Here is a 109,672-nt window from a genome sequence, read left to right on the forward strand (position 1 = left end):
CCTGTGGGCAGATGAGCAGGAACTGCTCAAGGCGAGAGAAGGAGAGGCGGATGGTTGAGAGGGGGCAAGGAGGGCAGCAGTGGTTGACCTGGCTGAAGATGCTGGACCAGGAGGAGGATGGCGGCTTTGACTTTGTGTGCTGCTTGTACTGACGTGTTGATCCCATAGGCGTTTGTGATGTGACATCATGTGCCTTTGCAAAACAGTTGTGCCTAGGTGGGTGTTGGACTTCCCACGACTCAGTTACTTCTGGCACAGGTTGCAAATGGCCTCGTTGTTGTGAGAGGCAGACACACGCAAAAAATGCCACACTGCTAAGCTCTGCGATGACGGCATTCTGGTGGTGGCAACAGCATGCGTTGATTGGTGTCCCGTCTGGCTGACCCCGGGTGCCGATGCATGCTGTCTGACTGTGCCACTAGCTCCTTGCGACGACCTCCCCCTGCTTCCAACTCGTCTCCTCCTCCTCTCTGTCTCCCCATCTAAACTTTCCCCCTCTTCTTCTCTTCTAGCTGGCACCCACGTGGCATCCATGGACACATCATCAACATCCCTCTCTTCACATCCCTTGCCGCCAGATCCACGTCCACTTGTGGGACTGTGCGGAAGAACCAGAGAGATCTCCCTCTAAATTTTGTTAAGATGCCTATTCCCAAGGGTGAGTCCCGTGCCCTCACCCATGATAACCTGTTGCTGGTCAGGTATAAGGATAAGAGGGGTGTCCTTATACTCACCACTATTCATGGGAATGGCAGCACCCCTGTCCCTGTGGGAGGTACCGTGGGACCGGTCCTCAAGCCCGATTGTATTCTGGAGTACAATCGGTATATGGGGGGAGTTGATCTCTCAGATCAAGTCCTCAAGCCATATAACGCCATGCGGAAAACACGGGCATGCTACAAAAAAGTTGCGGTCTACTTGGTACAGGTTGCCATGTACAACGCTTTTGTACTATCCCAGTACGCTGGCAACACAGGGACATTCCTCCAGTACCAAGAAGAAGTCCTAAGGTTCCTGATCTTCGCTGACCGGGAAAGAGCAGGCCGGACTTCCCAAGGGTCTGGAGTTATAGGCGCCAGAAAAAATGCAGAGACGGAAGGACACCACCTATCAGTGCAACACTTGCCCCGATAATCCGGGCCTCTGCATAGGCTGCTTCAGGGAGTATCACACTTTCATGGAGTACTAATTTTTCCCTTTTCATTTCAATTTTCCATAATTTGAACAATGTACCAAGTCCAGAGTACATTCAAAATTGTTAACCCCATAAATCACTAAATTGCAAAAAAAAATCTGGAAAAAAAACCTGATAAGACCTCTGGGGGTGTTTTTTCAGAAATGGGTCATAGGTCACTGACTCACTATCATCGGGGACTTTTTATGTTGCCTTAATTGCGCAGCGCTCTCTCTCCACCTGAGCGGGTGCGCATTTTAGGCAACTGGTTAGGGACGGCCACACACATCACATTCCCAGAATGATGATTCAGAGCATAGGGTTTGGGGAGGGCATAGTTTTTTTTAGTTTTGGCTATGCTCTGGGTCATCATTCTGGGAACATATGCTGTTTTATTATTTTATGATTTATAGTTTTCTGGCCCACTGTACCCCATATTACGGGCCTCTGTACCCCATTTGTCTACCCCAGTTACGGCCCGTTGTCCCCCATAGCGTTCCCCTATTTTAGGGCTCAGTGCTCCCCCCATTAACGCTCCTTGAGGAGGGGTCCCACATCCTGGCTGCTATAATAAGCTCAAGGCCTCTGACTGACCTCCCACTCCAAGACCTGGTGTGCACCCACGGAGCGAAAATCATCAAAAATCAAGGTACCGTATATACTCGAGTATAAGCCGAGTTTTTCAGCACGATTTTTCGTGCTGAAAACACCCCCCTCGGCTTATACTCGAGTGAACTCCCCCACCCGCAGTGGTCTTCAACCTGCGGACTTCCAGAGGTTTTGAAACCTCCGGAGGTCCGCAGGTTGAAGACCACTGCGGCCTTCAACATCATCCAGCCCCCTCTCACCCCCTTTAGTTCTGAGTACTCACCTCCGCTCGGCGCTGGTCCGGTCCTGCAGGGCTGTCCGGTAAGGAGGTGGTCCGGTGAGGAGGTGGTCCGGGCTGCTATCTTCACCGGGGAGGCCTCTTCTAAGCGCTTCGGGCCCGGCCTCAGAATAGTCACGTTGCCTTGACAACGACGCAGATGCGTCGTTGTCTAGGCAACGGCTCTATTCCGGGCCGGAAGCGCGGAGAAGAGGCGCCCCCGGTGAAGATAGCAGCCCGGACCACCTCCTCACCGGACCACCTCCTTACCGGACAGCCCTGCAGGACCGGACCAGCGCCGAGCGGAGGTGAGTACTCAGAACTAAATGGGGTGAGAGGGGGCTGGATGATGTTGAAGGCCGCAGTGGTCTTCAACCTGCGGACCTCCGGAGGTTTCAAAACTACAACTCCCAGCAAGCCCGGACAGCCGATGGCTGCCCGGGCTTGCTGGGAGTTGTAGTTTTGAAACCTCTGGAGGTCCGCATGTTGAAGGCCGCAGTGGTCTTCAACCTGCGGACCTCCGGAGGTTTCAAAACTACAACTCCCAGCAAGCCCGGACAGCCGATGGCTGCCCGGGCTTGCTGGGAGTTGTAGTTTTGAAACCTCTGGAGGTCCGCAGGTTGAAGACCACTGAGGGCGAATGATGAGAAGAGGATGATGAAGGGGGGGGGGGTGTGGGGATGATGAAGGGGGGTGGGGATGATGAAGGGGGGGGGGGGTGTGGGATGATTACAAGGGGATGATGAAGGGGGGATGTGTGGGATGATAAGGGGATGATGAAGGGGGGATGTGTGGGATGATGACAAGGGGATGATGAAGGGGGGATGTGTGGGATGATGACAAGGGGATGATGAAGGGGGGGATGTGTGGGATGATGACAAGGGGATGATGAAGGGGGGATGTGTGGGATGATGACAAGGGGATGATGAAGGGGGGATGTGTGGGATGATAAGGGGATGTGTGGGATGATGACAAGGGGATGATGAAGGGGGGATGTGTGGGATGATAAGGGGATGTGTGGGATGATGACAAGGGGATGATGAAGGGGGGATGTGTGGGATGATGACAAGGGGATGATGAGGATGTTAATGACAGGTCTGGATGATGACAGGGGGGGATGAGGTATTTCCCACCCTAGGCTTATACTCGAGTCAATAACTTTTCCTGGGATTTTGGGTTGAAATTAGGGGTCTCGGCTTATACTCGGGTCTGCTTATACTCGAGTATATACGGTATGTCCTTACTCCAAAAAAATGTATTTACAAATTTGGGGGGGGGGTCTTTTCTGCTATTAACCCTTGTAAAAATGTAACATTTTGGAAAAAAAAAAAAACATTTTAGTGAAAAAAAATATATATTTTTTTACATATGCAAAAGTCGTGAAACCCCTATGGGGTATTAAGGCTTACTTTACCCCTTGTTACGTTCCTCAAGGGGTCTAGTTTCCAAAATAGTATGCCATGTGTTTTTTTTTTTTTGCTGTTCTGGCACCATAGGCGCTTCCCAAATGTGACATGTCCCCCCCATTTCAGCAAAGTTTGCAAATGTGACTCTTTCTCTTCTGAGCATCGTAGCACCCCTGCAGTTCACTTCAGGTCCACTTATGGGGTACCTCCATTCTCATAAGAAATTGGGTTACAAATTTTGGGGGGTCTTTTCTGCTATTAACCCTTGCAAAAATGTGAAATTTGGGGGGAAACACACATTTTAGTGAAAAAAACACAAACATTTTTTACATATGCAAAAGTCGTGAAACCCCTGTGGGGTATTAAGGCTCACTTAATACCTTGTTACGTTCCTCAAGGGGTCTAGTTTCCAAAATGGTATGCCATGTGGGTTTTTCTTGCTGTCCTGGCACCATAGGGGCTTCCTAAATGCGATATGCCCCCCGAGCACAATTTGCTCTCAAAAAGCCAAAAATTACTCCTTCTCTTCTGAGCATTATAGTTCGCCCATAGTGCACTTCAGGTCCACTTATGGGGTACCTCCATACTCGGATAGAAAACCTTTACATTGCACAGATCTGGGATTGCACAGATCCCTCAACATACAATGGTTTCAACAAACGATTGTTCATTTGGAACGGATTAATATTGTATGTTGAGGGATACCTGTATAATAAACTAAAACTTACATAAATTGGGTATCTTTGTAACTGTATGGACCTGCAGAATAAGGATAAGGTGTATTTTTTTACCGAAAAGTGCACTGCGTAGAAGCAGAAGCCAAAAATGGCATTGTTTTTTCAATTTTTTTTTAACACATGACCTGCATATTGACCTATGGGCTTCTTGCTCAGCCCCCATTTATAAGAGGGTCAGCCATTACAATCACTCTCTACCAGCCCAAGATCTCTGAGCTCTTCTACCATCACTCTAGCTGTGGAAAAGTGGAGACCAGATGTCTCAGTGCTAGTGTCCAGCTACCTGGAAGGCCTCAAATCTACAGTCACTTCAAGTAAGTCAAGTCTGTGTCTGCTGCCACTACCTACAGTCTAGTCAAGCCTAAAGTCAAGAATCTACAGTCTGTTACAAGTATAATTAGTCCCAGCAAGCTGCTGGGTCCTTCCGTGTTTCTGGCCAACTCTCTGGGATTCTGGCCGAGCTGTAGAGACTATAACAACTGTCTGACCTCAGTAAAGCCTCCGTTAAACCATAACCCGGTCGTGCACTAGCCATTGGGATAGTGGAGATATCATTTGGGTGGTTCCTGATACACCCCCAACCCCTCCCCCCCCCCCCCCCCCCCGCAAAAGAGGGGAAAAAAAACACTCTGGCGTAACAAACATTAGGGGTTAATAACACCTTGCCCCTGAGGTTAATACCATCCACCTACACCGCTACACCCCGTGGTCCCGCCATTCATTGTGGTTCACCACACTACCACTAGAGTGGTTACTATGCTTCCTGGCTGACCAAAACATCAGCCAGGAACCATAGGAACTGAGAAGTGGTATGTGGTCATCATCTGCAGAACCACTTCTTTATTGTGGGCATCTTGCTAATTACTTTAATGTCCATCTGTTGTCTGTTCCATTTGCACAACAGCATGTTAAATTCATTGTCAATCAGTCAGTGGCATACCAAGGGGGGGGGGGGGGGGGGGCGGCCCCGGGTGCCACTCACAGGTGGATGCCAGGGGCGGACTGACTGGCCGGTCCGATTGGATGTCGTCCAAGGACCCGACCGGGTTAAGGGCCCACCACCGCTGCCGCTGCTGAGGATCCGGGACACTCCCCAGATCCCCAGAAGACATCGCTGCCTTCTCCGGTATGTGTGATACACAGCTGCAGCTTACACAGAGGAGACATGACCTCCGTCCCCACGCAGCACGCAGTACAGGCACTGATGACGTCACTCATCGGCACCTGTACTGTGTAGGGGAGAAGACGTGGGCCCCTTCTGCTGAGGAGAACCATGCGTGGGACATCAGGTGAGCATACATATATATTTTGTTTAACTCTGCATATACCTATACGGAAGAGGGGGAGGGGGGTAACTCTGCATATACCTGTGTGAAAGAGGGGGGGGGGATGTAACTCTGCATATACTTATGGGAAAGAGGGGGGGGGTGTTTCTCTGCCTATACCTATGGGAAAGAGAGGGGGGTGTAACTCTGCCTATACCTATGGGAAAGAGGTGGGTAACTCTGCCTATACCAATGGGGAAAGTGGGGAGGAGGGGGTAACTCTTCCTATTCCTATGGGGAAAGGGGGGTAACCCTGCCTATAACTATGGGGAAAGGGGAGGAAGGAGGGGTATTTCTGCCTATACCTATGGGGAAAAGGGGAGGGTAACTCTGCCTATACCTATGGGGAAGAGGGGGGTAATTCTGCCTATACCAATGGGGAAGAGGGGTGATAACTCTGCCTATACCTATGGGGAAAGGGGGGGGGGGGTAATGCTGCCTGTACCTATGGGGAAAGGGGGTGGGGGGACTCTGCTGCATATACCTAAGAAGAAATGTGGGTGAACTCTGTTTCAATAATTATTGGGGAGAGGTTTTAACTCTGCTGCCTATACTGATGGGGAAGGGGGGGTTAAGTCTGCTGTCTATACCTACAGGGAAAGGGGGGGGGGTAACTCTGCTATCTATACCTACAGGGAAAGGGGGGTTAACTCTGCTGCCTATACCTACAGGTAAAGGGGGAAGCGGGGGGAGTACCTAACTTTATACCTGGATGCCTGACTACTTACCTACATACCAGGCTATCTAACTACCTACATAACCAGCTACCTAACTATGTACATTCCTGGCCTACATGGCTGCCTAACTACCATGCTAGCCCCCTACCTACCTGGCTTGTCACCTAACTATAAATCTGGCTTCCTGATCTACCTACCTAGTTTCCTATTTACCCAGCTACCTACCTGTCCTTTTACTTTGAAGGACACCAAGGAGGGCATTATTACAGTTTGTGGGCCTATAGATGGAAAGATTGTGTAGAGGAGGGCACTGAAACAATGCCCTCCTCTACACAGAGTCTGAGTCTGACATGTTTGTCCTGCAGATGTTAAGAAATTCCCATGGCGGTCTTATCCAGACCGAGAAGATGTTGCAGAACTACAACCCCCAGCATGCCTAGAAAGTCTCAGCATACTGGGGGTTGTAGTTTTGCAACATCTGGAAGGGCACAGTTTGGAGATCACTAAACAGTGGTGTCCAAACTGTAGCACTCCAGATGTCAATTCAAAGCATGCCAAGACTGTCCAGGCATGCTGGGAGTTGTACTTTGGCAACATCTGGCCCTTCAGTTGTTGCCGAACTACAGCTCCCAGCATGCCTGGGCAGTCTTGGCATGCTTTGAAGTTTTGCAACATCTGGAGGACTACAGTTTGGAGACCACTACACAGTTGTCTCTAAACTGTTCTCCTTCAGTTGTGGCATAACTATAACTCCCAACATGTCCTTCAGCTGTCTGGGCATGCTGGGAGTTGTGGTATTGCAACAACTGGAGACACACTAGTTGGGAAACATTGTATTTTTCCTAACTCAGTATTTCCCAACCTGTGTGCCTCCTTCTGTTGCAAAACTATAACTCCCAGCATGCACTGACAGACCATGCATGCTGGAAGTTGTAGTTTTGCCACAGCTGGAGGCACACGGGTTGGGAAACACTGAGTTAGGAAACATACAGTGGTGTGGAAACACTGCGGTATTCTGTTACTCAACTCAGTGTTTCCCAGTCCCAACCAGTGTGCCTCCAGCTGTTGCATATCTACAACTCCCAGCATGCACGGTCTGTCAGTGCATGCTGGGAGTTGTAGTCCCCCACCAACCCCCTCCCCAACATTAATGTACAGGGTACATTCACACGGGCGGGGGTTTACAGCATGTTTCCCGCTAAAAGTTTGAGAGAAACACACTGTAAACCTCCGCTCGTGTGAATGTACCCTAAAAACACTACACTTCACTAACCCAAAATAAAGAGTAAAACATTACATATACACTACACCCTTACACTGTGCCCCCCCAAAAAAAAAATATATATAAAAAAAACGTCTTGTACGTCAGATTTTAGAAAACGGAGCCTACAGCTGTTGCAAAATAAAAACTCCCAGCATTGCCCGACAGCCATTGACTGTCCAGGAATGTTGGGAGCTTTGCAACAGCTGGAGACAACCTGTTTGGGGAAAACTGACATACAGTATTTTTAGTAGAGGAAACAAGTGTAATGCTTGCATCCAGGTCCACCTCTATGAAAATCCCTAATTTAGGCCTCAAATGCACATGGCGCTCTCTCACTTCGGAGCCCTGACGAATTTCAAGGCAACAGTTTAGGGCCACATATGGGGTATTTCTGTACTCAGGAGAAATTGCGCTACAAATTTTTGGTGGCTTTTTCTCATTTTACCCCTTATGAAAATGTAAAGTTGGGGTCTACACCAGCATGTTAATGTAATTTTTTTTTGTATAACTCTTTATTTAAAGAATATTGTATTTTAATACAGAAGAAAAATACGACATATGTACAGTGAGCATGAGCACTTTACAATATATAAAGTGAAATTTGCAACCTTATATATAAAGGAGAAACACTGTAGAGATGAAGTAGGAGGAGAGAAAGGGAAAGAAAGTAAAATGAAAAGAGAAATAATGATGAAATAAAAAATTTAAATAAAAAATAAAAGAAAGACTATAAAATAAAGAGAGAATCTCGCATGGCCATGGCGCATCAGTGGTTATTCAGAGAATCATCATAATCCTCCCAAAGCCTTCATATCTTCTGAAAGAAGTGTAATTATTATTATTTTTTTTTCTACACCAACATGCTGGTGTTGCCATATACTTTTCATTTATATAAGAGGTAAAGGGAAAAAAAGACCCCCAAAATTTGTAACACACTTTCTTCCAAGTACGGAAATACCCCATATGTGGGCATAAAATGCTTTGCGGGCGCACAACAAGGCTCAGGAGTGAGGGCGCACTATGTGCATTTGAGGCCTAAACTGGTGATTTGCACAGGGGTGGCTGCTGATTACAGTGATTCTGAAATAAACGCAAACAAATAAACACCCACATGTGACCCCATTTCGGAAACTTCCCCACTCATGGAACGTAACAAGGGGTTTGGTGAGCATTTACACCCCACAGGTGTCTGACAGATTTTTGGAACAGTGGTCCGTGAAAATGAAGAATGTAATTTTTCATTTGGACAGCCCACTGTTACAAAGATCTGTCAAACGCCAGTGGGGTGTAAATGCTCACTGTACCCCTTTTTTATGTTCCTTGAGGGGTTAAGTTTCCCAAATGGTGTGTCATGTGGGGTGTTTTTCGCTGTTCAGGCACCATGGGGTCTTCCTAAATAGGACATGCCCCCCAAAAACCATTTCAGCAAAATTTGCTTTCCATAAGCCCAATGCTGCTCCTTCCCTTCTGAGCCCTCTAGTGCACCCGCAGATCACTTTACATCCACATATAATATATTTCCTTACTCGAGAGTAGTGGAGTTTCAAATTTTGGAGGACATTTTCACCTATTACCCCTTGTGAAAATAAAAAAATTGGGGTAATATCAGCATTTTAGGGAAAAAAAAAATATTTTTTCATTTTCACGTCCAACTTTATTGAAAATTCGTCAAACACCTGTGGGGTGTTAAGGCTCACTGTACCCCTTGTTACGTTCCTTGAGGGTTGTAGTTTCCAAAATAGTATGCCATGTGGGGTGTTTTTTTTTTTTTTTTTTTGCTGTTCTGTCAACATGGGGGCTTCCTAAATGCAACATGCCCCCCAAAAACTATTACAGCAAAATTGCGCTACAAATTTTTGGTGGCTTTTTCTTCTTTTACCCCTTATGAAAATGTAAAGTTAGGGTCTACACCAGCATGTTAGTGTAATTGTTTTTTTTTTTTTTTTACACCAACATGCTGGTGTTGCCCCATACATTTCATTTTCATAAGAGGTAAATGGAAAAAAGACCCCCAAAATTTGTAACACACTTTCTCCCAAGTACGGAACTACCCCATATGTGGGCGTAAAATGCTCTGCGGGCGCACAACAAGGCTCAGGAGTGAGAGCGCACTATGTGCATTTGAAGCCTAAACTGGTGATTTGCACAGGGGTGGCTGCTGGTTACAGCGGTTCTGAAATAAATGCAAACAAAAACAACCACATGTGACCCTATTTCGGAAACTTCCCCACTCATGGAACTTAACAAGGGGTTTTAGTGAGCATTTACACCCCACAGGTGTCTGACAGATTTTTGGAACAGTGGTCCGTGAAAATGAAGAATGTAATTTTTCATTTGGACAACCCACTGTTACAAAGATCTGTCAAACGCCAGTGTGGTGTAAATGCTCACTGTACCCCTTTTTTATGTTCCTTGAGGGGTGTAGTTTCCAAAATAGTATGCCATGTGGGGTGTTTTTTGCTGCTCTGGCACCATGGGGTTTTCCTAAATGTGACATGCCCCCTAAAAACCATTTCAGCAAAATTTGCTCTTTAATATCCCATTGTCGTTCCTTCTCTTCTGAGCCCTCTAGTTCACCCACAGAGCACTTTACATCCACATATGAGGTATTTTCTTGCTCGAGAAAAATTGGGTTACAAATTTTGGGGGATTTTTTCTCCTTTTACCCCCTTGTAAAAAATAAAAATAAAAAAATAAATATGGGTCTACAAGAATATGTTAGTGTAAAAAATGCAGACTTTGATTTTTCTCCTCCACTTTGCTGCTATTCTTGTGAAACACCTTGTTAAAGTAGAATATGTCACGTAAAACCAATCTCGGAATCAGAATGAAAGGTAAAAGCATCTCAGAGTTATTAATGCTTAAAGTGACAGTGGTTTGAATTGCAAAAAATGCTCTGGTCCTTAGAGTCAAAATGGGCTCGGTCCCCAAGGGGTTGAGGGGGTGTAATTGGGGGGAAGGAGGGGGTGTAATTAGAGGGGGGGTGCCAAACAAATGGTCCGCCCTGGGTTCCAAATGCTCTAGGTATGCCCCTGCAATCAGTGTTGCTTCCTGAGTGGACAGTGGGATTTCACAGAAGTGTCATTGATTTGGAGTTACATTGTGTTATTTGAGTGTTCCCTTTATGTTTTTGAGCTGTGTAGTTCTTTGCTTTTGGGATGAAATGAACATAAGAGAACTGATGAAGCAGATTGCCTCACACTATTGTGCCTAACACATGAGATTCCACTTATATCCCTCCAAGTAAACAGGTACCAGCCCATTAATCTAACAGATTTGAAAAACTGGAAGCGCCTGGAAATGTTTTAGATCTAAAAGTTATAACACAAATATCATCCGGTCTGGATGAAGCCTCAGAAGCATTTACTGCATTCACAATGAGGACTGAATCCATCAGCCTCATCTCCTGTCCTCTGGGGACCTCTAGTGGTGGTTTGTAGTATAGTTTCCATCTGTCTTCACGTAAACTCACTGCCAATCTTCATATCCTATTAACCCCTGCAGTGACCTTTCAGGTGTTTTGTCTTTGATCAGTTCACTTTGTTGTTACATCGGTAATTATTCTATTTAGAAACATTATAATTGAGGCTTTGAAGCGCTAATATTAATCATCTGAACAGAATAGAAAAAATATATAGTTTCCCACCAAGGATTAAACCGAGATCTCTCTAGTGTTGCTCGCGAATATTCGCAATACGAATTTTATTCGCGAATATCGCATATTCACTGATATAGCGCTATATATTCGTAATTACGAATATTCGTTTTTTTTTGGTTTTTGTTTCACAGTACACATCACAGTGATCATCCCTCTCTGCTTCCAGCTTGTGTGGTGTAAATAAGGCTCTAATACTACTGTGTGAGACTGGTATGCGAATTTTCGCATATGCAAATTTGCGCATATACGAATTTTGTATGTGCTAATTTTCGCATATGTTATTTTTGCATATGCGAAAATAAAACGAGAATATTACGACTATACGAATATTCGCGAATATATGACGAATATTCGTCCATATATTCGCGAATTCCAATATGGCCTATGCCGCTCAACACTAGATCTCTCCTGTATCGACGGGATCCCGGTCGGCGGCTGTAACCATCAGTCTGTGCACACGGTTGGTTCCCTGTGTTATTTCATACATTTTATCCTACAGCCCAGTACACACTACTGATCTCCGCACAGCAGCTTTATCCCCTGTACATCTGATCAGAGGAGCCGCATCATCTATTTACTGGATGTTTTATTGATTTTCATTTCTGCCTTTTACCATCCAGTGATCCAGTTGTATTTTACCCCTTTTATTTGTTTTCTATTTTTATTACATTGTACATTTATTGTTTATATGGATATATAAGAAAGTTACTGTCAGTTCTAGTCCCAGGAAGATCTCATCCCCCATAGACCCCTGATCACACCCAGCAGATTATTACCGCAATAACAATCAGGGGCCGGAGGTCTAGGAGAGAATTTCCCGGACGATCTCTGCAAATCTATAAACGATCAGGTATAATCTCCGTCCATCTTCCTCTCTTCTCACTTTATTGTTTCACATTTTATATGGATGAAGAGTAAAATATCGGGAGAAGCGATCAGCAAGATCGGGAAATCACTGTCCACGAGGAGCCGATAGATACATGGGGGGGATGAGATCTTCCTGGGACTAGAGATGGCGCAGACCCTCCCTGTAATGTGTCTGATCGATTGTTTCCTGCCCAGTCTGTTCGCGATCAGATCTGATGGTGGGAATATGTATAAAGGACTGAACTGATAAGAGATCTGATCGTTTCCGGGAGACACAAGGACCTGAATCTCACGATTTGTATAGATGTCCCGGCATCTAAACGGAACCGCAGAAAAGCTACGGGAATCCCGGCGATACCGATCACCACTGTGATACTTATATGTCCGGTCAGTGCAGGAGACACAATTACTTATTCTGCCGTTACCATATGACGTATATATACGGTACTGATGTAACCTGCAGTCAGATTATATATCACAGACCGCGATCCCGGAGCAGCACAATATATACAGTATAAAGCGGCTGCACCGGTATAAACTCGGTCACAAATAAAGATAATTGTAGCAGATAGAAGCCCCAGCTCTATTATAGACAATGTGGCGGCTCTTAGAAGAGCCTTTGGGGTGACAGCAGGAGGCGGAGCAGGTTACTTGGCGCTGGTGTACTTGGTGACTGCCTTGGTGCCCTCGGACACGGCGTGCTTGGCCAGCTCTCCAGGCAGCAGCAGGCGCACGGCGGTCTGGATCTCCCGGGAGGTGATGGTGGAGCGCTTGTTGTAGTGAGCCAGGCGGGAGGCTTCCCCTGCGATGCGCTCGAAGATATCATTGACAAAGGAGTTCATGATGCCCATGGCCTTGGAGGATATGCCGGTGTCAGGGTGGACCTGCTTGAGCACCTTGTACACGTAGATGGCATAGCTTTCCTTCCTGGTCTTCCTCCGCTTCTTACCATCCTTCTTCTGAGTCTTGGTCACGGCTTTCTTGGAGCCTTTCTTGGGCGCTGGTGCAGACTTGGCGGGATCAGGCATTATGATCAATCACAATAATCCTTCCCTAGAACAGAGAGAATAATGATGCCTCCTCCTCCCACCGCAGCCGTATTTATAGGCAGCCCATGCAAATGAGAAATGCTGTCTGCTCGCTGTTCTACTGGAGGAGCAAATCATGTGACCTGTGGGAGCGTCATAAGCCCCACCCAGTGCAGTTTATTGGTGTCTCGTTAATTCTCGTCACCATTGGCCGGATTCAAATCTACCCAATCACAGGAGCCGGAGGGCGGAGCAGAAACCTATAAAAAGCAGCAGAAAGGAAATTACGGTTACATCACAGAAAGGCTTCTTTTGAGCGTTTTAGGTTTTACTTATCATTATGTCTGGACGTGGCAAACAAGGAGGGAAGGTTCGGGCTAAGGCAAAGACCCGCTCATCCCGGGCAGGACTCCAGTTCCCCGTCGGTCGTGTACACAGGCTTCTCCGCAAAGGGAACTACGCCGAGAGGGTGGGCGCCGGTGCTCCGGTCTACCTTGCCGCTGTGCTGGAGTATTTAACTGCTGAGATCCTGGAATTGGCCGGTAACGCCGCCCGGGACAACAAGAAGACCCGCATCATCCCCCGTCACCTGCAGCTGGCCGTGCGCAATGACGAGGAGCTGAACAAGCTGCTGGGTGGGGTGACCATCGCCCAGGGAGGCGTCCTGCCCAATATCCAGGCCGTGCTGCTGCCCAAGAAGACCGAGAGCAGCAAAGCGGCCAAGAGCAAGTGATCACCGCTTATCCCAGATCATCCCGAACACCAAAGGCTCTTCTTAGAGCCACCACATTGTCTCCTACAGAGCTGGCGCCGCTGATCTCGGGTGTGATAGGGATCTGGGCTGTTATAGGGACTAAACAGAACATCCTGCACATTTTATCTAATATAGGACACCGTGCGGGTTGTGCAGAATGTAGTTGGTATGTGAGGGGGTAATTCTCTTTTGTAACTACTACGCTTTAAGATTGTTCTCACGATGTAGTTTACGGATCCTCTACAATAGACAGGACCGCAGTGTAGAGATGGCGCCCCCTATACTGTAGCCTCCTGTGTAATGGAAGCTCCTGAACACATCGGATCTCCAGCCGCAATACACAGCGAGGCTTCCATCCAGCCGATCAGGGGTCATCGCTTCTCCATCGCTGGTTACATAAAGATCCCGGCACTCGCTGTATACAGTGCCCGGGAATAATCGCCCCAGAGATCAGCCAATAAGCGCTCAGTATCCGGCTATAAAACTTATTTTCCCGCTCATTCTACAACTATCGCTGTAGAATGAGAATAATGAATAAATAAAAATATAAATGACACAAATATAATTAAGAATAAAATGAGGGAAGTTGTAGTAAACTAAATATTCTCAGCTGGGTCGCTCGGAGTACAATAACATTGATCATGAAACATAATAGTCATCTCAGAGCCCTTTAGCTACTAGAATTATTGGTTAAAATAGATAGTAATCACATAAACATTAAATACTTAACCCATTATTGCACTAATAAAACAGACAGCTCAGAATTTCCTTCACTTCACCGATCTGTTATAAAAAGTAACAATCCCGCTAGATTTTGTTGTGATTTAACGAATGAGACACTAGGAAAAACTTTGTTACTAAGAAAATGTCTCAATATTAATTCCAATAAAGAAACATGAAACACCATTTGAATAGTTTTGGTTGGACACGATGTATGATATCGCACTGTGTGTATGCTACCAATTAAAATGTGAGTCCTATGCGCAATATTCGTAAATTATAGTCCTGAACTAATAGTAAAAGGCCGGTGTACACTCACCGCTCACCCTATCTCGGCTCAGCTTGTGAATAAATCGGCCGCGCATGGAAGCCTGAAGGGGAGAGATCGGTGGGGTCTATTTTAACCAATAATATTAGTAACCACAGGGTCCTGAGATTACTTTTATGATAAATGGTGTGTGTGTACGTATATTATATATATAATTTTTTTATTTCTTTTTTCTCTCTCCCCTGTAACTTTCCTCACACTGACACGCGTTATATCCAGATCGGGAAGGATTTCATCAATGACGGGCCCAGGAATCTCCCCCCCCCCACTAAGACTTCATCAGGTCTAAATACACGGTGATCGCTGACAAGTAAAATGGATTGTAAAACAACCGCACGGTTAGTGTTCACACTGGGCGATCTCTTGCAGCAGAGTGACATAATATCGGAATTTATTACATTAAATAACAAAATGACAATGTATAAAATACAGGATAGCTTTCCCCGCCGCATTCTCAGCAGTGTCAGGCTGCAGGGTGTGATCGGTATCAGGTCTGGAATAGGACAGGGACGACCCCGAATTCACCCACCATTGTGATGTCAGCCCCGGACATAGTGTCCCCTCTCCTACCGCATCAGCCTCACTAGAATCCCCCTGATCGGCCCCAACAGTTTCCCATCCGCCGCCTTTTTCTTCCTATTTACAGAAACCAGAGGAATGTAGTCACGTGTACAGGGAAGAGGACGAGACAAAGGGAGAAACGATCAGAAGAGCGGGAATTTCAAGTTAACTGCGTTGATCAGCCAATGAGCGAACATTCGTGTCTATAACTCCACCTAGAGTTAACCCTTTAGTGTCCGCTCGTTTCCCCTCTATGCACCAATTACGATCCCAAGTGTCGGGAGACTGAAGCCAGCAGCACCGATCACACACAGGCGCATTACACTGCGGGGGACACGATCTACATCACTATAGTAACTGAACATAACTCAGCACTGAGGGTTAACTGCAGAGGACAATCCCGGGATCCTGCTTATGAGGACAGGCGGAGTATAGGAGCAGAACAATGGAGAGGATCAGGAATCAGCTCGTTCTATAGATAATTTGGTGGCTCTGAAAAGAGCCTTTGTGTTGTATGCGGGTCCCGATTAGATCTAAGCTCTCTCCCCACGGATCCTGCGGGCCAGCTGGATGTCTTTGGGCATGATGGTGACCCTCTTGGCGTGGATGGCGCACAGATTGGTGTCCTCAAAGAGTCCCACCAGGTAAGCCTCGCTGGCCTCCTGCAGGGCCATGACCGCCGAGCTCTGGAAGCGAAGATCGGTCTTGAAGTCCTGGGCGATCTCTCTTACCAGGCGCTGGAAGGGGAGCTTCCGGATCAGCAGCTCGGTGGACTTCTGGTAGCGGCGGATCTCACGGAGAGCCACTGTACCTGGACGGTAGCGGTGAGGCTTCTTCACCCCACCAGTGGCGGGAGCGCTCTTCCTGGCGGCCTTAGTAGCCAGCTGCTTGCGGGGAGCTTTCCCTCCGGTGGATTTACGAGCGGTCTGCTTGGTCCTGGCCATGATTCTCTGTACACGTACACAGCGGAGAAGTGATGAGAAGAGAGGAAAGAGCGGAACATTTATACTCCTGGTCTCATCCCCATTGGCTCATGTAAACCCCACCCCTGCATCCCATTGGCTGATTCTTACAACCAATGAGCCCGCCAAAATACATGTGACGTCAACAATTGATCTTTGTTAGAAAGAGGCAGGACCCATCCTCGCCCTATTCTGCCCTTCCCTGCGGATTGTCGTAACTCCCGATAATAGCGCCCTCCCCCGTGTCCCCTCAGACATGATGCGGTACCGCATTTCGGGTGTTCACACTGATTGCCTGCCGCTCCCCTATATTCAGACTCTATTCGGGACTGCATGACTTTATATAGTAATAAAACTAAGCAGCAAACTAACCCTCAGGATGGGGGAAATAATATGTGCACAACCTATTACCCAAAGGGTTACATTTATCCCCCAATGTCTGGCAAATCAATAATTTCCATAATCCCGTTTATCCTTAGGGCGTCTATCACAGCAGTGTAAATCCTTATAGTTTATACATAGGATCTACAATGTGTTACAATAGTGACACCTGGTGGAGAGATTTATAATCTTTGTGTTGCCGATTTGTAACAATATTTATACTTCCCCCAAGCGCTGACCCTACAAGTGTTACAGCGGCAGAAAGATACAATGGTTGGTTACAGATCAGACTCAGCTGAGTGTTCATAAGGGGATCTAGAATTAGTAAAGGCAGATGTATTGGGATTGATAAAATATAATAAAGTGATGATAATATAGAAGGGATTTATATCACTGTATTATATCCTTTATGTATCCCGGGGGTGACACGGGCATTGATCGTACAGCTCTGTCTGGAGGAGGTGGTGGCTCTGAAAAGAGCCTTTGTGGGATAAGTACAGGACGAGTCTCCCGATTATTTCTTAGCCGCGCTCTTCTTGGCTTTAGTCACCTTCTTAGCCGGGCTCTTGGCAGCTTTGGGTTTGGCCGCCTTCTTAGCCGGGCTCTTGGCCACCTTCTTAGGAGCAGCCTTCGGCTTCTTGGGGCTCTTGGCCGCTGCAGGCTTCTTGGCTTTCTTCGGGCTCTTGGCCGCTGCAGGCTTCTTGGCTTTCTTCGGGCTCTTGGCCGCGCTCGGAGCCTTCTTTGGCTTCCTAGGGGATTTGGTCGCTTTCTTAGCTGCTGCAGGTCTCTTGGCCGCAGCCGCCGGCTTCTTCTTGGCCGCCTTGTCCTTAGTCTCCTGCTGGTTCTTGTTGATCTTGAAGGATCCGGAGGCGCCGCTGCCTTTCACCTGGAGCAGGGTTCCCTTGGTCACCAGCCCCTTGATGGCCAGCTTCAGGCGGCTGTTGTTCTTGTCTACATCGTATCCTCCGGCAGCCAGAGCCTTCTTCAGGGCGGCCAGAGACACCCCACTGCGCTCCTTAGAGGCGGACACGGCTTTAACGAGCAGCTCGGACACGCTGGGACCGGAGGGTTTGTGACTTTTCTTGGCGGCCCCTGCGGCTGATTTCTTCGGCTGCTTCTTGGATTTTGCGGCCGGTTCGGCGGGAGGAGCAGCGGCTGGTGCGGTTTCTGCCATCTTAGAAATCAAAACTACAGAAATATCGTGAACGATAAATGCTGAGACCGGAGCTGCTGGCGCCTCTTATATGTGCAGCGGCTGCGCAATGATTGGCTGCTGAGATGTCACCGTCCGGAGCTGCTATTGGCTGACACAGAGAACAGGCCCCGCCCCATCCCGTCTGGACCCGGCCAAAGTTCCGCTACAACCTTGTGCTTCCCTGCCCGGGATAAAAGATCTTTACCGGCTAGAACCGGACAGGAGAGATCCCCTTCTCCGTGTCTTCCTCCTCCCCAACATTCCCCCTAGCAGTTTATACCCGTCACTGGCGGAGGTGCCGGGGAGGAGCCGGGAGGAGGCCCCGGGATCTCCGCCACAGTCTTCCCGATCTGCACATCACTGTGTATCCGGGAATATAAATCTGCTGCTGGGGATCGTTCCTTCTATTCCCGGCACCGGTCACCATCACACGGATCTTTAATACAACATCTACCGTCCAGGAAGCTGATTGTACGATGCGGAGACGGCCTGGAGCTGCTGAGAGCCCCGGAGGGTAACACAGGCGGCGCCTCCGCTCACTGCCGGCTCCCTGTCCTGATATATAGATATAATACGGACAACGTGTCCATTTACTGACCCGGAGATGATGGGGGGAGTTGTCTACAAGTAGATGTGATGACTGTTCTCTCCTTCATCTTCCTTACAGCTTCCCGACCCATAACACCCGCAGATGTCTCCTCATGTCTGCAGAGAGCACTTGGCCCGGGTGCGGGGGGGAGGAGGAGGATTTGGACCTAGAGCTGGGGCTCCTACCCCTGGGGATATTCTCTCACATCCCGGCTGTGCAGGAGGTCAGGGGGAAGGGGATACAGATTCTCCATGATGGGGAATTATGTGATCTCCCTGTTGTTATTCTTTGTAATCTCCAACGTGTTTTGAAGCCACCGGGCAGGAGCTGTCACAGCTGATCCGGCTTCGGGGAGTGTTCGGGCCGGGAACTGAGGAAGGAGATGCCGCAGTTATAAGATCTGATCCGGTCCCCGACTGAAGCTCTGGAAGTAGAAGTGGTCGGGTCGGAGGATCGTGTCCGGGCTGCTCAGCGGTGAGAAAGGAGACAGTGATAGCGGGAACCGGCAAGGACAGAGCGGAGGGAGCGGAGAGCAGTGACGGGGGTCAGAGGGGCTGAAGATGGAAGGAGAAGTGAAGAGAACAAAGAAGTCAGAATCCTGATCCAGATACAAGAGACTCCGTATTCTCTGTAGGATCCTTCCACCTCACAGAATGTCTTCTATCCCCAGATCCCTCGTCTGTTAAGTGATGACCCCGAGGATCCTATTGTGATTTCTCTCACAGATTATCTCCATTACAGGACCTGCTTGTATATTACCAGGATGACATCGGGGATTCTTATATTGGTTGTATATATGGTCCTGATAACAGAGAACATTATACCTGGGAGAGAAAGCCCTATCCCGGCCGCTGCACTGATACTTCCATGTCATATTTGTATTCCACACAACAATTGTATGAAGCCAGTCCGCCTGCTGAATCCCAGCTCCTGTGCTCGGGAAAGGTGGAGAGCCGCACAGCAAGCATCAGACTGCCGACATCCAAGAGGAACTCCAGCCCGGGCGGACAATAAAACTCTTCTTTATTATCTTCTAATTAATAATGTAATAAAATATTATGTTTACCTTATACAATGCACGGAATTATAATGCATCATATTAATATAAATGGTTTATATAGATAACAATGTGAATTCATACAGATGTAACAGGTAAGTCCACAAACTAGACTCCACCCTACAGGTTCGGAACGGGATATAACACGGTATAACTCTCTATAACCATAAATCCTCCTGTCTCTGATAGAATGATGTCATTTATACTTCCATTGTAAATGTGCAGAGAGAACGATGACGTCACGGCCCATGTACATTAGGGACATGTCACCTACTGTGTTACAGAATGTCCATGTCATGTATTATATAGATGACACCAGACCACAGCCCATCCACAACGGGGCAACATTATAAAGTAATAAATTCTTTGTTTTGTGCAGTCTCTCCAGGACCAACACATCTTATTCACTCTTTATGATGGACTCCTGTCTGTTAGTTTCCACGTTGATACATTAGTTATTTATTCATTTGTTTATTCTTATTAATACATTGTTGTTACATTGTATACTTTTGTAACTCCCCTTTCTGCTCTCAACGAGACTTCTCAGGAGAATTAGGGGTTAATGAGCAGAGACTGTAATAGAGTAATGGGCAGTATAGAGCTTTACCTCCAAGACGTGTATGACGTCACTATAATGTTATATCGTCTATACATAATAATAGATAGGAATCTTCAATTCTGTAATAGATCCCAGAGATCATCACTGAATAGACGAGGGATCTGCGGATACAATTCAGTCTGTGAAGGATCCTACAGAAAGTCCGGATCGTCTTGTATCTGGATCAGGATTATTACTTTCCTTCTCAGAATCTTCTCCTTTGTTCTCTTCCCTTATTCTTCATCTTCAGCCCCTCTGACCCCCTCACTGCTCTCCGCTCCCTCCGCTGTCCTCGCCGGTTCCCGCTATCCCTGTCTCCTTTCTCCCGCTCTCTTCTCACCGCTGAGCAGCCCGGAGATCACCCGCCGACCCCACCATTTCCACATCCAGAGCTTCAGTCGGATCATATCTTATACCTGCGGCATCTTCCTCCTCTCTTACCGACCTAACACTCCCCGGAGCCCGTGTATTTTCCTCCAGACAGCAGAGATCCTGAAGAGAAGGAAGCGCCATCATAGTCTGGTGTATTTGGGGAATCCTGTTGGGGTTTACTGGGGCAGAACAGGACAGGAGCGCAGATATACTGAGGGATTAGAGCCCAGGATGTAAGGGGAGGAGGCCGAGGGTTTACAGAAGTCCTGGGGCGCATTGCCAATCATGCATATCATCAGGAGACACTTTGACCTCTTAATTTTACCCCAAAACCTTTGAACCGATTATTAAAATTTAGCTTTTAAATACTCATTACATACACTGTAGTATAACCTGCGTTTTATATAAAACAAATTAGAGTGGGTGAGAAATGTGTATGTGTGTGTGTGTGTGTGTGTGTGTGTGTGTGTGTGTATGTGTGTATATATATATATATATATATATATATATATATATATATATATATATATATATATATATATATACACATACACATACACACACACACATACACATTACAATGCATATGCCTTTGTCCTAGATCCTCAAGAAGAGACACAAGCTCCCGGCTTGACTATATTCTCCATATTAGAGAGCCTGGTATTGTGGTGTTCATATAACATCTAGTTGTATCTATTTGCGCCTCTGTAACAATTTTAGTGTCAGTTCTTGAGGAAATGTAAAGACTTGTTACAATCTGGCAACATGCAAAGGTTAGAATACAAAGCTCTCACCACCAGGTGTCGCTATTGTAACACTCACTGTAACTGATTTGTCTATCCTGAAACTGTAAGAATTTCGTGCAGTGACTGATAGAAAATATTTATTGGAAATTATTAATATTGATTAACCAGAAACATTGTGCTGATTTTAACCCTCTACTCTACTTAATAGGTTGTGCACATATGAAGTTACTAACCCATTCTGAGAATTACTGGGCATTTTGTTCGATCATGGGGTCACTCTACTGTACTGCCCCATGTATATAGAGATTGGAAATAGTGAAGCAGATAGAGCTCCGAGGAATTGTAGGCATAAAGGAGTCTGTATCCGAGGAGCGGGGAATCAGTGTGAACGCCCGGGACCCGGCATCGTGTCATACATGGGGGGCGCTATCATCGCTGAGGATGGGCCCCGCCGCTTCAGAACAAAGATCCATCACAGATGTCTCATGTGTTTTGGCGGGCTCTAGTTTGTATGAATCAGCCAATGGGAAGAAGGGGTGTGGTTTACATGAGCCAATAAGGATGAGACCAGGAGTATAAATATTCTGCTCTTTCCTCTCTTCCCATCACTTCTCCGCTGTGTACGTGTACAGAGGATCATGGCCAGGACCAAGCAGACCGCTCGCATCCCGTCCCACCGCTGCCCCGTCCTCCCCTGCCCGGGCACTCTCTCCTGCTACCCGCCCCACCCAGCCTCCTTTCTCCCCTGGCTCAGCAGCACCTAAACCCCCTTCAGCTGCTGGCGCCCACTCTTTGGAGGATTTTCCTTTGCTTCTTCCCCCAGGTACCATACAGAGGAAGAGGAAAGGAAGGGACAATACATCAGATGAGTGGGGGGCGGAGTCTGGCCGCGGACTGGTATGGCTGTGCGAGTCTGAGCGCTCCTGCCTCGCACCTCCTGAGCACCCTTTTATTCCCACTTTATCTCACCAGGAATGGTGAAAATTGGTCGCTATATACCTGGTGACCCACCTGCGATGCCTAAACAGAAAAGCCAAGCAGCTGTTACGACTTTCTTTGCTAAACGCTGCGACCGGTCTCATGCACGAGCGCTCAAGATGGCGCCTGATCCCACCACACGCTGTAACCCTGAAGAAGAAGGAGGCCAGGACAGCGATTCAGAGGGCGGCAGAGTGGAGGCTATTACGCCAGCCTTCTTCAAATCATTCATGAAGAAGGCTCTAACACAAGCCCTGAAGCCAGTGAGAGCGGACCTGGCGGAAATCAAATCGGAGGTTCGGGCCATCAGCTTTCGCACGGAGGCCCTCGAGTCGGCATGCACGGAGCTCGCCACACACTCTGCTGCACTTGCCACCAGAACCGAAGCCATGGAGACGCATGTCAATAATGCCCTTACCTTGATCGAAGACCAGGAAAATCGCAGTAGGCGGAAAAATATTCGCTTCAAAGGACTTCTGGAATCCTGGGCGCCTGATGCGCTGCCTAAAATTGCCCGTGAGATCTTTGCTGGATTGCTGGGGGACGAGCGCGCTGGCTCCATCGTCATAGAGCGCATTCACAGGGCCCTCCGGCCTCGGCCGAAGCCAGCTGAACCCCCAGGGATGTTATCTGTGGTCTCTTGTCGTTTGTGGATACTGCTGCCATCTTACAAGCTGCGAGGGAAAAGAGACCCATCCACTACGGAGCAGATGACATTTCCCTATATCAGGACATTGCTCCTACTACGCTGATGAAGAGACGCATCATGCGCCCCCCTCCTCGAAAAACTCTGGGAGAAAAACCTGACGTACGCCTGGTTGTTCCCGTTCGGGCTTTCGGTTCTAAAAGGAGGGAAGATGATCACCATTAGGACCCCTGACGACCTGCGGAGCGCCTGGCGAGTCCTGGACATCGTCCCTGTTGAGGTACCATCGTGGATGCCGCTGTCAGATCATGTGCCGCTCCCGCAGCTGCCGAACTTGGGAGAGTGGAAGATGGTCGCTCGCTCCAAGTCTCCGAAGCAGAAGAAGACCCCGGTGAAGACGCCTGCCCCAGAGGGTTGAGATAAGTAACCCCTTCTGACTTTTTTGATGGCCCTCATCTCCAGCCTATATGGATGGCTGACCAGTGACTTTTCCTGATTGATGCTGTAACTAGAACTCTCCTGTTATTTTGTTTTGCCCACCTTGCCTCTGCGTGGAGGATTGAGAGAATTTTAGTGCCCGGGATTGCAGCGTGGATACGAGGACTTCACCCTGTCTCCTCACCCCCCCATCGCCCCCCCTCCCTGACTCTCCTGCCCCATCCCAAATACCTGGTCTGCATTGCTTGAGATGCACCGGGCAGATCCCTGGCATGGAATGCCCTGGCATTCCGAGGAGCCACCGATGAAATCCCACGGACGGGTGACTGCTACTGATCCCTCCTTCATCTAGATCGAGATTTTCCTAGCCCTGAAATTCGGCATGGTGACCTAGTTACTGTCTGGCCCTTTCACTGTTGGTGGCCAACAGAGCTTACTTTATCTCCCTTAGGTGTTATATCTGTACCTCTACTATTACCTTTATCCCCTATTCATTTCGCTTTTCATCATCCATGCATCATTCGTCTCCCTTCCTCTTCTCTACCCTTTGCCCACTTAATTCTACCTCTGCCCCCCCCTTCTCTTCTTCTCGCCTTGCTTTCCATCCTTTCTGAAAGCTGCACCATCCCTTCGCCTTCTTATCCCATCACTCTTACATTCCCATTCTCCTAACTCAATTAGTCCTACCCCCCCTCCCTACCTCCTTCTCCCCTTACCTACCCTATAGTCTGGGAGGCCCATAAAGCCTACATCAGGGGGATCTTCATCGCCTGGGGCTCAAAATTGAAAAAGACATACCAGAAAGAGATAGACACTCTCCTACTTAAAATAGCTAGCTTAGAAAGATTACACAAGACCACATGCACTGGCCCCGTCCAGGATGACCTACGTTCACTCAGGGAACAATTATTGTCACTCCTAAACTATAAATCCTCTAAGGCATATCTTAACTTTAGACACCGCTTGTACACTCATGGTAATAAAGGAGGCAAGCTCATGTCGTCCCTGCTTAAGAAAGCTAAGGCGAAACAGCATATCCACCATGTTAGGGACGAACGGGGCGACTCTTGCACCACAACTGAGGCTATTGCGGTGGCTTTCCAGAAGTTTTACTCTAAATTGTACAATTTAGACGCCACGATAGATTCCTCTACACCTGTAAAACGAAGACCTCACTCATTGAGGACTTGTTACAACACCTCTCCCTGCCTCGTGTGGAGGAGGGGATGGCCGAGAGCCTGTTAGCCCCCATCACTGATGATGAGGTTGGGCGTGTTCTGACCTATTTCCCTCCAGGCAAGAGCCCGGGCCCTGACGGCCTCCCCCTCCAGTACTATACGAGGTACCGAGACGTACTGACCCCCCATTTGACTGAATGGTGCACCTCGCTGTTTGAGGGCTCCCAATTACCTAGGCAATCCTTAGAGGCACACATCTCCCTACTGGCCAAAGAGGGGAAGGATCCGAGTGATTGTGGCAGCTTTTGCCCGATTTCACTATTAAATATGGATCTTAACCCCTTAAGGACCCAGCCATTTTACACCTTAGGACCTGGCCATTTTTTGCACATCTGACCACTGTCACTTTAAACATTAATAACTCTGGAATGCTTTTAGTTATCATTCTGATTCCGAGATTGTTTTTTCGTGACATATTCTACTTTAACATAGTGGTAAAATTTTATGGTAACTTGCATCCTTTCTTGGTGAAAAATCCCAAAATTTCAGCAAGTTCAGCAGCAATTTTCCAATTTTTCACAAAATTTCCAAAATCACAATTTTTCAGGGACCAGTTCAGGTTTGAAGTGGATTTGAAGGGTCTTCATCTTAGAAATACCCCACAAATGACCCCATTATAAAAACTGCACCCCCAAAGTATTCAAAATGACATTCAGTCAGCATTTTAACCCTTTAGGTGTTTCACAGGAATAGCAGCAAAGTGAAGGAGAAAATTCACAATCTTCATTTTTTACACTCGCATGTTCTTGTAGACCCAATTTTTGAATTTTTACAAGGGGTAAAAGGAGAAAATGTATTCTTATATTTGTAGCCCAATTTCTCTCGAGTAAGCACATACCTCATATGTCTATGTAAAGTGTTCGGCGGGCACAGTAGAGGGCTCAGAAGGGAAGGAGCGACAAGGGGATTTTGGAGCGTACGTTTTTCTGAAATGGTTTTTGGGGGGCATGTTGCAGTTAGGAAGCCCCTATGGTGCTAGAACAGGAAAAAAAAAACACATGGCATACCATTTTGGAAACTATACTCCTTGAGGAACGTAACAAGGAATAAAGTGTGCCTTAATACCCCACAGGTGTTTCATGACTTTTGCATATGTAAAAAAAAATAAAAAAAATGTCAATAAAATGTGTGTTTACCCCCAAATTTCACATTTTTGCAAGGGTTAATAGCAGAAAATACCCCCAAAATTTGTAACCCCATCTCTTCCGAGTATGAAGGTACCCCATAAGTTGACCTGAAGCGCACTATGGACGAACTACAATGCTCAGAAGAGAAGGAGTCATATTTGGCTTTTTGAGAGCAAATTTTGCTCGGGGGCATGTCGCATTTAGGAAGCCCCTATGGTGCCAGGACAGCAAAAAATACCCACATTCCATACCATTTTGGAAACTAGACCCCTGGAGGAACGTAACAAGGAATAAAGTGAGCCTTAATACCCCACAGGTGTTTCACGACTTTTGCATATGTAAAAAAAAAATAAAAAAAATGTCAATAAAATGTGTGTTTACCCCCAAATTTCACATTTTTGCAAGGGTTAATAGCAGAAAATACCCCCAAAATTTGTAACCCCATCTCTTCCGAGTATGAAGGTACCCCATAAGTTGACTTGAAGCGCACTACGGGCGAACTACAATGCACACAAGAGAAGGAGTCATATTTAGCTTTTTGAGAGCAAATTTTGCTCGGGGGGGGCTTGTCACATTTAGGAAGCCCCAATGGTGCTAGAACAGCAAAATAACCCCCACATGGCATACCATTTTGGAAACTAGACCCCTTGAGGAACGTAACAAGGGGTACAGTGAGCATTTACCCCCCACTGGTGTCTGTCAGATCTTTGGAACAGTGGGCTGTGCAACATTTTTAATTTGTGCAGCCCACTGTTCCAAAGATCTGTCAGACACCAGTGGGGTGTAAATTCTCACTGCACCCCTCATTACATTCCGTGAGGGGTGTAGTTTCCGAAATGGGGTCACATGTGTTTTTTTTTTTTTTTTTTGCGTTAGTCAAAACCACTGTAACAGTCAGCCACCCCTGTGCAAATCACCTCAAATGTACATGGTGCACTCTCCCTTCTGAGCCTTGTTGTGCGCCCCCAGAGCACTTTGCGCCCACATATGGGGTATCTCCATAGTCGGGAGAAGTTGCATTACAAATTTTGGGGGGCTTTTTTCCCTTTTACCTCTTGTCAAATTGAAAAGTATAGGGCAACACCAGCATGTTAGTGTAAAAAAAAATATTTTTTTTACACTAACATGCTGGTGTAGACCCCAACTTCACCTTTTCATAAGGGGTGAAAGGAGAAAAAGCCCCCCAAAATTTGTAAGGCAATTTCTCCCGAGTACGGCGATACCCCATATGTGACCCTAAACTGTTGCCTTGAAATACAACAGGGCTCCGAAGTGAGAGCGCCATGCGCATTTGAGGCCTGAATTAGGGATTTGCATAGGGGTGGACATTGGGAATCACTGGCGTAGAATACCCCTAACAGGGTGCCTCCAGCTGTTGCAAAACTCCCAGCATGCTTGGACAGTCAACGGCTGTCCGGCAATACTGAGAGTTGTTGTTTTGCAACAGCTGGAGGCTCCATTTTGAAAACAGTGGCGTACCAGACATTTTTCATTTTTATTGGGGAGGGGGGCTGTGTAGGGGTATGTGTATATGTAGTGTTTTTTACTTTTTATTTTATTTTGTGTTTAGTGTAGTGTAGTGTTTTTAGGGTACAGTCACACGGGCAGGGGGGGTTACAGCGATTTTCCCGCTGCGAGTTTGAGCTGCGGCGCAAAATTTGCTGCATCGCAAACTTGCAGCCTGATACTCACTGTAAGCCCCCTGCCCATGTGAATGTACCCTGTACATTCACAAGGTGGGGACCTCCAGCTGTTGCAAAACTACAACTCCCAGCATGCACAGTCTATCAGTGCATGCTGGTAGTTATAGTTTTGCAACAGCTGGAGGCACACGGGTTGGGAAACACTGAGTTAAGAAACAGACAATGTTTCCCAACCAGTGTGCCTCCAGTTGTTGCAAAACCACAACTCCCAAACATTCTCAGGCATGCTGGGAGTAGTAGTTCGGCAACATCTTTAGAGCCAGATGTTGCCGAACTACAACTCCCAGCATGCTTGGAGTTGTAGTTTGCAACATCTGGAGGACTACAGTTTGCAGACCACTAATACAGTGGTTCCCAATCTGTGCCCTTCCAGATGTTGCAAAACTTCAACTCCCAGTATGCCAAAACTGTCCAGGCATGCTGGGAGTTGTAGTTCTGCAACATCTGAAGGGCCAGATGTTACAGAACTACAACTCCCAGCATGCCTGGACAGTAAGGGCATGCTGAGGATGTGTAGTTTTGCAACATCTGGAAGGGCACAGTGGTCTCCAAACTGTGGACCTCCAGATGTTGCAAAACTGCAACTCCCAGCATGCCCAGATGCCAAGGGCTGTCTGGGCATGCTGGGAGTTGTAGTATATAGGGTCCCATTACAGCAATGCATGTCGCTTTACGGTGACGTGCATTGCTGTAGAGGGCCCGACCGCGGCTGAAGATCTACTCACCTGTCGCCGCCATCTTCCTTGCCGGGATCCGTGTCTTCAGGGACGAGGTAAGTACCGGGGCCGGTCCCCAGCACTCCCCAGTCCCCCGCCGCGTCCTCCGGTCTTCCTCCCGTCCTCTCCGGACTTCAAGGGGCCGGGCAGGACGGGAGGAAGTAACCGCTCCCCCCCCCCTCCCCCTGTGATTGGTCGGTTAACTAACCGAAGAATTGCAGGGGATCGGAGGAGGTGGCAGGCTTGCCACCTCGCTCCTAGGCTTCAGCATGGTCCTGGCTGTCTGTGACAGCCGGGATCATGCGAAATTACCGGGCGGTCGGGTCCCAGAGACCTGATCAGCCCGGTATCACCGCAAATCGCAAGGGCTAATCCCAAGGGCTAATCGCAAACCTACATGGCCCCCCTCGGCGTTTGCCCTGGATCCCTGCTGAAGGATTTCAGCAGGGATCCGCTTCCGATCTCCGCCGGGTGAGCAGCGGAGACCAGGAAAAGACATGACGTATGCATACGTCATGGGTCCTTAACCCCTTAAGGACCGAGCCCTTTTTCACCTTAAGGACCGGAGCGTTTTTTGCAATTCTGACCACTGTTACTTTAAACATTAATAACTCTGGAATGCTTTTAGTTATCATTCTGATTCCGAGATTGTTTTTTCGTGACATATTCTACTTTAACTTAGTGGTAAAATTTTATTGTAACTTCCATCCTTTCTTGGTGAAAAATCCCCAAATTTGATGAAAAAAATGAAAATTTTGCATTTTTCTAACTTTGAAGCTCTCTGCTTGTAAGGAAAATGGATATTCAAAATATTTTTTTTTGGGATTCACATATACAATATGTCTACTTTATGTTTGCATCATAAAATTTATGAGTTTTTACTTTTGGAAGACACCAGAGGGCTTCAAAGTTCAGCAGCAATTTGGAAATTTTTCACAAAATTTTCAAACTCGCTATTTTTCATGGACCAGTTCAGTTTTGAAGTGGATTTGAAGGGTCTTCATATTAGAAATACCCCATAAAAGACCCCATTATAAAAACTACACCCCCCAAAGTAATCAAAATGACATTCAGTAAGTGTATTAACCCTTTAGGTGTTTCACAGGAATAGCAGCAAAGTGAAGGAGAAAATTCAAAATCTTCATTTTTTACACTCGCATGTTCTTGTAGACCCAATTTTTGAATTTTTGCAAGGGGTAAAAAGGAGAAAATTTTTACTTGTATTTGAAACCCAATTTCTCTCGAGTAAGCACATACCTCATATGTCTATGTTAATTGTTCGGCGGGCGCAGTAGAGGGCTCAGAAGGGAAGGAGCGACAAATGGTTTTTGGGGGGCATGTCACCTTTAGGAAGCCCCTATGGTGCCAGGACAGCAAAAAAACACACATGGCATACCATTTTGAAAACTAGACTCCTCGGGGAACGTAACAAGGGGTTAAGTGAACCTTAATACCCCACAGGTTTTTCACGACTTTTGCATATGTAAAAAAAAATTTTTTTTTTACCTAAAATGCTTAGTTTCCCAAAAATATTACATTTTTAAAAAGTGTAATAGCAGAAAATACCCCCCAAAATTTGAATCACAATTTCTCCCGATTCAGAAAACACCCCATATGGGCGTGAAAATTGCTCTGCTGGCGCACTACAGGTCTCAGAAGAGAAGGAGTCACATTTGGCTTTTTGAAAGCAAATTTTACTCTGGGGGCATGCCGCATTTAGGAAGCCCCTATGGTGCCAGGACAGCAAAGAAAAACACATGGCATACCATTTTGGAAACTAGACCCCTCGGGGAACGTAACAAGGGGTTAAGTGAACCTTTATACCCCACAGGTGTTTCATGACTTTTGTATATGTAAAAAAAATAATTTTTTTTTTACCTAAAAGCGTTAATTTTCAACGTAAATTTGTTTTCCCTTAGTCCTAACAGCAGCACAAGTGGTGAAGTGGGGTGTTCTGCCCCTGTGAAGCTGGCAGGACGGTGGAATTTTTAATTCCGCCCAAGCAATTTAAATTAATTAGCCCCCCCCCCCCCCATAAAAGGCCTCCTCCCCTAGGCCATCTCGCTTAATAACAAGTAACAAAAAAGTTTAGGGTGGGAAATTTGTGTGCTGCTGTTAGGACTAAGGGAAAACAAATTTACGTTAAAAATTAACGCTTCCCTTACGTCCTAACCAGCAGCACAAGTGGGGACTTAGCGAGTAACAACACAAATAGGGAGGGACTACGGCAGAGTGGCACTTAGGATTGACTGCCCAAAGGCCAACTCTTCCGATCGTTTGGCATTAACCCTGTAATGACTCAAAAAAGTATTGTGGGTGCTCCAAGAAGCAGCAGCACAAATCTGTTCCAGAGGAACAGACCTTTTCTCAGCAAAGGAAGTAGAGACTGCCCTAGTGGAATGGGCAGTGACAAAGGCAGGAGGAGTTAGCTCCTGGACTATGAAGGTCTCTCGGATTGCCTCCTTAATCCACCTACTTAGGGTAGGTTTAGAGGCTTTCAAGCCCTTGTTCTTTCCAGAAAAAGAAACAAGGAGGTGTTCCGACTTCCTGAATTCTCCAGTTCTTGAGATATAGACTCTGAGAGCTCTAGAGATGTCCAGAGTGTGGTCAACCGCTTCTTCAGGAGAGGATGGATTAGGCAGTAGAACTGGAAGAGAAATAACCTGGTTGGTATTGGAGAAAGTCGGAACCTTAGGAAGGAAGGTAGGTAAAAACCTCAACAGGACTCTGTCCTGTAGAAAAACAGTATAAGGCTCGAAAGCCGAAAGGGCCTGAAGCTCACCCACTCTCTTGGCTGAGGTTATGGCCAATAAAAAAGTGACTTTAAGGGATAAATACCTAAAGTCTACTTCTTCCAGAGGTTCAAAGGGGGGAGAGCATAACCCCCTGAGAACAGTGGTTAAATCCCAACTGGGAATAGGTCTGAGAACTGTAGGTTTAAGTCTTTCAGCCCCTTTGAGGAATCTTCTAACTAGGGATTCTTGTGATAGAGACCTGCCTAGGAAGGCAGAGAGTGCTGCGACCTGAACCTTTAAGGTGGATGGGCTAAGACTCTTGTCAAGGCCATCCTGGAGAAAACGCAGTATTGCAGAAAGAGGAGGATCTGAGGTAACTACCTCTTTCGTTGCACACCATTGAAGGAAAATCTTCTTTATCCTGGAGTAAACCTTGTTTGTAGACTCTGCTCTAGAGTGTGCAATAGTTCTCAAGACCTCTGCAGGAAGCCCACTCCTTAGTAGGGTCCTGTCAATCTCCAGGCTGTCAGATTGAGTCTCCTCAGATCTAGGCAGGAGCCTGTGTTGTGAGACACAAGGTTCTGCACGTGGGGAAGCCTCCAATAACACCCCTGACTCATCCTCATGAGTTGGGTGAACCAAGACCTCTTCGGCCAGAATGGGATGATGGCAATCACTGAGGTCTGGTCTTGCCTGACTTTCATCAATACCCTGGGTATCATGGAAAGTGGAGGGAATATGTAGGCCAGCCTGAACCTCCATGGGATGGACAGAGCGTCTATCGCCACCGGATTGTCCTCCTTGTAAAGGGAACAAAACTTGCTCACTTTGGCATTCAGCCGGGTTGCCATGAGGTCTATTTCTGGTGTACCCCACTTCAGGGTTATCCTCCTGAAGATCTTCTCGTTGAGAGACCATTCTCCCTGGACTGCAAGCCTGCGACTTAGACGATCTGCCACTACGTTGAGATCCCCCTTGATGTGGACTGCAACAAGGTGGGATAGGTTGAGCTCTGCCCACGATAGAATAAGTCCGGTCTCCCTGAGGAGCACTTGGGACTTTGTGCCACCCTGTCTGTTGATATAAGCCACTACAGTGGTGTTGTCTGACCGGACTCTTATTGCTTTCCCTAAGATATGGGGAGCAAAGTGGAGGAGCGCAAGACGAACTGCTCTCAGTTCTCTCATGTTGGATGAGAGTAACCTTTCCTGAGGGGTCCAGGTACCCTGAACCGGATGGTCGTCCAGATGGGCTCCCCACCCTAGAAGGGAGGCGTCCGTGGTCAGAGTGATCCACAGAGGTTGAATCAAGGACTTCCCATCTGTCAGGTTTGTCCACCACCTGAGAGCGGCACGGACTTCGGACGACAGGGTGCATTTTTTGTCCAACCCACTGGGGTTGCAATTCCAGGCAGTCAAGACCTGATCTTGGAGAGGTCGGAGGTGCCACAGGGCCCAGGGGACTGCTTCTGCAGACGCTGACATGTGGCCCAACATCTTCATTAGAGTTCTGATGGGCACTCTGCGAGGTACCGACAAAAACTCTGCGGCTCTTATGACGCGCTCTCTCCTTTCTGGGGTGAGAGACAGCGTCATCCGAGAGGAGTCTAGGACAAACCCCAGGAACCTTCTTGAGGTAGATGGAATGATCTCGGATTTTTCCCAATTTATGAGCCACCCTAGGTGTTGAAGAAAATCCAGGGTCAGTTGAAGATGAGCTTGAAGAATGTCTAGAGTTGCGGCTTTTAAAAGCCAGTCGTCTAGATAAGGAACAATCTCTAGGCCTTTTAGTCTTAGAGCAGAGACAACTGGAGCCACCACCTTTGTGAAGGTGTGGGGAGCGGAGGTAATGCCGAACGGTAGAACAGCAAATTGGAAATGCCTTACCATACCTTTTATGGTGATGGCGATTCTTAAGAACTTCCTGTGGGCAGGAAATATAGGGACATGAAGGTATGCATCCTTCAAGTCTATAGTGACCATGAGATCTTGTGGGTTCAGGATACTGACCACCGAGCGAATGGTTTCCATTCTGAACCGCCTTTTCCTTATAAATCGGTTTAGGTAGCGCAGGTCTATTATCATGCGCCAGTCGCCATTTGGTTTGGGAACCAAAAATATTGGGGAGTAGACGCCAGATCCTCTTTGATCTGGGGGAACTTCTTCCAAAGCTTGCTTTTCCAAGTATTGGAGAACTGAGGTTTCTATGACAGCCTGTTTTAGCTGAGGAAGTAACTTTGTTAAGACAAACTTCCTTGGGGGAGGGGAGGTAAATTCTATCCTGTACCCCGACTGAATAACCTTCAGAACCCAGGGATCCTGGATTTCTTGCATCCAGGTTGTAAGGAATAAACTTAAACGTCCTCCTACTGGAGGAGGATGGGCAGATAGATTCTCTGCAACAAACACTTGAGGGGAAGGGAGAGGGAAAACGTTGGTGGATGTCAGTGGAGAGTCATAGCTCGGCCTTCCGGTCTTTACCGCGGCCGCGACCTCCACCACGTTTTTGAAAGGACTGACGTCTCTGGGATCTAGGAGGGCCCTGGGACTTCCCCCCTCTTGCTCTACCTTTACCCCGAAAGGCCTGAACAGGAAGGCACCTGCCTTTTTTGTCAGCATAACCTTCCATTATGCGATCCAGCTCAGAACCAAATAGCCAAGTAGGCTCGAAAGGCATCCCACACAAGTTAAACTTGGAGGTGTTGTCCGCTACCCAAGGGCGTAACCACAAGGGACGTCTGCTAGCAGAAGCGAGTGCCATGGACTTGGCAGCTAGCTTAAGGTTTTGCTGGGAGGCCTCGCAGAGGAAGTCTATACCAAGGAGGAGTGTCTTGAAGCTGTCCAAGATGTCTTTCCTGGGGACATTGTTGTCAATCTCAGTCTGTATGCGCTCCACACGCTCCTTCACGAAGTCAGACACTTCTCCCGAGGCAATAGCCACAGAGGCAGACGCTGATGCTGCCGAATATGTCCGTCTGAGAAGGGAATCCACCTTCCTATCAAGCGGGTCCTGGAGGTTGCTTCCATCATCCGCGGGAACCAAGACTCTCTTGGACAGTTTATTTACTGCCATATCAACCTTAGGAGGTGGCATCCAGGAATCAGATTCCGCGTCCGAGAGAGGGTACATCAATTTGAAGGTACGAGTAACAAGCGCAGGTTTATCTGGGTGCTTCCACTCAGCCTTCATCATCTTTTTGCGTGCATCATTCACCTTGAAAACCCAAGGTTCTCTAGAGGTGGATGCAGAGGCTTCCCCTTGGTCAACATCCTGGTCCCTTGACCGGATGGACCTAAGTAATCTCTGCGTCTTTTCCGCAGGGAAAAGAGGCGGAAACATCTTCACCTCAACAGGCTGTTCAGACTGTACAGATGACCTCTGGTCCAATACATCGACCGACATAACGGATTCTTCCGCCACAGAAGGAGGAGTGGATTCAGTTCTAGCTCTTTTGGGAACAAGAGCACTCTTAATTTCAGATATGGAATTTCCCATAAACTCCTTCATCCAGATGAACATGTCCTGGACAGTAGGTTCAGCTGGATTAGAGGGTGGACGGCAACCGGGACACCTGTTATATTCGTAAGCGTCCGGAAGCGGAGTGCCGCAATTGGCGCAAGTTAGATGGCGTTTTTTTGGCGCTAGCCTTACGACCACCAGAGTGTGGGTCACTAGAGGAAGGAGTAGACATGACTCTGGAAAGAAAGAAAATAAGTTAGGGATAATAAATAAAATTATTATCGCCCTAACGCCAAATAGAGAGGGAGAGATACCTATAATGCAGATAGGAGCTCTAACCACTAATGCTAGGCTTGTAAATAGGACTAGCTATGATGGCAGCAGAGACTGAATGAAGGTCTCAGCTGTCTTTATATGGGAAGGGGCCCGGAAGCCCTGCCCCCTTCAGAGAAAGACCAGCCTGCAATAGGCTGAAACACCCGGAAGGGAATTTTAATAAAAATTATCCACTGAGCCCTTCCCTAACTAGGAAAGGGCTCACGCCTGAATTTTCACCTAAATATAAAACTTAAAAGGCAGCGCAAAGCGCTGAAGAAAGTGAGGCCGGGACCGGAAGTCGTCAGATGACGTACTTCCGGTCCACGGCTCGCACAGTGTAATGGAGGCGAGCGTGCGCCGGGACACGTGGGACGCCAGGCGGGTAAGAAAAAACCTGCGGCGGCATCCCTAATGCTATGAGGGATCACCGGATCCCTATAGCAACATAAAATAGTCAAAACAAATAGTTTTAAGATAAACCAGGCCGGAGGCCCAGATAATATAAAAAGAAAAAAACAGGGGGCAGTTGAAAAAGGTACTGCGCCCCAAAAATATCTCCCCAATACAGGGGAGACATCCAGGCAGGCTCCAAAGGAGCCTGCACCGTCCTGCTGTCCTTACACAGGACAGAAAAAAAGCAAGATGGCCTAGGGGAGGAGGCCTTTTATGGGGGGGGCTAATTAATTTAAATTGCTTGGGCGGAATTAAAAATCCCACCGTCCTGCCAGCTTCACAGGGGCAGAACACCCCACTTCACCACTTGTGCTGCTGTTTAGGACGTAAGGGAATGCTTGTTTTCCCAAATATTTAACATTTTTAAAAAGGGTAATAGCAGAAAATATCCCCCAAAATTTGAAGCCCAATTTCTCCCGAGTACGGCGATACCCCATATGTGTCCCTAAACTGTTGCCTTGAAATACGACAGGGCTCCAAAGTGAGAGCGCCATGCGCATTTGAGGCCTAAATTAGGGATTGCATAGGGGTGGACATAGGGGAATTCTACGCCAGTGATTCCCAAACAGGGTGCCTCCAGCTGTTGTAAAACTCCCAGCATGCCTGGACAGTCAGTGGCTATCTGGCAATACTGGGAGTAGTTGTTTTGCAACAGCTGGAGGCTCCGTTCTGGAAACAGTGGCGTACCAGACGTTTTTCATTTTTATTGGGGAGGGGAGGGGGGCTGTGTAGGGGTATGTGTATATGTAGTGTTTTTTACTTTTTATTTTATTGTGTGTTAGTGTAGTGTTTTTAGGGTACAGTCACATGGGCGGGGGTTCACAGTAGTTTCTCGCTGGCAGTTTGAGCAGCGGCAGAAAATTTGCTGCAGCTCAAACTTGCAGCCGGATACTTACTGTAATCCTCCGCCCATGTGAGTGTACCCCGTACGTTCATATTGGGGGGGGGGGGGGGGGAACATCCAGCTGTTGCAAAACTACAACTCCCAGCATGTACGGTCTATCAGTGCATGCTGGGAGTTGTAGTTTTGCAACCGCTGGAGGCTCCGTTTTGGAAACAGTGACGTACCAGACGTTTTTCATTTTTATTGGGGAGGGGGGCTGTGTAGGGGTATGTGTATATGTAGTGTTTTTTACTTTTTATTTTATTTTGTGTTAGTGTAGTGTAGTGATTTAGGGTACAGTCGCACGGGCGGGGGGTTCACAGTAGTTTCTCGCTGGCAGTTTGAGCAGCGGCAGAAAATTTGCTGCAGCTCAAACTTGCAGCCGGATACTTACTGTAATCCTCCGCCCATGTGAGTGTACCCCGTACGTTCATATTGGGGGGGGGGGAACATCCAGCTGTTGCAAAACTACAACTCCCAGCATGTACGGTCTATCAGTGCATGCTGGGAGTTGTAGTTTTGCAACAGCTGGAGACACACAGGTTGTGAAACACCGAGTTTGGTAACAAACTCAGTGTTTTGCAACCAGTGTGCCTTCAGCTGTTGCAAAAGCTACAACCCCCAGCATGTACGGACAGCGGAAGGGCATGCTGGGTCTTGTAGTTATAAATAGCCAAAAACAAAGAGACCCACAATACTAATATTATTTCAAAAAGTATAACAATCTTTATTAGACAATAAAAAACTGTTTTTAAAAAATTAGAAAAAGGCAAAGGATGACCTTACACAGGAGACAACAGGTGCCAGTGGGCCTGGTATGGGTAATGTGGGTATTCAATCAAGAGTATACATAATATAAGGCTAGCGTAGCTGCATGTTTACAATATCGTAACAATAGGTATAATATCTAACATACATTGAGGTAACATAGGAAGCATTGTTACCTCAATGTATGTTAGATATTATACCTATTGTTACGATATTGTAAACATGCAGCTACGCTAGCCTTATATTATGTATACTCTTGATTGAATACCCACATTACCCATACCAGGCCCACTGGCACCTGTTGTCTCCTGTGTAAGGTCATCCTTTGCCTTTTTCTAATTTTTTAAAAACTGTTTTTTATTGTCTAATAAAGATTGTTATACTTTTTGAAATAATATTAGTATTGTGGGTCTCTTTGTTTTTGGCTATTTATTGGTACCCCCGGGACCTACATACGGCACATATTGTTTTGCCGTTTTTGTTGTTTGGCTAAATTGTCTTGTAGTTATGCAACAGCCGGGGGCATACTACATTGGCTGGGGATGCTGGGGATTGTAGTTATGCAACAGCTGGAGACACACTGGTTTACTACTTAACTCAGTGTGCCTTCAGCTGTTGCAAAACTACAACTCTCAGCAGTCACCGACAGCCAACGGGCATGCTGGGAGTTGTAGTTATGCAACCACCAGATGCACCACTACAACTCCCAGCATGCACTTTAGCTGATTGTGCAAGCTGGGAGTTGTAGTTACACAACAGCTGAAGGTACACTTTTCCATAGAAAGAATGTGCCTCCAGCTGTTGCAAAACTACAAGTCCCAGCATGCCCATAAGGGCATGCTGGGAGTTGTGGTGGTCTGCCTCCTGCTGTTGCATAACTACAGCTCCCAGCATGCCCTTGGTGCATGCTGGGAGCTGTTGCTAAGCAACAGCAGGAGGCTGTCACTCACCTCCAACGATCCACACTGCAGGTCAGTCCCTCACCACCGCCGTCGCTCCTGGGGCCCCGATCCCAACAGGGGCGCCGGGGATCGGGGTCCCCAGCACCCGGGGTCGTCTTCCCGCACCCGCTCACGTCCTCCGGAAGAGGGGCGGAACGGGTTGTGGGAGTGACACCCGCAGCAGGCACCCTGATTGGTCGGCCGGTAATCCGGCCGACGAATCAGGGCGATCGTGAGGTGGCACCAGTGCCACCTCACTCCTGCAGGCTCTGGCTGTTCGGGGCCGTCTCTGACGGCCCCGATCAGCCAGTAATTCTGGGTCATCGGGTCACTGGAGACCTGATTGACCCGGAATCCGCCGCAGATCGCTGGACTGAATTGACCCCCCTGGGCGATATGCCGGGATGCTTGCTGAACGATTTCAGCAGGCATCCGGCCCCGGCTCCCCTCCGGCTAGCGGTGGGGGCCGGAAATGCTCAGGGCGTATCCATACGCCCTCGGTCCTTAAGGACTTGGAAACGGGGGCGTATGGATACGCCCTATGTCCTTAAGGGGTTAAGACCCAGGGTGTGATGACGTATGCATACGTCATGGGTCCTGAAGAGGTTAAGCTGTGGGCAAAACTCCTTTCCCTCCGCATCAAAAAATTACTCCCCCACCTAATAGGAGAGGAGCAGGCCGGCTTCGTACCAGGTAGAGAAAGCCGTACCAACACTGAAAAGCTCTTGCAGGCTATCTCTCAGGCACAGCTCTCTGGACGGCCTCTGGCTCTTCTTGGAGTAGACGCCGAGAAGGCCTTTGACAGAGTTGATTGGCAATTCATGGAGGCGACCCTAAGGAAGTTTTAGTTTCCAGACTGGTTTATTTCTGCAATTATGTCCCTATACTCTCCCCCCTCCGCTTCCCTACTGGTAAATGACTCCATCTCACCCCCCTTACACATAAAAAACGGCACCAGGCAGGGCTGCCCCCTGTTCCCGACTCTGTTCATCCTTGTGATGGAGACATTGCTGCAGAGGGTGCGCCAGTGGTCAGGTCTCAGTGGATTCCACACACCGAGCGCCAAAATGAAAGTGCTGGCATTTGCTGACGACCTTTTGTTCCTATTGGCGAGCCCTCTGGAGGACCTACCCCCCCTGGTTCAACTATTTGACGACTTCGGTGCAGTTTCCAACTTCAAGGTGAATGTATCGAAGTCGGAACTATTGAACATTACCTTGCCCCCTAGAACATCCCGGCTGCTCCGCTCTCAATCTGAATTTAAATGTCAGATACGCATATTAAATACCTGGGAGTACATATCACCGCACAAACTGCCTCTTTATACGATGCTAACTTTGCTCCATTATTGACAGACATCAAAAATATTCTGGAGGAATATGATTTGCCCCTGATCTCTTGGTTAGGTAGACGCAATGTCATCCAATGTTATGTCCTCCCCAAAATCACATACAAACTCACCATGGTTCCCATAGCAATTCCTGATCGCTTTTTCATTGCAATTAGAAGGCTTTTTTCCGGATTCGTATGGAAGCGAAAAAGGGCCCGCATGTCACATACACTGCTCACCCGCCTGAGGTCGGAGGGGGGCATCGGGCTGCCGGATGTCCGTGACCTTTATAGGGGGATTCAGCTCCAGCGATGGGTATGGTACACCCACCCATCTCATGCGCCGTGTGGTTTGACTCTCCCCCAGGCGCCTGCTGATGCTGACCCACTAGCGGATGTCTGGTTGCCCCCTGCGTCCCACGCCAAATATAATGCAAAAAGCAATCATTTATTAATTGAGGGCATTATCTCCTCCTGGTCCTTTCTCTCGCCTTTCCTCTCCCCTGGAATTTCTCCTCTTCTTCCTTCGCATTTTATTCCTGTGGTCGTGGGGATGGATTCACCCACCTTTACTCCTTTGTGGAGGAGGTTATCAGGGGTTCCAGTCTCGCAGTTGTTCTCTGACGGTGGGATTCCGGCCGCAGGGGATATATGCCAACTATTCCCTGAGGTAAATCTGACCTTCCTGCACCTAAACCATATCGTCTTATGCTGTACTGCTTTCGCCAAAAAACATTTGCCCCTCAGAGCACTTACTGAATTTGAAAGCTTCTTGCTTTCCACAGGGGATAGGCCATGGAGGCTTACTGACTCGAAATTAGCCTGGAGGCGGGCGAGGCCTCGGGGAAGGCTGGGTTACCTGGCCTCGTGGGAGACGAGCTTCAGCTCCCCCTGAGTGACATGGAGGTGGATCGTATTCTCTCCTTCACAATCGGCCCTTCCAGATGTGTCCGTCTGCAAGAAAATCACTTTAAGATCCTCTCCCACTGGTACAAGGTGCATGAGTTCCTACATGCCCACGGTCTCGCCCCCTCCGGTCTATGCTGGAGATGCAAAGCCCAGGTAGGCACACACTCACATGTCTGGTGGCATTGCCCCAGCATAGCCTTGTTCTGGAAGGAGGTGGAGGCCAAGCTGGCCGACATTACTGGTACCACTATTCAACTCACACCGGAATCGGTCCTGCTGGGGTGCCCCTCCATCTCCTATACCCCCGCATCCAACACTCTGATCTCCCAACTTCTGGCGGCTGCTAAGTCACTGATTCCCTTACACTGGTTGCAAACCTCGCTCCCCTCAATGCAGGATTGGTACACCAAAATTTCCCAGATCTGCAGGTTTGAGGTAATGTCCAGTCGTGTAAATAGATCCTATGACTCATTCCTCAAGACCTGGCAGCCTTGGCTAGACTCCCCCTATTCCTCATGAGACTCCATGGCTGCTGAGGCCCGCCCTCTCCCCTCATCCCCCCCCTTTACCCCCCCCTTAGGCTCTCTGCCCTTATCCCCCCGCCCTACTCACCCCACCCTCATCTTCCTCTTTTACCCTCTTTCCACCCTGACCTCCTATTCCTTCTCTCTCGCTTACCTTCTTCTCTTCATTCACTTACAGCCCCCCCCCCTTTTTCCCTTCCCCCTCACTCAGCTACTGCCTACTACCCCATCCCCCATTTACCCAACCCTTCTGCTCACTTATCCCCACCTGAAATTGATTGCCGCTTATAGTGGCATTACTCCAGCTTCTCCCTCTCCCCCCCCCCCCTACACTTAACCTTCTCGCTCATCATATTTGTCCCCCTTTCTCCCCCCCCCCCCGAGATGCTGTGATTTCATGTCGTCCCCCTCCCCATGTGTCAGGTTAACAGAAATTGTGTATACTATTTCTCATTTGTTGTTCTGTTTTGTTTTGAATTGCAAAAACTGAGCATACTACAAACACCCCACCTGCGAGTGGACTTCATTCCCTTTTGTCTTTTTCGCTCAATAAAAATGATAGTTGAAAAAAAAAATACATCAGATGAGTCCCACAAGAGAAAGATTATCTAGACCTTCGAGACCCCTCAAGTTTCAGATGAAGAGGAGGAGATGGAGCAGGTCTGCGAGAGCCTTCAAGCTTCAGATGGAGAGGAGGAGATGGAGCAGGCCCAAGTGGAACAGGTCCAAGAGGAGCAAGTCCAAGCTCAGTCTATGGAGGAGCTGCTGCAGGACCCAGAAGTCAAGAAAATCCTAGACACTCCGGCCAACGACGAGTTCTTGGAAGGGCGCTATGAGAAGCCACAGGAGCTGACAGGCACAAGAGAAGAGGACCCGCCCGACCAGAGTGGTAACTAGTATCTGAACTAACCTCTCTTTTTATTCCCATGGCTGATCTCAACATCTTCTGCATTAATGTGAGGAGTATTAGAGCTAGGTTTAGATTTCAGACTGTCCTTAAGTTCTTAGATTCTCAGAGGTGTGATGTTTAAATCCTGCAGGAATGTGCTTTGTCTGCTTCTAGGTCTTACAAACATCTGGCCAGGCAGTGGCCTCACCGCCCTTTCTACTGGTCTGGTGGGGGTGACAGTAGGTCTGCGGGGGTGGCCATCCTGATCAGGGGAGGCAACTTTGCACTTGATTCCGTCCGGGAGCTCGTCTGTGTCAGACTTCTCGTCGCAGACGGTTCCTGGGCGGGTGAGCTCGTGCGGCTCATCAACGTGTTTGCCTCCCCTGAGAGGGATGTCTGACTGGAGGTTCTCCAGGCCCTGCGGGCTGAGCTCGCCACCACTAGGGCAGTAGTGTTGGGTGGTGACTTCAACTGCCCCATTGAGGTAGACGGGCGCAGTTCTGGCACATCCGCCAACCTGGACGTGACGTCTAAGCTGTTGATTGAGATGATGACAGAGGCATCCTTGCAGGACGTTGGTGGGTCCATCAGGAACGGCTCCGTAAACTATACGTGGAGCCGCCCCGATGGCTCGCTCCGTTCTTGGATAGACTTCATCTTCACTTCGAGAGCAGTCAGAAAGGTGTTGTACTTTATGGTCCCCTGCTTCTTCTCTGACCACAGGGCCATTCGATTCTGGGGGACTCTGGGCCATGGATTCCCACCTGGCCCAGGCTCCTGGAAGTTGAATTGTGCCCTGTTGGAGCAGAGGGAGATCATGGAGGAACTTAGGGATGCGTACCTTGTATGGCGTAATGACAAATGTCTGTTTAACTGCATCAGTGATTGGTGGGAATATGTTAAAGTCGAGTTCCGCTGTTTCTTTCAGGCAAAAGGCAGACACCAGGCGTGTGCGAAGAAGTGGGACTTCAGGAAGCTGCAGCGCGAGCTGCGGTCCCTGCAGGACCTGCTCCAGTGTGGCTGGGACATCAGGGAGGAGCTGGAGGAGACCAAAAAGAGCTTGAAAAGGCACTTTGAGGAGGAATCCAAGCGAATCGTCTTTCGTTCCAAGGTGGAGAACCTGGAGAAGGGTGAGAAGTGTAACTCTTTCTTTTTCAGGAAGCTCCATGCTGGCCACACGCCCCTGACTGAGCTACGAGGTGAGACCGGACACATGAGAAGGGGCAAGGAGGAGGTAGTGGGGGTTGTCTCCGACTTCTACAGCAACCTCTACGCCCCCAAGTCATCCGACCCCGAAGCCGCCGAGGGGTTCCTGTCAGGTATCACTAACGTGGTTGATCCCGCAGGTGCGGCAGCTATGGACGATCCCTTGACAGTGGGGGAGCTGCTCTCTGCCGCTAAATCCTTTAAGCCTGGAAGGACCCCGGGCAGTGACGGTCTCCCGGCCGAGCTCTATGTAGTGCTGGGTGACCTGATCTGTCCGGACCTGTTGGAGGTGTACGTGGAGATGGTGGTGGGGGGGCAGAATGCCTCAGTCGTTGAGGGAGGGGATGATCACGATCTTGTATAAGCGGAAGGGGGAGAGATGTGACCTGAAAAACTGGCGTCCCATCTTTCTCCTGAACGTGGACTACAAGATCCTTGCCAAGGTGCTGGCCAACAGGTTGAAATCTGTCATCGGGCAGATCGTCTATCCGAACCAGACCTGCGGCATTCCTGGTCGCAGGATTGCTGACAGCCTTGCCCTTGTGAGAGACACGGTCCATTACATCCAGGACAGCGGTGGCCGCGCCGCCCTGGTCAGCTTAGATCAGGAGAAGGCGTTCGACCGTGTCTCCCATGCATTCATTGGCAGGGCTTTGCGCAGGCTAGGTCTGGGGAAGATGTGTTGCTCTTTTGTTAACGTCATGTATTTTGATATTTACAGCACGGTGTTGGTGAATAGCTGGAAGACTAACCCCTTTCCCATCCTTTCAGGGGTTAGACAAGGCTGCCCTCTTTCACCTCTTCTTTTTGTTTGTGTTATAGAGCTCTTCGCTGAGACTATCCGGCAGAATGGATAGATCAGAGGGATCACCGCACCAGGACCAGATCGCTACGAGGTGAAATGCTCGCTCTACATGGACGACATGACCGTCTTCTGCGCTGACCAGCGTTCGGTGACTGCACTCGTCCAGACCTGCGAGGACTTCGGCAGAGGACCGACTAGGAAAGATGAACTCTAAAATCGGACTGTAGAGCTCCAGAAAGCTCACGATTGAAGGCAAGGCACTTGTCCTGCAGAGTGAAGTTTTGCCTGTGCTCCAGTATACCGCACAGGCCTGGCCTCCCCATACCACCATTTGCAAGGCCATCAACCGGACAGTGTTTTGCTTCATATGGGGCAAAATGGACAGAGTCATACCCCATCCTCAGTCTCCTCATCACCTCATACACCACCCCCAAGCCCCCCCTGTACCCCATCCTCAGTCTCCTGATACACCGCCACTCAGCCCCCCAGTACCCTATCCTCAGTCTCCTCATCACCTCATACACCACCACCCAGCCCCCCCCCTCATACCCTATACTCAGTCTCCTCATCACCTCTTACATTACCACCCAGCCCACCCAGTACCCCATTCTCATTCTCATCATCACCTCATACACCACCACCCAACCCCCCAGTACCCCATTTTCAGCCTCCTCATCACCTCATACACCACAACCCAGGCCCCCTGCACCCCGTCCTCATTCTCATCATACACCACCTCCCATGCCCCCCCCCCGTACCCCATCCTCAGTCTCCTGATATACCGCCACTCAGCCCCCCAGTACCATATCCTCAGTCTCCTCATCATGTCATACACCACCACCCAGCCCCCCCCTCATACCCTATACTCAGTCTCCTCATCACCTAATACATTACCACCCAGCCCACCCAGTACCCCATTCTCATTTTCATCATCACCTCATACACCACCACCCAACCCCCCTGCACCCCTGCACCCCATCCTCAGTCTCCTGATATACCGCCACTCAGCCCCCCAGTACCCTATCCTCAGTCTCCTCATCACCTCATACACCACCACCCAGCCCCCCCCCTCATACCCTATACTCAGTCTCCTCATCACCTCATACATTACCACCCAGCCCACCCAGTACCCCTTCCTCATTCTCATCATACACCACCTCCCATGCCCCCCCGTACCCCATCCTCAGTCTCCTGATATACCGCCACTCAGCCCCCCAGTACCATATCCTCAGTCTCCTCATCACGTCATACACCACCACCCAGCCCCCCCCTTCATACCCTATACTCAGTCTCCTCATCACCTCATACATTAAAACCCAGCCCACCCAGTACCCCATTCTCATTCTCATCATCACCTCATACACCACCACCCAACCCCCCTGCACCCCATCCTCAGTCTCCTCATGACCTCATACACCACCACCCAGCCCCCCCAGTACCCCATCCTCAGTCTCCTCATCACCTCATACACCAAACCCAGCCCCCCCTGCACCCCATCCTCCTTCTCATCATACACCACCTCCAAGCCCCCCCGTACCCCATCATCAGTCTCCTCATCACCTCATACACCGCCACCAAGCCCCCCGTACCCTATCCTTAGTCTCCTCATCACCTCATACATCACAACCCTGCCGCCCCCCGTACCCTATCCTCAGTCTCCTCATAACCTCATACACCACCACCCAGCCCCCCCTGCACCCCATCCTCAGTCTCCTCATACACCACCACCCAGCCCCCCCCCCCCAGTACCCCATCCTCAGCCTCCTCATCACCTCATACACCACAACCCAGGCCCCCTGCACCCGGTCCTCATTCTCATCATACACCACCTCCCATGCCCCCCCCCCCCGGATCCCATCCTCAGTCTCCTCATACACCGCCACCCAGCCCCCCAGTACCCCAACCTCAGTCTCCTCATCACCTCATACACCACCTCCCAGCCCCCCCATACCCCATCCTCAGTCTCCTCATCACCTCATACACCACCTCCAAGCCCCCCCTGTACCCCATCCTCAGTCTCCTGATACACCGCCACTCAGCCCCCCAGTACCCTATCCTCAGACTCCTCATCACCTCATACACCACCACCCAGCCCCCCCCCTCATACCCTATACTCAGTCTCCTCATCACCTCATACATTACCACCCAGCCCACCCAGTACCCCATTCTCATTCTCATCATCACCTCATACACCACCACCCAGCCCCACCATACCCCATCCTTAGTCTCCTCATCACCTCATACACCACCACCCAACCCCCCCAGTACCCCATTCTCAGCCTCCTCATCACCTCATACACCACAACCCAGGCCCCCTGCACCCCGTCCTCATTCTCATCATACACCACCTCCCATGCCCCCCCCCGTACCGCATCCTCAGTCTCCTGATATACCGCCACTCAGTCCCCCAGTACCATATCCTCAGTCTCCTCATCACGTCATACACCACCACCAAGCCCCCCCCTCATACCCTATACTCAGTCTCCTCATCACCTCATACATTACCACCCAGCCCACCCAGTACCCCATTCTCATTCTCATCATCACCTCATACACCACCACCCAACCCCCCTGCACCCCATCCTCAGTATCCTGATATACCGCCACTCAGCCCCCCAGTACCATATCCTCAGTCTCCTCATCACGTCATACACCACCACCCAGCCCCCCCTCATACCCTATACTCAGTCTCCTCATCACCTCATACATTACCACCCAGCCCACCCAGTACCCCGTCCTCATTCTCATCATACACCACCTCCCAGCCCCCCCCCTGTACCCCATCCTCAGTCTCCTCATCACCTCATACACCACCTCCCAGCCCCCCATACCCCATCCTCAGTCTCAACATCACATCATGCACCACCTCCCAGCCCCCCCTGTACCCCATCCTCAGTCTCCTGATACACCGCCACTCAGCCCCCCAGTACCCTATCCTCAGTCTCCTCATCACCTCATACATTGCCACCCAGTACCCCATTCTCATTCTCATCATCACCTCATACACCACCACCCAGCCCCCCCATACCCCATCCTCAGTCTCCTCATCACCTCATACACCACCACCCAACCCCCCTGCACCCCATCCTCAGTCTCCTCATGACCTCATACACCACCACCCAGCCCCCCCAGTACCCCATCCTCAGTCTCCTCATACACCAAACCCAGCCCCCCTGCACCCCATCCTCCTTCTCATCATACACCACCTCCAAGCCCCCCCGTACCCCATCAGTCTCCTCATCACCTCATACACCGCCACCAAGCCCCCCATACCCTATCCTTAGTCTCCTCATCACCTCATACATCACAACCCAACCGCCCCCCGTACCCTATCCTCAGTCTTCTCATAACCTCATACACCACCACCCAGCTCCCCCCTGCACCCCATCCTCAGTTTCCTCATACACCACCACCAAGCCCCCCCCCCCAGTACCCCAACCTCAGCCTCCTCATCACCTCATACACCACAACCCAGGCCCCCTGCACCCCGTCCTCATTCTCATCATACACCACCTCCCATGCCCCCCCCCGTATCCCATCCTCAGTCTCCTCATACATTACCACCCAGCCCACCCAGTACCCCATTCTCAGTCTCATCATCACCTCATACACCACCACCCAGCCCCCCCATACCCCATCCTCAGTCTCCTCATCACCTCATACACCACCACCCAGCCCCCCCATACCCCATCCTCAGTCTCCTCATCACCTCATACACCACCACCCAACCCCCCTGCACCCCATCCTCAGTCTCCTCATGACCTCATACACCGCCACCCAGCCCCCCAGTACCCCATCCTCAGTCTCCTCATCACCTCATACACCAAAACCCAGTCCCCCTGCATCCCATCCTCATTCTCATCATACACCACCTCCAAGCCCCCCCCCCCCCCGTACCCCATTCTCAGTCTCCTCATCACCTCATTTACCACCACCAAGCCCCCCTGTACCCTATCTTTAGTCTTCTCATTACCTCATACACCACCACACAGCCCCCCCAGTACCCCATCCTCAGTCTCCTCATCCCCTCATATACCACCACCCAGCCCCCCATACTGCATTCTCAGTCTCCTCATCACCTCATACACCACAACCCAGCCCCCCTGCACCCCATCCTCATTCTCCTCATACACCACCACCCAGCCCCCCCTGTAACCTATCCTCAGTCTCCTCATCACCTCATACACCACCACCCAGCCCCCCCCCCGTACCCTATCCTCAGTCTCCTTATCACCTCATACACCGCCACCAACCCCCCCCCCCCCCCCGTACCCTATCCTTAGTCTTCTCTTCACCTCATACATCACAACCCAGCCAACCCGTACCCTATCCTCAGTCTCCTCATCACCTCACACTGGCGTGACACCAACCTAATGGGGTGACACCAAGATGCTCCGCAGCATCCACCCATGTCATTAAAAGGAGAAGTTGTTAAGTTAGGGACTCACTTGAATCAGGTGACCGTGAAGTGACGAGTTGGCTTGTACAGTTTGAGTGAAATGTATAGTAACACTTGATTGTTCTATTGCTTCTCAGCACAAGTATGAAAATTACAATGTATGACATGTGAATGTGCAGCCATCACTTCCCCTCCCCCTTAAACTTGGACCCCCCCAAAAAAAAAAAAAAATAATAATAATAAATAATCATTTTTAAACTTTTTTTTTTACTTTTTTTTGTTTATTTCACCCTATAATTTTCTCTTTTTTTTGGCTTTGCTGTAGACTTAGTAGTAAAATGAAGGATGCCATTACAAAGTGTAGTTGGTCTCACAAATAACAAGCCTTCATATGGGTCTGTAGATGAAACATTGACAGAGATATAGATTTTTTTTTTTTTTTGTGAAAAGTTAAAAGAGAAAACAAATATATATAAAAAAATACAACATCATTGAGGGGTTAATGTAAAAAGGAGATTGGAAAAAAAATTGTAACAAAAAATACATATTTCTATTAAACACTATTACAATCAAATTAATTAAGGGCTAAAATTATAGCAGAATGAGAAAAGAAACTTGGCCAAAATTAGTAACTTTATATTGAACTTCGCTGAAATCTGCTCTGCGGCAACTTGATGGCAGAAGACACTGTTCAACACTTTTCCTTTCTCGCCTGAATCCCTAGAAGAGGCTGCACTGTACTTTGTCCCCACCTAGTGGTAAGGCTGAAGAATGTAAAGACTATTCAAAAGTTTTTTTCTTGTACTGTGTTCAGCTACCACAACATGGCAGTAAATAGTTTTCTATGTAACCCAATATATTATACCGTATAGGAGACCGATCGTAGGAACGAGCCCCGGCAGGAGATGACATTTAGGAATGAGAGTGAAAAGACCAATTAATCAAAGTAACATCAATGAACTTAATAGAACTAAATAGGATGATTGACGCTACAAAGAGAACATTTGGATGTAATTAATTAAGAGTTCGTTAGTATCTAATTTCATGGGTAAATATAAGTCAATGACGATGTAGGATGAGAATGAACGGAGACAATATGTGAGAGATCAGAATGGACATAGAATGGTGACTGCAGTGTAATTATATATAATATATACAGTCCCAGCCATTACACACCGCAGTCTCCGTACAGATATAAAACAAGAAACAGAACATGTGGACACTAAAGAGTTAACACTGTACGGAGCTATAGTCCTGATACATAGTATCGATTGGCTGATACCGGAGCTTTGGTGATTTCTCTCCTCTTCCTCTATATAAGAACAGGAGATGTCAGGACGGGCCCTGGTGATTATTCCCGGTCACTGTATACGGAGAGTGCCGGCGTCCGCAGCCTGAGAATGAGCCGCCTGAACGTGAGATCACATAACACGGGACAATTGTCTTCTCTCCCAGAGCGGAGAATTACAGGGTGAGCGGGAAATTCAAAATCACCAACGATTCTGTATTCAGCCAATCAAAAGAGAAGGGGAGGGGCCGGTAATGTAAATTCAGTAAAAGGAAACGCCCATGTTGACGTCATCTTGTTAAAGTTCTCCTTCTGGTCCGCACATGTGCTATATAAGCTAGGACTCCGCGCCTCAAACTTTATTCATTCAATTCTCAACCAGCAGGATGTCGGGACGCGGCAAAGGAGGAAAAGGTCTCGGTAAGGGCGGAGCCAAGCGGCACAGGAAGGTGCTCCGTGATAACATCCAGGGCATCACTAAGCCTGCAATCCGCCGTCTAGCTCGCAGGGGAGGTGTGAAGCGTATATCCGGCCTCATCTATGAAGAGACTCGCGGTGTCCTGAAGGTTTTCCTGGAGAACGTCATCCGTGACGCCGTCACCTACACAGAGCACGCCAAGAGGAAGACCGTCACCGCTATGGACGTCGTGTACGCCCTCAAGCGCCAGGGCCGCACTCTTTACGGCTTCGGAGGTTAATTCTGCTTCTACTCGGCTCCATCTCATCAACCCAAAGGCTCTTCTCAGAGCCGCCCACATGTTCTATAGAAAAGCTACAATTCTGTGTTTACACTGCTTTGTGTTATCGGAAATCTGTCGTAGTGTATTGTCCTTGTCTGTACAATAATCGTGGTTAAGATATAGAAGCTGCATATTGAAGAGGAAACCCGATTTTGGGATTTGCAAGGATCTTATCTCAATGGCCCGAGCTGTGGCTCCGGTATATGGTGCTCAAAGTGTTTAGTTTAGTAGCTCCATAGTTTCCTTTGCTGTAAATATAGATCGGCCGATGTGTTCAGTGATGGGGGAACTAGTAGCAGATCAGGTGGGAGATGTGATTCTATACAGAGCGATGAATATAATAGATGTGGAGACTCCTTCCCCTAAACATGTGGAGGGACCGTAGTATAACATTACATGGCCCAGATTATGATCGCTGCCCGGGAGTTCTGTACTAACACTGTACAATGCGGAGAATACATTACTAGCCGACACCCGCTTCCCTCCTCTTTCTCGCCGGATCATGTTCTATATTGCGGCATCTCTCCTCTCCTGGCGGCCCGAAGACTCCCGAAGCCCGGTCAGAGGTGACAGCTCCTGCCCCGCAGCTCCAACAAAGAGATATAATTCAGGATCCTGGCGATAAATATGTCACTCCTCACCCTAATATACAAACCTTCTACATTACATCACTTTGTTATATCGAGGACAATGCAGATGCATTTATTTGTTCTAGATCCCCTTAGGACACTTATCTGGTATAGGATAAGCAGGGTGTATAAGAGCAGCTGAAATTATTGTGCTGTGTTATTATAAGTTTTAGTCACCATCCACAGTTGTATCTATTTGCGCCTCTGTAATTTGTATCAGCACCTGGGAAATACTTGTTACTATTTGGTAACATGTAAAGATTAGAATACAAAGCTCTCACCACCAGGTGTCGCTATTGTAACACAATGTATCTGATCTGTATAAACTAACGATTTATACTGCTGCGATAGACGATCTATGGATAGATATAAGGAAACAATTAATTTACCAGAGATTTGGGGGTTAATGTAACCCTTTAGTTAATAGGTTGTGCACATGGCGTTTTATCCATCTGGAGAATTATTGGGCTTATTTCTTGTAAACGTAATATAAAGCCAATGCAGCCCCGAATGGAGACTAAATATGGGGGCGCTCTACTATAGTGCACCGTGTAAGCGTATATAGGGATTGGGACTAGTGAAGCAGAGAGCGCTCCGGGGACTGAAGGGGAAACAGCATAAATAACGAGGGACAATGAAGGGTTAACTTTGTAGGTGGAGCAATAACCCCGATAGTTTACGCTCATTGGAGATTGACTTTCTCGCTTTGTCTCGTCCCTGTACACGTGATTACATTACTGTCTTTGTCGCGGGGAAAGGCTGGCTGCACCTCAAAATCCATATGTAGAAACTGTACCCGTCCCCCTTAGTGAGGGTAGCGGGGATGGAGTGAGGAGGAAACTGTCCTTGTGCTGAGGGTCACATTCTGCTATAGGAAGTTTTCTGGTAGTTATTTTATTTTTTTTATATAAAAGTGAAGGTGTCCAATCCCTCTCATACTGTTAATGAAAGAAACTCATCAGTTCTACTATAACCCCGTATAAAGAACATGTCATAAGAAATCTAATCCTTATCAGACAAGATCAGCGGTGCCAGCTCTGTAGGAGACAATGTGGTGGCTCTTAGAAGAGCCTTTGGTGTTCGGGATGGTCTGGGATAAGCGGTGATCACTTGCTCTTGGCCGCTTTGCTGCTCTCGGTCTTCTTGGGCAGCAGCACGGCCTGGATGTTGGGCAGGACGCCTCCCTGGGCGATGGTCACCCCACCCAGCAGCTTGTTCAGCTCCTCGTCATTGCGCACGGCCAGCTGCAGGTGACGGGGGATGATGCGGGTCTTCTTGTTGTCCCGGGCGGCATTACCGGCCAATTCCAGGATCTCAGCGGTTAAATACTCCAGCACAGCGGCCAGGTAGACCGGAGCACCGGCGCCCACCCTCTCGGCGTAGTTCCCTTTGCGAAGAAGCCTGTGCACACGACCGACGGGGAACTGGAGTCCTGCCCGGGATGAGCGGGTCTTGGCCTTAGCCCGAACCTTCCCTCCTTGTTTGCCGCGTCCAGACATGACAACTTATTTCAGAATAATGTGATCATTCCCACACGTTCTGCTGGCTTTATAGTTCTCAGCTCCGCCCTCCGGCTCCTGTGATTGGGTAGATTTGAATCCGGCTAATGAAACTGGAATTGAAGACTCTCCAATAGGCGGCACTGGGCGGGGCGTATGACAGCACTGAGGTCACATGATTTGCTCTTCCAGTAGAGCAAGAGGCTGACGGCATTGCTCTTTTGCATGGGCTGCCTATAAATACGGCTGCAGAGGGAGTAAGCGACATCATTATCCTCTTTGTTTAAGTTAGGAATTCTTGAGATTGATAATCATGCCTGATCCCGCCAAGTCTGCACCAGCGCCCAAGAAAGGCTCCAAGAAAGCCGTGACCAAGACTCAGAAAAAGGACGGCAAGAAGCGGAGGAAGACCAGGAAGGAAAGCTATGCCATCTACGTGTACAAGGTGCTCAAGCAGGTCCACCCTGACACCGGCATCTCCTCCAAGGCCATGGGCATCATGAACTCCTTTGTCAACGATATCTTCGAGCGCATCGCAGGGGAAGCCTCCCGTCTGGCTCACTACAACAAGCGCTCCACCATCACCTCCCGGGAGATCCAGACCGCCGTGCGCCTGCTGCTGCCTGGAGAGCTGGCCAAGCACGCCGTGTCCGAGGGCACCAAGGCCGTCACCAAGTACACCAGCGCCAAGTAACCTGTTCCGCCTCCTGCTGTCACCCCAAAGGCTCTTCTAAGAGCCACCCACATTGTCTATAATAGAGCTGGGGCTTCTCCTGTCTGTATTCCCCGTATTCTCTTCTGTATATGTGGCCGCTATTCTGTCAGTACAGTCTATTGAGACTATATATATTCTGCTCCGGGATCGGGTGAGATCAGAGCGGCGGCTGCGGTTCTCACTGACTGCAGGATGTATATTCTCCTGTGGTGGAGCGGGGGGCGCTGTAGATCAGTTCTCCGTAGTTAACCCATTGCCCGATCTGTCTTGTGATCAGTATCTCCTCCACCAGATTCCCCGATTATTTCTTCTATAATCTCCGCGGTCCTGATCGATCACACAGCCTTACTGGAGTGGATTGTTGCGGTAACGCTATAAATCCTAATTTACTGACCGGGGAATCTATTGATCGGAATCGCCGGGGTTTATAATGAGACGCGCATCCTGCTGCCATAATCTTTGTGCACTGACTAGGGGGTACAATAGAGAAACAAGGATGATGAGGGTAGTAGTCAGACACTGAATCAGGCTCTACATCTCGGGGAGATCTCTCCATTGTTATCGGGTCTGGGGGAAGCGGAAATTCAAATCCTGAACATCCTGTGATCAGCCAATGAGCATTAGGCATCGGACGGGACCGCGCGCACGGCTCATTGTTAACCCTTTAGCGGCATGTGCACTACAATAATGAGACAATTACAACGCTCAGGGCTATAGCTCCCCAAATGTCACCGACTGATGGAGATATAACAATGTATCCGGGCGCAGGGATAAAGATCCATAATAGACGATACCATCAGCTCCAAATCTGCCCCTATTAGTCTGTGTAAACCAGATTAACATGCACCTGCCAGGGGTGAGTGGCGGGGACCGGTACCTCTCCCCGCTCATGATGCTGGATGATATGTATAGTTATTAAGCTGAGGAATAATTGGCGGACATGTAGTGTTATACATATTGGGAGTTTCCCGCTCATTTCTACAATTATTTCTCCGGAATCATTGCCAAAACTTTATACAGGAATTGTTAGAGGAACAGTCAGTGATCACCGGGACTCCGATTCTCGCTGTTCCCGCTGGGTAGTAGAACATAGCGCTATCATAGTCCGGTGTATGGGGGTTTGTGCCGCTATCACAGTCCGGGACATCAGTGAGGATCGGTATCACAGGGAGAAGCGCACACTGCGCCAGCCTGCAACGTGCTGAGGAGTGATATAGAGGAACCTGCATCTACACTAGAATAAAGCCGCAGCAATTTAGTTCGGTGTGAACTGCTCCATTAATTAACTTACAGGTGCTATAGAGCGAAGACTCGTCTATCCAGTGGTATCCGGATAAGACGCATTTATATCCCGTTATCAGGAGATCTGCATCCTCTATAACACGGACTCTTTAGGGAGATAGTGATTTGGTGGGGGAGGGAAGTAATGAAATCTGGAGGAGGGGAAGAATGATGTAGATGGTGAGGGCAGTAGTCAGAACATTTAGTGGAAATCTCCCGGGGCAGATAATCAGAGAAGGAGCGGGAAATACCGGCAGACTAAGTTAGAATTGAGGGAAAAAAAACACCGCAACCACCAAAGCACAACACCGACCACACAACCACTCAGTAGGGAAGACACAAGGAATTGTAGCCTTTCTATAGAACATGTGGGCGGCTCTGAGAAGAGCCTTTGGGGGGAGGAGATGATTTCAGGATTAGAATTAACCTCCAAAGCCGTAGAGAGTGCGGCCCTGGCGCTTGAGGGCGTACACCACGTCCATAGCGGTGACGGTCTTCCTCTTGGCGTGCTCGGTGTAGGTGACGGCGTCACGGATGACGTTCTCCAGGAAGACTTTCAGGACACCGCGAGTCTCTTCATAGATGAGGCCGGAGATGCGCTTCACACCTCCCCTGCGAGCTAGACGGCGGATGGCAGGCTTGGTGATGCCCTGGATGTTATCCCGGAGCACCTTCCTGTGCCGCTTGGCTCCGCCCTTACCGAGACCTTTCCCTCCTTTACCGCGTCCCGACATCCTGCTGATTGAGAATAGAATGAATTATGTCTGAGGAGCGGAGTCCTGGTTTATATAGCACATGGCGGACCAGACGGAGAACTCAAACAAGATGACGTCATCATGGGCGTTTCCTTTAATAATTTACATTCCAGGCCCCTCCCCTTCTCTTTTGATTGGCTGAACACAAAAGCTTAGTTGATTTTGAATTTCCCGCTCACCCTGTAATTCTCCGCTCTGGGAGAGAAGACAATTGTCCCGTGTTATGTGATCTCATATACAGGCGGCTCCTTCTCAGGCTGCGGATGCCGGCACTCTCCGTATACAGTCACCGGGAATAAGCACCAATGAGGGGGCTCCTGTTATTACATGGATGAGGAGGAGAAAAGAAAAAATCCCCAAAGCTCCGTTATCATCCGATCGGTACTAAGTATCAGAGCTATAGATCCGTACATTAACTCTTTAGTGTCCACATTTTCTGTTCCTTGTTTTATTTTCATTATATCAGTCAAAGACATTAATTCACAGCTGTAAGGAGACTGCGGTGTCCAATGGCTGGGACCACTGACGGGGACATCACTGACAGGGACATCTGTGTATCTCAGTGATTATCGGGGCCGCCAAGATTCTACAAGGAAACGAGTCCTATAGGGATGGACGGGACCTAATAATCTGTGCTCGGGGCACAGCAGGTACCGCAAGTCTCTAAAATGTAACGAAACCGCAGTCATCTCTGTGGAAGAAAAAGCCGCTCATCACATCAGCTCTATGTCTGAAGCTTCATCCCCCATAGACCCCTGGTCACACCCAGCAGATTATTACAACAATCCAGCTCTGCACCGTAATAGCAAAGTCAGGGACCGGACTATTACTGAGCTACTCTGTTATTAGCGATATATTCACACGATCAAGCGTTAATTCCAAATCTAGATGGATAAGATTACATTCCAGAAGTTCTCCGGCCGAAGTCTTCATGAAGGACGGACACTGGGATCTCTCCACACTGGTATAGAAGATCAGATATCCCAATGTATAACGCAGAATAAGAACCGCTTTATTCTAGAAAAAACAACTAATAGAGGAGACGTTTGCTGTTCACACTAAGCGCTTTATTAGGTCTAAACATCCCTTGAATGCTGAGGGGTTAAATTGTTTATAAAACAATCGCTAAGACTCCGGTCAGAGTTCTCATTGGACGATATTTTACAGCAGAGTAAGATCATATACAATAACTATTTACATAAAATAACGATAAAAGGAAAAATGTAATAAAAAGTCTGATTCAATGTGGAAAAGATCAATAGAAATCCAGGCCGAACGGGAAGCGAAGCGGGACTGAGTTATGAGACCAGCAGTGAGATCAGATCTCATGTATCTCTCGTGGTTAAAGGGTTAACGTTGTGATTGTTGATCAGTAGATGTTATTAGAATGTAATCATTTATAGAATAATGAGGTGACCGCAAAAGAAACAGAATTAGCGGGAACCTGATATCTAGTAATGTGATTGCAGTAAACTGACAGTAGATGTCGCTGTTGCACAATGAACAGAAAACAGGACTGAACACTCCCTTAGCCTAGATTCTATATATTGATGACTAGTGTTGCTCGCGAATATTCGCAATTCGAATATTTTTCGCGAATATCGCATATTCGCGAATATAGCGCTATATATTCGTAATTACGAATATTCTTTTTTTTTTTTTTATTATTATTTTATTTTATTTTTTTTTTTGTCTTCACAGTACACATCACAGTGATCACCCCTCTCTGCTTCCAGCTTGTGTGGTGTAAAGAAGGCTGAATATGCGAAAAGTAGCATATGCCAATTTTCGCATGTGCGAATTTTCTTGTGTGCTAACTTTGTATTTGCGAATATTCACATATGCTAATTTTCGCTTACGTGTATATTCGCATATGCGAAAATAAACCGAGAATATAACGAATATTCGAATATTCAAAAAGATATGTGACAAATATTCGTCCATATATTCGCGAATATTAGCGAATTCGAATATGGCCTATGCCGCTCAACACTATTGATGACTTTATCTACCTATCTATATATGCAGTGACCCCCCGACCTACTATGGCCCGACATATGATCAAATTGACATATGATGCTTTTTTTATGTCGGGGCCATCGCATTAAGTGCTCTCCGGCAGCGCAAAATGCTTAAGCTGCTGCCGGATTGCAGCTTAATGTTCCTCGTGTGGTGCGGTAAGTATTACTTACCCCTCCACGATGCTCCAGGGCGCCCTCTGGGTCCAGCGCTGGTCTTCCGGTGTCTTCTCGGCCCTCTCCAATGACGTCAATACGCTGCTGCGCACGCCATCCAATAGGAATGGCGTACTCAGCGGCGTAATGAAATCGCTACGCAGGCCTAGTAAGGGCTTGCGGAAGACAGCAGAGGACCGGAGAAGACTGCGGAGAAGACCAGGAGAGGACTGGAGAAGACAGCGGAGAGCACCAGGAGAGGACCGGAGAAGACCAGGAGAGGACTGGAGAAGACAGCGGAGAAGACCAGGAGAGGACCGGAGAAGACAGCGGAGAAGACCAGGAGAGGACCGGAGAAGACAGCAGAGGACCGGAAAAGACCAGGAGAAGACAGCGGAGGCCCGGGGTCACCATCGCGAGCAGCGGGGACAGGTGACACAGCTTCCTATACTTTACATTATATGAATCCCTCAACACACCATGGATTCGACAAACGATGGCTCGTTTGGAACGAATTACCATTGTATGTTGAGGGACCACTGTATATATATATATATATATATATATATATATATATATATATATATATATATATATATAACAAAGACGAGGTCCGGCACCAGGATTGTTGCAGATAAAAGCTTGCGTTATTTTATTGAAGATATTGCAATACAAGGCAGAACGTCTGGCGCGTTTCGCACGTGACCGTGCTTAATCGTAGACATACGATTAAGCATGGTCATGTGCGAAACGTGTCAGACGTTTTGCCTTGTACTGCGATATCTTCAATAAAATAATGCAAGCTTTTATCTGCAACCATCCAGGTGCCGGACCTCGCCTTTGTTCTTGTCTAATAATAGGCTGGAGGCGGTACCAGCCGGTCCACGGCACAGGTGGTGAGGAGGGCATGTATGTGGTGAGCGGCTCATACCTTGATACAGAACTCATTATAGTCCTAAAGACATAGATCCAGGTAACGTGCAAGATTACTGGTTGCAGAGTTTGTACATGAAATAATAGGACATCCAGGAGGTTTGGTAAGTGATTTGTGAATATTTGGTAAAAAAATAAATAAATAGAAGTTTGGTTTGTGTGAATGAGATGGTGATACTTACAGTACTTATAAGCTGGTGTATGCTCCACAGGAAGTTGTGTAGTTCTTTCCAGTCTGACCACAGTGCTATTTGCTGACACCTCTGTCCATGTCAGGAACTGTCCAGAGCAGGATAGGTTTGCTATGGGGATTTGCTCCTACTATGGTTAGTTCTTGACATGGACAGATGTGTCAGCACAGAGCACTGTGGTCAGACAGAAAATAAATTAAAAAAGAAAATAACTTCCTGTGAATCGCTTATACAGCAGCTAATAAGTACTGGAAGGATTATGTTTAAATAGAAGTAATTTACAAATCTGTTTAACTTTGTAGCACCAGTTGATTAAAAAAAAATATTTTCCAGTAGAGTACCCCTTTGAGCAGTAGTGAGGTTATGCTGGGAGTTGTAGTTTCACTCACCATAACTGTAGAACTGACAAGCGACTACAGCTCTGATAGGACATAGAGAGCAGAATGTACAATGATATCAGTGACTATAGGTGACGTCTTCTCTATAGTCTTCCCTTATCTAATTCGGATGGTACATACCGCCAAGACTTGTTCCAGCTAAAACTTCTCTCTGCAGAATGTGACGCCCAGACGTCTCCTCACTATGTCAGCGCATTCTCATCCTCTATATGAAAACAAGTATTATTATAAACCTGCCAGACACTGTATCCTCTAAATATAATACTACTATACACTATACTCTTTGATTATAAACCTTCCATACACCGTACCCACTGAATATAATACTACCACACAATGTACATTCTGAATATAATACCAACACATACTGTACACTCTGAATATAAATCTGCCACATACTGTACCCCTGAATATAATACCGCCACACACTGTACCCTCTGAATATATTAATACCACATACTGTACCCTCTGAATATAATACTATCACACACTGTGTCCTCTGAACATAAATCTGCCACACATTGTACCCTCTGAATATAAATCTGCCACATACTGTACCCCTGAATATAAATCTGAAACATACTATACCCCTGAATATAATACCGCAACACACTGTACCCACTGAATATAATACTACCACATACTGTACCCTCTGAATATAATACTACCACCCACAGCGCCCTCTGAATATAATACTACCACAAACTGTGCCCTCTGAATATAAATCTGCCACATACTGTACCCTCTGAATATAAATTGGCCACATACTGTACCCCTGAATATAAATCTGCCACATACTGTACCCCTAAATATAAATCTGCACATACTGTACCCCTGAATATAATACCGCCACATACGGTACCCTCTGAATATAATACTACCACCCACTGCGCCCTCTGAATATAACACTTAGAGATGAGCGAACTACAGTAAATTCAACTCATCACAAACTTCTCGGCTCGGCAGTTGATGATTTTTCCTGCATAAATTAGTTCAGCTTTCAGGGGCTCCCGTGGGCTGAAAAAGGTGGATACAGTCCTAGGAGACTCTTTTCTAGGAATGCATGCACCTTTTCCAGCCCACCGGAGCACCGGAAAGCTGAACTAATTTACGCAGGATAAGTTATCAACTGCCGAGCCGAGAAGATCGTGACGAATCAAATTTACTGTAAGTTCGCTCATCTCTAATAATACTACCACAAACTGCGCCCTCTGAATATAATACTACCACCCACTGCACCCTCTGAATATAATACTACCACAAACTGCGCCCTCTGAATATAACGTTGCCATACAGTGCACCCTCTGAATATAATACCACAACCGCAGTAACACCCCTCAACATCCGTTAGCTGATGCTATTACCACGGGAGGGGGGTATTGGTGGTGTTGCTAATGGATGATGGGGGTGCTACTACTGGGGGGGTGTTGCTGGAGGATGATGAGGGTGCTACTGGCCAGCAGTTCCCCCACATTAGGTAGGTAGCAGTTTCCCCACATTAGGTAGCATCTTTTCCCCACATTAGGCAGCATAGATTCCCCACATTTGGTACCAGTTCCCCCACATTAGGTAGCACAGATTCCCCACATTAGGTAGAAATTTCCCCACATTAGGTAGCACAGATTCCCCACATTAGGTAGCACAGATTCCCCACATAAGGTAGCATAGACTCCCCACATTTGGTAGCATAGACTTCACACATTTGGTAGTAGTTTCCCCACATTAGGCCGCAGGATCCCTTGCAGGTTCCCCACAATGGGTCAAAGTCTCCCCACATTAGATCGCTGGTACAACCCCCCCCCCCCCCCCACACACACACACACACACACACACACAAATAAAAAAAAAACATACAACACAGAGAGACACACACACAAACTCACACACAGTCAGAGAGACACACACTCACACACAGTCAGAGAGACACACACTCACACAGACACACACACAGAGTCACACAGTCACACACACACAGTCACACAAACACAGAGTCGCACAAACACACACAGAGTCACACAGTCACACACACTCAGAGAGTCACACATACACAGAGTCACACAGTCACATACACACGGTCTCACACACACAAACATAGATAGAGACAGACAGAGAGTCAGACACACACACACTCACCCATCCAGCGCAGCGTTCCTTCTCACCGGGCGCCCTGCGAGTGACGTAACTGACGTCCTCCTATGCGGCCATGCGGTGTGACGTAAGGCCGGCGCAGACGTGGGAGCGGAGGCCGGGCACAGTGCTGGTGAAGGTGAGGGGGGGGTGTGATGACGGACGGGCGCACAGTGCAGGTGAAAGGGGGGGTTGCTGACGGACGGGCGCACCGCACACACAGCGCAGGTGAAGGCGGGGGGGGGGGGGTGCTGACGGACGGGAGGCTGGTTGGGCAAAGATGGGGGGTGTCGGTGTAGCTGAGGAGGGGGGGCTGGGTGCTGCGGAGGGTCTTGGTGTCACCCCCTTAGGTTGGTGTCACCCGGTACGGGCCACACCCCCTGCACCCGGGTCGCAACGCCACTGTTGCCAGGCAGAAAGTGCCCTAAAACATTGCAGCTTGAACCCTAGTTGGTGGCGGATAAGTCACGCAAGTTATCCAGCATTCAGAGTTCAAATACAGCAGCGTGTGGACCATTTTTAGGCCAAGGCAGGTCATCTGATCAGGCCTTGTTCAGTCAAATGTATCACCTAGTGTCAGTCCCTTCGGGATCCATCCCTCATTCATCTTAAGAAAGGTGAGGTAATCCAGACTTTTTTGACCAAGGTGACAATACCTCCTGCTGCACTGAAGGTCCTTTCTGACAGGACACTTGAAGCGGGACAGGCCAGAAGTTTGAGCGCAAATTGGGATAGCTCAGGCCGCAGGTCAAGCCAGCAAAACCAGTAGTCAAGGGGTTCATCACTCCTCAGAGTGTCGATATCTGCGGTTAAGGCCAGGTAGTCTGCTACCTGTCGGTCAAGTCGTTCTCTGATGGTGGACCCCGAAGGGCTTTGGCAATGTGTAGGACTTAAAAAGCTCTGCATGTCCTCCATCAACAGCATGTCTGTACAGCCGGCGTGTTCGTGGGAGGAGGATTACTTTCACCTCTTCCCCTGTTAGATGCCTGTTGTGCTGTGACATGACCCTTATATGCTGTGAACAGCATACTTCTTAATTTATTTTGGACCTGCTGAATCCTTTCCGCCTTGCTGTAATCCGGTAACATGTCAGGCACTTTATGTTTATACCGGGGGACTAGTAGCGTGGACACCCAGTACAGGTCGTTCTCCTTCATACTTTTTATACAAGGGTCCTTCAACAGGCACGACAGCATGAAAGACCCCATATGCACAAGGACGGATGCCGAGCTACTCATGTCCCGTTCCTCGTCCTCAGAGATGTCAGGGAAGGTATAATCTTCTTCCCCCCAGCCACGTACAACACCACAGTAACCAGATAGGTGACAAGGAACACCCTGGGATGCCTGCTGTGGTTGGTCTTCCTCCTCCTCTTCAAAGCCACATTCCTCCTCTGACTCCTCTTCCTCACAATCCTCTTCCAGCGTTGCCGCAGGTCCAGCAAGCGATGCTGATAAGTCTGTTTCTGGTGGTGATGGTGTCCACAACTCTTTCTCTTCATGTGCATCTACTGCCTGATACAGCACTCTTTGCAGGGCACGCTCCAGGAAGAAAACAAATGGTATGATGTCGCTGATGGTGCCTTCGGTGCAACTGACCAGGTTTGTCACCTCCTCAAAAGGACGCATGAGCCTACAGGCATTGCGCATGAGCCTCCAGTAACGTGGCAAAACAATTCCCAGATGTCCTAGCACCCCGGTCATAAAAATATTTGTTGATGGCTTTTTCTTGTTGGAGCAGGCGGTCGAACATTAGGAGTGTTGAATTCCAATGTGTCGGGCTGTCGCAAATCAAGCACCTCACTGGCATGTTGTTTTGCCGCTGGATACCTAACAAGTGCACCATGGCCGTGTAGGAACGCCTGAAATGGCCACACATCTTCCTGGACTGCTTCAGGGCATCCTGTAAGACTAGGTACTTGAGCACAAAGCGTTGTACAATCAGATTACACACATGTGCCATGCACGGCACATGTGTCAACTTGCCCAACCTCAATGCCGCCAACAAATTTGTTCCATTGTCACAAACCACCTTGCCGATCTCCAGTTGGTGCGGAGTCAGCCACTGGTCCACCCGTGCTCTGGGTTTACAGGAGCGCTGGTGCGGTGTGACTCTCTGCTTTGAGGCAAGTCAATCCCAAAATGGCGTGACACTGCCGTATCCGGGATGTGGAATAGCACCTGGGGAGCTGGGGGGTTGCCGGTGATGTGGAGCAAGATGCAGCAGTGGAAGAGGACTCGGACGAGGATGTTATGGAAGAGGATGGAGTAGGAGGAGTAGAGGAGGTGGCAGCAGGCCTGCCTGCAAGTCGTGGCGGTGTCACCAACTCCTCTGCAGAGCCATGCATCCCATGCTTGGCAGCTGTCACCAGGTTTACCCAATGAGCAGTGTAGGTGATATACCTGCCCTGACCATGCTTTGCAGACCAGGTATCAATGGTCAGATGGACCCTTACCCCTACACTGTGTGCCAGACATGCCATAATTTCCTTTTGCACAATGGAGTAAAGGTTGGGGATTGCCTTTTGTGCAAAAAAAATTTGTCCGGGTACCTTCCACTGCAGTGTCCCAATGGCTACAAATTTTTTAAAGGCCTCAGACTCCACCAGCTTGTATGGTAAAAGCTGGCGGGCTAGCAGTTCCGATAAGCCAGCTGTCAGATGCCGGGCTAGAGAGTGACTTTGAGACATTGTCTTCTTGCGCTCAAACATCTCCTGTGGGCAGATGAGCAGGAACTGCTCAAGGCGAGAGAAGGAGAGGCGGATGGTTGAGAGGGGGCAAGGAGGGCAGCAGTGGTTGACCTGGCTGAAGATGCTGGACCAGGAGGAGGATGGCGGCTTTGACTTTGTGTGCTGCTTGTACTGACGTGTTGATCCCATAGGCGTTTGTGATGTGACATCATGTGCCTTTGCAAAACAGTTGTGCCTAGGTGGGTGTTGGACTTCCCACGACTCAGTTACTTCTGGCACAGGTTGCAAATGGCCTCGTTGTTGTGAGAGGCAGACACACACAAAAAATGCCACACTGCTAAGCTCTGCGATGACGGCATTCTGGTGGTGGCAACAGCATGCGTTGATTGGTGTCCCGTCTGGCTGACCCCGGGTGCCGATGCATGCTGTCTGACTGTGCCACTAGCTCCTTGCGACGACCTCCCCCTGCTTCCAACTCGTCTCCTCCTCCTCTCTGTCTCCCCATCTAAACTTTCCCCCTCTTCTTCTCTTCTAGCTGGCACCCACGTGGCATCCATGGACACATCATCAACATCCCTCTCTTCACATCCCTTGCCGCCAGATCCACGTCCACTTGTGGGACTGTGCGGAAGAACCAGAGAGATCTCCCTCTAAATTTTGTTAAGATGCCTATTCCCAAGGGTGAGTCCCGTGCCCTCACCCATGATAACCTGTTGCTGGTCAGGTATAAGGATAAGAGGGGTGTCCTTATACTCACCACTATTCATGGGAATGGCAGCACCCCTGTCCCTGTGGGAGGTACCGTGGGACCGGTCCTCAAGCCCGATTGTATTCTGGAGTACAATCGGTATATGGGGGGAGTTGATCTCTCAGATCAAGTCCTCAAGCCATATAACGCCATGCGGAAAACACGGGCATGCTACAAAAAAGTTGCGGTCTACTTGGTACAGGTTGCCATGTACAACGCTTTTGTACTATCCCAGTACGCTGGCAACACAGGGACATTCCTCCAGTACCAAGAAGAAGTCCTAAGGTTCCTGATCTTCGCTGACCGGGAAAGAGCAGGCCGGACTTCCCAAGGGTCTGGAGTTATAGGCGCCAGAAAAAATGCAGAGACGGAAGGACACCACCTATCAGTGCAACACTTGCCCCGATAATCCGGGCCTCTGCATAGGCTGCTTCAGGGAGTATCACACTTTCATGGAGTACTAATTTTTCCCTTTTCATTTCAATTTTCCATAATTTGAACAATGTACCAAGTCCAGAGTACATTCAAAATTGTTAACCCCATAAATCACTAAATTGCAAAAAAAAATCTGGAAAAAAAACCTGATAAGACCTCTGGGGGTGTTTTTTCAGAAATGGGTCATAGGTCACTGACTCACTATCATCGGGGACTTTTTATGTTGCCTTAATTGCGCAGCGCTCTCTCTCCACCTGAGCGGGTGCGCATTTTAGGCAACTGGTTAGGGACGGCCACACACATCACATTCCCAGAATGATGATTCAGAGCATAGGGTTTGGGGAGGGCATAGTTTTTTTTAGTTTTGGCTATGCTCTGGGTCATCATTCTGGGAACATATGCTGTTTTATTATTTTATGATTTATAGTTTTCTGGCCCACTGTACCCCATATTACGGGCCTCTGTACCCCATTTGTCTACCCCAGTTACGGCCCGTTGTCCCCCATAGCGTTCCCCTATTTTAGGGCTCAGTGCTCCCCCCATTAACGCTCCTTGAGGAGGGGTCCCACATCCTGGCTGCTATAATAAGCTCAAGGCCTCTGACTGACCTCCCACTCCAAGACCTGGTGTGCACCCACGGAGCGAAAATCATCAAAAATCAAGGTACCGTATATACTCGAGTATAAGCCGAGTTTTTCAGCACGATTTTTCGTGCTGAAAACACCCCCCTCGGCTTATACTCGAGTGAACTCCCCCACCCGCAGTGGTCTTCAACCTGCGGACTTCCAGAGGTTTTGAAACCTCCGGAGGTCCGCAGGTTGAAGACCACTGCGGCCTTCAACATCATCCAGCCCCCTCTCACCCCCTTTAGTTCTGAGTACTCACCTCCGCTCGGCGCTGGTCCGGTCCTGCAGGGCTGTCCGGTAAGGAGGTGGTCCGGTGAGGAGGTGGTCCGGGCTGCTATCTTCACCGGGGAGGCCTCTTCTAAGCGCTTCGGGCCCGGCCTCAGAATAGTCACGTTGCCTTGACAACGACGCAGATGCGTCGTTGTCTAGGCAACGGCTCTATTCCGGGCCGGAAGCGCGGAGAAGAGGCGCCCCCGGTGAAGATAGCAGCCCGGACCACCTCCTCACCGGACCACCTCCTTACCGGACAGCCCTGCAGGACCGGACCAGCGCCGAGCGGAGGTGAGTACTCAGAACTAAATGGGGTGAGAGGGGGCTGGATGATGTTGAAGGCCGCAGTGGTCTTCAACCTGCGGACCTCCGGAGGTTTCAAAACTACAACTCCCAGCAAGCCCGGACAGCCGATGGCTGCCCGGGCTTGCTGGGAGTTGTAGTTTTGAAACCTCTGGAGGTCCGCATGTTGAAGGCCGCAGTGGTCTTCAACCTGCGGACCTCCGGAGGTTTCAAAACTACAACTCCCAGCAAGCCCGGACAGCCGATGGCTGCCCGGGCTTGCTGGGAGTTGTAGTTTTGAAACCTCTGGAGGTCCGCAGGTTGAAGACCACTGAGGGCGAATGATGAGAAGAGGATGATGAAGGGGGGGGGGGTGTGGGGATGATGAAGGGGGGTGGGGATGATGAAGGGGGGGGGGGTGTGGGATGATTACAAGGGGATGATGAAGGGGGGATGTGTGGGATGATAAGGGGATGATGAAGGGGGGATGTGTGGGATGATGACAAGGGGATGATGAAGGGGGGATGTGTGGGATGATGACAAGGGGATGATGAAGGGGGGGATGTGTGGGATGATGACAAGGGGATGATGAAGGGGGGATGTGTGGGATGATGACAAGGGGATGATGAAGGGGGGATGTGTGGGATGATAAGGGGATGTGTGGGATGATGACAAGGGGATGATGAAGGGGGGATGTGTGGGATGATAAGGGGATGTGTGGGATGATGACAAGGGGATGATGAAGGGGGGATGTGTGGGATGATGACAAGGGGATGATGAGGATGTTAATGACAGGTCTGGATGATGACAGGGGGGGATGAGGTATTTCCCACCCTAGGCTTATACTCGAGTCAATAACTTTTCCTGGGATTTTGGGTTGAAATTAGGGGTCTCGGCTTATACTCGGGTCTGCTTATACTCGAGTATATACGGTATGTCCTTACTCCAAAAAAATGTATTTACAAATTTGGGGGGGGGGTCTTTTCTGCTATTAACCCTTGTAAAAATGTAACATTTTGGAAAAAAAAAAAAACATTTTAGTGAAAAAAAATATATATTTTTTTACATATGCAAAAGTCGTGAAACCCCTATGGGGTATTAAGGCTTACTTTACCCCTTGTTACGTTCCTCAAGGGGTCTAGTTTCCAAAATAGTATGCCATGTGTTTTTTTTTTTTTGCTGTTCTGGCACCATAGGCGCTTCCCAAATGTGACATGTCCCCCCCATTTCAGCAAAGTTTGCAAATGTGACTCTTTCTCTTCTGAGCATCGTAGCACCCCTGCAGTTCACTTCAGGTCCACTTATGGGGTACCTCCATTCTCATAAGAAATTGGGTTACAAATTTTGGGGGGTCTTTTCTGCTATTAACCCTTGCAAAAATGTGAAATTTGGGGGGAAACACACATTTTAGTGAAAAAAACACAAACATTTTTTACATATGCAAAAGTCGTGAAACCCCTGTGGGGTATTAAGGCTCACTTAATACCTTGTTACGTTCCTCAAGGGGTCTAGTTTCCAAAATGGTATGCCATGTGGGTTTTTCTTGCTGTCCTGGCACCATAGGGGCTTCCTAAATGCGATATGCCCCCCGAGCACAATTTGCTCTCAAAAAGCCAAAAATTACTCCTTCTCTTCTGAGCATTATAGTTCGCCCATAGTGCACTTCAGGTCCACTTATGGGGTACCTCCATACTCGGATAGAAAACCTTTACATTGCACAGATCTGGGATTGCACAGATCCCTCAACATACAATGGTTTCAACAAACGATTGTTCATTTGGAACGGATTAATATTGTATGTTGAGGGATACCTGTATAATAAACTAAAACTTACATAAATTGGGTATCTTTGTAACTGTATGGACCTGCAGAATAAGGATAAGGTGTATTTTTTTACCGAAAAGTGCACTGCGTAGAAGCAGAAGCCAAAAATGGCATTGTTTTTTCAATTTTTTTTTAACACATGACCTGCATATTGACCTATGGGCTTCTTGCTCAGCCCCCATTTATAAGAGGGTCAGCCATTACAATCACTCTCTACCAGCCCAAGATCTCTGAGCTCTTCTACCATCACTCTAGCTGTGGAAAAGTGGAGACCAGATGTCTCAGTGCTAGTGTCCAGCTACCTGGAAGGCCTCAAATCTACAGTCACTTCAAGTAAGTCAAGTCTGTGTCTGCTGCCACTACCTACAGTCTAGTCAAGCCTAAAGTCAAGAATCTACAGTCTGTTACAAGTATAATTAGTCCCAGCAAGCTGCTGGGTCCTTCCGTGTTTCTGGCCAACTCTCTGGGATTCTGGCCGAGCTGTAGAGACTATAACAACTGTCTGACCTCAGTAAAGCCTCCGTTAAACCATAACCCGGTCGTGCACTAGCCATTGGGATAGTGGAGATATCATTTGGGTGGTTCCTGATACACCCCCAACCCCTCCCCCCCCCCCCCCCCCCCCGCAAAAGAGGGGAAAAAAAACACTCTGGCGTAACAAACATTAGGGGTTAATAACACCTTGCCCCTGAGGTTAATACCATCCACCTACACCGCTACACCCCGTGGTCCCGCCATTCATTGTGGTTCACCACACTACCACTAGAGTGGTTACTATGCTTCCTGGCTGACCAAAACATCAGCCAGGAACCATAGGAACTGAGAAGTGGTATGTGGTCATCATCTGCAGAACCACTTCTTTATTGTGGGCATCTTGCTAATTACTTTAATGTCCATCTGTTGTCTGTTCCATTTGCACAACAGCATGTTAAATTCATTGTCAATCAGTCAGTGGCATACCAAGGGGGGGGGGGGGGGGGGGCGGCCCCGGGTGCCACTCACAGGTGGATGCCAGGGGCGGACTGACTGGCCGGTCCGATTGGATGTCGTCCAAGGACCCGACCGGGTTAAGGGCCCACCACCGCTGCCGCTGCTGAGGATCCGGGACACTCCCCAGATCCCCAGAAGACATCGCTGCCTTCTCCGGTATGTGTGATACACAGCTGCAGCTTACACAGAGGAGACATGACCTCCGTCCCCACGCAGCACGCAGTACAGGCACTGATGACGTCACTCATCGGCACCTGTACTGTGTAGGGGAGAAGACGTGGGCCCCTTCTGCTGAGGAGAACCATGCGTGGGACATCAGGTGAGCATACATATATATTTTGTTTAACTCTGCATATACCTATACGGAAGAGGGGGAGGGGGGTAACTCTGCATATACCTGTGTGAAAGAGGGGGGGGGGATGTAACTCTGCATATACTTATGGGAAAGAGGGGGGGGTGTTTCTCTGCCTATACCTATGGGAAAGAGAGGGGGGTGTAACTCTGCCTATACCTATGGGAAAGAGGTGGGTAACTCTGCCTATACCAATGGGGAAAGTGGGGAGGAGGGGGTAACTCTTCCTATTCCTATGGGGAAAGGGGGGTAACCCTGCCTATAACTATGGGGAAAGGGGAGGAAGGAGGGGTATTTCTGCCTATACCTATGGGGAAAAGGGGAGGGTAACTCTGCCTATACCTATGGGGAAGAGGGGGGTAATTCTGCCTATACCAATGGGGAAGAGGGGTGATAACTCTGCCTATACCTATGGGGAAAGGGGGGGGGGGGTAATGCTGCCTGTACCTATGGGGAAAGGGGGTGGGGGGACTCTGCTGCATATACCTAAGAAGAAATGTGGGTGAACTCTGTTTCAATAATTATTGGGGAGAGGTTTTAACTCTGCTGCCTATACTGATGGGGAAGGGGGGGTTAAGTCTGCTGTCTATACCTACAGGGAAAGGGGGGGGGGTAACTCTGCTATCTATACCTACAGGGAAAGGGGGGTTAACTCTGCTGCCTATACCTACAGGTAAAGGGGGAAGCGGGGGGAGTACCTAACTTTATACCTGGATGCCTGACTACTTACCTACATACCAGGCTATCTAACTACCTACATAACCAGCTACCTAACTATGTACATTCCTGGCCTACATGGCTGCCTAACTACCATGCTAGCCCCCTACCTACCTGGCTTGTCACCTAACTATAAATCTGGCTTCCTGATCTACCTACCTAGTTTCCTATTTACCCAGCTACCTACCTGTCCTTTTACTTTGAAGGACACCAAGGAGGGCATTATTACAGTTTGTGGGCCTATAGATGGAAAGATTGTGTAGAGGAGGGCACTGAAACAATGCCCTCCTCTACACAGAGTCTGAGTCTGACATGTTTGTCCTGCAGATGTTAAGAAATTCCCATGGCGGTCTTATCCAGACCGAGAAGATGTTGCAGAACTACAACCCCCAGCATGCCTAGAAAGTCTCAGCATACTGGGGGTTGTAGTTTTGCAACATCTGGAAGGGCACAGTTTGGAGATCACTAAACAGTGGTGTCCAAACTGTAGCACTCCAGATGTCAATTCAAAGCATGCCAAGACTGTCCAGGCATGCTGGGAGTTGTACTTTGGCAACATCTGGCCCTTCAGTTGTTGCCGAACTACAGCTCCCAGCATGCCTGGGCAGTCTTGGCATGCTTTGAAGTTTTGCAACATCTGGAGGACTACAGTTTGGAGACCACTACACAGTTGTCTCTAAACTGTTCTCCTTCAGTTGTGGCATAACTATAACTCCCAACATGTCCTTCAGCTGTCTGGGCATGCTGGGAGTTGTGGTATTGCAACAACTGGAGACACACTAGTTGGGAAACATTGTATTTTTCCTAACTCAGTATTTCCCAACCTGTGTGCCTCCTTCTGTTGCAAAACTATAACTCCCAGCATGCACTGACAGACCATGCATGCTGGAAGTTGTAGTTTTGCCACAGCTGGAGGCACACGGGTTGGGAAACACTGAGTTAGGAAACATACAGTGGTGTGGAAACACTGCGGTATTCTGTTACTCAACTCAGTGTTTCCCAGTCCCAACCAGTGTGCCTCCAGCTGTTGCATATCTACAACTCCCAGCATGCACGGTCTGTCAGTGCATGCTGGGAGTTGTAGTCCCCCACCAACCCCCTCCCCAACATTAATGTACAGGGTACATTCACACGGGCGGGGGTTTACAGCATGTTTCCCGCTAAAAGTTTGAGAGAAACACACTGTAAACCTCCGCTCGTGTGAATGTACCCTAAAAACACTACACTTCACTAACCCAAAATAAAGAGTAAAACATTACATATACACTACACCCTTACACTGTGCCCCCCCAAAAAAAAAATATATATAAAAAAAACGTCTTGTACGTCAGATTTTAGAAAACGGAGCCTACAGCTGTTGCAAAATAAAAACTCCCAGCATTGCCCGACAGCCATTGACTGTCCAGGAATGTTGGGAGCTTTGCAACAGCTGGAGACAACCTGTTTGGGGAAAACTGACATACAGTATTTTTAGTAGAGGAAACAAGTGTAATGCTTGCATCCAGGTCCACCTCTATGAAAATCCCTAATTTAGGCCTCAAATGCACATGGCGCTCTCTCACTTCGGAGCCCTGACGAATTTCAAGGCAACAGTTTAGGGCCACATATGGGGTATTTCTGTACTCAGGAGAAATTGCGCTACAAATTTTTGGTGGCTTTTTCTCATTTTACCCCTTATGAAAATGTAAAGTTGGGGTCTACACCAGCATGTTAATGTAATTTTTTTTTGTATAACTCTTTATTTAAAGAATATTGTATTTTAATACAGAAGAAAAATACGACATATGTACAGTGAGCATGAGCACTTTACAATATATAAAGTGAAATTTGCAACCTTATATATAAAGGAGAAACACTGTAGAGATGAAGTAGGAGGAGAGAAAGGGAAAGAAAGTAAAATGAAAAGAGAAATAATGATGAAATAAAAAATTTAAATAAAAAATAAAAGAAAGACTATAAAATAAAGAGAGAATCTCGCATGGCCATGGCGCATCAGTGGTTATTCAGAGAATCATCATAATCCTCCCAAAGCCTTCATATCTTCTGAAAGAAGTGTAATTATTATTATTTTTTTTTCTACACCAACATGCTGGTGTTGCCATATACTTTTCATTTATATAAGAGGTAAAGGGAAAAAAAGACCCCCAAAATTTGTAACACACTTTCTTCCAAGTACGGAAATACCCCATATGTGGGCATAAAATGCTTTGCGGGCGCACAACAAGGCTCAGGAGTGAGGGCGCACTATGTGCATTTGAGGCCTAAACTGGTGATTTGCACAGGGGTGGCTGCTGATTACAGTGATTCTGAAATAAACGCAAACAAATAAACACCCACATGTGACCCCATTTCGGAAACTTCCCCACTCATGGAACGTAACAAGGGGTTTGGTGAGCATTTACACCCCACAGGTGTCTGACAGATTTTTGGAACAGTGGTCCGTGAAAATGAAGAATGTAATTTTTCATTTGGACAGCCCACTGTTACAAAGATCTGTCAAACGCCAGTGGGGTGTAAATGCTCACTGTACCCCTTTTTTATGTTCCTTGAGGGGTTAAGTTTCCCAAATGGTGTGTCATGTGGGGTGTTTTTCGCTGTTCAGGCACCATGGGGTCTTCCTAAATAGGACATGCCCCCCAAAAACCATTTCAGCAAAATTTGCTTTCCATAAGCCCAATGCTGCTCCTTCCCTTCTGAGCCCTCTAGTGCACCCGCAGATCACTTTACATCCACATATAATATATTTCCTTACTCGAGAGTAGTGGAGTTTCAAATTTTGGAGGACATTTTCACCTATTACCCCTTGTGAAAATAAAAAAATTGGGGTAATATCAGCATTTTAGGGAAAAAAAAAATATTTTTTCATTTTCACGTCCAACTTTATTGAAAATTCGTCAAACACCTGTGGGGTGTTAAGGCTCACTGTACCCCTTGTTACGTTCCTTGAGGGTTGTAGTTTCCAAAATAGTATGCCATGTGGGGTGTTTTTTTTTTTTTTTTTTTGCTGTTCTGTCAACATGGGGGCTTCCTAAATGCAACATGCCCCCCAAAAACTATTACAGCAAAATTGCGCTACAAATTTTTGGTGGCTTTTTCTTCTTTTACCCCTTATGAAAATGTAAAGTTAGGGTCTACACCAGCATGTTAGTGTAATTGTTTTTTTTTTTTTTTTACACCAACATGCTGGTGTTGCCCCATACATTTCATTTTCATAAGAGGTAAATGGAAAAAAGACCCCCAAAATTTGTAACACACTTTCTCCCAAGTACGGAACTACCCCATATGTGGGCGTAAAATGCTCTGCGGGCGCACAACAAGGCTCAGGAGTGAGAGCGCACTATGTGCATTTGAAGCCTAAACTGGTGATTTGCACAGGGGTGGCTGCTGGTTACAGCGGTTCTGAAATAAATGCAAACAAAAACAACCACATGTGACCCTATTTCGGAAACTTCCCCACTCATGGAACTTAACAAGGGGTTTTAGTGAGCATTTACACCCCACAGGTGTCTGACAGATTTTTGGAACAGTGGTCCGTGAAAATGAAGAATGTAATTTTTCATTTGGACAACCCACTGTTACAAAGATCTGTCAAACGCCAGTGTGGTGTAAATGCTCACTGTACCCCTTTTTTATGTTCCTTGAGGGGTGTAGTTTCCAAAATAGTATGCCATGTGGGGTGTTTTTTGCTGCTCTGGCACCATGGGGTTTTCCTAAATGTGACATGCCCCCTAAAAACCATTTCAGCAAAATTTGCTCTTTAATATCCCATTGTCGTTCCTTCTCTTCTGAGCCCTCTAGTTCACCCACAGAGCACTTTACATCCACATATGAGGTATTTTCTTGCTCGAGAAAAATTGGGTTACAAATTTTGGGGGATTTTTTCTCCTTTTACCCCCTTGTAAAAAATAAAAATAAAAAAATAAATATGGGTCTACAAGAATATGTTAGTGTAAAAAATGCAGACTTTGATTTTTCTCCTCCACTTTGCTGCTATTCTTGTGAAACACCTTGTTAAAGTAGAATATGTCACGTAAAACCAATCTCGGAATCAGAATGAAAGGTAAAAGCATCTCAGAGTTATTAATGCTTAAAGTGACAGTGGTTTGAATTGCAAAAAATGCTCTGGTCCTTAGAGTCAAAATGGGCTCGGTCCCCAAGGGGTTGAGGGGGTGTAATTGGGGGGAAGGAGGGGGTGTAATTAGAGGGGGGGTGCCAAACAAATGGTCCGCCCTGGGTTCCAAATGCTCTAGGTATGCCCCTGCAATCAGTGTTGCTTCCTGAGTGGACAGTGGGATTTCACAGAAGTGTCATTGATTTGGAGTTACATTGTGTTATTTGAGTGTTCCCTTTATGTTTTTGAGCTGTGTAGTTCTTTGCTTTTGGGATGAAATGAACATAAGAGAACTGATGAAGCAGATTGCCTCACACTATTGTGCCTAACACATGAGATTCCACTTATATCCCTCCAAGTAAACAGGTACCAGCCCATTAATCTAACAGATTTGAAAAACTGGAAGCGCCTGGAAATGTTTTAGATCTAAAAGTTATAACACAAATATCATCCGGTCTGGATGAAGCCTCAGAAGCATTTACTGCATTCACAATGAGGACTGAATCCATCAGCCTCATCTCCTGTCCTCTGGGGACCTCTAGTGGTGGTTTGTAGTATAGTTTCCATCTGTCTTCACGTAAACTCACTGCCAATCTTCATATCCTATTAACCCCTGCAGTGACCTTTCAGGTGTTTTGTCTTTGATCAGTTCACTTTGTTGTTACATCGGTAATTATTCTATTTAGAAACATTATAATTGAGGCTTTGAAGCGCTAATATTAATCATCTGAACAGAATAGAAAAAATATATAGTTTCCCACCAAGGATTAAACCGAGATCTCTCTAGTGTTGCTCGCGAATATTCGCAATACGAATTTTATTCGCGAATATCGCATATTCACTGATATAGCGCTATATATTCGTAATTACGAATATTCGTTTTTTTTTGGTTTTTGTTTCACAGTACACATCACAGTGATCATCCCTCTCTGCTTCCAGCTTGTGTGGTGTAAATAAGGCTCTAATACTACTGTGTGAGACTGGTATGCGAATTTTCGCATATGCAAATTTGCGCATATACGAATTTTGTATGTGCTAATTTTCGCATATGTTATTTTTGCATATGCGAAAATAAAACGAGAATATTACGACTATACGAATATTCGCGAATATATGACGAATATTCGTCCATATATTCGCGAATTCCAATATGGCCTATGCCGCTCAACACTAGATCTCTCCTGTATCGACGGGATCCCGGTCGGCGGCTGTAACCATCAGTCTGTGCACACGGTTGGTTCCCTGTGTTATTTCATACATTTTATCCTACAGCCCAGTACACACTACTGATCTCCGCACAGCAGCTTTATCCCCTGTACATCTGATCAGAGGAGCCGCATCATCTATTTACTGGATGTTTTATTGATTTTCATTTCTGCCTTTTACCATCCAGTGATCCAGTTGTATTTTACCCCTTTTATTTGTTTTCTATTTTTATTACATTGTACATTTATTGTTTATATGGATATATAAGAAAGTTACTGTCAGTTCTAGTCCCAGGAAGATCTCATCCCCCATAGACCCCTGATCACACCCAGCAGATTATTACCGCAATAACAATCAGGGGCCGGAGGTCTAGGAGAGAATTTCCCGGACGATCTCTGCAAATCTATAAACGATCAGGTATAATCTCCGTCCATCTTCCTCTCTTCTCACTTTATTGTTTCACATTTTATATGGATGAAGAGTAAAATATCGGGAGAAGCGATCAGCAAGATCGGGAAATCACTGTCCACGAGGAGCCGATAGATACATGGGGGGGATGAGATCTTCCTGGGACTAGAGATGGCGCAGACCCTCCCTGTAATGTGTCTGATCGATTGTTTCCTGCCCAGTCTGTTCGCGATCAGATCTGATGGTGGGAATATGTATAAAGGACTGAACTGATAAGAGATCTGATCGTTTCCGGGAGACACAAGGACCTGAATCTCACGATTTGTATAGATGTCCCGGCATCTAAACGGAACCGCAGAAAAGCTACGGGAATCCCGGCGATACCGATCACCACTGTGATACTTATATGTCCGGTCAGTGCAGGAGACACAATTACTTATTCTGCCGTTACCATATGACGTATATATACGGTACTGATGTAACCTGCAGTCAGATTATATATCACAGACCGCGATCCCGGAGCAGCACAATATATACAGTATAAAGCGGCTGCACCGGTATAAACTCGGTCACAAATAAAGATAATTGTAGCAGATAGAAGCCCCAGCTCTATTATAGACAATGTGGCGGCTCTTAGAAGAGCCTTTGGGGTGACAGCAGGAGGCGGAGCAGGTTACTTGGCGCTGGTGTACTTGGTGACTGCCTTGGTGCCCTCGGACACGGCGTGCTTGGCCAGCTCTCCAGGCAGCAGCAGGCGCACGGCGGTCTGGATCTCCCGGGAGGTGATGGTGGAGCGCTTGTTGTAGTGAGCCAGGCGGGAGGCTTCCCCTGCGATGCGCTCGAAGATATCATTGACAAAGGAGTTCATGATGCCCATGGCCTTGGAGGATATGCCGGTGTCAGGGTGGACCTGCTTGAGCACCTTGTACACGTAGATGGCATAGCTTTCCTTCCTGGTCTTCCTCCGCTTCTTACCATCCTTCTTCTGAGTCTTGGTCACGGCTTTCTTGGAGCCTTTCTTGGGCGCTGGTGCAGACTTGGCGGGATCAGGCATTATGATCAATCACAATAATCCTTCACTAGAACAGAGAGAATAATGATGCCTCCTCCTCCCACCGCAGCCGTATTTATAGGCAGCCCATGCAAATGAGAAATGCTGTCTGCTCGCTGTTCTACTGGAGGAGCAAATCATGTGACCTGTGGGAGCGTCATAAGCCCCACCCAGTGCAGTTTATTGGTGTCTCGTTAATTCTCGTCACCATTGGCCGGATTCAAATCTACCCAATCACAGGAGCCGGAGGGCGGAGCAGAAACCTATAAAAAGCAGCAGAAAGGAAATTACGGTTACATCACAGAAAGGCTTCTTTTGAGCGTTTTAGGTTTTACTTATCATTATGTCTGGACGTGGCAAACAAGGAGGGAAGGTTCGGGCTAAGGCAAAGACCCGCTCATCCCGGGCAGGACTCCAGTTCCCCGTCGGTCGTGTACACAGGCTTCTCCGCAAAGGGAACTACGCCGAGAGGGTGGGCGCCGGTGCTCCGGTCTACCTTGCCGCTGTGCTGGAGTATTTAACTGCTGAGATCCTGGAATTGGCCGGTAACGCCGCCCGGGACAACAAGAAGACCCGCATCATCCCCCGTCACCTGCAGCTGGCCGTGCGCAATGACGAGGAGCTGAACAAGCTGCTGGGTGGGGTGACCATCGCCCAGGGAGGCGTCCTGCCCAATATCCAGGCCGTGCTGCTGCCCAAGAAGACCGAGAGCAGCAAAGCGGCCAAGAGCAAGTGATCACCGCTTATCCCAGATCATCCCGAACACCAAAGGCTCTTCTTAGAGCCACCACATTGTCTCCTACAGAGCTGGCGCCGCTGATCTCGGGTGTGATAGGGATCTGGGCTGTTATAGGGACTAAACAGAACATCCTGCACATTTTATCTAATATAGGACACCGTGCGGGTTGTGCAGAATGTAGTTGGTATGTGAGGGGGTAATTCTCTTTTGTAACTACTACGCTTTAAGATTGTTCTCACGATGTAGTTTACGGATCCTCTACAATAGACAGGACCGCAGTGTAGAGATGGCGCCCCCTATACTGTAGCCTCCTGTGTAATGGAAGCTCCTGAACACATCGGATCTCCAGCCGCAATACACAGCGAGGCTTCCATCCAGCCGATCAGGGGTCATCGCTTCTCCATCGCTGGTTACATAAAGATCCCGGCACTCGCTGTATACAGTGCCCGGGAATAATCGCCCCAGAGATCAGCCAATAAGCGCTCAGTATCCGGCTATAAAACTTATTTTCCCGCTCATTCTACAACTATCGCTGTAGAATGAGAATAATGAATAAATAAAAATATAAATGACACAAATATAATTAAGAATAAAATGAGGGAAGTTGTAGTAAACTAAATATTCTCAGCTGGGTCGCTCGGAGTACAATAACATTGATCATGAAACATAATAGTCATCTCAGAGCCCTTTAGCTACTAGAATTATTGGTTAAAATAGATAGTAATCACATAAACATTAAATACTTAACCCATTATTGCACTAATAAAACAGACAGCTCAGAATTTCCTTCACTTCACCGATCTGTTATAAAAAGTAACAATCCCGCTAGATTTTGTTGTGATTTAACGAATGAGACACTAGGAAAAACTTGTTACTAACAAAATGTCTCAATATTAATTCCAATAAAGAAACATGAAACACCATTTGAATAGTTTTGGTTGGACACGATGTATGATATCGCACTGTGTGTATGCTACCAATTAAAATGTGAGTCCTATGCGCAATATTCGTAAATTATAGTCCTGAACTAATAGTAAAAGGCCGGTGTACACTCACCGCTCACCCTATCTCGGCTCAGCTTGTGAATAAATCGGCCGCGCATGGAAGCCTGAAGGGGAGAGATCGGTGGGGTCTATTTTAACCAATAATATTAGTAACCACAGGGTCCTGAGATTACTTTTATGATAAATGGTGTGTGTGTACGTATATTATATATATAATTTTTTATTTCTTTTTTCTCTCTCCCCTGTAACTTTCCTCACACTGACACGCGTTATATCCAGATCGGGAAGGATTTCATCAATGACGGGCCCAGGAATCTCTCCCCCCCCACTAAGACTTCATCAGGTCTAAATACACGGTGATCGCTGACAAGTAAAATGGATTGTAAAACAACCGCACGGTTAGTGTTCACACTGGGCGATCTCTTGCAGCAGAGTGACATAATATCGGAATTTATTACATTAAATAACAAAATGACAATGTATAAAATACAGGATAGCTTTCCCCGCCGCATTCTCAGCAGTGTCAGGCTGCAGGGTGTGATCGGTATCAGGTCTGGAATAGGACAGGGACGACCCCGAATTCACCCACCATTGTGATGTCAGCCCCGGACATAGTGTCCCCTCTCCTACCGCATCAGCCTCACTAGAATCCCCCTGATCGGCCCCAACAGTTTCCCATCCGCCGCCTTTTTCTTCCTATTTACAGAAACCAGAGGAATGTAGTCACGTGTACAGGGAAGAGGACGAGACAAAGGGAGAAACGATCAGAAGAGCGGGAATTTCAAGTTAACTGCGTTGATCATCCAATGAGCGAACATTCGTGTCTATAACTCCACCTAGAGTTAACCCTTTAGTGTCCGCTCGTTTCCCCTCTATGCACCAATTACGATCCCAAGTGTCGGGAGACTGAAGCCAGCAGCACCGATCACACACAGGCGCATTACACTGCGGGGGACACGATCTACATCACTATAGTAACTGAACATAACTCAGCACTGAGGGTTAACTGCAGAGGACAATCCCGGGATCCTGCTTATGAGGACAGGCGGAGTATAGGAGCAGAACAATGGAGAGGATCAGGAATCAGCTCGTTCTATAGATAATTTGGTGGCTCTGAAAAGAGCCTTTGTGTTGTATGCGGGTCCCGATTAGATCTAAGCTCTCTCCCCACGGATCCTGCGGGCCAGCTGGATGTCTTTGGGCATGATGGTGACCCTCTTGGCGTGGATGGCGCACAGATTGGTGTCCTCAAAGAGTCCCACCAGGTAAGCCTCGCTGGCCTCCTGCAGGGCCATGACCGCCGAGCTCTGGAAGCGAAGATCGGTCTTGAAGTCCTGGGCGATCTCTCTTACCAGGCGCTGGAAGGGGAGCTTCCGGATCAGCAGCTCGGTGGACTTCTGGTAGCGGCGGATCTCACGGAGAGCCACTGTACCTGGACGGTAGCGGTGAGGCTTCTTCACCCCACCAGTGGCGGGAGCGCTCTTCCTGGCGGCCTTAGTAGCCAGCTGCTTGCGGGGAGCTTTCCCTCCGGTGGATTTACGAGCGGTCTGCTTGGTCCTGGCCATGATTCTCTGTACACGTACACAGCGGAGAAGTGATGAGAAGAGAGGAAAGAGCGGAACATTTATACTCCTGGTCTCATCCCCATTGGCTCATGTAAACCCCACCCCTGCATCCCATTGGCTGATTCTTACAACCAATGAGCCCGCCAAAATACATGTGACGTCAACAATTGATCTTTGTTAGAAAGAGGCAGGACCCATCCTCGCCCTATTCTGCCCTTCCCTGCGGATTGTCGTAACTCCCGATAATAGCGCCCTCCCCCGTGTCCCCTCAGACATGATGCGGTACCGCATTTCGGGTGTTCACACTGATTGCCTGCCGCTCCCCTATATTCAGACTCTATTCGGGACTGCATGACTTTATATAGTAATAAAACTAAGCAGCAAACTAACCCTCAGGATGGGGGAAATAATATGTGCACAACCTATTACCCAAAGGGTTACATTTATCCCCCAATGTCTGGCAAGTCAATAATTTCCATAATCCCGTTTATCCTTAGGGCGTCTATCACAGCAGTGTAAATCCTTATAGTTTATACATAGGATCTACAATGTGTTACAATAGTGACACCTGGTGGAGAGATTTATAATCTTTGTGTTGCCGATTTGTAACAATATTTATACTTCCCCCAAGCGCTGACCCTACAAGTGTTACAGCGGCAGAAAGATACAATGGTTGGTTACAGATCAGACTCAGCTGAGTGTTCATAAGGGGATCTAGAATTAGTAAAGGCAGATGTATTGGGATTGATAAAATATAATAAAGTGATGATAATATAGAAGGGATTTATATCACTGTATTATATCCTTTATGTATCCCGGGGGTGACACGGGCATTGATCGTACAGCTCTGTCTGGAGGAGGTGGTGGCTCTGAAAAGAGCCTTTGTGGGATAAGTACAGGACGAGTCTCCCGATTATTTCTTAGCCGCGCTCTTCTTGGCTTTAGTCACCTTCTTAGCCGGGCTCTTGGCAGCTTTGGGTTTGGCCGCCTTCTTAGCCGGGCTCTTGGCCACCTTCTTAGGAGCAGCCTTCGGCTTCTTGGGGCTCTTGGCCGCTGCAGGCTTCTTGGCTTTCTTCGGGCTCTTGGCCGCTGCAGGCTTCTTGGCTTTCTTCGGGCTCTTGGCCGCGCTCGGAGCCTTCTTTGGCTTCCTAGGGGATTTGGTCGCTTTCTTAGCTGCTGCAGGTCTCTTGGCCGCAGCCGCCGGCTTCTTCTTGGCCGCCTTGTCCTTAGTCTCCTGCTGGTTCTTGTTGATCTTGAAGGATCCGGAGGCGCCGCTGCCTTTCACCTGGAGCAGGGTTCCCTTGGTCACCAGCCCCTTGATGGCCAGCTTCAGGCGGCTGTTGTTCTTGTCTACATCGTATCCTCCGGCAGCCAGAGCCTTCTTCAGGGCGGCCAGAGACACCCCACTGCGCTCCTTAGAGGCGGACACGGCTTTAACGAGCAGCTCGGACACGCTGGGACCGGAGGGTTTGTGACTTTTCTTGGCGGCCCCTGCGGCTGATTTCTTCGGCTGCTTCTTGGATTTTGCGGCCGGTTCGGCGGGAGGAGCAGCGGCTGGTGCGGTTTCTGCCATCTTAGAAATCAAAACTACAGAAATATCGTGAACGATAAATGCTGAGACCGGAGCTGCTGGCGCCTCTTATATGTGCAGCGGCTGCGCAATGATTGGCTGCTGAGATGTCACCGTCCGGAGCTGCTATTGGCTGACACAGAGAACAGGCCCCGCCCCATCCCGTCTGGACCCGGCCAAAGTTCCGCTACAACCTTGTGCTTCCCTGCCCGGGATAAAAGATCTTTACCGGCTAGAACCGGACAGGAGAGATCCCCTTCTCCGTGTCTTCCTCCTCCCCAACATTCCCCCTAGCAGTTTATACCCGTCACTGGCGGAGGTGCCGGGGAGGAGCCGGGAGGAGGCCCCGGGATCTCCGCCACAGTCTTCCCGATCTGCACATCACTGTGTATCCGGGAATATAAATCTGCTGCTGGGGATCGTTCCTTCTATTCCCGGCACCGGTCACCATCACACGGATCTTTAATACAACATCTACCGTCCAGGAAGCTGATTGTACGATGCGGAGACGGCCTGGAGCTGCTGAGAGCCCCGGAGGGTAACACAGGCGGCGCCTCCGCTCACTGCCGGCTCCCTGTCCTGATATATAGATATAATACGGACAACGTGTCCATTTACTGACCCGGAGATGATGGGGGGAGTTGTCTACAAGTAGATGTGATGACTGTTCTCTCCTTCATCTTCCTTACAGCTTCCCGACCCATAACACCCGCAGATGTCTCCTCATGTCTGCAGAGAGCACTTGGCCCGGGTGCGGGGGGGAGGAGGAGGATTTGGACCTAGAGCTGGGGCTCCTACCCCTGGGGATATTCTCTCACATCCCGGCTGTGCAGGAGGTCAGGGGGAAGGGGATACAGATTCTCCATGATGGGGAATTATGTGATCTCCCTGTTGTTATTCTTTGTAATCTCCAACGTGTTTTGAAGCCACCGGGCAGGAGCTGTCACAGCTGATCCGGCTTCGGGGAGTGTTCGGGCCGGGAACTGAGGAAGGAGATGCCGCAGTTATAAGATCTGATCCGGTCCCCGACTGAAGCTCTGGAAGTAGAAGTGGTCGGGTCGGAGGATCGTGTCCGGGCTGCTCAGCGGTGAGAAAGGAGACAGTGATAGCGGGAACCGGCAAGGACAGAGCGGAGGGAGCGGAGAGCAGTGACGGGGGTCAGAGGGGCTGAAGATGGAAGGAGAAGTGAAGAGAACAAAGAAGTCAGAATCCTGATCCAGATACAAGAGACTCCGTATTCTCTGTAGGATCCTTCCACCTCACAGAATGTCTTCTATCCCCAGATCCCTCGTCTGTTAAGTGATGACCCCGAGGATCCTATTGTGATTTCTCTCACAGATTATCTCCATTACAGGACCTGCTTGTATATTACCAGGATGACATCGGGGATTCTTATATTGGTTGTATATATGGTCCTGATAACAGAGAACATTATACCTGGGAGAGAAAGCCCTATCCCGGCCGCTGCACTGATACTTCCATGTCATATTTGTATTCCACACAACAATTGTATGAAGCCAGTCCGCCTGCTGAATCCCAGCTCCTGTGCTCGGGAAAGGTGGAGAGCCGCACAGCAAGCATCAGACTGCCGACATCCAAGAGGAACTCCAGCCCGGGCGGACAATAAAACTCTTCTTTATTATCTTCTAATTAATAATGTAATAAAATATTATGTTTACCTTATACAATGCACGGAATTATAATGCATCATATTAATATAAATGGTTTATATAGATAACAATGTGAATTCATACAGATGTAACAGGTAAGTCCACAAACTAGACTCCACCCTACAGGTTCGGAACGGGATATAACACGGTATAACTCTCTATAACCATAAATCCTCCTGTCTCTGATAGAATGATGTCATTTATACTTCCATTGTAAATGTGCAGAGAGAACGATGACGTCACGGCCCATGTACATTAGGGACATGTCACCTACTGTGTTACAGAATGTCCATGTCATGTATTATATAGATGACACCAGACCACAGCCCATCCACAACGGGGCAACATTATAAAGTAATAAATTCTTTGTTTTGTGCAGTCTCTCCAGGACCAACACATCTTATTCACTCTTTATGATGGACTCCTGTCTGTTAGTTTCCACGTTGATACATTAGTTATTTATTCATTTGTTTATTCTTATTAATACATTGTTGTTACATTGTATACTTTTGTAACTCCCCTTTCTGCTCTCAACGAGACTTCTCAGGAGAATTAGGGGTTAATGAGCAGAGACTGTAATAGAGTAATGGGCAGTATAGAGCTTTACCTCCAAGACGTGTATGACGTCACTATAATGTTATATCGTCTATACATAATAATAGATAGGAATCTTCAATTCTGTAATAGATCCCAGAGATCATCACTGAATAGACGAGGGATCTGCGGATACAATTCAGTCTGTGAAGGATCCTACAGAAAGTCCGGATCGTCTTGTATCTGGATCAGGATTATTACTTTCCTTCTCAGAATCTTCTCCTTTGTTCTCTTCCCTTATTCTTCATCTTCAGCCCCTCTGACCCCCTCACTGCTCTCCGCTCCCTCCGCTGTCCTCGCCGGTTCCCGCTATCCCTGTCTCCTTTCTCCCGCTCTCTTCTCACCGCTGAGCAGCCCGGAGATCACCCGCCGACCCCACCATTTCCACATCCAGAGCTTCAGTCGGATCATATCTTATACCTGCGGCATCTTCCTCCTCTCTTACCGACCTAACACTCCCCGGAGCCCGTGTATTTTCCTCCAGACAGCAGAGATCCTGAAGAGAAGGAAGCGCCATCATAGTCTGGTGTATTTGGGGAATCCTGTTGGGGTTTACTGGGGCAGAACAGGACAGGAGCGCAGATATACTGAGGGATTAGAGCCCAGGATGTAAGGGGAGGAGGCCGAGGGTTTACAGAAGTCCTGGGGCGCATTGCCAATCATGCATATCATCAGGAGACACTTTGACCTCTTAATTTTACCCCAAAACCTTTGAACCGATTATTAAAATTTAGCTTTTAAATACTCATTACATACACTGTAGTATAACCTGCGTTTTATATAAAACAAATTAGAGTGGGTGAGAAATGTGTATGTGTGTGTGTGTGTGTGTGTGTGTGTGTGTATGTGTGTATATATATATATATATATATATATATATATATATATATATATATATATATATATATATATATATATATATATACATACACACACACACATACACATTACAATGCATATGCCTTTGTCCTAGATCCTCAAGAAGAGACACAAGCTCCCGGCTTGACTATATTCTCCATATTAGAGAGCCTGGTATTGTGGTGTTCATATAACATCTAGTTGTATCTATTTGCGCCTCTGTAACAATTTTAGTGTCAGTTCTTGAGGAAATGTAAAGACTTGTTACAATCTGGCAACATGCAAAGGTTAGAATACAAAGCTCTCACCACCAGGTGTCGCTATTGTAACACTCACTGTAACTGATTTGTCTATCCTGAAACTGTAAGAATTTCGTGCAGTGACTGATAGAAAATATTTATTGGAAATTATTAATATTGATTAACCAGAAACATTGTGCTGATTTTAACCCTCTACTCTACTTAATAGGTTGTGCACATATGAAGTTACTAACCCATTCTGAGAATTACTGGGCATTTTGTTCGATCATGGGGTCACTCTACTGTACTGCCCCATGTATATAGAGATTGGAAATAGTGAAGCAGATAGAGCTCCGAGGAATTGTAGGCATAAAGGAGTCTGTATCCGAGGAGCGGGGAATCAGTGTGAACGCCCGGGACCCGGCATCGTGTCATACATGGGGGGCGCTATCATCGCTGAGGATGGGCCCCGCCGCTTCAGAACAAAGATCCATCACAGATGTCTCATGTGTTTTGGCGGGCTCTAGTTTGTATGAATCAGCCAATGGGAAGAAGGGGTGTGGTTTACATGAGCCAATAAGGATGAGACCAGGAGTATAAATATTCTGCTCTTTCCTCTCTTCCCATCACTTCTCCGCTGTGTACGTGTACAGAGGATCATGGCCAGGACCAAGCAGACCGCTCGCATCCCGTCCCACCGCTGCCCCGTCCTCCCCTGCCCGGGCACTCTCTCCTGCTACCCGCCCCACCCAGCCTCCTTTCTCCCCTGGCTCAGCAGCACCTAAACCCCCTTCAGCTGCTGGCGCCCACTCTTTGGAGGATTTTCCTTTGCTTCTTCCCCCAGGTACCATACAGAGGAAGAGGAAAGGAAGGGACAATACATCAGATGAGTGGGGGGCGGAGTCTGGCCGCGGACTGGTATGGCTGTGCGAGTCTGAGCGCTCCTGCCTCGCACCTCCTGAGCACCCTTTTATTCCCACTTTATCTCACCAGGAATGGTGAAAATTGGTCGCTATATACCTGGTGACCCACCTGCGATGCCTAAACAGAAAAGCCAAGCAGCTGTTACGACTTTCTTTGCTAAACGCTGCGACCGGTCTCATGCACGAGCGCTCAAGATGGCGCCTGATCCCACCACACGCTGTAACCCTGAAGAAGAAGGAGGCCAGGACAGCGATTCAGAGGGCGGCAGAGTGGAGGCTATTACGCCAGCCTTCTTCAAATCATTCATGAAGAAGGCTCTAACACAAGCCCTGAAGCCAGTGAGAGCGGACCTGGCGGAAATCAAATCGGAGGTTCGGGCCATCAGCTTTCGCACGGAGGCCCTCGAGTCGGCATGCACGGAGCTCGCCACACACTCTGCTGCACTTGCCACCAGAACCGAAGCCATGGAGACGCATGTCAATAATGCCCTTACCTTGATCGAAGACCAGGAAAATCGCAGTAGGCGGAAAAATATTCGCTTCAAAGGACTTCTGGAATCCTGGGCGCCTGATGCGCTGCCTAAAATTGCCCGTGAGATCTTTGCTGGATTGCTGGGGGACGAGCGCGCTGGCTCCATCGTCATAGAGCGCATTCACAGGGCCCTCCGGCCTCGGCCGAAGCCAGCTGAACCCCCAGGGATGTTATCTGTGGTCTCTTGTCGTTTGTGGATACTGCTGCCATCTTACAAGCTGCGAGGGAAAAGAGACCCATCCACTACGGAGCAGATGACATTTCCCTATATCAGGACATTGCTCCTACTACGCTGATGAAGAGACGCATCATGCGCCCCCCTCCTCGAAAAACTCTGGGAGAAAAACCTGACGTACGCCTGGTTGTTCCCGTTCGGGCTTTCGGTTCTAAAAGGAGGGAAGATGATCACCATTAGGACCCCTGACGACCTGCGGAGCGCCTGGCGAGTCCTGGACATCGTCCCTGTTGAGGTACCATCGTGGATGCCGCTGTCAGATCATGTGCCGCTCCCGCAGCTGCCGAACTTGGGAGAGTGGAAGATGGTCGCTCGCTCCAAGTCTCCGAAGCAGAAGAAGACCCCGGTGAAGACGCCTGCCCCAGAGAGTTGAGATAAGTAACCCCTTCTGACTTTTTTGATGGCCCTCATCTCCAGCCTATATGGATGGCTGACCAGTGACTTTTCCTGATTGATGCTGTAACTAGAACTCTCCTGTTATTTTGTTTTGCCCACCTTGCCTCTGCGTGGAGGATTGAGAGAATTTTAGTGCCCGGGATTGCAGCGTGGATACGAGGACTTCACCCTGTCTCCTCACCCCCCCATCGCCCCCCCTCCCTGACTCTCCTGCCCCATCCCAAATACCTGGTCTGCATTGCTTGAGATGCACCGGGCAGATCCCTGGCATGGAATGCCCTGGCATTCCGAGGAGCCACCGATGAAATCCCACGGACGGGTGACTGCTACTGATCCCTCCTTCATCTAGATCGAGATTTTCCTAGCCCTGAAATTCGGCATGGTGACCTAGTTACTGTCTGGCCCTTTCACTGTTGGTGGCCAACAGAGCTTACTTTATCTCCCTTAGGTGTTATATCTGTACCTCTACTATTACCTTTATCCCCTATTCATTTCGCTTTTCATCATCCATGCATCATTCGTCTCCCTTCCTCTTCTCTACCCTTTGCCCACTTAATTCTACCTCTGCCCCCCCCTTCTCTTCTTCTCGCCTTGCTTTCCATCCTTTCTGAAAGCTGCACCATCCCTTCGCCTTCTTATCCCATCACTCTTACATTCCCATTCTCCTAACTCAATTAGTCCTACCCCCCCTCCCTACCTCCTTCTCCCCTTACCTACCCTATAGTCTGGGAGGCCCATAAAGCCTACATCAGGGGGATCTTCATCGCCTGGGGCTCAAAATTGAAAAAGACATACCAGAAAGAGATAGACACTCTCCTACTTAAAATAGCTAGCTTAGAAAGATTACACAAGACCACATGCACTGGCCCCGTCCAGGATGACCTACGTTCACTCAGGGAACAATTATTGTCACTCCTAAACTATAAATCCTCTAAGGCATATCTTAACTTTAGACACCGCTTGTACACTCATGGTAATAAAGGAGGCAAGCTCATGTCGTCCCTGCTTAAGAAAGCTAAGGCGAAACAGCATATCCACCATGTTAGGGACGAACGGGGCGACTCTTGCACCACAACTGAGGCTATTGCGGTGGCTTTCCAGAAGTTTTACTCTAAATTGTACAATTTAGACGCCACGATAGATTCCTCTACACCTGTAAAACGAAGACCTCACTCATTGAGGACTTGTTACAACACCTCTCCCTGCCTCGTGTGGAGGAGGGGATGGCCGAGAGCCTGTTAGCCCCCATCACTGATGATGAGGTTGGGCGTGTTCTGACCTCTTTCCCTCCAGGCAAGAGCCCGGGCCCTGACGGCCTCCCCCTCCAGTACTATACGAGGTACCGAGACGTACTGACCCCCCATTTGACTGAATGGTGCACCTCGCTGTTTGAGGGCTCCCAATTACCTAGGCAATCCTTAGAGGCACACATCTCCCTACTGGCCAAAGAGGGGAAGGATCCGAGTGATTGTGGCAGCTTTTGCCCGATTTCACTATTAAATATGGATCTTAACCCCTTAAGGACCCAGCCATTTTACACCTTAGGACCTGGCCATTTTTTGCACATCTGACCACTGTCACTTTAAACATTAATAACTCTGGAATGCTTTTAGTTATCATTCTGATTCCGAGATTGTTTTTTTGTGACATATTCTACTTTAACATAGTGGTAAAATTTTATGGTAACTTGCATCCTTTCTTGGTGAAAAATCCCAAAATTTCAGCAAGTTCAGCAGCAATTTTCCAATTTTTCACAAAATTTCCAAAATCACAATTTTTCAGGGACCAGTTCAGGTTTGAAGTGGATTTGAAGGGTCTTCATCTTAGAAATACCCCACAAATGACCCCATTATAAAAACTGCACCCCCAAAGTATTCAAAATGACATTCAGTCAGCATTTTAACCCTTTAGGTGTTTCACAGGAATAGCAGCAAAGTGAAGGAGAAAATTCACAATCTTCATTTTTTACACTCGCATGTTCTTGTAGACCCAATTTTTGAATTTTTACAAGGGGTAAAAGGAGAAAATGTATTCTTATATTTGTAGCCCAATTTCTCTCGAGTAAGCACATACCTCATATGTCTATGTAAAGTGTTCGGCGGGCACAGTAGAGGGCTCAGAAGGGAAGGAGCGACAAGGGGATTTTGGAGCGTATGTTTTTCTGAAATGGTTTTTGGGGGGCATGTTGCAGTTAGGAAGCCCCTATGGTGCTAGAACAGGAAAAAAAAAACACATGGCATACCATTTTGGAAACTATACTCCTTGAGGAACGTAACAAGGAATAAAGTGTGCCTTAATACCCCACAGGTGTTTCATGACTTTTGCATATGTAAAAAAAAAATAAAAAAAATGTCAATAAAATGTGTGTTTACCCCCAAATTTCACATTTTTGCAAGGGTTAATAGCAGAAAATACCCCCAAAATTTGTAACCCCATCTCTTCCGAGTATGAAGGTACCCCATAAGTTGACCTGAAGCGCACTATGGACGAACTACAATGCTCAGAAGAGAAGGAGTCATATTTGGCTTTTTGAGAGCAAATTTTGCTCGGGGGCATGTCGCATTTAGGAAGCCCCTATGGTGCCAGGACAGCAAAAAATACCCACATTCCATACCATTTTGGAAACTAGACCCCTGGAGGAACGTAACAAGGAATAAAGTGAGCCTTAATACCCCACAGGTGTTTCACGACTTTTGCATATGTAAAAAAAAAAATAAAAAAAATGTCAATAAAATGTGTGTTTACCCCCAAATTTCACATTTTTGCAAGGGTTAATAGCAGAAAATACCCCCAAAATTTGTAACCCCATCTCTTCCGAGTATGAAGGTACCCCATAAGTTGACCTGAAGCGCACTATGGACGAACTACAATGCTCAGAAGAGAAGGAGTCATATTTGGCTTTTTGAGAGCAAATTTTGCTCGGGGGCATGTCGCATTTAGGAAGCCCCTATGGTGCCAGGACAGCAAAAAATACCCACATTCCATACCATTTTGGAAACTAGACCCCTGGAGGAACGTAACAAGGAATAAAGTGAGCCTTAATACCCCACAGGTGTTTCACGACTTTTGCATATGTAAAAAAAAAATAAAAAAAATGTCAATAAAATGTGTGTTTACCCCCAAATTTCACATTTTTGCAAGGGTTAATAGCAGAAAATACCCCCAAAATTTGTAACCCCATCTCTTCCGAGTATGAAGGTACCCCATAAGTTGACCTGAAGCGCACTACGGGCGAACTACAATGCACACAAGAGAAGGAGTCATATTTAGCTTTTTGAGAGCAAATTTTGCTCGGGGGGGCTTGTCACATTTAGGAAGCCCCAATGGTGCTAGAACAGCAAAATAACCCCCACATGGCATACCATTTTGGAAACTAGACCCCTTGAGGAACGTAACAAGGGGTACAGTGAGCATTTACCCCCCACTGGTGTCTGTCAGATCTTTGGAACAGTGGGCTGTGCAACATTTTTAATTTGTGCAGCCCACTGTTCCAAAGATCTGTCAGACACCAGTGGGGTGTAAATTCTCACTGCACCCCTCATTACATTCCGTGAGGGGTGTAGTTTCCGAAATGGGGTCACATGTGTTTTTTTTTTTTTTTTTTGCGTTAGTCAAAACCACTGTAACAGTCAGCCACCCCTGTGCAAATCACCTCAAATGTACATGGTGCACTCTCCCTTCTGAGCCTTGTTGTGCGCCCCCAGAGCACTTTGCGCCCACATATGGGGTATCTCCATAGTCGGGAGAAGTTGCATTACAAATTTTGGGGGGCTTTTTTCCCTTTTACCTCTTGTCAAATTGAAAAGTATAGGGCAACACCAGCATGTTAGTGTAAAAAAAAATATTTTTTTTACACTAACATGCTGGTGTAGACCCCAACTTCACCTTTTCATAAGGGGTGAAAGGAGAAAAAGCCCCCCAAAATTTGTAAGGCAATTTCTCCCGAGTACGGCGATACCCCATATGTGACCCTAAACTGTTGCCTTGAAATACAACAGGGCTCCGAAGTGAGAGCGCCATGCGCATTTGAGGCCTGAATTAGGGATTTGCATAGGGGTGGACATTGGGAATCACTGGCGTAGAATACCCCTAACAGGGTGCCTCCAGCTGTTGCAAAACTCCCAGCATGCTTGGACAGTCAACGGCTGTCCGGCAATACTGAGAGTTGTTGTTTTGCAACAGCTGGAGGCTCCATTTTGAAAACAGTGGCGTACCAGACATTTTTCATTTTTATTGGGGAGGGGGGCTGTGTAGGGGTATGTGTATATGTAGTGTTTTTTACTTTTTATTTTATTTTGTGTTTAGTGTAGTGTAGTGTTTTTAGGGTACAGTCACACGGGCAGGGGGGGTTACAGCGATTTTCCCGCTGCGAGTTTGAGCTGCGGCGCAAAATTTGCTGCATCGCAAACTTGCAGCCTGATACTCACTGTAAGCCCCCTGCCCATGTGAATGTACCCTGTACATTCACAAGGTGGGGACCTCCAGCTGTTGCAAAACTACAACTCCCAGCATGCACAGTCTATCAGTGCATGCTGGTAGTTATAGTTTTGCAACAGCTGGAGGCACACGGGTTGGGAAACACTGAGTTAAGAAACAGACAATGTTTCCCAACCAGTGTGCCTCCAGTTGTTGCAAAACCACAACTCCCAAACATTCTCAGGCATGCTGGGAGTAGTAGTTCGGCAACATCTTTAGAGCCAGATGTTGCCGAACTACAACTCCCAGCATGCTTGGAGTTGTAGTTTGCAACATCTGGAGGACTACAGTTTGCAGACCACTAATACAGTGGTTCCCAATCTGTGCCCTTCCAGATGTTGCAAAACTTCAACTCCCAGTATGCCAAAACTGTCCAGGCATGCTGGGAGTTGTAGTTCTGCAACATCTGAAGGGCCAGATGTTACAGAACTACAACTCCCAGCATGCCTGGACAGTAAGGGCATGCTGAGGATGTGTAGTTTTGCAACATCTGGAAGGGCACAGTGGTCTCCAAACTGTGGACCTCCAGATGTTGCAAAACTGCAACTCCCAGCATGCCCAGATGCCAAGGGCTGTCTGGGCATGCTGGGAGTTGTAGTATATAGGGTCCCATTACAGCAATGCATGTCGCTTTACGGTGACGTGCATTGCTGTAGAGGGCCCGACCGCGGCTGAAGATCTACTCACCTGTCGCCGCCATCTTCCTTGCCGGGATCCGTGTCTTCAGGGACGAGGTAAGTACCGGGGCCGGTCCCCAGCACTCCCCAGTCCCCCGCCGCGTCCTCCGGTCTTCCTCCCGTCCTCTCCGGACTTCAAGGGGCCGGGCAGGACGGGAGGAAGTAACCGCTCCCCCCCCCCCTCCCCCTGTGATTGGTCGGTTAACTAACCGAAGAATTGCAGGGGATCGGAGGAGGTGGCAGGCTTGCCACCTCGCTCCTAGGCTTCAGCATGGTCCTGGCTGTCTGTGACAGCCGGGATCATGCGAAATTACCGGGCGGTCGGGTCCCAGAGACCTGATCAGCCCGGTATCACCGCAAATCGCAAGGGCTAATCCCAAGGGCTAATCGCAAACCTACATGGCCCCCCTCGGCGTTTGCCCTGGATCCCTGCTGAAGGATTTCAGCAGGGATCCGCTTCCGATCTCCGCCGGGTGAGCAGCGGAGACCAGGAAAAGACATGACGTATGCATACGTCATGGGTCCTTAACCCCTTAAGGACCGAGCCCTTTTTCACCTTAAGGACCGGAGCGTTTTTTGCAATTCTGACCACTGTTACTTTAAACATTAATAACTCTGGAATGCTTTTAGTTATCATTCTGATTCCGAGATTGTTTTTTCGTGACATATTCTACTTTAACTTAGTGGTAAAATTTTATTGTAACTTCCATCCTTTCTTGGTGAAAAATCCCCAAATTTGATGAAAAAAATGAAAATTTTGCATTTTTCTAACTTTGAAGCTCTCTGCTTGTAAGGAAAATGGATATTCAAAATATTTTTTTTTGGGATTCACATATACAATATGTCTACTTTATGTTTGCATCATAAAATTTATGAGTTTTTACTTTTGGAAGACACCAGAGGGCTTCAAAGTTCAGCAGCAATTTGGAAATTTTTCACAAAATTTTCAAACTCGCTATTTTTCATGGACCAGTTCAGTTTTGAAGTGGATTTGAAGGGTCTTCATATTAGAAATACCCCATAAAAGACCCCATTATAAAAACTACACCCCCCAAAGTAATCAAAATGACATTCAGTAAGTGTATTAACCCTTTAGGTGTTTCACAGGAATAGCAGCAAAGTGAAGGAGAAAATTCAAAATCTTCATTTTTTACACTCGCATGTTCTTGTAGACCCAATTTTTGAATTTTTGCAAGGGGTAAAAAGGAGAAAATTTTTACTTGTATTTGAAACCCAATTTCTCTCGAGTAAGCACATACCTCATATGTCTATGTTAATTGTTCGGCGGGCGCAGTAGAGGGCTCAGAAGGGAAGGAGCGACAAATGGTTTTTGGGGGGCATGTCACCTTTAGGAAGCCCCTATGGTGCCAGGACAGCAAAAAAACACACATGGCATACCATTTTGAAAACTAGACTCCTCGGGGAACGTAACAAGGGGTTAAGTGAACCTTAATACCCCACAGGTTTTTCACGACTTTTGCATATGTAAAAAAAAATTTTTTTTTTACCTAAAATGCTTAGTTTCCCAAAAATATTACATTTTTAAAAAGTGTAATAGCAGAAAATACCCCCCAAAATTTGAATCACAATTTCTCCCGATTCAGAAAACACCCCATATGGGCGTGAAAATTGCTCTGCTGGCGCACTACAGGTCTCAGAAGAGAAGGAGTCACATTTGGCTTTTTGAAAGCAAATTTTACTCTGGGGGCATGCCGCATTTAGGAAGCCCCTATGGTGCCAGGACAGCAAAGAAAAACACATGGCATACCATTTTGGAAACTAGACCCCTCGGGGAACGTAACAAGGGGTTAAGTGAACCTTTATACCCCACAGGTGTTTCATGACTTTTGTATATGTAAAAAAAATAATTTTTTTTTTACCTAAAAGCGTTAATTTTCAACGTAAATTTGTTTTCCCTTAGTCCTAACAGCAGCACAAGTGGTGAAGTGGGGTGTTCTGCCCCTGTGAAGCTGGCAGGACGGTGGAATTTTTAATTCCGCCCAAGCAATTTAAATTAATTAGCCCCCCCCCCCCCCCCCCATAAAAGGCCTCCTCCCCTAGGCCATCTCGCTTAATAACAAGTAACAAAAAAGTTTAGGGTGGGAAATTTGTGTGCTGCTGTTAGGACTAAGGGAAAACAAATTTACGTTAAAAATTAACGCTTCCCTTACGTCCTAACCAGCAGCACAAGTGGGGACTTAGCGAGTAACAACACAAATAGGGAGGGACTACGGCAGAGTGGCACTTAGGATTGACTGCCCAAAGGCCAACTCTTCCGATCGTTTGGCATTAACCCTGTAATGACTCAAAAAAGTATTGTGGGTGCTCCAAGAAGCAGCAGCACAAATCTGTTCCAGAGGAACAGACCTTTTCTCAGCAAAGGAAGTAGAGACTGCCCTAGTGGAATGGGCAGTGACAAAGGCAGGAGGAGTTAGCTCCTGGACTATGAAGGTCTCTCGGATTGCCTCCTTAATCCACCTACTTAGGGTAGGTTTAGAGGCTTTCAAGCCCTTGTTCTTTCCAGAAAAAGAAACAAGGAGGTGTTCCGACTTCCTGAATTCTCCAGTTCTTGAGATATAGACTCTGAGAGCTCTAGAGATGTCCAGAGTGTGGTCAACCGCTTCTTCAGGAGAGGATGGATTAGGCAGTAGAACTGGAAGAGAAATAACCTGGTTGGTATTGGAGAAAGTCGGAACCTTAGGAAGGAAGGTAGGTAAAAACCTCAACAGGACTCTGTCCTGTAGAAAAACAGTATAAGGCTCGAAAGCCGAAAGGGCCTGAAGCTCACCCACTCTCTTGGCTGAGGTTATGGCCAATAAAAAAGTGACTTTAAGGGATAAATACCTAAAGTCTACTTCTTCCAGAGGTTCAAAGGGGGGAGAGCATAACCCCCTGAGAACAGTGGTTAAATCCCAACTGGGAATAGGTCTGAGAACTGTAGGTTTAAGTCTTTCAGCCCCTTTGAGGAATCTTCTAACTAGGGATTCTTGTGATAGAGACCTGCCTAGGAAGGCAGAGAGTGCTGCGACCTGAACCTTTAAGGTGGATGGGCTAAGACTCTTGTCAAGGCCATCCTGGAGAAAACGCAGTATTGCAGAAAGAGGAGGATCTGAGGTAACTACCTCTTTCGTTGCACACCATTGAAGGAAAATCTTCTTTATCCTGGAGTAAACCTTGTTTGTAGACTCTGCTCTAGAGTGTGCAATAGTTCTCAAGACCTCTGCAGGAAGCCCACTCCTTAGTAGGGTCCTGTCAATCTCCAGGCTGTCAGATTGAGTCTCCTCAGATCTAGGCAGGAGCCTGTGTTGTGAGACACAAGGTTCTGCACGTGGGGAAGCCTCCAATAACACCCCTGACTCATCCTCATGAGTTGGGTGAACCAAGACCTCTTCGGCCAGAATGGGATGATGGCAATCACTGAGGTCTGGTCTTGCCTGACTTTCATCAATACCCTGGGTATCATGGAAAGTGGAGGGAATATGTAGGCCAGCCTGAACCTCCATGGGATGGACAGAGCGTCTATCGCCACCGGATTGTCCTCCTTGTAAAGGGAACAAAACTTGCTCACTTTGGCATTCAGCCGGGTTGCCATGAGGTCTATTTCTGGTGTACCCCACTTCAGGGTTATCCTCCTGAAGATCTTCTCGTTGAGAGACCATTCTCCCTGGACTGCAAGCCTGCGACTTAGACGATCTGCCACTACGTTGAGATCCCCCTTGATGTGGACTGCAACAAGGTGGGATAGGTTGAGCTCTGCCCACGATAGAATAAGTCCGGTCTCCCTGAGGAGCACTTGGGACTTTGTGCCACCCTGTCTGTTGATATAAGCCACTACAGTGGTGTTGTCTGACCGGACTGTTACGCCGAGCGCTCCGGGTCCCCGCTCCTCCCCGGAGCGCTCGCTTCACTCTCCCCGCGGCAGCGCTCCGGTCACGTCCTCTGACCCGGGGCGCTGCGATTCCGCTGCCAGCCGGGATGCGATTCGCGATGCGGGTAGCGCCCGCTCGCGATGCGCACCCCGGCTCCCCTACCTGACTCGCTCTCCGTCTGTTCTGTCCCGGCGCGCGCGGCCCCGCTCCCTAGGGCGCGCGCGCGCCGGGTCTCTGCGATTTAAAGGGCCACTGCGCCGCTGATTGGCGCAGTGGTTCCAATTAGTGTTTACACCTGTGCACTTCCCTATATCACCTCACTTCCCCTTCACTCCCTCGCCGGATCTTGTTGCCTTAGTGCCAGTGAAAGCGTTCCTTGTGTGTTCCTTGCCTGTGTTTCCAGACCTTCTGCCGTTGCCCCTGACTAGGATCCTTGCTGCCTGCCCCGACCTTCTGCTACGTCCGACCTTGCTTTTGCCTACTCCCTTGTACCGCGCCTATCTTCAGCAGCCAGAGAGGTGAGCCGTTGCTAGTGGATACGACCTGGTCACTACCGCCGCAGCAAGACCATCCCGCTTTGCGGCGGGCTCTGGTGAAAACCAGTAGTGGCTTAGAACCGGTCCACTAGCACGGTCCACGCCAATCCCTCTCTGGCACAGAGGATCCACTACCTGCCAGCCGGCATCGTGACAGTAGATCCGGCCATGGATCCCGCTGAAGTTCCTCTGCCAGTTGTCGCTGACCTCACCACGGTGGTCGCCCAGCAGTCACAACAGATAGCGCAACAAGGCCAACAGCTGTCTCAACTGACCGTTATGCTACAACAGTTACTACCACAGCTTCAGCAGTCATCTCCTCCGCCAGCTCCTGCACCTCCTCCGCAGCGAGTGGCCGCTCCTGGGATACGCTTATCCTTGCCGGATAAATTTGATGGGGACTCTAAGTTTTGCCGTGGCTTTCTTTCCCAATGTTCCCTGCATCTGGAGATGATGTCGGACCTGTTTCCCACTGAAAGGTCTAAGGTGGCTTTCGTAGTCAGCCTTCTGTCCGGAAAAGCCCTGTCATGGGCCACACCGCTCTGGGACCGCAATGACCCCGTCACTGCCTCTGTACACTCCTTCTTCTCGGAAATCCGAAGTGTCTTTGAGGAACCTGCCCGAGCCTCTTCTGCTGAGACTGCCCTGTTGAACCTGGTCCAGGGTAATTCTTCCCTTGGCGAGTATGCCGTACAATTCCGTACTCTTGCTTCAGAATTGTCCTGGAATAATGAGGCCCTCTGCGCGACCTTCAAAAAAGGCCTATCCAGCAACATTAAAGATGTTCTGGCCGCACGAGAAATTCCTGCTAATCTACATGAACTTATTCACCTAGCCACTCGCATTGACATGCGTTTTTCCGAAAGGCGTCAGGAACTCCGCCAAGATATGGACTCTTTTCGCACGAGGCGTTTCTTCTCCTCGGCTCCTCTCTCCTCTGGTCCCCTGCAATCTGTTCCTGTGCCTCCCGCCGTGGAGGCTATGCAGGTCGACCGGTCTCGCCTGACACCTCAAGAGAGGACACGACGCCGTATGGAGAACCTCTGCCTGTACTGTGCTAGTACCGAACACTTCCTGAGAGATTGTCCTATCCGTCCTCCCCGCCTGGAAAGACGTACGCTGACTCCGCACAAAGGTGAGACAGTCCTTGATGTCTACTCAGCTTCTCCACGTCTTACTGTGCCTGTGCGGATGTCTGCCTCTGCCTTCTCCTTCTCTACAGTGGCTTTCTTGGACTCTGGATCTGCAGGAAATTTTATTTTGGCCTCTCTCGTCAACAGGTTCAACATCCCGGTGACCAGTCTCGCCAGACCCCTCTACATCAATTGTGTAAATAATGAAAGATTGGACTGTACCATACGTTTCCGCACGGAGCCCCTTCTTATGAGCATCGGATCTCATCATGAGAGGATTGAACTTTTGGTCCTTCCCAATTGCACCTCGGAAATTCTCCTTGGACTTCCCTGGCTTCAACTTCATTCCCCTACCCTGGATTGGTCCACTGGGGAGATCAAGAGTTGGGGGTCCTCTTGTTCCAAGAACTGTCTAAAACCGGTTCCCAGTAACCCTTGCCATAACTCTGTGGTTCCTCCAGTAACCGGTCTCCCTAAGGCCTATATGGACTTCGCGGATGTTTTCTGCAAAAAACAAGCTGAGACTCTACCTCCTCACAGGCCTTATGATTGCCCTATCGACCTCCTCCCGGGCACTACTCCACCCCGGGGCAGAATTTATCCTCTCTCTGCCCCAGAGACTCTTGCCATGTCCGAATACGTCCAGGAGAATCTAAAAAAGGGCTTTATCCGTAAATCCTCCTCTCCTGCCGGAGCCGGATTTTTCTTTGTGTCCAAAAAGGATGGCTCCCTACGTCCTTGCATTGACTACCGCGGTCTTAATAAAATCACGGTTAAGAACCGCTACCCCTTACCCCTCATCTCTGAACTCTTTGATCGCCTCCAAGGTGCCCACATCTTCACTAAATTGGACTTAAGAGGCGCCTATAACCTCATCCGCATCAGAGAGGGGGACGAGTGGAAAACGGCATTTAACACCAGAGATGGACACTTTGAGTATCTGGTCATGCCCTTTGGACTGTGCAACGCCCCTGCCGTCTTCCAAGACTTTGTCAATGAAATTTTTCGTGATCTGTTATACTCCTGTGTTGTTGTATATCTGGACGATATCCTAATTTTTTCTGCCAATCTAGAAGAACACCGCCAGCATGTCCGTATGGTTCTTCAGAGACTTCGTGACAACCAACTCTATGCCAAAATTGAGAAATGTCTGTTTGAATGCCAATCTCTTCCTTTTCTAGGATATTTGGTCTCTGGCCAGGGACTACAGATGGATCCAGACAAACTCTCTGCCGTCTTAGATTGGCCACGCCCCTCCGGACTCCGTGCTATCCAACGCTTTTTGGGGTTCGCCAATTATTACAGGCAATTTATTCCACATTTTTCTACCATTGTGGCTCCTATCGTGGCTTTAACCAAAAAAAATGCTGATCCCAAGTCCTGGCCTCCTCAAGCAGAAGACGCCTTTAAACGACTCAAGTCTGCCTTTTCTTCGGCTCCCGTCCTCTCCAGACCTGACCCTTCCAAACCCTTCCTATTGGAGGTTGATGCCTCCTCAGTGGGAGCTGGAGCTGTTCTTCTACAAAAAAATTCTTCCGGGCATGCTGTCACTTGTGGTTTTTTCTCTAGGACCTTCTCTCCAGCGGAGAGGAACTACTCCATCGGGGATCGAGAGCTTCTAGCCATTAAATTAGCACTTGAGGAATGGAGGCATCTGCTGGAGGGATCAAGTTCTCCTGTTATTATCTACACCGACCACAAGAACCTCTCCTACCTCCAGTCTGCCCAACGGCTGAATCCTCGCCAGGCCCGGTGGTCTCTGTTCTTTGCCCGATTTAATTTTGAGATTCACTTTCGTCCTGCTGATAAGAACATTAGGGCCGATGCTCTCTCTCGTTCCTCGGATGCCTCAGAAGTTGAACTCTCTCCGCAACACATCATTCCACCTGACTGCCTGATCTCCACTTCTCCTGCCTCCATCAGGCAGACTCCTCCAGGAAAGACCTTTGTTTCTCCTCGCCAACGCCTCGGAATCCTCAAATGGGGTCACTCCTCCCATCTCGCAGGTCATGCGGGTATCAAGAAATCTGTGCAACTCATCTCCCGCTTCTATTGGTGGCCGACTCTGGAGACGGATGTTGTGGACTTTGTGCGAGCCTGCACTATCTGTGCCCGGGATAAGACTCCTCGCCAGAAGCCCGCTGGTTTTCTTCATCCTCTGCCTGTCCCCGAACAGCCTTGGTCTCTGATTGGTATGGATTTTATTACTGATTTACCCCCTTCCCGTGGCAACACTGTTATTTGGGTGGTCGTTGATCGATTCTCCAAAATGGCACATTTCATCCCTCTTCCTGGTCTTCCTTCTGCGCCTCAGTTGGCTAAACAATTTTTTGTACACATTTTTCGTCTTCACGGATTGCCTACGCAGATTGTCTCGGATAGAGGCGTCCAATTCGTGTCTAAATTCTGGAGGGCTCTCTGTAAACAACTCAAGATTAAATTAAATTTTTCTTCTGCATATCATCCCCAGTCCAATGGACAAGTAGAAAGGATTAACCAGATCTTGGGTGATTATTTGCGACATTTTGTTTCCTCCCGCCAGGATGACTGGGCAGATCTCCTCCCATGGGCCGAATTCTCGTATAACTTCAGGGTCTCTGAGTCTTCCTCCAAATCCCCATTTTTCGTGGTGTACGGCCGTCACCCTCTTCCCCCCCTCCCTACTCCCTTGCCCTCTGGTCTGCCCGCTGTGGATGAAATTTCTCGTGACCTTTCCATCATATGGAGAGAGACCCAAAATTCTCTCTTACAGGCTTCATCACGCATGAAGAAGTTCGCGGATAAGAAAAGAAGAGCTCCCCCCGTTTTTTCCCCTGGAGACAAGGTATGGCTCTCCGCTAAATATGTCCGCTTCCGTGTCCCTAGCTACAAGTTGGGACCACGCTATCTTGGTCCTTTCAAAATTTTGTGTCAAATTAATCCTGTCTCTTATAAACTTCTTCTTCCTCCCTCTCTTCGTATCCCTAATGCCTTTCATGTCTCTCTTCTCAAACCACTCATCCTCAACCGTTTTTCTCCCAAGTCTGTTCCTCCCACTCCTGTTTCCGGCTCCTCGGACATCTTCTCGGTCAAAGAAATTTTAGCTGCCAAAAAGGTCAGAGGGAGAAATTTTTTTTTAGTGGACTGGGAGGGTTGTGGTCCTGAAGAGAGATCCTGGGAACCTGAGGACAACATCCTAGACAAAAGTCTGCTCCTCAGGTTCTCAGGCTCTAAGAAGAGGGGGAGACCCAAGGGGGGGGGTACTGTTACGCCGAGCGCTCCGGGTCCCCGCTCCTCCCCGGAGCGCTCGCTTCACTCTCCCCGCGGCAGCGCTCCGGTCACGTCCTCTGACCCGGGGCGCTGCGATTCCGCTGCCAGCCGGGATGCGATTCGCGATGCGGGTAGCGCCCGCTCGCGATGCGCACCCCGGCTCCCCTACCTGACTCGCTCTCCGTCTGTTCTGTCCCGGCGCGCGCGGCCCCGCTCCCTAGGGCGCGCGCGCGCCGGGTCTCTGCGATTTAAAGGGCCACTGCGCCGCTGATTGGCGCAGTGGTTCCAATTAGTGTTTACACCTGTGCACTTCCCTATATCACCTCACTTCCCCTTCACTCCCTCGCCGGATCTTGTTGCCTTAGTGCCAGTGAAAGCGTTCCTTGTGTGTTCCTTGCCTGTGTTTCCAGACCTTCTGCCGTTGCCCCTGACTACGATCCTTGCTGCCTGCCCCGACCTTCTGCTACGTCCGACCTTGCTTTTGCCTACTCCCTTGTACCGCGCCTATCTTCAGCAGCCAGAGAGGTGAGCCGTTGCTAGTGGATACGACCTGGTCACTACCGCCGCAGCAAGACCATCCCGCTTTGCGGCGGGCTCTGGTGAAAACCAGTAGTGGCTTAGAACCGGTCCACTAGCACGGTCCACGCCAATCCCTCTCTGGCACAGAGGATCCACTACCTGCCAGCCGGCATCGTGACACGGACTCTTATTGCTTTCCCTAAGATATGGGGAGCAAAGTGGAGGAGCGCAAGACGAACTGCTCTCAGTTCTCTCATGTTGGATGAGAGTAACCTTTCCTGAGGGGTCCAGGTACCCTGAACCGGATGGTCGTCCAGATGGGCTCCCCACCCTAGAAGGGAGGCGTCCGTGGTCAGAGTGATCCACAGAGGTTGAATCAAGGACTTCCCATCTGTCAGGTTTGTCCACCACCTGAGAGCGGCACGGACTTCGGACGACAGGGTGCATTTTTTGTCCAACCCACTGGGGTTGCAATTCCAGGCAGTCAAGACCTGATCTTGGAGAGGTCGGAGGTGCCACAGGGCCCAGGGGACTGCTTCTGCAGACGCTGACATGTGGCCCAACATCTTCATTAGAGTTCTGATGGGCACTCTGCGAGGTACCGACAAAAACTCTGCGGCTCTTATGACGCGCTCTCTCCTTTCTGGGGTGAGAGACAGCGTCATCCGAGAGGAGTCTAGGACAAACCCCAGGAACCTTCTTGAGGTAGATGGAATGATCTCGGATTTTTCCCAATTTATGAGCCACCCTAGGTGTTGAAGAAAATCCAGGGTCAGTTGAAGATGAGCTTGAAGAATGTCTAGAGTTGCGGCTTTTAAAAGCCAGTCGTCTAGATAAGGAACAATCTCTAGGCCTTTTAGTCTTAGAGCAGAGACAACTGGAGCCACCACCTTTGTGAAGGTGTGGGGAGCGGAGGTAATGCCGAACGGTAGAACAGCAAATTGGAAATGCCTTACCATACCTTTTATGGTGATGGCGATTCTTAAGAACTTCCTGTGGGCAGGAAATATAGGGACATGAAGGTATGCATCCTTCAAGTCTATAGTGACCATGAGATCTTGTGGGTTCAGGATACTGACCACCGAGCGAATGGTTTCCATTCTGAACCGCCTTTTCCTTATAAATCGGTTTAGGTAGCGCAGGTCTATTATCATGCGCCAGTCGCCATTTGGTTTGGGAACCAAAAATATTGGGGAGTAGACGCCAGATCCTCTTTGATCTGGGGGAACTTCTTCCAAAGCTTGCTTTTCCAAGTATTGGAGAACTGAGGTTTCTATGACAGCCTGTTTTAGCTGAGGAAGTAACTTTGTTAAGACAAACTTCCTTGGGGGAGGGGAGGTAAATTCTATCCTGTACCCCGACTGAATAACCTTCAGAACCCAGGGATCCTGGATTTCTTGCATCCAGGTTGTAAGGAATAAACTTAAACGTCCTCCTACTGGAGGAGGATGGGCAGATAGATTCTCTGCAACAAACACTTGAGGGGAAGGGAGAGGGAAAACGTTGGTGGATGTCAGTGGAGAGTCATAGCTCGGCCTTCCGGTCTTTACCGCGGCCGCGACCTCCACCACGTTTTTGAAAGGACTGACGTCTCTGGGATCTAGGAGGGCCCTGGGACTTCCCCCCTCTTGCTCTACCTTTACCCCGAAAGGCCTGAACAGGAAGGCACCTGCCTTTTTTGTCAGCATAACCTTCCATTATGCGATCCAGCTCAGAACCAAATAGCCAAGTAGGCTCGAAAGGCATCCCACACAAGTTAAACTTGGAGGTGTTGTCCGCTACCCAAGGGCGTAACCACAAGGGACGTCTGCTAGCAGAAGCGAGTGCCATGGACTTGGCAGCTAGCTTAAGGTTTTGCTGGGAGGCCTCGCAGAGGAAGTCTATACCAAGGAGGAGTGTCTTGAAGCTGTCCAAGATGTCTTCCCTGGGGACATTGTTGTCAATCTCAGTCTGTATGCGCTCCACACGCTCCTTCACGAAGTCAGACACTTCTCCAGAGGCAATAGCCACAGAGGCAGACGCTGATGCTGCCGAATATGTCCGTCTGAGAAGGGAATCCACCTTCCTATCAAGCGGGTCCTGGAGGTTGCTTCCATCATCCGCGGGAACCAAGACTCTCTTGGACAGTTTATTTACTGCCATATCAACCTTAGGAGGTGGCATCCAGGAATCAGATTCCGCGTCCGAGAGAGGGTACATCAATTTGAAGGTACGAGTGACAAGCGCAGGTTTATCTGGGTGCTTCCACTCAGCCTTCATCATCTTTTTGCGTGCATCATTCACCTTGAAAACCCAAGGTTCTCTAGAGGTGGATGCAGAGGCTTCCCCTTGGTCAACATCCTGGTCCCTTGACCGGATGGACCTAAGTAATCTCTGCGTCTTTTCCGCAGGGAAAAGAGGCGGAAACATCTTCACCTCAACAGGCTGTTCAGACTGTACAGATGACCTCTGGTCCAATACATCGACCGACATAACGGATTCTTCCGCCACAGAAGGAGGAGTGGATTCAGTTCTAGCTCTTTTGGGAACAAGAGCACTCTTAATTTCAGATATGGAATTTCCCATAAACTCCTTCATCCAGATGAACATGTCCTGGACAGTAGGTTCAGCTGGATTAGAGGGTGGACGGCAACCGGGACACCTGTTATATTCGTAAGCGTCCGGAAGCGGAGTGCCGCAATTGGCGCAAGTTAGATGGCGTTTTTTTGGCGCTAGCCTTACGACCACCAGAGTGTGGGTCACTAGAGGAAGGAGTAGACATGACTCTGGAAAGAAAGAAAATAAGTTAGGGATAATAAATAAAATTATTATCGCCCTAACGCCAAATAGAGAGGGAGAGATACATATAATGCAGATAGGAGCTCTAACCACTAATGCTAGGCTTGTAAATAGGACTAGCTATGATGGCAGCAGAGACTGAATGAAGGTCTCAGCTGTCTTTATATGGGAAGGGGCCCGGAAGCCCTGCCCCCTTCAGAGAAAGACCAGCCTGCAATAGGCTGAAACACCCGGAAGGGAATTTTAATAAAAATTATCCACTGAGCCCTTCCCTAACTAGGAAAGGGCTCACGCCTGAATTTTCACCTAAATATAAAACTTAAAAGGCAGCGCAAAGCGCTGAAGAAAGTGAGGCCGGGACCGGAAGTCGTCAGATGACGTACTTCCGGTCCACGGCTCGCACAGTGTAATGGAGGCGAGCGTGCGCCGGGACACGTGGGACGCCAGGCGGGTAAGAAAAAACCTGCGGCGGCATCCCTAATGCTATGAGGGATCACCGGATCCCTATAGCAACATAAAATAGTCAAAACAAATAGTTTTAAGATAAACCAGGCCGGAGGCCCAGATAATATAAAAAGAAAAAAACAGGGGGCAGTTGAAAAAGGTACTGCGCCCCAAAAATATCTCCCCAATACAGGGGAGACATCCAGGCAGGCTCCAAAGGAGCCTGCACCGTCCTGCTGTCCTTACACAGGACAGAAAAAAAGCAAGATGGCCTAGGGGAGGAGGCCTTTTATGGGGGGGGCTAATTAATTTAAATTGCTTGGGCGGAATTAAAAATCCCACCGTCCTGCCAGCTTCACAGGGGCAGAACACCCCACTTCACCACTTGTGCTGCTGTTTAGGACGTAAGGGAATGCTTGTTTTCCCAAATATTTAACATTTTTAAAAAGGGTAATAGCAGAAAATATCCCCCAAAATTTGAAGCCCAATTTCTCCCGAGTACGGCGATACCCCATATGTGTCCCTAAACTGTTGCCTTGAAATACGACAGGGCTCCAAAGTGAGAGCGCCATGCGCATTTGAGGCCTAAATTAGGGATTGCATAGGGGTGGACATAGGGGAATTCTACGCCAGTGATTCCCAAACAGGGTGCCTCCAGCTGTTGTAAAACTCCCAGCATGCCTGGACAGTCAGTGGCTATCTGGCAATACTGGGAGTAGTTGTTTTGCAACAGCTGGAGGCTCCGTTCTGGAAACAGTGGCGTACCAGACGTTTTTCATTTTTATTGGGGAGGGGAGGGGGGCTGTGTAGGGGTATGTGTATATGTAGTGTTTTTTACTTTTTATTTTATTGTGTGTTAGTGTAGTGTTTTTAGGGTACAGTCACATGGGCGGGGGTTCACAGTAGTTTCTCGCTGGCAGTTTGAGCAGCGGCAGAAAATTTGCTGCAGCTCAAACTTGCAGCCGGATACTTACTGTAATCCTCCGCCCATGTGAGTGTACCCCGTACGTTCATATTGGGGGGGGGGGGGGGGAACATCCAGCTGTTGCAAAACTACAACTCCCAGCATGTACGGTCTATCAGTGCATGCTGGGAGTTGTAGTTTTGCAACCGCTGGAGGCTCCGTTTTGGAAACAGTGACGTACCAGACGTTTTTCATTTTTATTGGGGAGGGGGGCTGTGTAGGGGTATGTGTATATGTAGTGTTTTTTACTTTTTATTTTATTTTGTGTTAGTGTAGTGTAGTGATTTAGGGTACAGTCGCACGGGCGGGGGGTTCACAGTAGTTTCTCGCTGGCAGTTTGAGCAGCGGCAGAAAATTTGCTGCAGCTCAAACTTGCAGCCGGATACTTACTGTAATCCTCCGCCCATGTGAGTGTACCCCGTACGTTCATATTGGGGGGGGGGAACATCCAGCTGTTGCAAAACTACAACTCCCAGCATGTACGGTCTATCAGTGCATGCTGGGAGTTGTAGTTTTGCAACAGCTGGAGACACACAGGTTGTGAAACACCGAGTTTGGTAACAAACTCAGTGTTTTGCAACCAGTGTGCCTTCAGCTGTTGCAAAAGCTACAACCCCCAGCATGTACGGACAGCGGAAGGGCATGCTGGGTCTTGTAGTTATAAATAGCCAAAAACAAAGAGACCCACAATACTAATATTATTTCAAAAAGTATAACAATCTTTATTAGACAATAAAAAACTGTTTTTAAAAAATTAGAAAAAGGCAAAGGATGACCTTACACAGGAGACAACAGGTGCCAGTGGGCCTGGTATGGGTAATGTGGGTATTCAATCAAGAGTATACATAATATAAGGCTAGCGTAGCTGCATGTTTACAATATCGTAACAATAGGTATAATATCTAACATACATTGAGGTAACATAGGAAGCATTGTTACCTCAATGTATGTTAGATATTATACCTATTGTTACGATATTGTAAACATGCAGCTACGCTAGCCTTATATTATGTATACTCTTGATTGAATACCCACATTACCCATACCAGGCCCACTGGCACCTGTTGTCTCCTGTGTAAGGTCATCCTTTGCCTTTTTCTAATTTTTTAAAAACTGTTTTTTATTGTCTAATAAAGATTGTTATACTTTTTGAAATAATATTAGTATTGTGGGTCTCTTTGTTTTTGGCTATTTATTGGTACCCCCGGGACCTACATACGGCACATATTGTTTTGCCGTTTTTGTTGTTTGGCTAAATTGTCTTGTAGTTATGCAACAGCCGGGGGCATACTACATTGGCTGGGGATGCTGGGGATTGTAGTTATGCAACAGCTGGAGACACACTGGTTTACTACTTAACTCAGTGTGCCTTCAGCTGTTGCAAAACTACAACTCTCAGCAGTCACCGACAGCCAACGGGCATGCTGGGAGTTGTAGTTATGCAACCACCAGATGCACCACTACAACTCCCAGCATGCACTTTAGCTGATTGTGCAAGCTGGGAGTTGTAGTTACACAACAGCTGAAGGTACACTTTTCCATAGAAAGAATGTGCCTCCAGCTGTTGCAAAACTACAAGTCCCAGCATGCCCATAAGGGCATGCTGGGAGTTGTGGTGGTCTGCCTCCTGCTGTTGCATAACTACAGCTCCCAGCATGCCCTTGGTGCATGCTGGGAGCTGTTGCTAAGCAACAGCAGGAGGCTGTCACTCACCTCCAACGATCCACACTGCAGGTCAGTCCCTCACCACCGCCGTCGCTCCTGGGGCCCCGATCCCAACAGGGGCGCCGGGGATCGGGGTCCCCAGCACCCGGGGTCGTCTTCCCGCACCCGCTCACGTCCTCCGGAAGAGGGGCGGAACGGGTTGTGGGAGTGACACCCGCAGCAGGCACCCTGATTGGTCGGCCGGTAATCCGGCCGACGAATCAGGGCGATCGTGAGGTGGCACCAGTGCCACCTCACTCCTGCAGGCTCTGGCTGTTCGGGGCCGTCTCTGACGGCCCCGATCAGCCAGTAATTCCGGGTCATCGGGTCACTGGAGACCTGATTGACCCGGAATCCGCCGCAGATCGCTGGACTGAATTGACCCCCCTGGGCGATATGCCGGGATGCTTGCTGAACGATTTCAGCAGGCATCCGGCCCCGGCTCCCCTCCGGCTAGCGGTGGGGGCCGGAAATGCTCAGGGCGTATCCATACGCCCTCGGTCCTTAAGGACTTGGAAACGGGGGCGTATGGATACGCCCTATGTCCTTAAGGGGTTAAGACCCAGGGTGTGATGACGTATGCATACGTCATGGGTCCTGAAGAGGTTAAGCTGTGGGCAAAACTCCTTTCCCTCCGCATCAAAAAATTACTCCCCCACCTAATAGGAGAGGAGCAGGCCGGCTTCGTACCAGGTAGAGAAAGCCGTACCAACACTGAAAAGCTCTTGCAGGCTATCTCTCAGGCACAGCTCTCTGGACGGCCTCTGGCTCTTCTTGGAGTAGACGCCGAGAAGGCCTTTGACAGAGTTGATTGGCAATTCATGGAGGCGACCCTAAGGAAGTTTTAGTTTCCAGACTGGTTTATTTCTGCAATTATGTCCCTATACTCTCCCCCCTCCGCTTCCCTACTGGTAAATGACTCCATCTCACCCCCCTTACACATAAAAAACGGCACCAGGCAGGGCTGCCCCCTGTTCCCGACTCTGTTCATCCTTGTGATGGAGACATTGCTGCAGAGGGTGCGCCAGTGGTCAGGTCTCAGTGGATTCCACACACCGAGCGCCAAAATGAAAGTGCTGGCATTTGCTGACGACCTTTTGTTCCTATTGGCGAGCCCTCTGGAGGACCTACCCCCCCTGGTTCAACTATTTGACGACTTCGGTGCAGTTTCCAACTTCAAGGTGAATGTATCGAAGTCGGAACTATTGAACATTACCTTGCCCCCTAGAACATCCCGGCTGCTCCGCTCTCAATCTGATTTTAAATGTCAGATACGCATATTAAATACCTGGGAGTACATATCACCGCACAAACTGCCTCTTTATACGATGCTAACTTTGCTCCATTATTGACAGACATCAAAAATATTCTGGAGGAATATGATTTGCCCCTGATCTCTTGGTTAGGTAGACGCAATGTCATCCAATGTTATGTCCTCCCCAAAATCACATACAAACTCACCATGGTTCCCATAGCAATTCCTGATCGCTTTTTCATTGCAATTAGAAGGCTTTTTTCCGGATTCGTATGGAAGCGAAAAAGGGCCCGCATGTCACATACACTGCTCACCCGCCTGAGGTCGGAGGGGGGCATCGGGCTGCCGGATGTCCGTGACCTTTATAGGGGGATTCAGCTCCAGCGATGGGTATGGTACACCCACCCATCTCATGCGCCGTGTGGTTTGACTCTCCCCCAGGCGCCTGCTGATGCTGACCCACTAGCGGATGTCTGGTTGCCCCCTGCGTCCCACGCCAAATATAATGCAAAAAGCAATCATTTATTAATTGAGGGCATTATCTCCTCCTGGTCCTTTCTCTCGCCTTTCCTCTCCCCTGGAATTTCTCCTCTTCTTCCTTCGCATTTTATTCCTGTGGTCGTGGGGATGGATTCACCCACCTTTACTCCTTTGTGGGGGAGGTTATCAGGGGTTCCAGTCTCGCAGTTGTTCTCTGACGGTGGGATTCCGGCCGCAGGGGATATATGCCAACTATTCCCTGAGGTAAATCTGACCTTCCTGCACCTAAACCATATCGTCTTATGCTGTACTGCTTTCGCCAAAAAACATTTGCCCCTCAGAGCACTTACTGAATTTGAAAGCTTCTTGCTTTCCACAGGGGATAGGCCATGGAGGCTTACTGACTCGAAATTAGCCTGGAGGCGGGCGAGGCCTCGGGGAAGGCTGGGTTACCTGGCCTCGTGGGAGACGAGCTTCAGCTCCCCCTGAGTGACATGGAGGTGGATCGTATTCTCTCCTTCACAATCGGCCCTTCCAGATGTGTCCGTCTGCAAGAAAATCACTTTAAGATCCTCTCCCACTGGTACAAGGTGCATGAGTTCCTACATGCCCACGGTCTCGCCCCCTCCGGTCTATGCTGGAGATGCAAAGCCCAGGTAGGCACACACTCACATGTCTGGTGGCATTGCCCCAGCATAGCCTTGTTCTGGAAGGAGGTGGAGGCCAAGCTGGCCGACATTACTGGTACCACTATTCAACTCACACCGGAATCGGTCCTGCTGGGGTGCCCCTCCATCTCCTATACCCCCGCATCCAACACTCTGATCTCCCAACTTCTGGCGGCTGCTAAGTCACTGATTCCCTTACACTGGTTGCAAACCTCGCTCCCCTCAATGCAGGATTGGTACACCAAAATTTCCCAGATCTGCAGGTTTGAGGTAATGTCCAGTCGTGTAAATAGATCCTATGACTCATTCCTCAAGACCTGGCAGCCTTGGCTAGACTCCCCCTATTCCTCATGAGACTCCATGGCTGCTGAGGCCCGCCCTCTCCCCTCATCCCCCCCCTTTACCCCCCCCCCCCTTAGGCTCTCTGC

General features: G+C 48.4%; 10 protein-coding genes across 10 annotated transcripts; 4 read left to right on the plus strand and 6 right to left on the minus strand.

Moving 5' to 3' along the window:
* Positions 1–12,140: 12,140 nt before the first annotated feature.
* On the minus strand, positions 12,141–13,015 carry LOC130348319 (histone H2B 1.1). Its single transcript, XM_056554724.1, has one exon. The coding sequence runs from the start codon at positions 12,999–13,001 to the stop codon at positions 12,621–12,623; it is 381 nt and encodes a 126-aa protein (XP_056410699.1). The 5' UTR covers positions 13,002–13,015; the 3' UTR covers positions 12,141–12,620.
* A 326-nt stretch (positions 13,016–13,341) lies between these two features.
* On the plus strand, positions 13,342–13,808 carry LOC130348316 (histone H2A type 1). Its single transcript, XM_056554721.1, has one exon. The coding sequence runs from the start codon at positions 13,342–13,344 to the stop codon at positions 13,732–13,734; it is 393 nt and encodes a 130-aa protein (XP_056410696.1). The 3' UTR covers positions 13,735–13,808.
* Positions 13,809–17,201: 3,393 nt separating this feature from the next.
* On the minus strand, positions 17,202–17,903 carry LOC130348312 (histone H1B-like). Its single transcript, XM_056554718.1, has one exon. The coding sequence runs from the start codon at positions 17,879–17,881 to the stop codon at positions 17,222–17,224; it is 660 nt and encodes a 219-aa protein (XP_056410693.1). The 5' UTR covers positions 17,882–17,903; the 3' UTR covers positions 17,202–17,221.
* Positions 17,904–49,298: 31,395 nt separating this feature from the next.
* On the plus strand, positions 49,299–49,714 carry LOC130348325 (histone H4). The gene has a single exon (XM_056554729.1). The coding sequence runs from the start codon at positions 49,403–49,405 to the stop codon at positions 49,712–49,714; it is 312 nt and encodes a 103-aa protein (XP_056410704.1). The 5' UTR covers positions 49,299–49,402.
* Positions 49,715–51,471: 1,757 nt separating this feature from the next.
* LOC130348318 (histone H2A type 1) lies at positions 51,472–51,884 on the minus strand. Its single transcript, XM_056554723.1, has one exon. The coding sequence runs from the start codon at positions 51,882–51,884 to the stop codon at positions 51,492–51,494; it is 393 nt and encodes a 130-aa protein (XP_056410698.1). The 3' UTR covers positions 51,472–51,491.
* An 86-nt stretch (positions 51,885–51,970) lies between these two features.
* On the plus strand, positions 51,971–52,591 carry LOC130348323 (histone H2B 1.1). The gene has a single exon (XM_056554727.1). The coding sequence runs from the start codon at positions 52,198–52,200 to the stop codon at positions 52,576–52,578; it is 381 nt and encodes a 126-aa protein (XP_056410702.1). The 5' UTR covers positions 51,971–52,197; the 3' UTR covers positions 52,579–52,591.
* Positions 52,592–75,309: 22,718 nt separating this feature from the next.
* Positions 75,310–76,211, minus strand: LOC130348321 (histone H2B 1.1). The gene has a single exon (XM_056554726.1). The coding sequence runs from the start codon at positions 76,168–76,170 to the stop codon at positions 75,790–75,792; it is 381 nt and encodes a 126-aa protein (XP_056410701.1). The 5' UTR covers positions 76,171–76,211; the 3' UTR covers positions 75,310–75,789.
* Positions 76,212–76,510: 299 nt separating this feature from the next.
* Positions 76,511–76,977, plus strand: LOC130348326 (histone H2A type 1). Its single transcript, XM_056554730.1, has one exon. It carries the CDS (start codon positions 76,511–76,513, stop codon positions 76,901–76,903), a length of 393 nt encoding a protein of 130 aa, XP_056410705.1. The 3' UTR covers positions 76,904–76,977.
* A 1,967-nt stretch (positions 76,978–78,944) lies between these two features.
* On the minus strand, positions 78,945–79,484 carry LOC130348314 (histone H3). The gene has a single exon (XM_056554720.1). The coding sequence runs from the start codon at positions 79,473–79,475 to the stop codon at positions 79,065–79,067; it is 411 nt and encodes a 136-aa protein (XP_056410695.1). The 5' UTR covers positions 79,476–79,484; the 3' UTR covers positions 78,945–79,064.
* An 884-nt stretch (positions 79,485–80,368) lies between these two features.
* On the minus strand, positions 80,369–81,070 carry LOC130348313 (histone H1B-like). Its single transcript, XM_056554719.1, has one exon. The coding sequence runs from the start codon at positions 81,046–81,048 to the stop codon at positions 80,389–80,391; it is 660 nt and encodes a 219-aa protein (XP_056410694.1). The 5' UTR covers positions 81,049–81,070; the 3' UTR covers positions 80,369–80,388.
* Positions 81,071–109,672: the final 28,602 nt, after the last annotated feature.

The sequence above is a fragment of the Hyla sarda genome, unplaced genomic scaffold, assembly GCF_029499605.1.
Source record: "Hyla sarda isolate aHylSar1 unplaced genomic scaffold, aHylSar1.hap1 scaffold_88, whole genome shotgun sequence".
NCBI lineage: Eukaryota > Metazoa > Chordata > Amphibia > Anura > Hylidae > Hyla > Hyla sarda.

Excerpts from the sequence above, each read along its gene's own strand:
- LOC130348319 (XM_056554724.1), bottom strand. The coding sequence starts at position 13,001 with ATGCCTGATCCCGCCAAGTCTGCACCAGCGCCCAAGAAAGGCTCCAAG.
- LOC130348316 (XM_056554721.1), top strand. The coding sequence starts at position 13,342 with ATGTCTGGACGTGGCAAACAAGGAGGGAAGGTTCGGGCTAAGGCAAAG.
- LOC130348312 (XM_056554718.1), bottom strand. The coding sequence starts at position 17,881 with ATGGCAGAAACCGCACCAGCCGCTGCTCCTCCCGCCGAACCGGCCGCA.
- LOC130348325 (XM_056554729.1), top strand. The coding sequence starts at position 49,403 with ATGTCGGGACGCGGCAAAGGAGGAAAAGGTCTCGGTAAGGGCGGAGCC.
- LOC130348318 (XM_056554723.1), bottom strand. The coding sequence starts at position 51,884 with ATGTCTGGACGCGGCAAACAAGGAGGGAAGGTTCGGGCTAAGGCCAAG.
- LOC130348323 (XM_056554727.1), top strand. The coding sequence starts at position 52,198 with ATGCCTGATCCCGCCAAGTCTGCACCAGCGCCCAAGAAAGGCTCCAAG.
- LOC130348321 (XM_056554726.1), bottom strand. The coding sequence starts at position 76,170 with ATGCCTGATCCCGCCAAGTCTGCACCAGCGCCCAAGAAAGGCTCCAAG.
- LOC130348326 (XM_056554730.1), top strand. The coding sequence starts at position 76,511 with ATGTCTGGACGTGGCAAACAAGGAGGGAAGGTTCGGGCTAAGGCAAAG.
- LOC130348314 (XM_056554720.1), bottom strand. The coding sequence starts at position 79,475 with ATGGCCAGGACCAAGCAGACCGCTCGTAAATCCACCGGAGGGAAAGCT.
- LOC130348313 (XM_056554719.1), bottom strand. The coding sequence starts at position 81,048 with ATGGCAGAAACCGCACCAGCCGCTGCTCCTCCCGCCGAACCGGCCGCA.